Source organism: Haemaphysalis longicornis, unplaced genomic scaffold (genome assembly GCF_048455015.1).
Source record: "Haemaphysalis longicornis isolate Haplotype H1 unplaced genomic scaffold, Haemaphysalis longicornis Haplotype H1 scaffold_10, whole genome shotgun sequence".
Taxonomy (NCBI): domain Eukaryota; kingdom Metazoa; phylum Arthropoda; class Arachnida; order Ixodida; family Ixodidae; genus Haemaphysalis; species Haemaphysalis longicornis.
The window spans coordinates 45,147,802-45,291,980 of record NW_027526204.1 but is presented as its reverse complement, the minus strand read 5'-3'; the positions used below and the strand labels follow the sequence as shown (position 1 = coordinate 45,291,980).

Genomic DNA, 144,179 nt, shown 5'->3' with positions numbered 1-144,179 from the left:
CGTACTACCTTCCCTTAAATATGACAGAAAATAAACTAATAATTATTATATAAATAAAAAAATTCCCCGGAATGGCTATTATAAAAAGGACATTGTGTAAAATAATCAAAAGGAACAGATAACGACACTTCGCCAAAATGGGCGTGGGTGTCGCTAGTGCTTCATATGTGTCTTTGTCATCTTGAGTGTTTCTCCAATGTGTGGGAGAAAATTTGTACCGCTTTATTAGGACAAAGAATTTTTCGTAATAAGCGAGAGTTGTATTCTGTCTTCATGATTCGTGCAACCAAGCCTTATGCGTACTCTGCCATGTGTGTGCTTCTTCTAGCCGGTGTCATGGAGGAGAAGGGAATAAGGGCTGTATATAATTTCTGGAGATGTGTTCTCAAAATACTTCAGAGGGAGCAGGCCTAGTTGAAAATGATTGATTGTTGACACTTGGTGCCCCATACAGAATATGAGAAGGGAGTTAGCAAGGAAATGGAGGACAGTTGGCGATGGTGGCAGGGTTAGACGAGGGAGAGGGAAAGATGGGTTGCTTCGAAGTAAAGAGTGAGGGGAGTGAGAAAGGAGAAGAGGATGAAAAAACATCCCCCTCGCGAGGGGCACGATCAAATGCAGAGCATTTCTTTGGGGGGGGGCGCGCCTGCAAGTCGTATGGATTACGTATTGGTTGTTGTTGTTGTAATTGTTGTCTTCCAGCGTAGACATTGTCGATGAAGTCGATGGTGAAACGTGCCGTGAACCCCCTGCCGCGGCTATGACGCAACGTGGAGCGGCTATGACGCAACATGGCGCGGCTATGACGCAACACAATCCACTTTAATCCAATCCAATCCAAATCCAAGCCAATCCAAGCCAATCCAATCGAATCCAATCCAATGCCCCTCGCGAGAGAGTGTTATAGCGCCGAAAACGCCACCACGCGAACGCGTGATGCTGACGTCACGATCACGCCACAGATGTTAGCGACCGCAGCGCGCGCGACCGACATATGTGGTTTAAGCGCGAACCGACCGCGGCGAGAGAGCGCGATGCGAGCGCCCCACCTGTTCTTGCGCACGAACCTAACGCGGCGAGAGAGGGTGTTGCCCACGTCCCCACCTGTTGTGCGCCCGAACCGAACGCGGCGAGAGAGGGCGTTGCGAGCGGAGAGAAGGCGAGGAGGACGCGGGGGAGAGGGCGCACCTCTGGCCGACGGTTGAATGAGTCAAGGATATAAGGCACGTTCGTAACCTTCCGTTCTGTGTCGGCTTTGTGGCTCAGTTGGTAGAGTACCGTGCACCTTGCGTTCCGCCCGCAGAGTCGTAGGATCGAAACCTGGCGCCGGCAAGTATTATTTTTTTATATAGTGTAGGGGGAGCGATGCGGACGCGGACTACGGACGCCAACGCGGGTGACATCGAGAGTTACTGAAATGCTCTGCATTTAAAACAGCCGCATTGATTAGGGAACAGACCAACGTGGAGGACATCTATAGTTAAGCGAAGGAAATGGGCATGGGCTGGCCACGTAATGCGATTGATAGAGGGATAACAGGTGGACCATCCGTTTGACACTGGCTGCCAATAGACCGCAAACCTATAGGGGTTGGCCAAGAGCTCGTTCGCGAGACGAGCTACGAAAATTTGGGGGAAAAAACATGGACTCAGCTGGCACTCGATAGGCGTGGCTGGAAATCTTTGGGAGAGGCTTTCGTCCTGCAGTGGACACAAACAGGCTCGTGATGATGATAATGAGTGCCCCACAAACGGGGACAAAAAAGGTTTTTAACAGCGAAGCTGTTCACGCTGGAGCTTGATTGGGTTGCTTGAGCAAAAAAAAAAATACCAAGAAAAAAAATTTACACCATCTTCCCGCGCGGTGAACCATGGGGTAGATGCAACGCATCGGGGGTTGCCGTTGCGTTTCCGTTATGTTAGCGATGTCAGCGTGTGGATTGCTGTTGTTGTGTGTCCTATTTAGGCAGCATGTTCACCCCCGATGCGTTGCATCTACCCCATGGTTCCCCTCGCGGGAAGATGGTGTAAATTTTTAGCCGAGCGCAAGCTGCGCACTAACGCACAGCTGGCACGGCGACGGGAGCGAGCGCCGCCCAGCGCAAGGTGCGTGCTGGCTGGCCACGCTGACGCACAGATGGCGCTGCAGTGAGAGCGGAGAAGCGCGCAGCTGCCGCGGCGAGGGGAATGAGAGAGGGATGCGGATGACGCCAGCGACAACGACTCGGGACAAGGCGAGTTAAAGAGATGCGTTGCATCTAAAACTGCCTCACCCCTTCAGGATGCTCCACCGCAGATAGGGTACTATAACCGTGAAGCCACCTTGAGCGCCTCCTCGAGTGTGGACATTAGGGCGTATGCGTATGCGAACCTTTTACTACACCACTTTAAAGGTGGTAGTTTTTCTTGGGCTGCAAAAAAGCAATAAATGGCGCAGCTTGCACTGCAAGGCTGGAGAAACAGCGTCACTGGAGGTGCACCCAGCTTCTTCATCCCTTGGATCCGCTGTGAGCGTAGGCGACTGACCGTAGTGGCCTCGTAAACTTCAGCTAAACTTGACGTCACCCTTCAACACTTCGCCTAGCTTAGCAAAGACATAGCAAAACCTCACAAAAGTTAGCCAACCCTACCAAAGCCTAGCAAAACTTTGCGAAACCGGAAGAAGATAGGCTGAACACGAGGTCTGCTGTTTCGCTAACCTTGCACCACTACTGCAGGCTGACTCAATGCTTCCTCTCTTGTACCTATTTGTGTGCGCTAAGTGTCAAACACGTAATTGTTTTATCGAATGTTGACTTTTGTTATCCGCAGATATGAAAAGCCTGGTGGTGCCAGCAATGCTTCTGCTGCTTGGTGTAGCGCCCGCCATTGCGGCCTCTCCCCCAACCATTCTACGGCATCCACCTGACGAGCTGTTCTTTCACGTGCCCTCTTCACGAGACGGCGTTCACAGGGGTGTTGTGCTCGAGTGTGAAGCACAGGGTGACCCCCGGCCCGACTACAAGTGGACTAAGAACAACCATGAGTTCGACTACGCTTCGCAGGGCAGCCGGATCTTGCACCAGCCGGGACGTGGCACGCTTGTCATCACCGCGCCAAATGACGGGGACGAGGGACTGTACCAGTGCCACGCCACTAACAAGCTCGGTACATCGGCCTCGAACGCTGTCAACATGCGCAAGGCTGGGTTGAAGAGTTTTCCTATTGAAGACAGCAAAGATGTGGCCGTAAAGAAGGGTGAGTCATTCTCTTTTCACTTTCAAAGATTTCATGAAGCACAAAAATGTAAAGATTGTATGCCCGTGCCGACCACAGAACGTCTTTGGAAAGCAGCATGCGTGTGTGCCCACAAAGCGGTGTCACGCACGTCACCACGGCAATGTGTACTCTGCTGGTATGTAAAACTCTGGTAGGCTTTACAGTGGGCCCTTTGTTTTTTTAATCATAAATGCTGTTAATCCTAATTGGAAGAGGTTGTAGCAGAATGGTTTTCACGTTGTGTACATGTGTACCAAATACAATCAGCAAACATGACATTATATATATTCTGAATATTCAAGAAACAGTGCAGTTTTTACACAAGTACAATGAATGGAAAAGAATGATTTGAATGTTTCAAAAATGTATGTGCGGGCAATCATCGACAAACCAATTGAGCGAGCAATGGCTGTGGTTCAATAGTTGACTAAAGTGATTTGTAAACATTGCGAGATTACTAGAGCAAATTGTAGTCTCGAGTTTCTAGGCCATGTCACGACCATTCTCGCTGCGGTTATGAGACTTTATTCAGCACAAAAATCAATTCGAAAATGTTTGACTCCTCTTGTAACCCTCCTTGCCGATTTCCAATGGCGTTTCCTATGGCTTCAAAACGGGATGGCTTGGCTTGACTGCGCTACTGCACGGCTCACCGACCCTCCGACAGAATCAGTCGGCCCAGAGTATATTCGGCCAGTGACCGGCTCGTCGTCACACTTCATTCGATCAGTTGAAACTAAGACACGGCACGTTTTTGCCAGGAAGAATGCTCCTTTAGCTTGTTAGTTTGTAGACTATCAAATTCTATGTCCAAATCACTCCCCACAAGAGCACACGCTACACTTTGCGGTCTGGTACGCTACTAGAAACATCTAAGGCCAATTGAAGGCTGGAGAAGAGTAAGCGAGATAAATATAGGTACTAAGGAATTAAAATCATCCGAAACTTTATCGTACAGCGTACACCTGAGGTTGTAGTACGATGACGTAAAGCCTAGACCCAGCTAAAGCGCTGACATTAGTTGGGGTAGTAAGAGTAGAGGCAGACGACGAAGCTAAAGAAAGGGCTCCATGTTAATTCGGAGGACATTTTTAAGTGCGGAGATTTTATGGGCCTGGCTTGCCGTCGTAGCTCGTCCGCAGTACCACCACAGTTACTCGTCGTAACGCACCCAAAAAGAGGCTTCGAAAAAAATACCCGCTTGTTAATGGACCCAGCATTCCGACCCATACTCTAGAGGATACTTGAAGAGATATTTGCAAGATAATTCCTGAAACCGCTGGCACTGGCCCCCATTGTTTAGCACAAAAAATGCAGCTACAACTGAGGCAAAAGAATTGTACCCAACCGGCACTCCTTGCGTCATTTCAGTTGCGAGTGCTCTTTGGGTTAAGCTGTACTGTAGTAAGCGAAAGAAAGTGGCCGTGGAACAACAATATGACGGGTTCACAATGTCGCAGAAAGTATCCGGCGTTTGCGACATGAAAGGAAGCAAAAAATGTCGCTGTTCCCTCGTCCATAGGCACCGGTAAAGCACAAAAATTGTGACTACACAGGAGCCGTTCAATGGTTATTGTGCATCGATGTGAACTTCCACGTCGCTATTTATATTTCTTCGGTATGGCATCGTTATACCCATCAACCTTAGACACTGGGTTGCACGCGTCGGAGCATTGGGTAAATCCGACTGAAACCACAGGCGCTCGCAAACCGTCCGTGCGAAGGAAACAAAATGGGTTGTCAGCGAATCATTTGGTGAACACAGGTCCGCTGCGGCGAAAGGAGCAGCGGACTGTGTCACGTCACGAGCGCGACATCCGCAAGTCAGCTTCTCCGCAACCTACGCTGCGCGTTCCCCGTTCACGTGGATGCTGGAATCGAGGCGCCAACTTTTGGAGCTGATTAGCGTCATGATGCACTACTTACTTCGCCTCTCCTAGACGGCACCACCATCTGCAGGGAAGGATATAAGGCCCGTTTGTCGTCCTGTTTACGCGCCTCTTCATAGTGCAGTCGGGAGTGCATTTTGTACCTCCCGTTGCGGTGAAAGAGTTCGTGGCTCGAATCCTGGCGCCGCCGCATCAATCGAAGTTTTGCTGGTGATGTCATTTCCGTGACGTATATGACGTCAGATAGATCTTGGTGGACCCCGGCATAAAACACTTTCTTGTTAAAAGAACAGAACATACTGGAGAACGGCGCCAAAGCTCCTCTTGCGAATTAGTACTCCGCACCTTACAGCTTTCACGCTGGGTGTAACTGCTTTAACATTTTTGCAGTTGGCACGACTTATTGATCAATGACTCTTTGGGTCTTTGATACAGTGGGTCAATAGGCCGGGAAATCGCCGCCAGTTCTATGCAAGGCGAAATTGGCTGCAACAAAACACTCATACATGCATGCATGCATTTATCTGACCTTTATGTTCAGTTTTTCTATGTCAAATTGCATGATTTTATTACCAAGCCCCCCAAAATGTTCTGGATACACATCACACTGAAAAAAAAATCCTGTCACTGGAATAAAGATGGAGGGTACAGAAGTTAGTGATTCCACCAGGATAGCAATAGCTCTTACCGATTTTTTTCGTCGGTTTTTTACGCACAACAAGCACAACTGAATCCCTCTAAACAAAACGCTTACATCTAGCTGACATAACAATTAGTGAAGAAGGAATTTTTTCTGCCCTACTCAATTGTGACACTAAAATGTCTGCGGGACCCGATGATATCCAAAATGCCTTTCTTTTTTGGTACAGGTAATGGTGCAGCAAATTTCTGTTTACAATATTTAGTGAAAGTTTAGGCCGAACCGAAATACCGAATGACTGGAAGGCGGCAAAGGTTAAACCCATCCACATATCTGGTAACCAAGTTTCGCCATTCAGTTATAGACCCATGTCTTTGCTATGCACTTGTACCAACGTACTGGAACACTTTATTTTCGGCCACGTCAGCTAATTATTAGAGACTAACATTTTTCCTTAAGAGTCAGCATGAGTTCCGGCGTGGACTGTCAACGACGACTCAACTGGTCCACATAAAAAACAAAATCTTCACTTGACTCGATAACGGCGGACAGATTGACGTTATTTTTTTTATTTCCGCAAGGCCTTCGATCAGGTGTCTCCCGCTCATCTAAAAACTAAACTGCGCCAAATATCACGCAACAAAAAAAAACCCAGTGGCTTATTGCTACCGAACGACACTAATTTCTTAACATCGCCAACTCCAATTCCCGATTTGCAGCAGTCCTCTCGGGCGTGCCGTAAGGTTCTGTCCTTGGGCCGCTTCTAAGTATCCTTTTTTAAAATGATTTCTCGTTTGAATTTGCTGTGCAATGCCACTTTTTGAGGACGACTGCGTCATTTAACATGATGTCCAATCACCTCAGGATCAGCAATTGATAGATAGATATCTTCTGGCGGTTGAAAACTGTTGTATACGTTGGGCAATGACCCTGACAGTTAACAAAGAACTTTATGACCATAACCGGTAAAAAAAACTCGCTACAGCCTGTCTATGAAACAAATGACAACCAAATCAAAGAGGTTAGTCAGTGCAAATAACAAGGCTTTCTTATAGAACCTACACTATCTTGTAACGCCCACATCACCATCATGATCTCAGTGGCATCACGCCGGTTAGGGGTTATAAAACAGCGATTAAAGCACTGCACTAGCAAGAGAAAACTTGTTGCCTACACACGTCTGGCACGACGTTTATTGGAATATGCTGACACCATCTAGGACCCGGGCACAAAAAAATCACCGCTTGTAATCAGGGTGTTCAAACAAAGTGCTAAGGTTTATGTATTACGCTACGGGAGGCCCGATTCTCTCACGGAATTACGCAACAGGTCCGAGCTCCCAACGCTTGAATCACGCTGCAAAGTTCAGCGCCTCAAAACCCTGTTCGACTTTGTAAATGGGCAGACTAGACTAAACTATCATGACTATGTACAATATAGCACAGTGCGTGAGACACAAATGAAGCATGATAAGCCAATTCTGGTTCTTCTGTAAAACAAACACCCACTGTATCTAAATTTTTTTCCAAGTAAGATAAGGGATGGGAGCGTTCTTTCGTACGACGCGGTAAATGCGTCATCCTTGGATTCTTTTTTGGCGACGCTCGGCTTTAATCCTTGAATTCAATCTGCATGTTTTATCTGAATCCCTACAACTTCTGCAATCTGGTTTCGTACATCTGAGTGTCGTTGAACCATTCCCTCATATGAATTTAGATGGGTTGGCTGGTGCCTCTGCTGTTTCTCTGCTCCGTGATTTCCCCTGTTTATGTATTTTTGTGTTGTCGCCAATGAGAGCAGGTTTACATTGTTCCCTTATAAGCTACAACTAATCCCATGCCTGTCGTACCATTTTTTTCCAGTGTGTACTTTGTCTCTTACATTTTACATGCTCAATCCTACTGTTACGAACTTGTCCCTCACATATTACAGACTTCAACAATATTTGTTTCTTCTTTTGTGACGGTTTCTTGAATATTCTGTACATCTGTGTTATATGTCAATTTACCCCTTGTTCCTCGTCTGTACTCGCAGTTTGCAACATGCATTGTTTCACTGCTTTCTACAATCCTGCCTTGGCAGCCAAAAGGCTGCTGGCCGTATTGACCAATTACATACATACATACATACATACATACATACATACATACATACATACATACATACATACATACATACATACATACATACATACATACATACATACAAACATACATACATACATACAAAGAGTAAGCAGGAGCAACCTATTAACTTAGGGTGGCGAAACTAATTTTTCCGGACACCTTTACTGCACGTGCTTCTTCAGGTTGTCCGCGTTTGCACTGCGTGTGTTAGCGTGTGCCTAACTGCAGGTTACCCGCCAACCATCGCCGAGGGACCAAATAACGTCACAAGGGCTGTGGTAAGGTCCAACGTGACGCTTCGCTGCCGTGCTCTCGGGGTGCCACGGCCTGACGTTCTGTGGGACAAGGACGGGCAGTCTTTGAGGGAAGCACGCTACCACGTGATGGACTCGGGAGACCTGCGGATTTCTGGCGCACAGTTGGCCGACGACGGCGAATACGTCTGCCGCGCCACCAACAAGTTCGGTCTGGTGTCCGCGTCCAGCTTGGTTGAGGTGCAGCGAAGAACGCGGATGACCCATCGGCCACCCAATGATTACGAGGTGACTGGGAACCTTTATATTCCGCTGAGTACATCCCTCTCATGCTACTTTTTAGCTGAGCATAAAATGTTTCTATTGAACGTGTCGTTACGTTTTTTAACAAAGGTCAATTGATCGGGTTACGTTTTTAACAAAGGCGAATATTTCATAGCTCCTTACATATACACACTAAACTTTTTTACACCCTTTTGACCAGAAAGGGTGTAATATAATTGAAATAAGGGTGTTGGGAGGTCCTTACACCCTTTTTTTTGAATCTCAACACCCTTTTTCGTAGCTTTACACCCTTTTTTTGTGAAAAAAAGGGTGTTGACCAACCTCAACACCCTTTTTTTGGGAAGGGTGTTGAAAAGGTGTGGAAAAGGTGTTCAGCTCTTCATTGGTTGAGGCCATGCATGGAATATAATTTCAAAAAGACATCCCATTGCACCATCCTCCCAACCTCGTCAAAAATGTTCGAAAGCAAAAAAAACGCTGCCAAATTCAATAAAAAGCAGCGGCAGCACCGACGTCGAAACAGGAAAAAGTATCAGCCCTTGCTTGTTACGACATCGACAGAATAACACTCCCACTTCCACTTTTTGTTTTCTACAGCCTTGCACGGAGCACAGCACAGCCTTGAACTGTGACATCTGTATCATCATTCCGTCGTTCCCTGTTCCTCTCCTGCCCCACAAGCACAATCATAGCCCTCTGTGACAACAGTCATTCTCGTCACTCAGTGGAGTTATAACGTACTAGCAATCACAATTTTATTCCATTCTTATTGTTAGCGACCGTAAATATTGTGTACAAATGCAATAAACAGACCACCTAGTTTATCTTGCAGAAAGAACGTTGGAGAACAAGGCAGACATCAAAAGAAAAGAAAAGTTGGGAGGGAGGGGCATGAAATCGGGCGACGCCAAATAATAATACGATTACTTACACTAGAACACTGACAAATTTCATTGCGCAGTGTTATCTTACAATCTGCTGCTTTTTTTAACGTTCAAATCGAGCGCCAAAAGCTTCAGTTCGCGTTTTGTGTTTGTGAACTTTAAATATCTAAGCTTCTTTATTTTAATACACACAATAAATAATAAACTTAAAGATTATGTTATATTCAGTAAAATAGGCAATGATTTATTGTTGTCGTTTTAATTTGTTTACGCAACTCCCTGCCAACGGCCGATCCCTGCCAATGGCCGATACCCTGAGTACGGCGCGCGGCGGCGTGGCCGGATTCCGGAACAGATACCCCGTGACCCGTCTTCCATCGATTGTTTACTGTGGTGTGCGGTTAAACAAGCGCAGTTATTATGATTTATTGGGCACCTCGTCGTCTTCGGTTATGTCTGTCGTGTTCGACTTCGCGATGAAGTATTTGAGCACAACTTTGCCACCTGAAGACGGCTAATTTCCTTTGGCGCTTGCCCCTGAACGTCGCTCGCTCTTCTGCGTCGTTTCCTCTCAGGTGAGCTGTCTCGTCACATTTGCCGCCTTTCTTGTCACTGGATGTCGTTTGTAGCTGTCATCGCCGCTTTAAGGATTCGATAACAGGAACCCGCGTGTGTGAATTGTTTACCTGAACTGGCGAGGTTGAACCTAGAGGGCTCGTCTCTAGAAAGGCGATGTGCGAAAGATTTTGGTGCTTGCATTGAGCGCTAAACGCACTGGCGCTCAGCAACGCAGTGGCGCTGAGTAACTCAGTAACGTTTCCCATTCTGCAGCACTATATTGAACAGCCTCAGAGTTCACCACTGCGAACCACGTCTTACGCGTAGTTTATCAGAACACGGGTGGCTACACCTCTAAACTGTGCTGCGCAGCGTTTTAGGCTTCGTTGATCACCGCAGTCGTTTGTGCCGTGTCGGGAATGGCGAGGGAGAATCGTTTGCGAGCGAATGTGCGTTCCTCGCAAGCTTCGTTGCGTTTGCGGCGAGCCACCTCACCATGTGTGCGGTGCCGCGGTACGCGGGTAGTGATTTTGGCTGAATGTTGTGTTGCCCGAGACGTAACATTCGTGCACCCAATCATTTACATTCTTGCATGTGTGGTAATCATGTGTCATCCTGTTTTAGACCTCTGGACGGTCTGAGCGCATCACGTCCCTCCATTCAACCGGACAAGAGCCACAAGCATTGTCAATAGTGTTTGGACGCCAGAACGTAAGTTTTCAAACACAGTTTTGGTAGCACAGTGGGCTATCATACTTGAATAATGTTCGATCACTTGAATGTACAAGTTCTGTCCCCCGTAACAGTTATTGGTGTTTCATGCATAACCTAACATGTAGCTGCTAAATGGCAACCTTTATTGTTAATTTCGGAAAACTCAGTTTCACCCAAAATCATAATGTGGGCGTAGCAGTTAATCACCATGTATACGAATTTCCTGATGTTAGTGATGTTTACGGGGAAGCCATATTTCTTATGTGATGACACAAAAATGTTATTATCTTTGTAGTTTAGTCTTCGAGAAAGCCTTACCAGTTCTGTTTTCAGCCATATTTTGGATGTTTATCATGTGAATTGCAGTCCTTACATCCACTTTTTCAAATAGTTATGTAACTGACTGTACCATCTAAAGAGGCCTGATTGGGGTTCTGAAGGCTACGATTTACGCACGCTAGTGCTGTACCGCCAATAAAAAAACATCCTTCCACAAAGAAAAAGATTTGAAAGTGTAAAGTATCAGCTGCATTATTCTTAACTGGAACATGCTAATTGCAAGGCCTGGGGCTTTTCCTGAAAGCACTGTGGATGTTATGAGAGGAAAATCACTCAAACACATCTGCCAAGGCTGTTGCTGCTCCAAGAAGCGTGCAAGCATTGAGTCTGCTGAGCAATACATTACACCTTTTTTTAAACAACCGACGGGCATGCTGAACGTACTCCTGATTGGGCGTGTGCCAGGCGCGTAGCCAGGAATTTTTTTTCGGGGGTGGGGGCGTGTCAACCAGATGGGACGGGGAAATACGTAGGCAAGGCATCTTGCGCGTTGTTTTGCAAACGAAGCTTGAAATAACTGACTTTAACATGCGATTTGTGTATGCTCAACGCTAACTGTAAAGCCCACCTTAAGGATCTTAGATGGTGATGATAATGATGATCACCTAAATTCCCGTTTGCTGGTCTATGGGCAGACCACAGGCGATTCATTCGTCTGCAGAGCAGGTGGTTAGGCGGATCCGCGGTCGTGAGCGTAATCATGAGTGCGCTTGTGAGTGGCGCGCGGTCCCCGAAGTTCGTCAGGCGGAAGTGGAGGCCAACACTGGGTGTTTACTATCAAGATTCTCGTGTTTTAGATTTTCCTTTAGAAAAGAGTATAATAAGTTTTCTGATCAGCTATGAAGTACAGGCGAGCACGATTTGAAGGTTATCGTGCCAGCATCGAGCGGCCAAGCGTGCCACTTCGTTTCGGAAGCATGAAAATCGAGATTTCGCACTCTTCGCTCCCTTGTGGGCTGTTCCATGATATAACAATGGCCCACACGACTGACTTGCCACCCTTTGGGTTTCAAGCTGTACATTCGTTGTCATCAAGCACAGACTTGGACTTGGTTGCCCTTTATCTACGCCGACGATAACAAAACTTGCGTGGAATATTTGCTAAAGCTGGTGTTCTTTCTGCTTCGTTTGAAAGAGTAGCTTTCCCGCGACAACCTTCGAATCGCAGTGGACTGTACATGCGGTGCATTCGTATATTATGGCGGTGAAGCTTGCAAACGTGCGTCGTCGTCCTTAAGGAATCGCCTTTTGTTATTTTTTGTGTTTGTAACGTGAGTAGTAAACTTGCGCTTAGCGGAACACCTTATTGCACTGCTGTTGAATATTGAGCTTGTTGCACGTTTCTTAAATTTCATTATATTTCTATCTGTTACATCGATACAGACATGGCTTCAGTAAAATTCCAGTTAAGCAAATACAGAATGCTGATTCTAACCAAGAGAGAGGTCAAGGAAACAGTGGAATAGTGCCAAAAAAACAAAGCTCCGCAATAAGGAGAATTGTGTAGTTTTGTTGATGTGGAGGAAATACAGGATGGGCAGAGCAATGCTTTTTATACAGCAGAAATTATGGATCTGCAATAGTCAATGAAATGCGATGTCGGCAGAAAAATAAACATATCAAGGATTGATAGTTGACTGAACAAAATACAGCGACATGCTCTGTCATGTGATTATACTTTGTACTAGTGTAAAAAACAAGGAATGACACGCTCCCGACCACATGTAAGCCTATATGAGGCATTTCCTGTTGTTCTGCCATTTCCCGGCCGGGCTGTTACGCCAGTGAAACAGTGGGGCTGTTTCGATCGGCTCGCGGCAGGTTCCCGGCGCTTGTCGGTGTATCCGGCGCGAAATGCCGCTGAGCTGTATATATTGACAGGTACAGCATCTGGAGCGGGCGCAAAGATCAGACGTTGACGTAGCCCTTCTTTTCAGCTTTATAAGAGCAAGAATGTCCTTAAAACTGCAGGTTCCGCGCCTGCAGGCGACTTCAGGCGGTTTTTCAGGCTGCTTAAAGCGCACCCCAGCCTTGGCATGAAACATTATGGGGGGGGGGGGGGCGGCACGGGTTCGGTGGGCCCCCCTTCCCGGCTACGCCCCTAGCGCGTGCTTATTCTTTCTTGCATCCACCACATTCGAGTCGTCACGTTGATTTGGGAATGCTGGAATCCAGCATATACTGGCAAGATACGAGAGCTTGAACACAACCCACTTGCCCGCAATGAGTTTTCCAAGATCTCCACCACCTGAAGGTACTGAAGTGAGATGTAAGCATTGCCTGAAAACCATACCAGATGAGGGTACCAACTCATAATTATGTATCTTTCTCGCCCATCTACGTGTTCTGATCAAAAAAAGTGCAATTTAAAGGTGACACGTCGTTCTCTGCCGATTTCTGATGCCTGATTAAGTTTGTGGGCATAAATTTTGCAGATTGCTCACATGTCTAACGTGTATGTGTGCTTTTTAGGAGTGAAGTAGGTAAAAATTGAAAGGTTTGATTGTAGTTGTGTATAGATTACCTACATTGTTTTCATTCCTAGAAAAGAAAAATTGAGGTAACCCTGCCAATTGTTCTGCATTGCTGCATTTTATTATGCTCGTATGACTAGTAGAACCTGCAGGAGTTCAGCTGCTTGTTAAAGGAGAAATTAACAGTGGTACAAAAAGAAGAGCATCTACTAAATAAAAATCTTCACAATCGCAGGATGCCAACGGTCCACCTACCAACTTGCGTCCTGCATTGTTTCTGCTGGCTGCAGCAGCGCATGGAGCATTTTGCAGCTTCTCGAAGTTTTGTGATCAAGCGCTGCCCCAAGTGAAGGATGTCGTAGAGGGATCTTCTGTTTTAATGCCACAATTTAATGTGCTGAGCACTTACTCGTAAGGCATTTTAAATATTCATCATCCAAGAGGGTATGTTACCTTCGTCTTGGGTAGAATGTGGCTGTAGACGACTGTTTTTGTGTGATCCACCGCCGAGACGTAATACCTTACCTTGAGCATCTAAACTCTTGTGTTCCAAGCATCCAGTTGACCATGGAACAAGAAAATAATGAACAGACCGCCTCGACGTACTTGTGAGACGGTCGGCCAAAGGATTTACAACCAGTGTGTATCGAAAGCTGGCCCACACGGGTAGATACCTGAGGTTCGACTCTGCGCTTCCTGTAGGCCAAAAACGCTCCGTCGCCACTGCACTCTTCTCACGCGCATCACGAATCTGCTCTGAGCCTGGTCTGCGCAAGCAAGAGCTAGCCGTGGTAAGGGAGGACTTCCGCAGCAACGGCTACCCTTCACAGCTTCTGAGGACGCAACGATTGCGGGCTTCAGGTGCCTCCCTCGAAAGGGTTCCTGAAGAATACAGGCAAAACCACGCTGCCGTCCCCTACACACAAGGCATCAGTGAAGCTCTTGCAAGGGTGTTTGGCACATATGGCGTTAAAATTGCACACGTGCCAACGAACAGGCTTAAGCAGAAGCTGGTATGCGTGAAGGACCCTTTAGAAAAATCAAGATTCCCGGAGTTGACTACAAAATTTCATTCAAGGATTGCGACGCATCCTACATAGGTGAAACTGGAAATTTTTAAAAGAATTCAATATCACCAGAACGATGTCAAAAAAGGCAATGCAAGCTGAAATGCCTTGGCGGATCATCACCTGGCTACTGACCACGTCATCGATTGGGATTCCGCAAGCATAATTGCATCAGAGAAGTGCCTGTCGACACGACTACTTTTAGAATCAGTGCAAATTCAACCAACTAAAAACACAATTACGCGGTCGCGGGGTAATCTCCCCGAGATATACATGCGCACTCTGCGCCACCAAACCTATAGATAGTCGCGACCTTTCACCCCCTCTTCATTGTGAACAAGGGGCCCGTAGGGTCCCCAAGGCGTCTTTATTTGTTTATTTGTTTTTGACCAGGTGAGCGCCTGCTTGTATTTCATCAATGAATCACCCTCACCTGACGAGTTTTCGTCGAACCTTGGACTCTGTTAGGTGTCAGTAGGTTTACACAGCCAACTTATGGGGACGCACAAAGGCTCCTAACAAATGAGCTGCGTAGTGGCTATGTACTAGGCATGGTTTTTATTAGTTGCCTTGGTGAATATGATCTTCTGTCGCAGTGTTTTAGGTAGCTCACTCGCACATTATTCCTTTGTTTTTTGGACATTGTGGAGTGTCCAATGATTTTTCATTCTATTTCTGATTTTTATTGCAACTGTAAATACGTCAGGAGTCCCGTAATGAGTTTCTGGCAGTAATAGAGCGCTACTGTGTGCATGAAGGCAGCCTAAATAAAAAAATTGGCTGCCTTGCCTTTGCTTACAGGGCTTTAACAAAACAGCGCGAAGCACGGGACAAAGGGAAGATGAAGACAAAACAAGCGCTGACTATCAACTGTTTATTTGAAAGCAAAGAACGAAATATATAGGCGAAATGTTATCAAAGAGAGCCGCGCGCATGATCAGTGAATGAATTAGGCTATTTGCTAACAGAGGGAAAGTCACATTCAATGGAAGACGCTATCTTGACAAGTATGATTTTTCTTTTTCCAGGAGAGCTACTGAAGGGGTGCTTACACACGAGGTTTCTCTTTTGTGTATCGCAATCGCTTCACAAATTTCGCGCGTGCGCTGACCCTTGTATCTTCGTAAGATACTACATTTGTCGAACTGTGGTGTACATCGGCAGGCCTTGACGTGTTGGGCAAGCATGCTGCCCGTGCCGGTCTTCAGTGTGTTGGCATGCTCCCTTAACCTGTCGTTGATGCACCGCCCGGTTTGTCCCACGTACGACTTGCCACAAGGCACCAAGGGGATCTCGTACGCCACCGCTTCCTGGCATTCGACAAAGGGCTTGGTGTGATTTACCTGGCATCCTTTCTCCGCTGCTTGATCTACATTCACTCTCCTGCAGAGCCCGCCCAATTTGTTGGGGGCAGAAAACAGCAGCTGTACACCCGACCGTCCTACTATCTTTTTGAGTTTGTGGCTGACACCATGAATGTATGGAATTACTGCTATTTTCTTGCGGCTTTCTTGCGGCGTTTCCGGTGCGGCAATCTTCCTCGTGTCGCTCAAAAGTTTGCTGGCTATGCTGCTAAGAAGGTGATCTGGGAATCCGGCGGCAGAAAGACGCTGGACTTGCACGGTGAAACTCGTCTGAACGGTGTGTCCGCAGGACCGAACCAGTGCATTCTTCATAACGGACGTGGCGACCCCCCGCTTCACAACCTTAGAATGAGCTGACGTGTACGGGAGCAGGTTCTTCTTGGAACGCGGGGAATATGTCCAACACAGGTGTTCAGGGCTCAGTTGAAAACAAAGGTCGAGGAATTGTAGCTTCTCACCCTCGGGCTCCTCCTTAGTGAGGTCGAAGTCGCAGTACACTGTTGAAAAAATGTCGAACAGTTTTTCAACTTCTTGTGGATTGTGCCTTTGGGGTGCCTGGAAGATTATTAAGAAATCGTCAACGAACCGGAACACCCTCACAACTGCGGTGTCCTGCAGAGCTTCAAGCAGTTTTCTATCCAGGTGTGCTAGAAGCAGGTCACTAAGGACCGGAGCTAGACAGGAGCCTATGCATACTCCCTTCTTCTGTATGTACAGGTCGCCTTCAAAAAGAACATACGTAGACCGCAGATAAAAGGCCAGCAACTGAAGGAAGCCATCAACGCACACCCCGCAGGAATTTTGAAACCTGGTTGGACCGAAAGAATCTATTGCTTCTTGCACCACTTCGAAAATTGGTTCGTGTGGTAGAGAGTAGTAAAGATCTCGTACGTCTACCGAGAACGCACTGACCTTGTTTAGGTCCTCAGCCTTCAAGAAGTGCGACACATCTTGCGGTCTGCGCACGAGAAAAGGATCCTCTACAGCCAGCACTGAAAGGGACTTCTGTAGATAACTGCCAAGGCAATGTTGATAGGTTCCTTGCTCCGACACAATGGCCCTAAAGGGACACTCGGCCTTGTGAGTTTTCGCGCTGAAGAACACATTCAGACTGAGGGAACAGCTGTTCTTCACAGCGCCTGCCACCTTAAGGAGCCCCATGTCCTCACAAAGTTTCATTGCCTCTTTCTTCACTTGACGTGGCCGAGCCTCAAGGGCAGCTTTGAAGTTGCCCTGGATAGCAACCCTTGCCTTCTGGCTGTAGAGAGTGGCAGGTACCACCACAACACTTCCCTCTTTGTCAGACTGCACCAACTTTTGATCGGCTTCCCGCAAGGCTTTTACCACACGTTTAGAGCGAACTGCTTCGTTGCTCCTCACAGTCTCTGGGAGGATGTCGACGCAAGATGTGTCGGACAGACCGCAAGATGTGTCGGACTTCTTGAAGGCTGAGGACCTAAACAAGGTCAGTGCGTTCTCGGTAGACGTACGAGATCTTTACTACTCTCTACCACACGAACCAATTTTCGAAGTGGTGCAAGAAGCAATAGATTCTTTCGGTCCAACCAGGTTTCAAAATTCCTGCGGGGTGTGCGTTGATGGCTTCCTTCAGTTGCTGGCCTTTTATCTGCGGTCTACGTATGTTCTTTTTGAAGGCGACCTGTACATACAGAAGAAGGGAGTATGCATAGGCTCCTGTCTAGCTCCGGTCCTTAGTGACCTGCTTCTAGCACACCTGGATAGAAAACTGCTTGAAGCTCTGCAGGACACCGCAGTTGTGAGGGTGTTCCGGTTCGTTGACGATTTCTTAATAATCTTCCAGGCACCCCAAAGGCACAATCCACAAGAAGTTGAAAAACTGTTCGACATTTTTTCAACAGTGTACTGCGACTTCGACCTCACTAAGGAGGAGCCCGAGGGTGAGAAGCTACAATTCCTCGACCTTTGTTTTCAACTGAGCCCTGAACACCTGTGTTGGACATATTCCCCGCGTTCCAAGAAGAACCTGCTCCCGTACTCGTCAGCTCATTCTAAGGTAGTGAAGCGGGGGGTCGCCACGTCCGTTATGAAGAATGCACTGGTTCGGTCCTGCGGTCACACCGTTCAGACGAGTTTCACCGTGCAAGTCCAGCGTCTTTCTGCCGCCGGATTCCCAGATCACCTTCTTAGCAGCATAGCCAGCAAACTTTTGAGCGACACGAGGAAGATTGCCGCAACGGAAACGCCGCAAGAAAGCCGCAAGAAAATAGCAGTAATTCCATACATTCATTGTGTCAGCCACAAACTCAAAAAGATAGTAGGACGGTCGGGTATACAGCTGCTGTTTTCTGCCCCCAACAAATTGGGCGGGCTCTGCAGGAGAGTGAATGTAGATAAAGCAGCGGAGAAAGGATGCCAGGTAAATCACACCAAGCGCTTTGTCGAATGCCAGGAAGCGGTGGTCTACGAGATCCCCTTGGCGCCTTGTGGCAAGTCGTACGTGGGACAAACCGGGCGGTGCATCAACGACAGGTTAAGGGAGCATGCCAACACACTGAAGACCGGCACGGGCAGCATGCTTGCCCAACACGTCAAGGCCTGCCGTTGTACACCACAGTTCGACAAATGTAGTATCTTACGAAGATACAAGGGTCAGCGCACGCGCGAAATTTGTGAAGCGATTGCGATACACAAAAGAGGAACCTCGTGTGTAAGCACCCCTTCAGTAGCTCTCCTGGAAAAAGAAAAATCATACTTGTCAAGATAGCGTCTTCCATTGAATGTGACTTTCCCTCTGTTAGCAAATAGCCTAATTCATTCACTGATCATGCGCGCGGCTCTCTTTGATAACATTTCGCCTATATATTTCGTTCTTTGCTTTCAAATAAACAGTTGATAGTCAGCGCTTGTTTTGTCTTCATCTTCCCTTTGTCCCGTGCTTCGCGCTGTTTTGCTAAAGTTATGTACCAACTTGCCCAACTACAAACCCTGCTACTTACAGGGGCCATGCAGACAACACACAAGTTTGGTTCATATGACAGATTGCCTCGTTAAAATCATACTGACACCATTTTTAACGCGCACTTCACTAGAATAAGCTATATAATTAGGAAAAGCGGGATGGCCATGCGACCCACTATAGCTCATTTCCCACAGCAGTGCTATTGATGTCATATGTCCCCAGCTGTGCGATTGGCTGAGGCCGGCAAAAGCAAACGCAAATGGGGCAGGCCTTATAAGCATGCCGAACGAGCTATTTGCGCTTAAATGTAATGCATATTCCTTTTACAGGAGTAAAAATGGTGCAGTAAACAATGAAAGTTACGAAAATACGCGTAAACATACCAGTACCGATGCGCACTGTGTTGGTACGGCGTGCACTATACTTGTTTTAGCTGGACAGCACTCCGCCGCTTTGGAGTTGGCTTGCACGGCACTGTCCGAATGGCATAGGCGATCTTGTCTTACGTGACCCTGTTTGTCGAGGATACCCCATGTTTCACAAAACCATTACTTTCTATAGTAACGAAAACAAGCCAAGTGCAGATAAGGTCAAAAACAAAATATGGCAAACAACGGTTCGTGGATGAGTACGGTAGCTCCACCTGGGAGGACTGATGGCTAGCAAGGCTGCAGACCCGAGTGACGCAGTAGTTTGTTTGATTATACGCACTCATGGCTTCATTGCGGACATCCCAAAAACACACGATATGGTGGGAGAATCAGACTTTTAACCTAAATTAGTTTCTCAGTGAATGCAGCATCATTTGCTGCCGTTCAAGTGGTAGGGGCACTATAAAACACGAAATATGTCGAACGAAACGAACTTCTATGTTGTCCAAATGGCCCCTTTAATGCACTGGATTGTATTTTTGGTTCCTGTAGTGAAGTCACCATGAAATAACCGCATTAGACAAAGTTAATGTCAGCGCTTTACCATGCATTTTTCTTTGTGTTTGATGGAATCAAATATAATACTCTAACCAAGGACTTTATCCGAAGCGTTCCCAACGTTTCGGAACCTACTTGGCTCCTTCATTAGAACTGTCTATGTTTGACCAAGAGCAATAGTTCTACATTAAAACAATTTTTTTTGTTTGCTGCAGCGGATCATAGGCTAGGGAAAATAGGGGGTAGGACAGCTAGATATCTGTTCATCTTTCTCCGGCTTGCTTGGGTGTGACAACTGTATCTAGTTGCCAATTCCAATTTGTTGTGGTCAGTTTTTCTCAACTAAATTGTAGCTTTTTGAAAGATTTTGGTATGTTTTTGTGGGCCTAAAGGGTTGCCTCATTGCGTGGCCTATGTAGCGTTGAAAGCGGATATTTTGCTTCAAAGTGGAATGTCGGCGTAGCATCATGGTCCTTTGGTTGCTGCTCACTTTCATTAATGCCAATATTTTTTATATTATCACTTAAAATTAAAATTTAACCAATCTGCTGTCATTTTAATTTTGTCACCTGCTTTATACTTTCTTTTTTTTCAACTGTCTGTAAGGAGTGACAATTCGTATTTTTATGATACCAAGGCGTCGGACTCTGCAAGTTGGTACATGTTTGAATAGATGAAAAACCAGCGGAAAACACAGGGTACAGAAGAGAACGACTGGATAAGCTTGTCCCGTTGTTCTCTTGTTAACTGTGTCCTGTGTTTACCGCTGGTTTTTCATTCATTCAATTTTCATGAATTTGTTGAACAGTGATTAGTTTAAGTGCACAAGCAATTTTTGGCTTGATGGTTCCCTGTAGCATTTATATAAGTGCTCTCTGCTCTTTTTTTATCCAAGACCCCATTACCAGCCTTAATGAGATTGTCTTTTGTAGACATGAAGTTGACATAAATATTCGTTTCTATCGCTTTACATATTTTGAAAGAATTCTTTGCCCACTTTCTTTCAACCCTGTTTCTTAATCCTGCTTAAAGCATTTTTCCATGTTTATTTTTTTCAGAACTAGGAAGGGTGCTCATCCTCGGTTCTTGCTGAAGCCCCAGTATCTGTACTTCCCACGTGAGCTTTGAACACGCAGTAATTATGGTATGAAACATTTTACCAGTATTAGCTTGCTATGTAGACGTCATTGTAGATGTCAAAGCTCTCGACAGTGTAGTACAGTGTCTGGTGTAGTGCACAATCTCTCTATAACAGCACCCGCTGGGTGCTGTTGTAGAGAATAATTTTGGGGCTATAATACTTGAGATTATTTCAAAATGTACGTCAAATACTACTAAGAATAGCGCTCTAAATTGGTGGCCATTTTCCTGGTGGAGGCAGAAAGTGAAAATGCCCATGTGTGGAGATTTAAGTCCACAATAAATATCCCAAAGTTGCCAAAGCTAATCCAGAGCCCTCCTCTGCGGTGCACTTAATATCCCATGTGCAGCTTTGTGTAAAAACAGCCAGAAATGTATGATCAATATAAATTGATTTTAATGTTTCTAAATGCAAGTATTCTCACTTTAAGCTGCCTTATTTAGTAAAATATTTTCTAACAATTGCATAGCTACCAAAGGTTTACAGGAAAGCTTTCATTGGTTATGCACCTTCTCAGCGAAACAAAAATGTCATTAAGAAAAGAAGAAAAAACCTAAATAGGGAAAGTAGCAACACTAAAGCTGCTAATAAAAAAGATGCTGAACGCTTTATCGATAATATTTTGCTGATTTTATTTCTAGTCAACTCTAAAAAGGGCTATAGACAGGTTTGATGCCTCCCATGAAGCACCTCGTAATACTAGACGAAACTAATGGGCACTGGCTGTTGGCTTTTGATTTGCAACATTGAAAAATGACCCCACATCCACCAGCAGGGACATAATGCAAGGCACCATGCACAAGCTAGACTCATGATAAAATATTGCTATTGCTTCAATGTCATCACATTTCAACCATGGGATTCACCAGGGAACTCAAATGCATTGTTCTGTGATGTTTACAGTTCTTGGCATTGCTATGTAGGGTCATTTTTCATGAAGCAAAAAGAATAATGCAAAATAAAATAAGTGGCAGTGGGGACCCAACTTTTATGGGTAGAATAAAGCCACAGTACGGAGGGAAGTATACATATTGCACTTGGTCTGCCTTAATATTGAGCTTTTCTGCTAAGCTCAAGAATAAGGCACTAAACATGGCGGGTAGCTACCGTGATTGGAAGTTTGATGCAATGCTGAGAAGGCAAGAGTTTTAAGGTTCAAAGAACTTTTGTGCAGTTGATGTGTTGTAGGCCTACTAGCTTTCACTGCATAACACGTTTAGGCTTTGCAGTGAAGCTCGAAGGATGTGCGCTGCAGTTCAGCAAAATGAACATATAATTGAATTTTTAACACCATTTTCAATAATCAACAACGTCTAATGATACGACTTCTGTACTGAGATTCCGCTGTAATATTAAACTTTATAAATGGATGTAATAAAAATCGGTGGGACAAAAAGTTCAAGCGAATTATCAGCTGCCATTAAGCTCAGAGGGAAGGTCTCACAGAACGAAGCTTGGAAGGCACGAATGTTTCATACCGTAATTGTGTGTCATACTGTGCCATATGTGGCTGCACACCTGCAGCGCCATTTGTGAACCGAGGATAATGCACCCTTTTTGTACCCCTTTAGGTGGGTGCTTTTGCAGGAAAAGCTCCTACAGATTGGGGTGCCAAGTAAGCACCCTGTGATATTTCGGGCAGAAAAGGGTGTTACAAGGCACCCGTCGTCTGGGGTGCATCACAAAGGGTGCTCCTGCGGCGACAGAACCCAAGCACCCTAAAGGGTGTAAAATATTCTGTTATGCGGGTGCTCCTACGGCGACAAGCTGAACGCACCCATTTGGGAGCAAAAATGTTTAGTGTGTGGTTACGTCGGGCTCCGCAAGATGGCGGTACTTGTCCGTGCTACGCGCATGATATGGTTTGGACATTCCAAGCTCTAGCCCGCCGAACGCAAAGTAATGCCTCAGCTCCAATGCGAGTGCTTTAATAACAACTTTGATGACACCACTGTTGAGAATCGGTTGAAACGGAGCAGGCGACGCACATCGGTGTTTTATTTTTCTTCGGCGTGCGGCCGCAGTGGCAGAAGCCGCGCCATGTCCTTGGCGCGATCAGCCGTGTTCCTGGCTATTTCAGTGTTGCCAAACGAAGAAATTGACACCTACCTTTTCAATGATAACCGGCTATAGGATGGGTCAAAGATAAATGTTCTTTATAGTTCAGACTGCTGTGTCCACCTGATTGCATTCAGAGGGAAGGAAGTTCATAGTTGCTTGTATATTGATATTTGGTATGTGCTTGGCTGTAAAGTTTAAAGTGAAGTTGCCAAAATGTTTGTTAATAGACACCATAGTTTATGGTTGTGAATTAGTTTTAGTCTCAGGATTAATGCACAGAATTTTGCACACATTCTTGTTTCTTTTTTTATGTTGCGACAATTACTGTCGATTGTAAAAGTTTATTTGGAAAACATAGTTTCGTTCGGCTTGAGTCTCAAGATTTTTGATTAAAAAGGAATTGTGCAATTTATGGCCAATTGAACCTATAAATGTGGTTGTGTGCCGTTTAAAAAAGTTGTGACGACAAATACGAATACAAGTTCTCTACGGGTGCACATCACATGGGATATTGTTTTTAGAAGCCACCACCAGAAAAAATGATTGCAATTGTAGTGGGGGTCCAGTTCTGTCTAGTTGTATCACCGGAGTGCTAATGTGTAGTGAGCACACTGATCACTGTTTTCAGTGTCCCTCTAGTGCACCAATGTTGTTATCGTCACGGGCATGAAATTGTGAAGTTCTATTATTTCTTCTTTTTTGGTTCAGGCTACGTTTTTTTGTGTGTGTCATGTCAAGTTAACCGATATTTCAAGATATCCGAGTTTGACGCCACGAGGGGTAGCTGTATATATAATTAAAAATTGTGCCATTAGTCATAAATTGTTGCGTTTCATTTACTTACAGAGCCTCCAGACATACACCTGTCACCATGAATTGCATTAGGACACCATGGTAATAGGTCGTAAGCCTCCAAGGCCCTGGTGATGACACGCGCAGCACCATGGTACTGCGCATGCCATCACCTTAAAAAAACGGTGTGAGGATGCTCAACACCCTTTTTTAGGGTTTTGAGTGTCCTCAACACCGCTTTGTAAGCGTGTTGAGCATCAACAACACCCTTTTTTAAAGGTGTTGAGCTCAACACCCTTTTTTTATTCTCACACCCTTTTTTCGTCCGTACACCTTTTTTTGCGAAAACACCTTGTAAGGGTGTTAGCCATGAGACAAGGTTTTTACACCCTTTTCGGCCAAAAAAGGTGTAAAAAGTTTAGTGTGTAATGTGTGATAGTCCTGTAGCTATAAACCAGCCATGTTGATTTGCTTTTCTTTCGTTTCCCTTTTTTACTTGCATAAATTAACATTTACATTTACATCAGCTGTCATCAAATAACTTTTTCTTTGGCGCCATTGGCCCTAGTGGGCATTGCGCCATTACACACCGACTATCATTATCATCACCCCTCACGTGCGACTTCCCATTGCCGGGTCCAGTAGCCCCGCTAGCGTTTTAGCCATGGGACGAACCGGACAGTCAAATTAGAGTGTCGAAGTTTACTGATATGAATAGTGAGCATGGGCCGGTTGCGTTGCTAGTGGACGACGAGCCCACACAATAAAAACTTAAATATCAAGAGGAAAGGGCACACGGGGCATAGTTTGTAAGCATACAAAATCTAACTCGCGATTTACACTACTAATCTTCACCTGCGGCATGCTCAAAGGAAAGTGCAGTGCTTTTTGGGACATCTTGCAAATCAAACTTTTGTACTGACATAATCTAAAATGCCATAATTTAAATTTAAACATAATTTAAATTGAACAAACATAATTTAAACTTAATAATTTAAATTTAAAATAATTTAAATTAATACATATTAAAATTTAAAATTTTAAAATATAAAAATTAAAATGGTTAAAAAAAATTAAAAACACGCGCCACACAGCAGAAACAACTAGCGAAGGGCCCTACAAAAATACTTCGCCCCCTACAAACTAACACTTACCCTGCCCCAAAAGATGCCTTTATATTGCCGTGCATACCCTTGCATGCCGTGTTTTTGGGGAATCAGGGACACTGTTGACATGTTGTCGGCTGTACACTAAGAACATTTGGCCAGCCTTCAACACTTATCAGCTTTTTGGAGAGTACAGTAGCCTCCTCTCAAGTTGGTGAAGAAGGCAATTAAAGCGACCAGTTCTAATGGGATCCTGAAAGGAAGAGGTCAGCTTAAACCCTCCCTCGGTGATAACAATGAACATGTTTACTCTGCCTACCTCTCAGTATGCTGACAAATTCACTAAGACAAAGTACTAATGCTGAAATTGTAAGGGCAGCCGCAACTCCAATTGAGCGCAACTCAGTGCAAATCACTGTTTTTGTTCTTTGAACGAGTCATGCGTACGGTAGTCGTCAAGACACAACGGAGACCAGTGGCATACGCGGCCCGAAGTTGCACGAGGGTGCCGGTCTGCAACCGCGCAGAGGTACGCGGCCCCTTAAGAAGGAGGAATACACTTCTTTTGCAGTATGCAATTCTAAAAACTGGTGGAGGGCGCGGGCAGCTTCATACAATAATGACTAGAGGGGAAACTGGCGCTAGTGCCAACGCGAACTCCGAGACGGCGCTTACGCTTCTATGGGAATGATGGGTAGTTATGGAACCGCGTTGCGTAGTTTGGAAACGGGCCTAAGGCTGCGCAAATTGTGCCTTTTGTCAACGCAACTCTTATTGTACGGTTGGCTGTTTACAAATAAATGTCAAACAAGAAAGTTATTGACCAAAAACATCTTTTGTGGGAAATAAAACGGCGCGGTTAAATAGAAAGCAGACGCGGAGTCGAGGATGTTTGCGGAGTAGATTTGCCATTTGCCGCCAACTACAGCGGGACGCGGGCTTCTCCAAAAGTTGTTTATAAATGTTTCGACGCTTGTAGTTTGTAATATTAAGAAACGTTTCCTGCTCCTAAAACCCATTACTCTTTGGAGAAGTTATTCTAGCCTAAATTAGTGACATACAAGCAGCGTTCCTATGAGCCGCCGGTACTGCTGGTCTACGGCGTAGGAGCCGGTTCGCAAGAGATGTGTGGCTGTTCCAAGCAATTCGCAACCGTCATCGGCTTCGAAAATACATTGCTCTGCCTAATGAGCAGCGCCGCAACTCCAACTTCGCCGCACACAGCGCCGTCAGGTGCGTTTCCGTGCCCGCTGATCGCTGTGTCGGCAATGATTCGATAACCCACCCAATTCGCCACTCTGGTTAATAAACATTCCACTCAGGGCGGCGTCAGTGCGCGTGCGCCACGGAGTTCAAGGAGAAACGCATTTTTAAACGCTTCTTCTAACACACCGCGTGGGCAAATGCGTTCAGGTAAGTACAAAACAAAAACGGAACCGCCTGCATGATTCAATCCACGGAGCGTTTCAATCAAGAAGCCATCGAGCGCCAATCCGAATCCAAAAATACCCATCACGCCCATTGCGGCGGAAGATCGCAGCGCCAGATTCCTCTCTAGTTGTTATTGTAGGAAGTTCTATGGGCGCGGATACCGATAGATGTGAGTCTGGGGAATCGCTAATGTTGATGACCTGTCAGGCTGTGTGGTGGAGGTAACCAGTGGCATCCGCAGAAAGTGTTGAAGATTGGGTGGGGTATTTTTGCATTACGTGACGTGTGTGTTTCTCCGTACGACGACATGGATTATGGGGTGCGTGTTTCATGATAGAAGTCGGGATAGGATATTGTCACGAAGTCAAAGACGACGCAGTTGTCTTCAAGGAAAACAAGTTTATTGGAGCGAACTTGTGCCCCCCTAACAACTCAACGAATACACAGGCGGCGAAGCAGCAGTCAACAAAGTGACGTGTGCAGGCGAGCTCCGGCGATTGGAAGGCCGCGGCGTCTGCTCTGCAGCTTTTATCTTTCGGCACGAGTGTTTCTGGAACCGTCGATTTACATCCGAAACATTGTAGATCAAAGAAGATTATTCTGGGCTAGTGACGTTAGGGCGAAACAGTCTGCTTATCTGAATGAGATAGCCGGTGCGGCATAAAATAGAGAATGGAAGACGCGCTTCACTCGGGACACAGAAAACAGAGGCGAGCGTGGCCGCGCAGTAAACAAACAATAAATAAACAAACCCATACATGAATCGCGGCAATATTGTTCGGATGAGAGCGTGATTCGGGCTGGAAGGAAGGTGAGGATGGGGTCATGGATGTAAGATGGGTGGGGAATTGTCAGTCCGGCAGGGGAGGATATGATTGGTCCAGTAGATGGGCCTCGGTGAGTTGCTCAGAGGTTTTTGAATACCAAGTCCTAGCCTGGCAGTGAAATTGTTCTGGGGTACGTACAGGGCCACTCTGTAGACTATGCAGCACGATACCCATTTTTTCAAGCTAGGAGTGGGGTGTATTGAGGGTACTCGAGAAGGTGGGTGAGTCGACTGATAATGAAAGCTTGAATGAAGCATAGACGTGTGGCCTGCATGAGGCCCTGATTCCGGAGGGCGATGCGTCGGAGACTGCCAATAGTTTGGGTGATCAGGGCACTTAGGTGATTGAGGTATGAGTAGTTCGCGTAAGTTTATTGTATTGAGAGCCCTATTACTTTTAGCTGTTAGCGGCGGTAACTTGTGAATTTTCGCTCTGTCACAATACTGAAAGTGATAACAGAAAGGGTGGGTGTTAACCGAGGAAGACAAAATAAGTAGTTCGCTGTTTGTTTTTGTAGCAGTAAGCTCTGCTCGAAATGCAGTTGTTTGCTTAACCCCGTACAGAACGTCTTGCGGCGTTGGTGTGGTTTTCCTTCAGTATATGGCGTTCTGCCAAATGCCATTCTTTATGACAGCGCGAGCCTCATGCGCCTAGGCAGCATAACAGATTTGGGCCGCATCGTTGGGCTTATGTTTGTATTTCTAGAAATCAGCGTGGGTGGGCAGTTTCTTTAGCTCGAGCCTTTTGGTAGGAATAAGATATGCTGCAGAGGCAGAGTGGTTTTCATCAACTGAAATGGCCTTGGCCCCTTCCCTTTTGTACTCACCCACCTCCATCCTTCCCTCTCCCTCCCAAACCTTCATTCTCTTCACTTGCTTCCACAGAAGCCATATCCTTATTTTGAAGGCCAAATTTCCTGAACCTGTTCAACCCCGTTTTCCCGCCCTTCTAGTTCGTGCCGCCACCACTCCACTTTATCCACATTCTTCGTTTCGAAGGTCAGACTTCGAGCCTCGGGGGTCCTCTGGCTGCTTTACGAAGCTCTTATCAGTTCTTACATTGTGCATAAGTCACCAAGAATACGTGCCGCTAAAACAATCTTGGCGGAAAACATGTTTGGCACATGTGGCTTGTTGTGATATGTCGGGAACTGTTTCTATCTCCCACTTGCACCATCATATTTCTCTGACAGGCCGAAGTTGGCAACAGAGTGACCTTCAGGTGCGGTGCCGAGACGGACCCTCGCCGGGATCTTACTATTGAGTGGCTATTCAATGGAAAGCCTCTTGACCTCGCCGGCAATCCGCGCCTCGTGGTGCTGACGGATAACTCCCTTGCCATCACACGGACTGTCCCGTTGGACGCCGGCAAGTACACGTGTCTAGCGCACACCCGGCTTGACAACGACTTCGCCGACACCACTCTCATCGTGCAAGGTTCGTCATGCGTGCTGCTTCGTCCTTGAACTGGGGATACTTACTTAAGTGGCGTATCGTGATAGTGCAGGGCTGCTAAAAAGCGCTGTCTAGCTCTGACAATTATGCAGTTGAGTGTTGTAGAGATGTGGCTGACGGGTGCGCGTGCCACAGGCAGGGTGCCGAACCACTATTTTTTCGGGTTCGGGTTCAAGCTTTTCGGGTTCGGTTCCAGAGCACAACTCCGTTCCGGTTCGAAGTGGTTCAATGCGGTTCAAACGGGTTCGAATGGGTTTGAAGAAAAAGGCATGAATGTATTCCCTGATAATTTTTTTGCACACTTTTCGCTTTTCGGTCACGTCGGTATAAAAACAAAGTTATGATGTAGGTCTTTTTATGGACATAGCTTGTCCTGGCCAACATAAAAAAACCATGCAGCACTTTGTAAACTTTTTTTTCTGAATGTTGAATGCTTGCAGAACGTAGTCAACCAACAGATCCAGAACTTCTATTAGGGGGTCGCGAAGTACCCCACCCAAAAATTTCTTTTTTCTGCCCGGAAGATAACTTAAAAACTTGCTCAAAATATTTTCCTTCCTTCCCGGTCGTGCCGTCCTTCGACCGCTCGAAATACGTCATTACAGAGGTGTATCGGATATTAGCCGGGTTTCTCTAAGTTGCAGCAAAGAACTCATTTGATAGCCACTTTGAAAAGAAAGTCACAAAATCAAAGCAGAAAAGAAGGTGTATTCGCTGCGACGAGGAAATCACGCAGTGTCGCTCCGTGAGCTTTCGCAGCACTTCCAGAAGCGACGCAAAAAGTCAAAGTGTTTGTAAAAAGTGTTGAAGAGTCCCTTTAAACGTACAATCTACTGCAAAATGTTTTCTATGGTAGGTCATTGATTACAACACTAACTGAAACGAAATGACAGGTTCGCTGGGACACGTAAGGCTGCGTTGTGTGTGAATGTGAAAGCATTACTCTTTATGTCACAAGTTTACTTTTATTAATTTAGTTTCCTTCATTTTTAAAATTTAGGTTAATTTTACTCTTGGCTCATAAGCCCGCAGTTTCATACCCTGCGGTTATTTTCTTGAGGAAACCAAAAAAAATCGCGCCATATCCACGGAATGAATGATGATAAGTGGGGCGAAGCTCGAGAGGGGGAGACCATCGGTAACCGTAACTCTCCCGTGAATGTTCGCCCATTACATCATTAAGAAAGACGTAAGACTGTGTGCGTACATTGTACAAATCAACTTTTATTTTCGGAGTCAATGCTCCCAGGCCCAGACCTGGTGAAAGACCCCGCGCCATCGAGGACTACCCCGCACCTCCACCACAATTTGTCACGTAGGATGGGACACAACGGTAAAGAAAGAACTTTTATTTAGGGCGAACTTGTGCCCGAACAAGACGAGAGGAAACGAGCAAAGGTCCTTGCGTCTCGTTCGATCTCCGAGAACGACTGCCTGCGTTCGTGGCGTGATCTCTTGCGTGATCTCCCCCTCGCAGTGCACGTGCGCTCGCGCCTCCGTTGGCGAACACAGACAAGCTCGCGCTCCCGGTGCCGAGTTTGCGCTGCCGGTTGCAGCCGGTTCTTGCGCGTGCAACGCGGCCCACTTTGCGACATCTCCGAAAGCATGCGGCGGTCATGTACCACGAGACACAAGGGATAGACAGACCCATGGCTTTAGGAGCTTCGCCCCTAAAAATTGGCAGATGAATACTATACCCGGCAATTCGAAATTTGAGTGCAGCGCATGCAGTCTCCTCGGCGACGGCGCATGGCTGCCGTGTCTCATGAAGTGAACGCATCATCGGCGAACGCATGACTGCGCGCGCTCTACAGCACGTGGCCGCCAGGGAGCATGTCTGGCGCTTTCTAGACATTCCGCCCTCCCCCTCACACTTTCGCCATACTTTCATCCTCCGCTTTCCTGCTCACTCTATCTTCGGTGGCCTCTTCGTTCTCTCGGTTACAGGGAGGCCGACACTGAGGGAGTAGGCGAAACCACACGAGGGCGCGTAAGGGTTGCGCTCTAAATCATGACTCTACGTAGCAGCCGCTGTACCGCCTTCTCGTCCATGCCCCTCGGAGACCAGTGACGGGCCGCACCTCGTCTTCAAATAGTGCATCTTTGCCTCAGTCTTCTAGAAGGCAAGCATGCAGCCTCCTGGCAGAGGCCCGGTGCCTCCGACGCCCCCTCTCCCCCCTTGTTGCGCCATGGGCAGCCTCTTTTCAGGATGTCCATTGCCCCATCTGTCAACTAACCAGACGACCCGTCCGTCCACAGTCGTTTTTTGGTAGCCTAGAGTGTCGCCGTGGAGCGGCTTTGCAACCGCCCCGCCTGCCTCCCACCACTGGCCGGCTCGCGACGGGCCACCCCTCATCTCCAAATCTCACAGCATCGCCGGAATTTTCTAGCTGGCCGGCATTCCGGCAGGCAGGTAGTTTACTTGCAAGCGGGCAGCCTCTTTTTGGGGCAGGGAAGGTCTCTTTGTAGCACAGAGCCTGCGCGCCCGCCATCTGTTCTGGTACCATGAAATATCTACGCCCGCAAGCGCGCACGCACACGTATTTTCGCACAATGAGGAAAAAAATTCGCACTGCAAATAACTTGGTGGCTTTGCTACGCTCTTCGGGTGCCCATAGTTTCAACGGCGTTTTAGCTTTAACACGAGATCGTTAGCAGTGATAGAAATCGAAAACTGTCCCGCCTCGGCGTAAGCCACAACTGTCACGTGTGGCACGTGGCGTTTAAAGGGATGTCATTCTCCCAACATTTCATCCCCTACCACACCAGCTAGAAGGAAAATAGGGCTCGCTGACTGAATATAGGGAAGCATGTGCGATAACTACTAGCTAATCGCGCTTCAGTGACAGGTGGTAGCGATTAGGTTTTAGGAAAGATAAATCTTGGTGAAGCCGCAAGCAGAGGTGGTCGTCGCTCGTAGAGAGAGAGAGAGAGAGAGAGAGAGAGAGAATGAATTACTGTATTTAAATCGAGCAAAATTATCACAGCGGCGTCCTTATTTAAGGATGCCTTGAGCTTGCGCCGTGTCTACAGCCCTTTCGATCAGGCGCAGCTGATCTTTGAGGCCCGAACTGGCCAAGGCTCTCCCAAGGCTCCGTGGCAGGATGGATTTTCGGGGGTGTAGGGTAGATTTGTCGTAGCCGCCTGTTAGGTATCTCAGCGTCCCAGGCTCTCGACAGAAGCGGCGAAGTGGAGAGAATTGTGCCCGGTCAAAGAGTGGAAGTCTCGAGGGTTGCGGGGAGGTGTTAGCCTGCAAGGCACGGAATAATCTGCCTGGGTAATCGGTTGCTATTTGTTCGGGGAGGAATACGTTCTACGGCAGAACCTACAGTGCTGCATAATTTTCTGGTATGTGACTCGAGGATGCATACGCTCGAGCTCTGCTGCATCAGAGCTGTCTCGGCGGGTCAAATCTCGAGCAACGAGGTGGGCGATCTCGTTGTCGAAGGTGTCGCTACGAGCTGGTGCCCATATAATCCTGACTGGTCTCATTGGTGGTTTCTGATAAATTATTAGAATTGAAACATCCAGTCGGCCGTTGGGCGATTGGATGTTATGATAACTTTGGCACCGCTATCGCACGCTTCCTAGGGTTGGAGGGGGCTGTGTCCGGAGATAGACATGCTGCACCTGTCGAAGGCTGCAGAACTGTAGCAAAAAAGGAGAGAAGGTATTGAAGAATGCTAATTAACGGGAGAGTTTGAGCGAGTTGGTACTCCATTGAAATAATGCTTACAGTGCGAACAATTAGACAAAGGACGAAAGAGAGCGGCTACACGGACAAGCGCTGCCGGTTTCAGCGCTTGTCCGTGCAGCCACTTTCTTTCGCCCTTCGCCTAATTGTTCGCGCTGTAAGCATTAATACAATGAAGAATGCTATTTGATGTCCTTCGTATCAAACCAATTGATCGCTCCTCACTTTTTCTTTCAGTTTAGTTGCTTCCTACAGTCTTACCTCACAAATATACTTGTTTTGAAGACCCGTGGATGAACATAAAATAAGCATTAGGCAATTATTTATTAACTTCAGTTCGAGATGCAAATCTTACACTACAAACAACATAACAGCGTAAAACGTGCATAAAGAAAGAAGTTTTATAGCATTCAGGTGGCCATCACATAACTGTGCGGCTATTTGCCGCGGAAATAGATTTTCTGATTGGTTGACAAGGAGAGCGCCGCAACATTTACAAATACCACAGACCCCAAAGATATTGTGGTTGGTAGGACCCTATAAGTCACCTTAACCGACCCGCTAATTCTTCTAATCCTAATTAATCAACACACATATTCCAATAATTCCCATTAGCTCTTCCACTCATCTCGGTAATCCACGCAGCCTACCCGCTAATCCACGTTAATCGACTTTTTTTCATGCTCCCTTAATTTGAACTTTCAGAAGATTGAAGATGATGTGGAAATTCTGTCGCATCTACTGTAAAAGCGGAAATGAGAAGGCCCCAAAATGGCTTTCAATTCTTATGTCCTCTTAGAACAGAAGAGACACAACCGCACTGTACAAAAAAAGTGCCGATGACGTAGAGATCTTGGAGTGTTTATGTCTCACTGCTGCTTGCATACAACTGACCATTCAAACGAAAATAACTGGAATATATAGATTTATCATTGATAGTGTCCCTGAAGGTCTTCACAAGGAGATAGGGATATATACAAATTAACCACACATTGAAAAGTTCACACAATATTACACCATGCCGATAGAAACCATGAAGAATAATCCATGATATATTGCCTCGGAATATACGTTCTAACTTAACTTATTCTAAATGCCAACAAGAAATGGGGGAGATGCGGAATGTCTTACGCAAACTGATGGTATATAGGACAACTTTGCATTAATTTGACGGTAATAATAATAAGATAACCTGATTGGTTATGGTGGGATTACAGAATATGCAAAATATTATCTGGTGCTGTCGGGCGAGTGGCAAAAATATCCTCAGACGGAAAGTAGGGCAGCATAATTGAAAACTATAAATTATATTTTTGAAGCCCAGGAACCGGTTCAGAATGGTTCCTTCGATTCGTTCTGGTTCGGGTTCAGTTTTAAAATGGCTGAAAAAAACTCTTCTGGTTCAGTTCCGGCTCCGGTCGAAAATTCGGGTTCGGTTCCGGTTTTCTGTTCGGTCCCCGTTCCGGTTCTTCACCCTGTTCGCAGGTTGTCGCTGCCAATATTTCAGAAAGAGACCTTCGGATTGGTTTTGACCTTGTGCTGAAAATAAAACATCATTGCTATTCTATTTCTGGGAGTCCAAAGAATGACACCGTTTTTACAATATAAGAGTTGACTACGGAGGTGGGAAAGTATAATTAGTCCTTGAGAGCGTGTGAGCAGGTAAAACAAAGGCGGGTGCGACACCAGGAAGAATCACGCCTGTTTCTTCCTTCTCTCCTGGCTACATGACGCTACGTAGCCACGCTGTTCGGCTATACACGGCATTGTGAATAAAATCAATTTACGGGAAAGCTATAGCCAGACGCAGTCGCTCTCGGGCGCATGCGCACGCGCTCATTAGTGAAGCCAAAACGAAATCTCGCAGAAACACTGCATTGTGATGGAGAAATGGGATTCACTTTCGCCTTTCGTCGTCCACTTTTTTTCATTGCAGGCGTACCGAGTCCACCCGAGTTGTTGCGTGTGGACTGCAACAGTTTTGTCGCGGTCATAGAATGGAAGCCTACACTGGAATGGGGGACGCCTGTCCTCTCGTATTTCACCCAGTATAATACCGGTTTCGACGGAGAAAACTGGGAAGATGGGGCTGTGAACATCCCGGCAACCGAAACAAAGTCGTACGTGCCGATGAGTCCCGGGGCAAACTACACGTTCCGCGTGTTGGCGCGCAACAAGTACGGGTACTCACCTCCCTCAGAAGCATCTTCAAAGTGCAGCACACCTGAGGGCGTGCCGCACAAGAACCCCCACGGCGTCATGGGGCGCGGGGAACGCCCCGACAACCTGGTCATCAGTTGGACTCCCATGTCTCCTTTCGAACACAACGCGCCGGGCTTCTTTTACAAGGTGCTCTGGAAGCGCGATGACATCCCAGGTGTGATGTGGGACTCCCGGAACATCGAGGACTGGAGGCAAGACCACTACGTGGTGGACGATCAGCCAACGTTCAAACGCTACCGTATCAAGGTTGAAGCCCACAACCGTAGAGGCCAGGCGAACACGGCTGCGAGAGAAGTAGAAGGCTACTCGGGTGAAGATGTGCCGCTCACAGCCCCAGCTGACTTTAGATTGGTACGATTGCTGGACAGTCGCTCAGCCGAGTTCGCATGGAATCCTGTGGAGCCGGAGACAGTACGGGGCCACTTTCGTGGCTACAAGATCCAGACGTGCACTTCGGAAGAGTGCGGGAGCACAGAGAGGGAATCAGCTCTGACAGCCGACGCCACCACTGCGATAGTGTCAATCTTCCGACCTTATTCGCTAAATATTGTCCGCTTGCGAGTCTTCAACGATCAGCACGATGGCCCGGCCACAGAACCTGTCGAATTGATTACGCCGGAAGGTACCCCTGGTCCTGTTGCATCCCTTGAAGCAATCTCTTTGGGTTCAACCGCTTTCTATCTAGTGTGGAAGCCACCCTCGGAGGTCAATGGCGTGCTTACGGGCTACCGCATCTTCTACCAGGAGGTGCGTGGTACGGACTTGGGATTCAGAATGGAGAGGACGCCGCCCGTGAAGGACCCACTTGTCTTGCACGCCAAACTTGCTGGCCTGAAACCTCGCACCAGTTACCGTGTAATTATCCGTGCCACTACGGCGGAAGGCCCAGGCGACCCCTACTTCGTGGAGGCGAGGACCGGTGATCCATCGGATCGTTTGCCTGACGTACCAGATTTCACCTGGGTGCTCCTGCCGGGTGGCAAAGACAAGGAAGAAGTTCAGGTATGTGGCCGACGCAATGGCTGCTTTCCAAACGTCGCTTAAGGGCAAATTAGTAAGGAACCGAAAAGATAAATCGGTTTACCTTGTGGCTATTCACTACGCTTCTTTATTCGGACCACAGGCGTACAGAATAAGCCTCGTAGCATACTTATTACGTTTCGGGGATTGATTACAAGACACCAGTTATATTTCTATTTCTGTCTATTCCGTTTATATTTCCGTCTTGATCTATTTTTTGTTTGAGAATAAAAGTTTCATCTTTGGAGAGGATACTTCTGCGCACGTAAACAACCTAGGTTCCCATCATTACTTCCTAACCCTCTATAACTGGGTGCCGGATAACTCCCGTGTCTCTTAGCTGCGCGGAACGGCAGTAATCACTGTTCGAGGGAGTAGAAACCGGTGATCACGAGTGTGCCTGCAACTTCGGGAATGAACAGCCACGGTAATAAGGTTTACAGCTTTCCTTATATTTCAACAAAAGGGACTTGCCTGGAGGATTTTTGATGCCTTTAACCATGTAACATGGTCGTAGTGCGACTTTGGATTTATATTACTGTATTTGCAAGCACAGTTGTTTGTATGACGTAAGGCAAGGGGTAATGCATCCTGTGGACTGTGTCGGTACTTGGGGTTTTTAGTCAATGTTCGCGTTTATCATTTTCTTCACTGCAACTGATTTTCGTGCTAATGCCTTTGTCTACGCTCCCCGACGATTGGTATCCCCCCACGCGTTAGTACTATAAGAAGGACCGCCTTTCCCTAACATAAAATGCTAACGTAAAACCTGCATAGAAAGACGCAGTCTGGAGTAGGGATTCTGCCATTAGCCGGTTTTAGTTCAGACATCTGGCGTTCAGAATGATTGTAACTTTATTGGCCTCACAATAAGTGCTCACGTGGTAACTATAGTCCCAACGTTTTCCTGTCTCATAATTGTGATGTCCCCCCGCAAAAACTGCATAGGTTGTTTAGCCCTTCACAAACTAGGCGGGAAGCGTGTTGCTTCTAGACATTCGCATGCTTGTCTAGAACAACGATTGCACAGGCCAGGTACGGTGAGTTGATATCGACAGTTTTAAGCATTGCTTTCGAGTGCAGTGCCTTCCTTAGTCTCAAAGAGAAGGCAACACTGGTCTCCAAAGTGCGAACGGTGCATAAGGCCACACATACAAAGATGTCCACAGGTAAAGGGAACATAGAAGTGCGCTGCCTGCGCTGTTGGGAACACCTTGAAAAAGTAAGTCGCTGGGGCGAAATATCTGTACAACTGCCTAGAGCATTTCTAGTGCGGGAGGACTGGGAGCGCTTCATGCCCTCCGAGAAATTACTTATTACGGCTCGTAGATGCCATTTGTAGAGCTTCAACGACAGGTTTCCGCGTTCGCTTCACGAGCAGTCCTTAACGTGCAGAAAGCTGTTTTAAACTAACTTGTTGTATTGTTTGTTTATAACAACATGGCATTCGGGGAAGAGATGCGAGTTTCTTGCCTTAAACATGTGAATAGCTTTATTTATGGCGAGAGATTGGATTGAAATTGGAGGTTACGTTTTGCAATTGCTAAGGGAAAGTTTGTATTCGTTCCCCGCCGTTTTTGACTGAGCTCCTTAGGCTTTAAGTCGAGACGCAGACAGCCTTAGAACTCTTTCCAATGCAAATTCAGCAACGGTCGCAGAGTTCTTCCCTTGTATTTTACGCTACCCAAGCATAGGTTTTATCCGCTTTAATCTTCCTGTGCAAATCGTCAAGCGCATTCTTCGGATTCTTCATGTGCGGTTTGCCGCAGGTGACGTGGCTGCCGGCAATTAAGGGGCACCCGGGCAGCCATTTCTACGTCCAGTACCGCCGGAAGGGTGACGAGACTTGGGAGGCCTCAATGGAGGAAGAATACGAAGACAAAACCATAGTTCATGGCCTGGAGAAGGGCGCCCTGTACGAGATGCGGGTTGTTGCTGTTGACGGCAAGCATGAACGGCCCTCGGTTATTAAAGAGGTCGACACTGGAGTGACAGGTTAGCACTGACATCTTAACACATCACTGACCCTGACAGACAAGGTAATTTTGACAACGGAGCTGTTGCAGGTGAAACCATTTTTTGCAGGTGAAGCAGGTTCCCAGGTCCACCGATAGAAGGCGTAGTGGTCTCGCAGGGCGGGTTTCTCTCCTTCCCAAAAGGGGTGGGAGATGGGAGGGCGCCTCACGCCGCTGACGTTGGCCGGCGATTACTTCAGGCGAACACTACGATTTGCGCGGCGTTAGCACTGCCGTTCACCGACGAGGTGGCGTATACGTTCGAGCCGACACAACAGCTCTTTCAGCAGATGTCACATGAAGTGCAAGTGGTTTTAATTTTTGGGTGCAGCCCTGCGGCAGCCGTTGGCTTCGCGGCGTAGGCGTCACCGTGATCGAATGACCGAACGCAGCAGCGGAGGCAGAGAGAAAACCGAGAGGAGCGGCTTGCGAAGGGTGAAAAAGAGCGCGGCACGCGCGGCTATGGGGGCATCTCTCTCACTGCCTACCCCTCACTCTGGTTCCACGCGTCGCCGCATAAGGAGCGCCCTCCTCGACCTCCTCCTTCTCAAATGTTGTTTTGTTCGCCGCTAATCCAAACCACGTTACATATGCGCAGGAGCTTCAAACCCGATTTGCAACACAATGCTGTCTGCATCCCTTCCTGGCTAATCCGGAGCACGGGAAATTTGCGAGGGTTGTTACAGCATGATTTGCAACAATAAGCGGGCCGGCTGGGGCCGGCGTATTGCGAGATAACACCAGCGTAGCATGCGTCCCTGTGCGTTCGCTGATCACGCGATCCCTTCCTGAGGCTTAGCAGATATGCGCCGTGACCGAGAAGATGGCAGCCCTCGGCGCGCCCAAATTTCACATCAGGGGGTACAATGATCTTCAGTGAATTTTTGGCTGGGAATGTTATTTTGTGTATCAAATGGATCTAGTGGTGCCGTAAACTGGCTGGAAGCCTTCAGTAGTGGAATAACTGAAATCCACACCACTTACTCGACGGTCCACGTGATCACATTTGATGTAATTGAACGATTTCAATCGGATTCGACACAGACAGTAGTTAATGGGTGCAAAATAATTTAACGATCTCGAGATATTTAACAAACGCTGAAATATCGAAAACGAAGAAATGACGGTACTTCGCCCGCCTTTGGACGAGGAGGTGTTTAAAATAAATATATAGAAAATAACCATTGTTATGCATAAACGATTTGATTGATTGTAGGGTTTAACGCGCCGACGCAACGCAGGCGATGAGGCGCGCCGTAGTGGAGGGCTCCGGATTAATTTTGACCACCTGGGGATCTTTAACGTGCGCCGAAATCTCGTACACACGGGCGTTTTTGCTTTTCGCCTCCATCAGAAAAGTGGCCGCCGCGGCCGGGAATCGAACCCGCGACCTCGTGCTCAGCAGCGCAACGCCTTAGCCACTGAGCCACCGCGGCGGGTGTGCATAAACGAATAATAATAAACATAAACACATGAATTCCGTACAAACGTCCCACCAACCTGCATTTCTTGCGAGGTAACCGTTAGTACGTTTGTTCTTTAATTGATTTTGAAGGCTGATGCACCGGTGTCATAATTGGCCTCGCTAAGCAGCAAGTGCTGGGGAGGACAGCTTTCGTGCCTTTGTTCCACATTACCGCCTTCCCTGGCGTACGGATACACTCGGAAGTGGAATGCAACCGTATGGAAGCTGACGATAGTAGTTCACCCAATAAGTTTATACCCTGCCATATACTGCACTAGCGGATTACGAGCTTACCCTAAGCATTTGCTGCTTAAGCAGGGATCTATCGCCCAATATTTCGTACTATTTACGCCAGCACCCACACCGTAGTGGTCAAGTACTGTAATGCTCCCAGTACGTGAATGAGTTTAAAAGCACAATGCAGGCAGTTTCAAGTACATGCGCCTTTATGTATTTTACACCGAGTGAAGAGTATCTACCAGAAGCAGAAGTAACCATCACTGAAGCTACTGCATGCTTCGTTGGATATTCAATTAGCCTGCTTGTCATTTATGACGAGACCATACGTTACCCTGTTCAGAAAAGTCAATGAAGCAGTTTTTTTAAGTTGACGCTCGCTTGTAGATGTACGGATTATGCCGCTTGCTAAGGTGATTACACTTCTTTAAATAGACCGTTAGTGTACTTTACCTTGCGAGCAAATGCTTCACTTTAGTAAAAAAAATGGATATTTGGTTCACAGGTGCGCGAAGACGTAGTTTTTTGCATAGTTTTAATTAGACGCTAACACTGTGACCATTGATTTCTTGCATGTAATCTTCCCATCTCAAGAAAAACACGCGGTTAGAACAGCGTCCAGCTTCTCCACGTTCAAGACAATCGAGAAGAAGGATTCGTTGGAGGTCGACGCCAGTGGGAATGGGCAAGGCATTGACCAAATACAACCGGTAAGGAACTGCGAGAGCTTGCACTAAACGTTTGTGTTTGGCATTTCCCTACGGCTGTTTGCCCTCTTTCCATCGTCGTTTCTTTCTTTCGGTATAATGATATCCTTATTCTTCTTTCTGTACTTCTTTTTTTCTACACTTCCTTTTAAGGAGAAAGCTTTAAATATCCACTACCGATAAACTGATATCAGATATTGGCGTCACCAAAAGATTATACTAAAAATAGCCGACATGGCAACCTAAATGAAATTAAAAAAAGAAACCTTGGTTGTATTTGTTCCGAAACTGAGGTAATCGAAATTGCGAGGATAACACGCAATCTCTTCCCCGCTTCCGATATTTTTTGTCTTTTATTACATGAAGTTGATACATCTCCCACCAGAGAACATATGCTCATAGCTACGGATTTAACGAAATTGGCCCCATTGGCGTACCGCAAACAGGGGATTAAAGTTGCACCGAAAGGCGTTCTTTAAATGAGGCGCTTATAATTACTTGAAGACCACCCCTACAGTGAGATTATGCGCCCAGAAAAACGCGGAATTAGGTGGTGATTGTTGATGTCGGTGGCGTGGTTAACTAAAATTGAGTAATTAACTTTTCAGTGGCTGTACTAAGCAGGCATATTTGCATTGAAAAGTTAAACGCAATTAGTTTTCTACGTAGTTTAATTTCGCAGAATTCTTCTACCGCATCCGTACTACACGGTATCAAACTGCGATGTTTAATTCCCGTCCCCATGATTACGCATGCAAGACAGTAAAGACCGGCGCAAAGCGCTTCCTTTTTGTGATGTGCCTGCTGTGTACGGTGTTTAGTTTAACAATGGGGTGGAGGCATAAACAAAAGTGATGACTGACACCCTTTCGGTTTCGCAATCTGCAGTACTCAAAGCCGCTATCGAAACACAGACCAAAAGGTAGGAGCTTTGCGCCGGTCGTCACTGTCTAGCATGCGTAATCATTCGAACGGCAATTAAACCTCGCAGTCCGATACCTCGGAGTTCAAATGCGCTAGAAGAATTCTGACAACTGAAACTGCGTAAAAACGTGATTGCGTCTAACTTTCAAATACAAACATGCCCGCCCACGGCAGCCACTGAAAACATAATTATTCAATTTCAGTTATATACCACCGACATGAATAATTACCACCTGATGATATGTTCCCCTGGGTGCATAACCTGACTATATAGGTAGTCGTTACGTAAATCTAATTGCCTAATTTTTAAAAGACCTTTCGACATATTTTGATCGCCCGGTATATATTAGCGCTATGTAGACAAAAAGTAACCCGTATATACAATGGAACTTATTTATACAATGTCATGTGCAGCTTTCCCGCTCATGGCAGTTCTTTCAACAGTGATTACTCTGTAATTTTTTAGCGAAATGAAAAGTTCTTTTGCACGGCTAATATTTGAGGCGAATACTTGCTTTGCGCACAGTTTTAAATCGCGCACGTTGCGCGACTAGGTTCCTAAGCCATGCAAACTATCGCATAGAAATGCATGGGGAGTAAGATTTGACAGCAAATTACACAAAAAATGTTCATACTCCTGAATAGTTCTCTTAGTGTTTTCATTCTCACGTTGACTTCTGGCTTTATGCCAAATATCACTTTCCTAAAGTGGTTTTGCTAGGTTCCTGAGAGGTTGGAATTTTGAGCGAGAAAGCTGGGTATGCGGAAAATTATGTGAGATCTCTCTAGAGAAGTCGTATGACGTGAGGAGTCACTGCAACGTTTCCACCCTGTTTGCAGGCTAACGCACCACCCTGCTTGGCAGTCTGCGTGCAGCACTACTATACAAACTTGCAATAGACATGCTTCGCAGGTATGTTAGGCCATATTTGCAATGCACCACAGCCGAGCGTGGAGTGCTGCTGGCAACCACAGGACCTAGATATTGTGTTGTGGACTTCTATACAAAAACCTATGTAGCGAGGCATGTACTTACCGCAATGCGAATATTCCGGGCATGTTAATTCCACAAAAAAAACTGTTTTTCGCTAATAGCGTATGTGTAGGGCGATCAAGGGCAATTGATCATGCTTATCAACTATTTACTAGAGAGAAGAAGAAACCGACTTAAAATGGAAATGGTAAGGACGATGATATTAAGACAAGACAATACATTCATTGGTGCTCTTTCCACTGTCATTCCGGTCTCGGCCCCAAGTCATCATGGTATACAGTGAAAATACTTTCAAGGTGGCACTCCTTAAAATATGGAGTAATGTTTTCCTATTAAGCACAATAACAGGTTGGGTGTCTCTTTGCATTGGTTATTGCTGCTTTATTGCGTTTTCCGCCAAGTATCAAGGATCCTAGAAAAAAAGCTGCTAAAGTGGGTGGAGGTGCCCTCGGACACCGCTTACGTAATGGTGGTGGTTTGTCATACGATAATGCACTTAATTGGCATAAATACTGTAATCCCTCGTTTATTCGCAGTCGTAAAATCTGCTGAAAATTTCGAAATAACGGAGTTTAAAGTTAAGGTAATTTACTCTGAATTTGCGGCAAGGTAATTGTTATAAGAGCTAGTGCTGGAAACAAAAGCCCCACTGCACAGGGGAGCTTTTGTAATCAAGGCAAACTAATTCGCAGGAAAAACAATATTTTTCTCAATTATGGTGGAGAGAACGGCGTAATCCTCGCCGGTTTCGCGTTTGTATTTCGTCCCATATACGCGTCGTCGAGCTGGTCAATACATCTCATAAATCTTACGTCATCGCCGCTACATTCCACCTCGTTGCGAAGCGGGCGCGCATTTTTTGTTGTTTCTGCCGTTGTAGGCACTTCGCGAGGCTCCTCGTCACCCGCATGATCACGTCGGTCGCCAACAGCTATCGCTTTGATGTAGGTGTCAGACAGCATTCCGGTAACGGGACATCAGCCACGTGCAGCGCGTACTCCGCGAAAATTTGCTGTTCATTACCGAGTTCGGCTACTAAGCGTTGGTCATTAGGGGGACAGAGTGGATGCCTAGATAATGCAAGCGTGGAATTGGGAGGCAGAAGATTAGATAGGCAGATGAGATCAAGAAGTTTTCGGAGATGAATTGGTCGCAGGTAGCACCGGACCGGAATAATTGGAGATCTATGGGAGAGGCCTTTGCCCTGCAGTGGGCGTAGACGGGCTGATTATGATGATGACCGAGTTCGGCGCGTAGCGGGAGCTAAGCGCTCGAACGAAAACCTTATCAGCTGCCCCCAGCGGAATTTTTCTTCTGTCCTCCCTGTCAACATTTCGAAATATTTCTGGTTCACCAAAGAAACGTTGCGAGATGAACGTAGCTAAATAGAAGCACCAGTGGGAGGTAAATGCACGGCGAGAAAAAGTTTAAATGACCGATATTTCGAAATATTCGAGTTAGAATTAACGAGGCATTACTGTATTTGGTCTACCGATTATGATGATCATGATGCCAACGGCCACTACTTCGTGTCAAATCTCATGGCCCCCAGCCATGAGACCCACTCGGCTGAGGTGTGCTGTGCGCGGTTCACCCCAGCATTCATTGCGGGCATTCGGGTTGCTTATGCGTGTGTCGGCGAAGAACATGGTGGCCCTCACAAAACAGGCACGTTCACTTGGCAGTCGGACAGTTGTTCCTTTGCAGTTGTTCCTTTGCATAGTGCTTATCTCTGATCATACATTTTTTTCGTGATTGATACTTTCAACCTATAACGCTGTAGAAAACTTTCCAGATATAGTCACAAATAACGAAAATAAAACACGCACAAAGACACAACTTCTCGCTAGAGTAAGTCAATGTAATTATTGTTTGAATTGTTCATCCTCAAAAGCTTCAAACCCGGCTACTTTGAAAATGCAACGTATATTCCTGGAGAAGATTTAATTAACGCCAAAATAATTTCATAGTGAGTAACGGGTGCTGCAGCAATTCGCTACAAAACAGTGTCTCGCCGCAGGCAGACTGTTACAAATTATTTCGGGACTGTTGGTCTGCTACCTTTGTTTTTTGCAGCATATTTCTAGTCTACTCTCTGGCCTTGACCGGCAAGCCAAAGATTTGGAAGAGCTGAAGGAGGCTGTGCAGAGTGGGTTCGCCGAACTTCAGAGATCCCTTCGGCGCTCATGGAAGCCTCCAGCGGAGTGAAGTGCAGGACCAGCGACTTTATGTAACGCGATTTATTGTGTGAAAGTTGTTTTGTTGGTGCATTGTGTCTCTAAACAGATGCATTAGAGGGGATTTGTGCGTCCGTTATTGTCTGAGCCTGCAAAATTTCTACCTTAGCGTTGATATTCAGTTGTGATCATTGCGGCAGAAGTACTTACCTTCAAAAATTGTTGCTGCCATGAGGCGGAGGTCCTGACGAGGAATACTTTCTGAGTTGCGCCATTTTAGGGTTAACGTACGTGGGATGTAAACAGAGAATTACTCAAGTTCCAAACACATTTTTCCCACTTCCGAGGTACTTGGCTTAGTAACTGATATGCCATCATTATAAAGGAATAAAAATGATTTGTAGGAAAACCCTGCTACACTATTCTTTTGATACTTCGCTTACAAGATTGATGCGATGATGATGTTACACACCACGTGCAACGGCGGCAGCAATTAAGATTATATCGCTATAAAAAAATTCAGCAAAGCTTGCCCTCACGCGCAAGACGTGAATGGCGAAACTGTAGTAGGTGAGCATTGCTGGATTTCTTTATACGTGAGCAGTGAAGGACACATTACTACGCAAATGGAAAAGTGTGAAATGCTTTTTTACATGCTCCGTCGTTGCTTTCACTGTGCTAGTAGTAGCCATCATGATATGCATCGATATTGCAGTGTTTCTTATGCGAAGCATTACATGTGCGGTAGTGCTTGACGAGAGGGCAAGAGTTTTTTTTCTCGCTAAATCCACGGCGCAAGCCAGGTACTCGGTGGTTGCCGCGAGGCACGCGCTCACGAGCGCTCGCCTTTTTTTCGCTCCTCAGGTTTGTTGCCAGTTTTTTTGCTAAAGCCGCCACGCATGGCGAAGGCTCTCGGATGACTGAGCGGGGCACGCGTTCACGAGCGCTTGGCATTTTCTTGGTAATTTTTCCTGCAACACCGAACTTACGGCTTGTAAACCAACTGCGCTGGTAAGACATGTCAACATCTGAGACAGAACATTGTGGGTTGCTTAGCTGAAGCCGACATGAAGATTCTTTTCGACTGGATACCTCTCCAGGAATCCTCTATGGGAGCGTGCGCTTAGGCAGTGCGTACAATTGAGCTGTACGGCATTCGGCCTAGTTTGCAGCATAAACAAGAATAACCCGAAAACAGCCCTGATTTCTGTTTCCTGGCCGCGCAACAAAGCTAGCACTTCTCGCACCGGCGTGTCACACTTTTAATGCCTTAATGTAGCAAACAGAGATGTTTGGTAGAAAAAATAAAAAAGTAAGTGTACCATTGCCCAAATTCACTTACAAAAGGTAACCTTTCTTTACGATTGGCCTCACACTAATGAAACAGAAACACCAAAGGAATTCGAGAAAAACGTAGAAAAGAAGACACCGTGTAACGCCGTGTATATGCACCAGAAGGCACAAGGACAAAGTGCAGACAATAACTGTTAGAATAACATAAAGATGAATACTTGTGCAAGCAGCTCAAACAAAATTAGCACAACAATTTTATAAAAATGTGAAATTCACTAACTAATCAATTTTTGTCGATGTTACGACCACCTTCTGCGGTTATGGCGAAAAAATCCCAGAACAGAAATGTGGAAAAATTGTAAAAAAATGCTTATTTGTGTAGCCTATTCTATCGGTACAATAAATTAAAATTATCATTTATTTCTAAGTCAGTGTACGAACTATATCTGTCCAAGAAAAATAAAAACAACAGAAGGTCTGGATATTGTAAAGCGCGCCATCAAGACGTAAGATTGCCTACAAACAGGTATACACTACTAAAAATTTCTGTAAATTCCTTCTTAATCAACCGTCGCGCTCCCTCCGCACTGCTCACACTATACGTGAGACACGTGCATGAAGTCACAAAAGGATAAAGATAACCGTGAAGGTTACTGCGCACACGGGGCTGAAACCGACGAATTACGTTTCTCGTAGTACGTAAAGCGTTCGCACAACTTATCCGCAAAATTGCGTCTCCCTAGAACGAGACCCTTATTACACTAGAAAAGAAACACATAAAAATCAGAGCCCTTCCAACCTGTGCACATGGAAGGCCATTGAAGGTGGCGCCGAGGTGTTATTTGGTAGTATGGGGCTTAGGTTTACTGGGGATTTGGCACATGGCGGTGACGTCACAGACTAAGCGCCCACACCTATGGTGGGTAGACACAATGACGTTTTTTAAAGGGCAGCTACGCCAATAAAACCCATACCTTAGTGCGCCGCACAGATGGCCGCTGATGAGGACCGCGCGGCATTGCGCAATACACATAGAGGACACTGACCCTTCCCGTGAGAAGTATACGCGACTCGGAAAGGAGAGGACTGTAAAGGGGGCTGTAATTATACTATCTCCGTACATTGCCAGTATGCCGCACACCATGTGGGGAAGCTAGGGTACGAAGACCAATACTACACTGATTTTCTTAAATTCGACCTCACCTTTAAACACAACTAATTGTTTGGAAAGGCATATTTACAGCGGCAGTATAAGCCGTCTCAAATGACAAAACAGAGGTCCGAGGTCTCTTCACTCTGCTAAGTAACTTGCATTCTTCGCTAGAACCTCGTATCCTCATCATATATTACATTTTCGCTGTAAAAATGGGCGCAGATTGCACTAGTGGTGCTACGCTGGAAAAATACCGGAATTGGGGGTTACCCTATCTTGTTCCGGTTTCTTGCTGCCGAGTGATGCCAAGTTTATCCGGATTTTACAAGGCCGTTTGGAGTCCCCCATCAGCGCCGACTGCCCCGAATCCGAGATGCTCGAGCATTTACTGTGCTCTTGCCGGCAACATGACACCGCGCGGGACGAACTTTGGACCGCACTACACGGACTCGGTGCACCAAGCCACAAGCTGGAAAACTTCCTGTTCCCCACGGGACCGGACGTCATCCAACGGGAGGTCTTCCAGAACCTCCCCAACGTTCTTGTCGTGACAGGACTAGTGCAGCGTTTGTAGCCGTCGAGCCTTGGACAAGACGAACGCGACATAGACTGTCCCCCAGTCTGCTCCCTCTCTCCTGTTTCCTTTCGTAACATGGTAGTTTTTAATCTGTGTTTGACGTTGTTCAGTATAGATCGCGTAATCTTTAGGCTATTGGCTCAAATATTGACCTAGATGTTTGGCCGATCTTGGCCCAGAAATTGGCACAGATTTTGCTACTTGAGTACCAGTCCTGCAAGCATACGCAGCTTACAGCTCCCGTGAAGCGACGTCAGCGAAGCGTCGCGCGTTCGCCTGCGTGCAGCTACTTTGACTTCACTGACTTTGCTCGGCCTAATAATCCAGCGACAAATTCTTCCTGGAACCAATTTTGTCGTGGCTTAGTTTTACTAAGCGAATAAATTGGGGCACCCCGCCGGTGGCGGCAGACTCTGTCGGAGGGTCGACGAGCCGCCGAGTAGGCGCCGTCAAGCCAAGCTTGTAAGAGCAACACTGGCGTTCTGAATTACTCTCCCGCTCGAACCTACAGCCGAGGGTATGCTTCAAAACTATTTTCGTATGCAAAAGCACTAGGGTGCCCTCCACTCACCTGAGTCGAGCAAACATATAGATTGGAGGAGAGACTAAGAAACGCCGTAAGCGCCACACGAAACGTCACAGGAAATCGGCAAGGAGGCTGCAGAGGGGAAGAGAGCACTTTCGAATCCAGCAGCTTCAGAGGCCTTAGGTCTGGGGTCCGTCAGGGGAGTATGCTCAGCCCATTCTTTTTCACCCTCGTACTGGCTCAACTGCTGGACTGCATCACGGCTGGGCTTGCATTTCCAGTGGGGATGGCAGTCTATGCCGACGACATCGCCATCTTGGCATAAGGACCAACGAAGCTACTCTCCAAGGTGAAGGCTTGCCTCGAGGGAGTGCTGCGGGCGATCGCCGCCTTCCTGACAAGCCGTGACCTGCAGCTGTCCGAGTCGAAAACGCCAGCCTTGGTCTTCTACCCGAGGGGCTACAGGGCACGTAAGGCGACACCGCCGCTCACCTTGAACGGCCAGTCCATTCCGTGGTGCACCAGGGCCAAGTATCTGGGGCTCCTGGTCAACTTTCCCGTTGTCCTGGCTACCTACGGTGAAGGCGCTCCAGCAACGCACAACGAGGGTCTTCCAGGGCGTCCGGAGGTTGCTGGCGCATGGCCAGGGCTGCACACACCCCGTGGCCCTGCGGGTGTTCCACGGTATGGCGTCGTCCACTGTCCTCTATGCTCTGCCTTTGGTGCAACTCAAGCCGCGCCGGCGGGAGGAGCGGGAGGTGGATCAGCGCCGGGCTATCTGCCTTGGCCTGGGCCTTCTGAGCACATCTCCGGTGGCGGCGACGTACACAGAGGCAGGCTCCTGACCGATCCCGATGCGGGTCCTGCAGGTGGGGCTCCACCACATCCAGCGCCTGCAGGGCACATCGGACGGCGCGACACTCCTCCAGCGCTACAGCAGCCGGCCCAACTCTCGGATGGTCATGCTGCTCAGTACGTACGAGGGCCATATCATGTTGCCACAGCGGCCCCGCCTAGAGCCACCACCCCCAGGCACGGGGCAGGCTCTACGCATCGCCACCACATTGCCGGGGGTCCGTAGCAAAAGGTCCACTCCATCCCAGGCCATATACCAGGAGGTGGCCGCCCTGCTGCAGTACGACGCTGCCGGACTTCTGCAGGCGTACACGGATTGCTCCGTGCGACAATTGACGGGCAGAGCCGGAGCTGCCTGTACCTCCCTTGAACTTGGCACCAGCCAGGTAAGTAGCCTCCCTTTCCCGGCCTCACCCACCTACGCAGAGCTGGCTAGGCTCCACTTGGCCGCTGATCTTCTTCTAGGGCAGGGGACCTAGGTCCGGGAAGCCATCATCCTGACTGACTCCCGGTGTGCCCTCTCCGTCTGCGAGCTGCTGACCAGCCAGACAACTCCAGCGGCTACGTAGAGCGGTCGCTTGCGGCGAAGCTTCATGCAGTGGAGGCCAAGGGGTGTCCCCTGCGACTTCACTGGCTGCCATCGCACGTGGGCATCATAGGCAACGAGGTGAGACGCCCTGGCCAAGGGTGCTGCTCACCAGACAGGGGTTCCATCCTCTCTGGACTTGGTGCCATTTGACGCTGCAAGGACTATCCTGGCCCGGGTGGTGGAGGCCCTCCATCCAGATGCCCGAGTGGTCAGTGGGTGAACCCCACGGGTCCTGCCTGGACGCGTCAGCAGAGACACCCGGTCGCTCCTGCTTCGCCTGCGGCTTAATTGCTGCAACGTGGGAGTCCGCCTGCACCACCAAGGCCGCCGGGCATCCCCCACCTGCGCCTATTGCCCGGAGCCCGATACGCTCGAGGACTTACTGTGCTCGTGCCACGAGCATGACACCGCGAGGGAGGAACTTCGGGCCGCCCTCCAGCGAGTCGGTGCACCAAGCCACAAGCTGGAAGACTTGCTTTTCCCAACGCGTCCGGACACCTTCCAACGGGATGTCTTCCAGCACCTCCTCAACTTCCTTGTTGTTACAGGACTTGTGCATCGTTTGTAGCCGTCGAGCCTTGGACGAGACGAACGCCGCATAGACTATACCCCACTCACCTCCTTCTTTCCTCTCTTTCCGTCTTCCTATCCTTTGAACCCCCTCTCCCTTCCCTGGACTGGGTATTATGAAGGTGAACTCCCCGTTGAGTTCAACAATATCCCCAGTTTTTGTTCTTCCCTGCCTTCTTAATAAATCACTACCACCACCACTTTCGAATTTGGTTTTATACTAAATAAAGTCGTGTAAACTCAGCAAGAGTGGAAACATGGCCTAGAGACTCCAAACTACAACATGTTTACATATTGCAGTCTGGACACACAATGTTTACAATTGAACTCACTGTTCCTATAAGGTGATGGGGCTGGAGCCAAACGAACCAAACTAGTGACCATGCAGGCTGTCGCGGTAAGCGACGGAGATAAGGGAGCCACAGAGCCAGTCGCCCATTTCCTGGGGCTGAACACGAGCCACTACCACGAGCGTGAGGAACGAGCTATGCCCTTGCCCCCGTGCCCGTGCAAGCCGGCTCTTAATTACCGTCAACACAGGAAGCGCAATGCAGACTCGTCGTAAATTCTCCTATTACACCGTGGCATCAGCAAGCAGCAGCACAAGGAAAAGAGACCGATTTTAGCCATACGAAAGCGTAAAAGCAAAAGGTAATCACATAGAGGAGCGTCGCACGCTACAATGAACGAAGCCATTGGAGCACTCGGGACGCAAGAAAGCGTCTCACGCGTTTGTTTGAACATTGTGCTTTTCCGTTCAGAACCCTTAAGCAGAACTTCGGTGTCTTTCCTTTCTATTTTACTGGCTATTTCGGGAGAACACCCTTCGTTGGCCAAATAGGCCAAATGAAATGTTAAAGCGAAGCTTCCGTGGTCTGACTGACGGTGGTGTTGTAACTAAAACGGACTGCAGAATATCCCAATTTTCACAATACGAGGATCACATGAGGAGGCTGAAACAAAAAAATTGGGCCCATCTCCCCGCGAGGGGGACTCGCGTAAATGCGTCGCATAAGGGGTGGGTGTATTGCGTTAACGTTTAGTGTTTGGGGAGTTGGTGGTAGTGAATGCGTTGTATCAGCAGCTTCTTGACGTGGTTTCAATGATTCAAGGATATAAGGCGCGTTCGTAGCCTCCCATTCGGTGTCGGCTTTGTGGCACAGTGGGTAGAGCACCAAGTACATTGCGTTCCGCCCGCAGGGTCGAGGGATCGAAACTAGGCGCCGGATAGTATTTTTTTTATATAGTGTAGGGGCAGGGGTGCGGACTACGACTACGGACGTCAACGCGGGTGACATCGTCAGTTACTGAAATGCTCTGCATTTAAAAAAAATGGTGCACAACTTTTACTTTTCCAATTCTCAGTTTTCTAAATTTTCCAAACAGGGCCCATTCACTCCTCAAAGCTCCAAATGGCCGGCAAGTCACCCAAATTGGCATGTGCTACAAAGAAAGGAATAACAGCCACAGCTTTTCTAATTTGTTTCATTTATTTCCCTTTGCTCTTCATAGGTCTTGTTAGAGGAAGCTCTCTACAGTCACTCCCCTCTATTCCTTCACCTTCCTTACGGCTGCATGCTGTTTCTTTCAGTCTCAACTCTCTCCTTCACAAGCTTGGCATGCTCTGCTTCCTGCCAGACGACGAAGACGCTGGCCAAAACCCGTTGGAATGCATAAAGATCGCCTCCGATAATAGATACACGCCGTTGATTACATACTATCCTGCAAGTAACGTTTTTGCAAGAATAGTGTGACATGCAACGCCTCATGCAAAACCGTCTGCCTCCCTGACGATAAATGAAGTCCACGGTCATGCAAGGCCGCATTGGAACGTTTTGCTAGCAGACGATGACTGATGAACGGCCACTAAATTGAAACCTCCATTCCATCGAGCGGCAGTGACTGAAGGCTGATGCGCACGCTCCAGCTGAAACTGATAAATGCATGGTAGAACCCATGGAAGCCTTCTCCAGCGAACCTTCTAAAGAAAGGCGAAAGCATGTCTGCAGTGATACCGGCAGACTGTCGACTGGAGGCGGTCGCTGGTGCGGTCGCTACCAACGCTTCCATGGAAGGTGTCTGTCGCATAAAAGCTCAGAGCACACAATACTAGCTCCTTGGCAGCCTTGAAGCGAAAGGCGCCTCAAAGTCGTTCTAAAGAGGGTCGGCCTCCGGATTGATGCACATCCAATGCATAGTACTTTCGAGGGAGGAAAAAAGGCTTGAAATTATTCCTCCGCTAAAGAAAAAAACTTTTGACGGGATGGATATTTGCCTGCTACGGCGGCCATGAACAGTGAACCACGCCGCAGCCGCCACCACCACGAGCATCACGTGTTCAACTCGGCCATGCAATATCTATCCCGAGTTTCCTCCGAGTTTTGTGTTAATCAAACACACCCACCCGTTCATGGGCGCGGCGTAGCGACCGAAGCCCTACCCAACCATGGCTGCCATGGCGTCCACTTCTTCATTGAGGTAGCATCGCAGCCACGAAGTCCCTTGCATTTGATGCTCCGGCAAGAAAGCTAAGCAGCAAACTATGAATGAACAAAGTTCCCAGGCCACCTTCAGTCAAATGCTGGCACATTCGCGGGGCGGTTCGGTCCGAACGAAGAGCTTGCTCTAGTCCGAACGATAGGAGAGGCCAAGACGACAAGATTTTCACACGGAAGCCATATTCAGACACAACATAAACACGGTCGACGAGAGATGACACGCCTTACACTTCTGAAACGCACTCGTAAAATGTTGAAACACGCTCATGACACGCTCAATTGGGGCGATGTCTGATACTACGGCCGCTGTCCGCACGTAAACAAATCCGGTCGCGTTTCGTTTTTTAGATGCAAAGCATCTCTTAAGGCCTGAATACATGGAGCAAAATTTCACGACGAAGTTCGCCCGGCGGAAAATCCGCCGCGGTACAGCGCCGAGTGTTCGCCGGGATGCGCTACACGGGGCGAAGACACGGCGTCCGCCGCAGCCTCCCGCTGGGTCGCTTTCAGGGTGGCTATACTCGGTTACAACTCAAGAACGGCACCACTTCATGTAGTGTATCACTCCGCCAAAGCGCCGGACCCGTGACGTCAGTGCGCGCGCGTTTTGAAAGGGGTTTACTATGAATGCGTGATATCATCTGCCTTGTCTGACGCAGTTTGTTTGTCGTCACTGAAGTCGTTTATAAGCATATTAAGTCCAAAAATCAAGGGAATGGCTCCCGCCATGTTCAAAATATTCCCTGTAACGCCCTACGTGCGCCGCGCGGGGAAACATCCGGCTACGGTGATAAGGCACAGCGGCAACTTTCGGTGCCGTTCTTAAGTTGTCACCGAGTATAGATGAGGCGAATGCAGCGAAATGACGTGCATCCCAAGCGAAAATTTACACCATCTTCCCGCGAGGGGAACCATGGGGTAGATGGGACGCATCGGGGGTTGCCGTTGCGTTTCCGTTATGTTAGCGATGTCAGCGTGTGGATTGCTGTTGTTGTGCATCCTATTTACGCAGCATGTTCACCCCCGATGCGTCGCAATTACCCCATGGTTCCCATCGCGGGAAGATGGTGTAAATTTTTAAACCGAGCGCAAGCTGCGCGCTAACGCACAGCTGGCACGGCGACGGGAGCGAGCGCAGCCGAGCGCAAGCTGCAGGCTGACCGCGCTGACGCACAGATGGCGCTGCGGTGAGAGCGGCAGAGCGCGCAGCTGCCGCGGCGAGGAGAACGGGGGAGCGATGCGGCGACAACGACGCCGGACAAGGCGAGTTAAAGAGAAGCGTTGCCTCTAAAAGCTCTCGCTACCACTACAACGTTTTGTGGTCTGGCTCTGAATGTGGTCTGGGTACAGAGGGTAAAAATCGTCTGCATTTCATTGTCTGCTCCAGCTACGGGGGAAGCTTTTGTCACTTCCTCCGCTGAATGGTAACGGTCATTAGGCAGGCATCCGGGCGGTGGGTGTTTGGGTGGCCATGAAGTAGCCGAAAGCGGCTTATGTACAGTCGCTTATTCTCAGCTGCACAGGTCACTGCCACTTCATTGTGTGCACGTCGAGTGTGTGCACCGGCGTGAACGGTGAACATCACGCCCAGCAGACGACGCAGACAAGCGGAGCAGGCGGAAATGGGGGCGAGCGGCGAGACCTCCTGATGGGCTAGTTTTGGTACGCTGTTTGTTTGTCGCTTCCGGTGCCGTCGACGCCGGGCGAACTTATCTGTCCTCGGCAGATCGGTGGCAGACGACGTTTTTTCCGCCGCCGCGCGTCGGGCGGATGCCGCCGGGCGTTGTTTGTCGACTTGTCGTCGCATATTCGCTCCATGTATTCAGACCTTTAGGCGACCCTCCGTCATCCGACGTCCACACCTCTCCCCCTACACTATAAAAAAAAGAAATACTTAGCGGCACCCGGTTTCGATCCCACGACTCTCCGGCCGCAACGGGAGGTATGTGGTGCTCTCCCCACTGCGCTACAAAACCGAGACAGCAGCAAGTGCTACGAACGCGCCTTATGTCCTTGACTCATTCAAACTACGTCAAGAAGCTACTGATACAACGAATGCACGCGAAGCTGAACGTCAACGGAAACGACGAACTGAAATCTTTAGAGGAGGATGTTGAATTTCCCGTGGGAAAGCCGTGGCGGGAAGCGCCACGCGCCTTGCAGCTCAACCAGAGAAGAGGACGAAGACGGCGGGCAGCGGGGTAGGAGCGTGAGCACGCAATAATGAAAGACAAGAACCAGGCGGTGTTTGATCAGGTAACGCCGGTGTCGGTCTCTTCCCTGTCTCTACATTTCTCTACATTTCTCTGTCTCTACATGGGGGTTCACACTACGTTCCCATTCGTGCTCCGATAAATGGAACAACATAACGGCAACACAATACAATCTACGCGGAACCCCTATGATGCTTCGCATCCTCCGCATGGTTCCCCACGGGAAGATGGTGTAGTTTTTTTTTGTTACACTGAAATGCTTCGCTTAGTTGGTTTGCACTTGCCCTGAGCTGCAATGCAGCCACACTCAAACCAATTCAGCGGAAAAACAGAACACAGAGAAAATCTGAGCCACCCCGCTCCGCTTTTAGAGGGCGGAGCTTTGAAAGAAGGCTGGGACCGTGAAGATACAGAGTACCGTCCCTGAGGAATGCAAAACCCCTATTCTCGAGAGCACAAATTCGCAGTGGTAAAAACAATGAACATTCTTAAAGTCCTGTCACACCAATCTTATGGTGCTGACAAGAAGCTCCTCCTGCGGCTTTATACTGCAGTGGTAGGAGCTCGCTTGGATTAAGGCAGTGTTGTTTATGGGTCCGGGACAAAGACGGCGCTAAAAATGCTTGATCCGGTGCTTCATTTGGGGCTTCGTCTTGCCTGTGGTGCCTTTCGCACTAGCCCCGTTGAAAGCCTCTGTCACAAATGGTCCCTGTATTACCAGAGGACATACACTAACTTGTTGTATGCCTCTAAAATCATGTCTATAACAAATCATCCTTTTAATTCAACCATTCATGATGCATCATGAGAGCAGCTCTATGCAAATCGTCCATCTATTTCCATGCCATTCCCTCTCAGAGTGAGAGCAGAAGCTTCTGAGCTGGCTGTGTCATTTTCACACATCCACAACACACCCATTACTGATTTTATTGCGCCGTGGCAACTCCAGGCAGTTTGTTGTGACTTGTCCTTTCTGCAATTTGACAAAAACAGGAGAAGTATCAATGCGCAGAGTATTACTGCGACGCATCAAAGACAGCTACGGCTGTGCCTTGAGCTGCGCATGGGCTGAACCTCAACGTGTGCAAAAGAATGATCTCACAACAGCATTTTTACGGCTGAAGCACACGGCATTTTACTTGTTTTACATCACATCGTTCAACATCAAATTTCAAAGTCCATAGTGTTTACAGATTCTCTTAGTGTTGTACGTGCACTTTTGTCAAGAAAACGCTCAAAAAATTATGTAATCAATCTTGTTTTAAGGCCCTTATGTCGGCATACGCCTCAAGTCTTGGAATAACAATATGTTCGGTTCCTGGCCACTGTGGAATAGCCGGGAATGAAACCGCAGATCAAATGGCCACTGCTGGTACACTCTTGAATACAGTGGACATAGCAACCGTGCCACACACAGACATGAAGCCACACATTAGACACCAACTTCGCAACGCATGGCAAACACACTGGAGTGAACAGACAGATAACAAGTTACACGTAATAAAACCACACTTGGGAGCATACACTACTGACTCACACAACAGACACATTGAAGTTACCTTAGCTAGGTTTCGGATAGGCCATACACATGTAACACACTCACACCTGCTAACTGGCTCTCCAAGACCCATGTGTAGTAGGTGTGGGGAGGGCCTATCCATAGTCCACATCTTAATTACATGCAAGGCACTCGACACAACAAGACACAGACAGTTTAAAGAACTATACAGACAACACATTCCGCTACACCCTTCCTTGTTTTTGGGTGACAATGCCATCGTCTGTGTGCAACGTGTTTTTAAATATTTGTCTGATGTTAACTTTTTAAACCTCATATCCTATCATGCGTAATCAACACTGGCCCTATACACTAGCCATCCTTATTGGTTTATTTGATTTTACTGTTATTCTGGCTTACACATTTTAGTAGCCACTGTTTTCTCTTGTATAATTTTGTTTGGCGCTCTTTGCCCCAGCTGGCCTTGCGCCAAAAAAACCCAACCATCATCATCATCATCAAAAATTCGCGGTGAAATGGCCATGTTTTTCCGTAAGTACGAGGTAAGCAATCAGTGGCGTAATGCACTTATAGCTATGACGACATACAGTGTAATCTGACGCTTCACTCATGAAGATCACAGCCAAGGTATCAAATATTGCGCACAAAATTTATAAAAATTCTTGGCATGTATTATAAAAATTAGCACCGCAGCTGAGGCCGGTGAGGGATGCACGGTTCTGCAGTTCAAAATTGGCGTGAACACCACAAGGCGATCGAGTAACGTTGATTCAAAAGTGAGCGAAAGGCGGATGTTGAGCTAAAGAACATCACAGAATTTTTTTACCGTATCTATTTATTTCTTTAAATCGCTTTAAGTAACATACTGGGGCTCTCGGCTTCAATGTAATCTTTGTTGCGTTATCACTATGTGTTATCACCTTCCCGGTCGCCACAGCCGCCACACTATCGTCTGCTATGGCGTGATCACATGAAAAGACGGCCGCGATCATGGCTTGTATGACACTTAAGAGCAGCGAAGCGATACGCCTGATAGCTGGGGAGCGTACCGAGGTTGCCGATTCACTCATTCGTCAAGCTCAACTTCAATCAGCGCTGTAATGAACAAAAAAAAGTCACTTTTCTTTGTTATTTTTCTCTTGAGTTAGATCATGTGACCCAAGAGCTTACTAGGAAAGTGTGTACAAATGCCATGCATTGGATTCTCTTTGTGATGGAGAGGCTTGTACTGCCCTCTTACGTTGTGGTTATGCCAAACAAACATTTTTTTTTATTTTATTGCCAAACATAAAAGCAAAATACTGCAGGCCATTTGTATGCTCCGTGATCGATGACTTGGAAACAGTCGAAACTATGATTTCTTTCGGTCGAAAACATGCTTTAAACCACGCGTCCTGCGAAGCTGCGCCTGGTGCCCATTCACGCACATTTCGTGGCGCCGAAGCTCGGTGAAATTGTGCGCCCTATTTCGCGGCAAGAGCAGCCGCCATTTGCAAGCTAATAAATATTACATACCACGCCATTTTAAAGCAGCCTAAAGCTGCCAATGTGTGACGTTTACATCCCATTGAACTGTTTTCGTTACGTCACATGTTTTTAGCCAATCACAGAGAGGGCGTGGGCTGCAAGCCTTTATGTTAATTGCTGAATGGCAAAGACAAGCTTACATCGTCATGTGCGCTACATTTCGTCTAGTTTTTCCATGCCGACAAAGAATTCTGCGCTTCACGTATAGAGAAATAAGACAAACTTTAGAACTGTTGACAGTAAACGTCATGAAACATCAAAATGACGAAAGCGCATGCAAGCACTTTGTCAACCGGAAACACGTGACCAAAATTGAAAGCCAATAAAAAAGAACTTACGGCCAATTCTCTGTTCCCTGGGAGTTTGTGGGGACTGCAGAAATTCGCAGTTTCTCAGTGAAGTCGGGCGGGTATAAAATTTGTACAAATTTTATTTGTGCACATACACAGTTAATAATTCGCGAACACAGTTGACAAACCCACTAAAAGACATACATAACTTCTTTCTGTGTATAGAAATTGATTTAGGAATTTTGAAATTGATTTACCTCTTAACGATACGTTGTAACCGCGATACCGTGGAGTTGGCCTTCGGCTGCTTCCAGTATTAAATGGCGGAAACTCGCGTGTTGACCTCAGACCAGCAGTCTTCAAAGGCGTCAAGTTGCTCCTGTTTCGTAAAAACAACGCGCTTAAGTTAAGTGAGCGGTGCCTTCGGCATAAATGGCGGTGGGATTGACCATGTGTTCGTCGAATGATTTATTTATCGATGAACGTTAATAAATATGTCTCCTATTTATCGAAGCACCCGCGACTGTTTCACATTTCGTCGACTCCCATGTATGCATGCGGTCCGCCAGTTTTATATGTGAGCGAATTACTGTGATGGTGATGCTGACTAGGAACAAAAAAAATGAAAAAATCTCACACTAACGGGTATGACTTGAATTTGGCGAAGCCATATGCAGACCTTCATGAACATCACGACGGTTTAAGTCCACGATTGTAGCCGATTCACTTCTTGTTCGCTGCCGACTCTACCTTTACTCAATCATTGATGCTATAGCACAATTTCATAGAGTCACCATCTGGGGGTGATCGATGCCTATCCGTTTAGGCAGCTCACGAAAATGTTTTCGCCGCCAGTTCCTCGCAAGTCATTTGTAGCTCCGATTCGTGTGTAGGCATCTTCAAAAAAATTATACTGGAAGCTCCCGTTAAGACGACTGCCTCATTACGCCTAGTTTTATTTCCGTGTACCAAATAAAGAGTTCACAGTGAAGCTTTCGATGCTACAACATCCCATCTGCCGTCCATACACAGACGCCAATGCAGGGTGTACGGTTACAGAAAACAACTGTAACTCTTGTTTTACCCACACTATCCAAATATAAGTTATGACAATTAGCCGCTACGACGACTCTAACATCCCCTTTTCTAATTACGGGGTGTATATATCATATTTGGTCTTCTCTTAATACATAGGCTTCTACGGGAGTAAAACGGACAGCACCATGTTTGCATACACAATAGAACTCTAGTCCTGCTAAAAACCATTAAGCGTAACCAACTAGAAAGTATGCCGAACCGTAAACTACAAACAAACTTGTTTTGTTTCGGTCGTAGATGAGTCGACTTAGGTAAAAGATACCACAGATTGTGTGCTTGTTTTTCTTGGCAACGTGGACGGCATTAGGATTTCCTAAACGGCGGAGCTGTTCCAAGTTCAGTCTTGTGTGTCTGCCATTGTCACGTAGGGGCAGGTTCCCGAACTCACAGCCAGAGGGCGGTCCAGCCTCAACGGGATTAGAGATCCTGTAAATAACTCCTCTAAAGGAGCAGAGCTGCGCATCACTCCGCCATATTGAAACCAAAAGGCGTGCGGGAAGGCTTTCTTCACACATGAGGCAGCCGCCGCGCCGGTTGCAGCGGCGGGGGATGTCGGCACGTCCCTGTGCAGCCGGCTGCGCGGCCGCTGTTGGAGGCAGCCGCAACCGCTGACCTGCGCACAACTTAAAAAAAAGTTCGAGGCGCCGCACTGAAAGGAGGCTTTCTTGTGACGGTGTAACGACTGGCGCGGCTGGTCGTGAATATCAGACGGACAACTCTGGTGAAGAACATACCGCAACCCTTACCAGGATAGGAGCGGAACAGTTAGACGCGCGCCAGAAGAGGAGAGGCTAAGGTAACTATTCGAAATGCCTACCATGTGGACCAGACCACAGGATAATGTTCAGCTTTTTTCTGTGAACCCGAACACAAGATAATGCTCAGCTTTATTGTGTGGACAATTTCAGGCAGCGACTGGAGGCGCTGTCCGGCGCTGCGCGTGGTGTCGGTGTCGCGGCTAGTTCCTTTCATGTGGGCTGTGTCAAGCGCCCGCTTTGTGCCGCACTCAATTCGCTGTCCGATGCACCTGATTCAATGAACCCGGCGCACCCACTCTGCCACCTTTGACATGGTGTCAAAGTCGGCTTGGTTTAACGGTTCGATGCTCCTCCGTGGTTCCATCCCGTACGGCCCTCACAAAATAACCCCCGCTGCCTCCACACCGCAACTCACTCAGCTACGCCCACCGCGAGCGTTCGACTTCGACAACTCCACCTCTTTGACTGCGTGGCTGCTGCAGTATGAGGATTACGTCTTCGCGACGGACCTCTACGCTGCGACGCCGGAGGTTCAGGCGCGTTCCATGCTCCACTGTATGGGTCAGCAAGCATGCGTCGTACTCGCAAGAACGCCGGTGGGAGACGCCGAGGTTAAAGACGTCGCCGCTATCAAAACAGCGTTTATACTCCTAACGAGCGGTACGAAACGCACCGCTGTCACCGCCGCGCCCAACAACCAGGCAAAACTGCCCATGCCTTCTACACGGCTCTCCTATCACTGGTGAAATGCTGTAACTACAAGTCTCCTGATATCGGGGAAATGTTCGCCCGCGACCTCTTTGTCAGGCTGACGTCTTCGGCGATTGGTAGCCTCTCTGTGAAGGGCTTCCAAGATTGTATTGATCACACAAACAGCAGCAACAACTCTTTCATGAGCGGCTTTAATTTCACCGGTCGCCTTTGACAAGTTGGTTTGGTTAGCCTGAATACTGATGCAGCGCTCATCATAACTTTCGTCTACCAGTCACAGTATTTCCTCATTATACCATGGTCTTCCCTGAACGTGACCACAGAATAATAAAAAAGGTCACTTAATGAATCCACCAAGGCTCCTCCGCATAGAAGCACGGCAATACAAAGGTCGTCCAAACGCAAGCCTTTCCAATCTGGAACCAAAACGGGACTGGCCTCCTCAATGAACAATAACGGTGAGTTCATTGCTGCAGCCGTGTATCCATGCCCATTGGCGAGGTTGCCGCTGGGGTGACCCGACAGTCCCGACAGTCAAGCGAACGTTGACGTTGAGGCAGGGATAAGGAAAACGAGGTTATGATAAAAAAAAACCGGGGGGCACCCCGAAGTCGTTTGAACACAAGAACCGAATCAAGAAGTAAAGCGCCTACTGCGGCCACAAAGCGTTTTTTAAATGCAGAGCATTTCAGTAACTCACGATGTCACCCGCGTTGACGTCCGTAGTCGTAGGCCGCACTCCTCCCCCTACACTATATAAAAAAATACTATCCGGCGCCTGGTTTCGATCCCTCGACCCTGCGGGCGGAACGCAATGTACATGGTGCTCTACGCACTGCGCCACGAAGCCGACACAGAATGGGAGGCTACGAACGCGCCTTATATCCTTGACTCATTCAAACTACGTCAAGAAGCTTCTGATACAACGCATTCACTACCACCAACTCCCCAAACACTAAACGTTAACGCAATACACCCACCCCCTATGCGACGCATTTACTCGAGTCCCCCTCGCGGGGAGATGGGCCCAATTTTTTATATTCAGACGCCACGGCTGTCACTCCAGTCCGCACGGCTCCCTGTCAGTCAACCAAGCGCGTGTACAGGCTTCAAGCAGGCTTCAGAACCATGAGTCGATATTCGAAAACTAGTCGCCGCCGCAGTGTTGGTAAGCCTCCGGAGCCGTCGCTGGACAGTTCAGAAATTCAGCCAACGATTTTGAACCATTTACTACAGCGTCTTTCTGCTGTCTTAACGTAAGCAGAGGTTCCCGACGTCTTCCTGTGTTTAATTTCGAAGTCCTAGATGGGGTGAGGGTGAACGTACGAGGGATGACCTCAAGAACGGTTGGATTAAAGTAAATGGCATTGATGCGGCTTACTTGGCCTGGGTGAGCTGTTTCTAAATAACAGTTGCAAATGGGGCCATAAACTGAGCAAATAAACTGTATTCAAGAATCTTAGTTTATATGCCTCGAGGCAGACATTTTTATGAGTCTTTCTAATGCCTACCCATCTAAAATACATGCGGCTCAGATCGACTTCACGCACAATGCTAACTATAGCTTTAACTACTTAACTGCCATTGACAAGTTAACTCCGGAGACTTCTCACACGCACACCACCTGCAACTCGCGAGCACACGCGTTCGTCCTCTTTAATGCCCTCCGCGCCACTGCCAGGACAGCTCGTGAAAAAAACTATTTGTAGGGTGCCTGGATGTTCCACCTCGCCTCCGGGGGCTTTGTGTGGTGGGTTGTTTCGAAGAACATAATAGTAAGAACGTTCCCCAACACATACCCAGCTTTCTCGCTCAAAATTACAACCTCTCGGGACCCTAGCTAAACCACTTTAGGAAAATATTATTTGGCATAAGGCTAGAAGCCAACGCGAAGATTAAAACGCTAAAAGAACATTTTAGGTTTCTGACAATTTTTTTGTGTAATTCGCTATCAAATATAACTCCCCATGCATTTCTATGGGATAGTTCCCATGGCTCAGGAACCCAGTCGCGCAACGTGCGCGACTTGAAACTGTGCACAAAGCAAGTATTCACCCCAAGTATTAGCTGTGCAAAAGAAGTTTTCATTTCGCTAAAAAATTGCAGAGTAATCACTGTTGAAAGGACTGCCATGAGCGGGAAAGCTGCACATGCCCGGATGTCCTGATCAGCCGGTAATTATATTATTCTATTAGTACGGTAAAAGTTAATTTGGGCGTTCATAGTAAAACTTTCTGCTCGATAAGACAATACCAAAAAATATTTATATCGATTGCAAAGCATAGTTGCGCATTACTACCACAAAGTATCCCTTAAAAGAAGTGCAAAGAGTAGCCGGCAGGGATGGAGAATCAGCGGTAAAACATCAGCACTGGAGGGGATTCAGGCAGCTTAAAAGAAATCACCAGTACACAGACCGCGGCCGACGTAATCGCGAGTTGCTTTTTTTTTGTTCAAGGAGGAAATTAAACCTAGAACAAATCTCGCACCCATTACAGATGGGCAAGCGATGCTTTCCTTACTGTGCCATGTCAGCGCACCGCCAATGGATACGCGTGTTTACAGTCAGCCTCTTGCCGCAACTTGTGTAATCCCCCGCGGCTGGCCAGGCGGAAAGAGACGTATTTAATAACAAGCGCCGCCGTCGCCTTTCTCCACCGTTTTGCCCGAGGGCGCCCATTTTCGGCCGCCGACACCACGTACAGCGCTGACCTTGCGTCGTCGGCACTCAGCGGCCGCAAACGTACGGAGGGGAACGTGGGTCTTCTATGTTAGAACCTGCGGAACGGAATCTCTATAGGCTCGCACAGATGAATAGGGAATTGTGGACGCCAGCGTTCTTCAAGCCGGGTAAGCTACATATTTTTATCGAGTACCTTTCAGGGGGCGGTCAGAGTTTATAGCCGGCTAGTATTACTGGGAGTATTTATTAAAAGCAGGCAGGAGAGACAGGGTACGTAGCTGTAGTAACAACGTGCAGGTATTGATGAAGGGGAATAAAGCGTTGCGCTGATGGGGTGGCATAAATGTGCTTGGTTAAATATACATGTTTCGTTTCTTTAATAATTCTATGGCTGCTGTGCGAAATTCCGCTTTCTGTACGTCGAGGTTTTCGCAGCACAAATGTAGGTGAGCAAGCTAACCTTTCCATCGCACCTTGTGAGCATTTTTAATTCTGTGCCGCTTAAGCACTTTTTGTGTTACAGGCAGCCGGCAGATTTAAGTGGCAGTGCAACAAATGGCAATCTCGCCACCTACACATCACGCTACAAGCAGTAGTATATACCTTACTCCGCCTTTAAGATTTTCCCTAAACTGGTCAACTAATCCTGAAATTCGTTGTTGTTTATTCGTGTAATGAACTTTAGGCATTTCAAAGCAATTTCATTTGATTGATTATGGGGTTTAACGGGCCGACGCTACTCAGACGATGACGTGCGCCGTAGTAGAGCGCTACGGATTAATTTTGACCACCTGGGGATCTTTAACGTGCGCCGAAATCTCGAACACACGGGCGTTTTTGCTTGTCGCCTCCATCAGAAAAGTGGCCACGGCGACCGGGAATTGAACCCGCGTCCTCGTGCTCAACAGCACAACGCGTCAGCCAGTGGGCCACCGCGGCGGGTTTATAAAGCAATTTGTTATATCAGGAGCTGGATCAAAAACCCATCACAACGCACAATTTACGCCCAAGTGCAGATTTGCCATGGTGCGAAAACATGAAACCACTTTAAGGAAATTTGTACGGGCTACATACGTCAGCAGAACACCCTTCGCCGTTTCAGCAGGTCAGCAGCAAAATCAGGAATTCGCTAGAATACGATTTTCCCCAGTTTCTTCTCCAAAAGTGTAATTAAAAAAAACAGTCTTAGTGAGCCCCTCCTCCATGATGTAAATGAAAAACGTGTATTGTCTTCTTGGCGTCTTAGAGGGGCCATGGAGTCAAAATACCAGTTGAGAGATACCAGTACTTGTCAAAGTATCGGCATCTGAATTTGTTAAAATACCAGTATCACAGTATCAATGTCAGAATACCAGTATTTGAGAGATTGCATTGGCTCAGTAACAATGCTACCAAACTGAACGCTTAGGTCCCGCAACTATGTAGGACAGGAGGAAACAGTTAAAGCAGCAGAAACTTTTGAAGCAGCAACGTTTTAGGCGGGTCCTTGCGACGCCAAAGGAAATTGTTTGCGCGATCGCAGCTGGTGCAGAAATCCACCACGAAAGAAAATGACTACGTGTGATTTACTACGCATGTTAGTAGTGGTGTTCATTGTTCCATTTAATCGTAACAGTTGATTGCCAGCGACCAGTCTTGCGGGCTTCCGTGCACCGATCATAATGATTTTAATTTTTCTCTGTGTTGTGCCATGGTTGATGTTGTGTAGCCCGAATATGAAACGCTTCTCAATATTTATTGTGTTTTTAGTTCAGTACAACGTCTTTCAGCGCTGGAATCGGGTTGGAAGAGTTACCGAAGGCTAGGTCATTGAAATTAAGCAAAGCAGTATCTTGCCTAAATGATTAAGTGTTTAAAGCGTGCGGTGCAGGGATAAATTTCCCGGCGTTTGTGTCTTGGCCAAGGTCACGTAATGGGAACATTTTTACTGCGAACAACGATGGGTAACTGCGATAGGAAAGAAACATGCCACGGGTCATCCGAACTCCATGGGAGTTCAAGAACTGGAACATAATCAGACACAAGCGGTTTCACAACTTGACACGGCCGTCTGAGAACGAGGACAGTACGGCTTCGGCATGCCCGGCATAAGCCATAACACGGAGCAGCCATGTTCTTGTATTTTTTGCGTGCCCACCGTACAGACTTCAACTGCTGGAGGTTTTCTCGCGCACTATGTTTTATCGTCTAATCTTCTCCGCCACTTTTCAGAGAAGGAATAAAGCTTATCGAAATAATACGAATGCAAAAAATCTTCTGCTCTAAGAGAATTCATGGACGATACATATATATTCGACACACAATTGGCAAACAACTACAGTCGAAGATAAGGTATTTAGCTCTCATTAAAGTTTAGCGTGAAGAGTACATTAGGCCGATTTAAGGGAAAACGTAACTATAACAGCGGATCGCAAAATAAATGTTCTTGAAGTCACTCGTAGCATTCTTTTTAGACAAATCAAAGTGATACCACTTCCGCCACAAATATGTTTAAAAAACGTTTGCTTGGAAAACTAAAACGCTGTCACCTTCCACTCACCAAAGCCGTGGCGCTGACATACGGGTCTTGCCACCGGCATTAATGGCGCCACTGAGCTTGATGGCTTTAAACTAAAACGCTGTCACCTTCCACTCACCAAAGCCGTGGAGCTGACATACGGGTCTTGCCACCGGCAGTAGTGGCGCCACTGAGATTGATGGCTTTGGTCTCCTTGCTATCGTGGGCAAACACGACCCAGGTGGCCTATTTTCTTACCCATGCGCTTGATTTGAAGGCCGCTCGTCACGATTTTAGACATTTATAAATCCCTGTAAGCAGGTCACGTCGTACAGACACACAGACGAAAAACGGTCTTTAATGAGACTGGCCGTGCTGGCCTGGGTAAGACACCCTACAGACTAGGTTTACTTCAAAACAAGGCAAGTCATCATCACTCGAGGCTAGAAAGGGATATCATGAGGTGTAAACCGGGGTGAGAGGATTAGGTTGGTGCGCCAGATGACTTGTTCACAGTGATGATAAAGATGATGGTGATATTATTACTGGTGGATCCGCTCTAATATTTAGAAGGTCTGGTCGGCACCTGTATTCCGCAGGTAGACAAAAAAAGCCTTTTTTTGCGCACGAGGCACGTTTGGGACAGCACGACGGACCAAACACGTCACTCATTTCAATACCCATGCAAAGCCACTGCCTCAAAGACTGCAAGCGCTACACTATTTTCGTGGTGAATCGCGCACATTGAAACATCAGCGGCGGCAGATGTCCGCGTACATTTTAGTTCGGGCAGAGTAGTGAGGGGAACTGCACTGACTTCTAGCAAAATTGCCGCGTGAGGCCAACATTTAACCACTTGCGATGCTTTACGGCTTCTTTATGCTTGCGGAGGCCAGGCAGCCTCTTTAATTCCCGATGTGGGTGAATAGAACGCAAGGGCGCGTAATGATGTGATGCGCCAGAACAGGTTAACCGCTCGATGCTATATCCGACGCTGGATGCAGGAACTGAAGCATCTTTCCTAAAGAATGCTGTCGTATCTTTGGTGCACGTTGGCCTTGCGCGATGAATGCTGCAATGGTCGTCTTCACGGTGCCAGTTACACCACAATTGGGCGGGTGCAGGGGGAGGGCAATGTGGTCGTGGGCCTGTAGAACTTGGAGAATCAGGGCCTGGATTTCAAGCACAAGCGGCACTTTCGGGAAGACTTAAGGCACTGAAGTTGATCCCGAGAAATTGGGAAGATAAACAATTCTCGTGTAGGCTGTGCGATGATGCAGGCGAAGGCCATACACAGAGAGAGGGAATAAATTACTATTTGTCGACAAAAGGCTGATGTATATGGGCCTAACCACGTGAAAGGCAACCCTGGTCCGGTATTTCTTGCCTTCGACCAGCTGGTCACGCACAGAGATGATGGTTCTGTAGCCGTAGATGGGGTTATGTGGCTGACCATGGCACTCACTGATGGTGGTGCGTGATGATGGTATCCACAAAACGAAAGCGGTTGATTTGGATGACCCCGAACCATCAGTGCACAGATGAGGGTTGGCTTTGTATGTTTGTAAAATGCGGTAAGAGTGAAGAACTTTACAGGGCGGGGCCAGAGTGCACTCTTTTCCCACAATTCCCAGCAGTGTGGTCGCGATTTGTATCGGCAGGAACATCCAGGGCATGTGCGCATAAAAAGCTGCTGTATGAAATCGTGCAATCGGCTTGCACAGTGAGAGGTGGCGCGACATTGCCACGAAACACAGAAGCGCACGAAGTGATGCCTCCGTGTGTGAAGTGGTGAGTGGTTAGACCTGCCTCCATTTTGCGAGTGTTCTAATAGTAGATGTTTTCGCCGGGACGTCAATGAAAACAGCCAAGGTTCGCCCTCGCATGCTCTTTATAGTTCTGACAATTACGTTTGATACAGGGGCAAAGCATGCGTGCCCAAGAGCACCAGGCAAAATAAAACGCTGCGCACAACCAGAAATAAGGATTGAGTGAGCAGCCACCAGTTCTGGTGCAGAGTATGGGAACTTGTGGGCGGATGACGCAGACTCATCATTGAGATGGGGAACAGGAGGACACCTGAGATATCTGTCAATGTCCCTCCCAAGGACTTCCAGTTTGGGACGTATAAAATTTCACTGCTGCCAACAATGAGCACATAGCTCGTTAGTTCACGCTTGTAGAAACGATCGTAGCACATTAGTTTCCTGAGAGCCGCATGTTCATTGTTGCGGCTGCCAACAATAACCCCATAGTCCGTTAGGTCAGGCTTCGTAGAGACCATCGTAGCGCATTTCTTTGCTCAGAAGTCTAGGCCTCATGTTGCCAGAAATGCCGCAATATAGTCGTCTGCCCACTGCAGTCTCGACCATAGCACTCGCCTACTACGGCATGAACTCCAGATGCACATTTTGGCATGCAGAGAGATTTAGACCAGCTCTGTCGCGCATTTATTCGGACGTCTAGTGCAGGTGTTACACCGTGTACGGCTTAGCTCCCTACCCTGAGGAATACCTCTGTTTAACGCGTGTAGGGTTCAGTCGCTGTTGTCCATAACATGCAAACATACCTATCGGAGAGGTGGTGCGATCACCATCAACACAGGCGAACCCTATTCCTGGAGACTGCATCGCCGAACGGATGGCGTCAAGCGTCATGCGGTCATACGCCGATTTTATATCAAGGACGACGGCAATGATTTTGTTCCTGCGGCAGTTAGCTTGTTTGGTGCTATATGCAAGGGCGACGAGGATGTCATTGCTGCTACGCCATTGGTGAGACCAGACATAAATTTAAGAATTTGAGCAGGTTTACCCATAGAACAGTTCCCTCCACTACTGCTGACCATGACTCAAGCAGCGCCACGGAAGATCTGTGCCTCAGACGACCTTCTAGACAAGCGGGTGCCACGGCATGTCCGTAGCCCGTGTTCCGCTCAAGTAGTTCCCAAACATCTACTACGGAGGCGTGCACAGAGAAAGCTCTCCTAGTCACGTGTGCATGCCCATTAAATATCATCGCTCGGGCCAGTGCGTTCCGATGTCCACAGCGTAGCTGCATGAATTTACCATTACTTGTGGAGTACGAAATATACGTGGATCGTATTGACGCCAAGGCTTCTGAAGCGCACGTGACGATGCATGGGCTTGTTCCGACACGCAGTGCCAGTCGTCACAGTGCATATACACCTTGTAGAACTCTGTATACTCTCCTGCGCGTTGTATAAAGCGTGAACCGTGAGCTCTTGTAGCCCGCCGTGCCAAAGTTGTTACGTATTGTGCTTATGACCCACATGACATCGTTAGCGACTACAATAAAAAGGGTGCGGGTTATGTTGCGGTTCTGGCGTTGTCATGAACACAACCAAGCGCTGTCGAAGTGGAGAACTTACGCGGCCACTTTTTATGCGACTATTTTCTGCGGCAACGGATCAATGCCGCAACTGATCGCATGAAGCCAGCCCATAAAGCTGGGCTGGCTTCACGCTATACTGGTCCGCCTAAAGGTATCGGTTCAATCTCTAATGTTGCATGTAAGATAAGGTTGAAATAGCGCGCAGACACGTCGTGCTGCAAGGGTGGCTGCCGTCAATGTTCGCCATAGCCATGCACAGTCATAGAAAAATGAAACGACATGACCAAAATGTTTAATATAACACTGAAATAGCGTAATTTTGTTGCATGCAGCTGAAATTTACGCATGTAATAATTGCATTGGCAAGGTTGGAAAATCTGGCTTTCCAAATATAGCAATAGCGTAAAATTATTTCGCCTTCGCCAACAGAATTTTTAATTTTGCGTGTTCTGGTTCATATTTTTGTGTTTGCATTCCGTTTGTGTATGACTCTATGTCGAAACGTCTTTCGAAATGCTGAATGCTGAATATGTGGGAGATCAGGGTGCTGGGCATGCTTATCAACGGCAACGGTAACAAGGAGAACCTGATGAAAAAACTGGCGACCAAAACGGCAAGTACCCTGCGGCTGCTCCAGCGCGTATCGACCAAAAAGACGGGCATGCGCGAAGAGGGGCTCGCGAGATTGGTGCAGTCTTTCGCGATCAGCCACGTGGCATACACAGCGGCGTACCACAAGTGGACGCAGACCGACAAGGCCAAGATAGACATTATGATCCGAAGAATGTATAAACGGGCACTAGGTCTAAACGAATCGACGAACACCGAACGACTGCTGCAACTGGGCGTCCACAACACGGTGGATGAGCTCATCAAGGCCCAGCTAGAAGCACAACGAGAACGACTGGCAGCGACCAAGACGGGTAGAGCCATCCTCAATACCCTGGGCTACGGCTACCAGATTGCGGGGAGGCACAAGCCGCGGATGCAGCCGTTCGCCAGACAGCGTACAACAAACGTGTCGCTCAGCGCGCAGCTGCAGTGGCAGCTGAAGCAGCAGCCACTACCTCTACGGTACCGCGCAAGTCACGCAGCCGCAGTCGCACCCGGTTCACCATGCCCTCTCGCCGCTCCGCTAGCTCGTCTGCACGTCTTCCTGCAAACCCTTCGAACGACGGCCCTGCGGTCCACCACAGCCGTAATCTAGCTGCCCAGGTAAGCCAGCCACTCTCCCACACACCTGAACACGCTCGAAAATCTCCTGCACTGACCTACCAAGATATCCTCCACAAACAACCTCCTGCCCCACAAGCCACTGAGCCTCGTCCCCCTCCCCCACCCAACGTAGACATGACCAATGCTCCTCTCTCCCCACAGTCTCCTCCTCCCCCTCCGCCTAACGCTACCCTTCGCCCGGCTTCGACTCCGGCATCCAAACGCAGCCGCTCTTCGGAGGGCTCACCGTCCGCCCCAGTGACCCTTCCACCAGACGACCTCTACGCCTCTCTCTCCCATCGTATTGAAGAATACGCCCAGAAGTTTGATGCGGCAATATCCCATCTCCAGCAGCAGTTGACTCACCAACTTTCTCTCATACACGAGCAGCAAGCCCTTTTCCAGCAGAAACATCAAGAATACACTGACCACGTTGCCCACTTTTCTAGTGAGCTCAATATGCGCTTTGAAGAGCAGAGTAAACACTTTCAATCTCTCTTCTCCAGCTTTATCACTCAACTGCAGTCCACTTATCCCCTCCCTCCAGCACCCTCACCTCTCGCGGAATAAGCATGGCAGATCACGTACTCATAATTCAATGGAACTGTCATGGTTTCAAGAACAAGCGTAATGCCTTCCTCATTTGGCTTCAGTCACAACCTCAGCTACCAGACATCCTCCTCCTCCAAGAGACAGGACTAAATCCTACGCTACCTGGATATGTCACGTTTCAGCAAAGTCCCTGCCTTGCCACGCTGGTCCACTCCACCCTCACGGCTACTCTTGAACATGACACCGCCAATAGCCTCACTGTTTCAATTCCTCTTATGCGCGGCCCTCTGCTCATTACCAACGTTTACAGTCCCCCGCGCAATACTCTACCGGAGCTTGAAGAACTGTTCCATCCTTGTCCAACCAAAACCCGTCTTCAGCATATCCTGGCCGGCGACTTCAACGCCCCACATTCTGCCTGGGGCTATATCAGGGAATGCAGGAAAGGCCGTCGGGTGCATTGTGCTGCGCAAGAAGCTGGGTACACACTACATAACGACGTACAAGAATACACACGTATGGGCAACTCCGTGGAACGCAATACCAACCCCGACCTCACTTTCGCTACTCGAGCTCTCCTTCTACGATGGGAACACACTCAAGAATATATGAGCAGTGACCATGCCATCTTACGCCTCACGGTCTCCGCATCTCCAAAACGAATCAAGTGGAAATCCGTTCGCATCACCGATTGGCACAAATATCGACAACAGCGCTGCGACCCCCCTTTCACAGACGTACCTACCTGGACCCAGCAACTTATGCATGCTCTTGATAAGCATACCAAGGTTCTTGCCACGAACGAGGTCACTCCTCACATAGATGCACACCTGTCACACTGTTGGGAAGCCCGCGCTTCCCTCGTGAAGCGGTAGACTCGCTGCAAAACAAACCGTAGACTCCGCGCCCGAATCAATCGACTCAACGAGCACATTCACGAATAGTCCAACGACCTCCGCAGGGAACACTTGAATACCATGTGTGATGAACTTCAGAACACCCTGAGCACTAGCAAGACGTGGCGTATACTCAAAGCTTTAATAAATCCCGACTCCACAAAGATTATGACCACCCAGAAGATCAATCGCCTCACCGCTCAACACAAAGACCCAGCCACTCTACTGGACACCATGAAGAAACTTTATATCCCTTCTTTGTGTCAACCTCGGTATTCTGAGTATAATGGCTCTCCGAACCCCGAACTTGATGAGGAATTCACCTTGGCTGAGCTTCGCATCGCCCTCCGTATGTGTAGAGGCAGCAAATCTCCTGGTCCCGACTCTGTAACTACTGCCCTACTTCGGAATATGTCAGATGCTGACCAACACCATCTCTTACATGCCATCAACCTCGTTTGGACAGGACAAATACCACTCTGCAACTTATGGAAGAAGGGCCACATGATCTTCATCCCGAAGCCCGGTAAACCTCTAGATCTCCCTAATCTCCGTCCAATAACACTGACCTCTCACGTTGGCAAAGTTATGGAGCGTATGGCCCTAAATCGCCTTCAGCAACATCTAGAGGATACCCAAGCACTCCCTCACTCTATGATTGGATATCGCTCACAGCTATCTACTCAAGACACACTGCTTCGCATATACGAGGACGTCCTTCAGTCTCCCAGCTCAGCCCAGCTGAAAGCCATCCTCGCTATAGACCTAATGAAGGCATTTGACTACGTGGATCACGACGCTATGCTGTCAGAACTAGCAGAGACAAATTGCGGCTCGAACATGTACAGTTACGTCCGGGACTTTCTTCAATCTCGCACCCTTACCATACAAATTGGCGACCACAAGCTTGACGCGGTACCTCACCCTCAGAGAGGCATTCCTCAGGGTGCGGTCCTCTCTACTACATTATTTAACCTCGCCATGCGCCGTATCCACTGTGCTCTACAATCTTTCCCCGAAATTCAGTACTCTCTGTATGCCGACGACATTACTATCTGGATCAAACGCGGCAGTCCGGGATTCATTCAAGACACCCTTCAAGACGCCCTCAGAGCCGTTGATCAAGCAGCTCACAGTATCGGTCTAGCTTGCTCGGCTGAGAAAACTTCATTGCTGCTTGTGCACTCTCGTAATTGGAAACCACCTCAAGTTGTCCTTCATCACCATGACAACACCATCTACCCACAAAAAACTTTTGAAAGTTCTTGGCCTTCACATGCAATCTGATGGAGGAGGAGGTTTGGCTGTGCAGCACATTCTCCGTCAGGCCGAACCCATTCTTAACATGATGCGCCGTGTCACTACACGCTCCAGGGGACTCAAAGAACAGGACCTTCTTCAACTCCGTGATGCTCTTATCCTCTCCCGAATTCGCTATCAAGCTCCGTACGTCGTCCTAACGCGCACCTTGGAAGGGAAACTTGACGCCCTAATCCGCAAAGCGACAAAAATTTCGCTGGGTCTCCCTATTACCACTAGCACCACCCGACTTGCGCAACTTGGTTTTCTCCCGACGGTTACTGACATAATTGACATCCACCGCTGCCACCAACGTCAACGCCTCTCCGAAACTGCAACAGGCCTTCATATCTTACGCACATTAGGATACCCATCCCGTCCTCCTCGACCTCAAACAACTCCTCTAGACAGCAAAATACTCCAACATATTACCGTAGCACCTATTCCCCGCCACATGGACAAGGAACGCAATCCAAAACGCCGTCTTATTCGTGCCGCATACTACGCCAAGAAAGTAAATCGTGATACCGACAGCCGCCACGTATTCACAGATGTGGCATTTGAAGATAACCTCGGTGCGGTCGCCTTCATCACTTCAGAGGGTACTCACTACTCCATCACTCGACGCTGCACCTCCCCAGAAGAAGCCGAACTTCTCGCTATCGCTTTTGCCGCTGCTGACAACACATCCCCCGTCCGCACGACCAACATCTACACGGATTCGAAGTCAGCATGCTACCACCTGGCTCAAGGTCTTGCGTTCCCCTCCTCACTGTCCCTCTTCAACAACGTTAAAGGGTCTTTTCACGTGCACTGGATCCCTGGTCACGCAGGCGTCGCAGGGAACGAACGCGCTCATCAGCTTGCCCGCGAAGCTCTCCTCCGGGCCCCTGTCGACGCTCGCGACACAAATCCTTGTCATCCCCCTCCGCTCCCCACCTTAGCAGACATTCTAAGCATACGCCGCACGTTCCCTCTTCTCCATTCCGGGCTTACCCGTCGCGAGCAAGTAGTCATTCGGCAGGCGCAAACATATACACTGCACACACCCACTCGTCTCCATCTGTTCCAACGCACGCCAGACACCCCTGTCCCACTCTGTCCCCACTGCCTTATTCCCCCTACCCAGGACCACATTCTGTGGGAGTGCCCCTACAACCCTACCCAACCACACAATTACACCGGAGAGTGGCTGGCTGTTGCGGCGAGTCTCCAACAGCAACGGGAACTGGCGGCCCACATCATCAGGGCCCTCAGCGGCTACCTGGACCGAGGCGGCTGATTCGCCCCACCATCCCATGAACAATAAAGTTTCTATCTATCTATCTATCCAAGACCTAGACGAAAAGGTGCGGGAGAACGTGCGGGTGAGTCCCATTCCAAAGAACATGCACCCAGAATACAATCAAGAACGAAGACGCGCAAGGGCAAAACGCATAATCGAGCAATACAGTAACGATCCGCGAAAACCGTACGTCGATGCGGCAAACTATGGCCAAGGCAGGTATGCAATGGTAACCATAAACGCAAGAACGGGAAGGGTGGCCAAGTCAGCGAGCGCAAAGTGCGAGAACGCCACCGAGGCAGAAGAGATCGCCATAGCCCTGGCGATGTCCGAAGCCACTTGCGACACGATCCTGAGCGACTCGCAAGAGGCCGTCCGCAACCTGGCGAATGGCCGAGTGAGCAGCAAGGCAACCAAGATCATCGAGAAAACGGGTGTCCAAGAAGAAAGAAGAGTAGAAATCAGATGGATCCCGGCGCACGCGGGTGAATGCTCACCGTACACAGCGAACCACAACGAGACGGCCCACAGGGAGACGCGCGCTATAACACACCGCGCCCCCAGTGTGGGGAGGCGTCCCGAGTGGGAATGGTGGGTGGAGACTAAAGACAGACCCAGGGGTTACGGCGAAGCACACAAGAACATGCGGCTGATGAGAAGAGCGTATCCGCCTCCCCACCGGGCGCTGGGTCGCGAAGAGGCAACGTATCTCAGAAGGCTACAGACGGCGTCGGTCACGTCACCGGCAGCGCTACACCACATGTATCCCGACGAATACCCCGATGCCCAATGCAGCGTATGTAAGAAAGGGCCGGCCAACCGGTGGCACGTCATGTGGGATTGTGCCTCCGACCCAGACGGCGCAAGTTTTGAAGAATGCCCGGCGGACCTCCAAAGAGCCATTCAGTCAAGCAACAAGACGGATCAAGCATGGGCTATCCAGCAGGTCTTCATTGCGCTCGAAAGGGACGGGCTCCGCAAAGGGGCTAGCGCTTAGTAGGGCCGCAAAGAAGATGCGACGGTGGGCCACGTCGGGGCGGGGGTCGTAACAGACCCAAGCCCACTGCAGGTTTTATTGAAATAAAGTCATTTCCAGTCCAGTCCTAGCTACACAGACCTGAAATTTACTAACGGTGCCTCCGTGGCCAGCATTTCCTCAGATGTTAATGCTACGGCTGTACAATATATGTAATTCGGTTTTGTGCTCTTACATAATCTAGCGGAGAACTCTTACCTGACACCACGCCTTTTGCTGTTGCAAATATCATACCTTATATATTGATCACCACTATTTACAGTGTGTCTTAAAATTTCGTGAACATTCAGTGAAAGTACGATGTATAATACAGAATTATATTCGGGCATTAGCACACGACAAAGGGTTGTCTTGTCGTGAGGTGAGCGCCCGTAAACGTTCATCTGCTACATATATCCTCCGCAAGCAGCGCGGAGGCGGCCTTGTAATATATTCAGCGTCCACGACTAAACGCTTCTTCAAAACATGGTCATATGGCACAGGGAGCCAGCAGAATAAAGCACAGACTGAAATCAGAGGGCCTTATCAGATACCAAACTCTTCCATCGGCACCTTTCATCGCTTGTGAAATGCCTACCCTGTATACTTCGAAATATGCCTCCGCCGAACGATCAGCTGTTCGTTGAAGTAAAAAACAAACAAACGGAAAGTGAACGCGAGATGTGTGTGCGTGATTAATAAAACGTTCATTGCTTTATTTTGCTCAGCATTTGTACACAGCGTCCTCCTGCTTTACCCCGCCCATGTCTCGCGAAATAGCAGTGTATTTCGCGTCTATAGTTGGTCTGGTGAATCCTATACCTGGCTTAGGTTCCGACGAACGACTTTAGTATATCAGAAGCTTCACTGGGTTTACTTCATTTCCGTTAGAGCTATTCTGTTTCTTCCGTACTTACGCAGCGTTTATTTTTCCGTAGTTTCATTACCTTCCTTGGTTCTTGCTATAAAGAGTGAGTGGGCACATATTTAACGAAGCGCAGCCTTGCAATATACGTAACATTTTCGCATGGCTAATGAACTTATAAGGGCATAAGTTATTGCCTGGGAATGGGTATCACATCCCCGCAACATATTTTTTTGCGAAGTATATATTCGAAACGAAGCCGCATTCGTTGTCCGCGCTGCAAAACGGAACCAACCTCTCACTATGCCAGTATCAAGTCTAAACGAGGCGACAGTAGAATTCACTTGTGCCTGGCGTATTCGGAGGTAACAGTGGTGATATGCTGCTGCCGTCGCCGACGCCCGGAAGAGCGGCGACGAAGCTCGCAGAACCGCGTCCTCGGGTATCTGTTGTTGGCGTTCGAGTACTCCACGAAGACGCCGCTGCTTTTTAAGTGACCTAAACGTACTCTTTGCATATAGACGTCACCATAACAAGTCTGATAGGGCGCGGAAATGCGAAAAGAAGCGAAACAGAACCAAAACACTGCACGAGCCCCTATCAGCCACGCAGCGCAAATCCCGTCAACGCCACGGAGAATGGGCAGCAGGCGGCGCAGCGACCGCAAAGCTCGAGGCGTATATTGCGTCGAAAAGTCACTGCACGAAAGCCAACTTTCTCTGACGATGGTAAGATGACATGTCATCACCCCGCTACAAAGAGGAAACCAATAGCAATCAATCAATGAATCAAGAAAAATTAAAATGCTTTCCGTGGTCGGAATCGAACCTGGGTTCCTAGCGTTATGAGTTCGACGTCTATTCGTTGCGCCATTTAGATGCGTTTTGCTTCACTGAATGGAAAACTGCAATTATTACAGACTACAAGAGTTATGAATCATCCACAAAAATGCACATCACTGCAGTTAAACTAAGTCGTCCTTCAAAACTCCGGCAAGCAGCCACACGCATCCAACAGGTGCAGCTATTCTAGGCGGTCATTTCGCGCCGCATAAATGCTCTGCACCAGCGCAGCAAGTTCCCGAAAAATGGACTTCATTGGGCGAGGGGGCTCCACATGCCAGTCAGTGATGCGGCACTTCCACAAGCTATACAATGCCATCAAAACAAATATATCACAGGGTCCTCCAGTCGCATCTCGAAAAGGCAATACCCTAAATGTATAAGGGGTAATATCCATGTCCTTTTTGCAGATGGTTGCAAAACACCCCAGAAAAACACGGCCTCACGGCATAAAACAAAGCAATGATCAATGGTGTCAGGTTGTTTACATAAGCGGAAATTGTCGGACCAAGGAATAGACATTCCTTTTTCGTGCAACCATGGTTTCACTGGGAGTGTTGAAGTATGCAGCTTAAAGAAAAACGTTTTTGCAGTATGACGTGCTTTAAAACACTGTTCCTATGGTGGCCAATGTAGGGCTGGCGATAAACCGGAACTGGGAACCGACTCTCTAATAAAATATTAGTCAAACCCTTCCTAGAATGGGTAAACATATACTGCAGGGGAAATCTCGCTATAAGGAAGGGAAAAGTGTCGACCGCCTCCTTTAAAATCCCCATGGCGGCTTCGTACTAACTTCACCCGTGCAGGTAAGCGAAAAAGGTAAATGAAAAGTTATTCACTGTTGAACAAAGTTTAGTAAAAGAGGATGATGTGTCAATTTTAAGAAGAAGAAAAGAGGCACAAGCTGGTGTATACAAACAAATGCGTTAGCCCTGGACTCCCATGCACTAATGGAAGAAAAATTGGCCGTATGCATAGGTTCCCATTGAGACCCCCCCCCATCCCGCCACCCCCCCCCCCCCCCCCCCCACCACAAAAGTCGCCAGAACATCTATGTTGAGCTTGCACTTTAGAACAGGCACAATGAAGTACCTGCAGCCCATAAACGAGCTTACGACCAGGAACCCATTACAAACCTGTGCACGCGCAAACACAGAAAGTTATCGTCCCATTCATGCCTGCGAGGCTCGATTGATGTTTTGGAGCGCCAGTGGGCAATGCGGCCCGGTGTTTCGCATGGGGTGGCAAGGCATACCTAGGTATCGAAGTTTGTCCTTATCCCAAGCTATGCGAGCCAATAGAAAGGTTTTCATAACCCATTTACCAAAACGAAATCTCGTTGTATTTTCCATATTCACAGCCGCTCCGAACAAAACTCCTGGTCAAATTCCTGGCTATGAGGCGCAGATATGTAATAAAAGAAATGTCGTGGTCGTAGTCATCATTTAGTGTTAGGCAGCGTGCTTAACGCTATATTTACAGTGATCTTTAGTGTTTATTTTTTCTTTCATTTCCAAAAAGCCTGTTTTATTGCTCTGTTTGTGTGTCATGCCATTTTTATGTATCATGCGCATGTATGCTAATTTTATATATTATGTCATCGCGAATTTTATGTATCATGGCCTGCGGCCTTGCCAAGCTGACTTCTTTCAGCTCTTTCTGCAGGTCTCCTGCATTATGCAAATGATGTGAAATAAAGTTCTATTCTATTCTATTCTAAATTAAGGGCTTCTTGAACACTTCTTTTGTCCACACAAAAATGCGCCATCTCATACGAGGGAATCAGTTTGCATTCGGAGAGGGGTGCATGGAGCAGCAAAATTAGGCAGAAAAATCATGTACCCCTTCGTCTTACGAAGGCGATGGTTACCCGTGAAGCCCTGGTTGTGCAATATAAAATGGCGAAGGGTCAAAGTCAAAGCCACTTCGACCAAAATACAAAGTGCAACCAAGCCAAGTCAAAGCCGAACGAGTCAAGGCCCACACCTTATTGGAGCCAAAGTAAAAAATCACACTACAACTAAGGAATATCTCACGGGAAAGCTTAGCGTTCAATCATCGTCATCATGAGATGGAGGGGTGCACGATTTTTGTCAAAAAGCGATAGGTATCTGCCACTACAACGTAACACCTTCTTGTCTCCTCCTTCCCCCCTCAGACCTTTTCCTTCTCCTATCGCCCCTGTTATCATTATTGCAACTCGGATGTACGGGAGAAACACTCATGTTTGCTCCATTTTGCAGGGTTGGGCGGCGGTCCACTGGGACTTGTCTTCAGCTCTCTGCGCGATTCATTTTGATTTTTGATTGCGGGGTTTAACGCCCCGTGACGCCTCACAGGTGATGATGCGCGGCGTAGTGGAGGGCTCCGTATTAATTCGGACCACCTGGGACCCATAACTTGCACCGAAATCTCGAACACATGGGCTTTTTGCTTTTTTCTACTGCGGGATTCATCGTCGGGTCCGTCCGACTTCCTAAATTTGATATGTTCGCGCTCCCATCGCGCGGGAGCCTTGTAGTAGGCAATGGCGGAAATTCATTGTTAGATTGATTGAGTGATTGTGGGGTTGACCGCATCGAAGCTGAATCTGCGCTCTAAAGCGCGCAGTAGGGGAGGCCTCCGGAATAATTTTGACCACCTGGGGGTCCTACCTGAGCCGAAGCACTGGCAAACTGGAGTTTTTACTTTCTGCTTCAATCAGAAAAACAGCCACCACGGCCAGCAACAAACCCCCGTCTCCGCCCTTTTTCCGCGCTCACAATGCTCGGGCCCGGAAATTGCCTGCGAAGGTCAAAACGTTCTTCGAGGGAAGCCGCTCGAATGTGAGCAAAAAGGGAGGATAAGAAAAACAGGACACACGGTTGACTAACCGATGTATTTTTACAGAGATAACAGAAATATATCCATAGACAATCACCGAACGTGCCCGAAGGTCAGTGCTTAGAAATCGTAGTATTATGATAAGCAGAAATGGTTTTGTTAGATTCGCGAAGCCAAGGACAGAACTGTGGCGCATGTCATTCCAACTCGTCGATCGCGGTGGCCTCAGCAATCTGTCCCACCAGTCCCTTTGTTTTGGCTCTACGAGCGGGAATATTGCATCTCAAAGCTCTCAATTCGTGGCCAATCCCCTCAGTGGGTTTGTGCCATAAAGAAAGCAACAACGACGACAAGATTTGTTGTCACTGGCCACGTCACACAGAAATGGAGGCGACACTGACTTGAAGCCAGCTGGAACCAATTAAACTCCTCGGAGTCTACATTGGAACCAGAAACAGCCCCACCATATGGCTTAATCGCCTTAAGCAGAAATGGAACTTCGTGCAGCACACCCTCCCACGGCTCTCAAACAAACATGGGGGAGCCAAACAAAAGGCTGTCACCACCCTCGGCAGAGCAGTAGCGGTGGGCATTCTTTCGTACGGAGGGACACATTATGACCTCAACTGCACCCAACGACGCACGCTACAAGTTCTTCACAATTCCACCCTACGCACCATCACTGGCCTCCCACGTCATACAAAAATTGCAAACCTCCAACAAGCAGCGACCCTCCCACCAATCGACCGCATCATTCAGGAACAAACAGATCAATACAATTTTAAACGACAACTCACCCACCAAGGCGTGCTCCTCACCGCGTGGGATCAACGAAGAAATATTCCTCTACCTAATTTTCCAGCCCCAATACCCCCATGGCAGCGGCCCCACTTCACTCAATCCGTCACCTCTCAACCCGTCGCACGCAGGAAGCCCGAGCTTCGACAGCAACGCTGCCGACGTCTTGCCTCAACTAAACGACCGGGTGAAACTGACGTCTACACCGACGCTAGCCACATAAACCCACACGTCCGCACAGCATGGATAAGCCCGGTCAATTTATCCATCATGGGAGCGCAATATCACCGTATTCCCAATATTACTTCAACGGACGCTGAGCTCATCGCTATCCACGATTCTGTCGACTACTTTATGTACGATTACCATCTCCCCATTCCCCCCAACCTTCGCATCCTAACAGACTCATATGAAGCCCTCCAAGAACTTTGTCATCCCATGTCCACCCACCCTTCTGAACACCACATTATTCACCATATAACTGTGCTCCAAACATCAGGCTGCCAAGTCCGAATCGACTGGACCCCCGGTCATGAACCAGCCGCTCCTGGGAACCAAGCAGCTCACGTGGCTGCACAGGAGGCCCTTCTCACAATAGCCTCCGATGGACCCCCGGCGCCGCCCTTCTCGGACGACCCCTGGCCCAACTGCCCTGACGATGACCCCACTCTCGCTCCCGCAATCAGGCTCCGTAGATTCAAGCAGCTAAAACAACAACGCCTCAAGTCACTCACCCATTCAGGCCACCTCACCTCCTTCGCCACCCTGACCCGAGCACAAGAGATCTTCTTGAACAAGTTCCTGACCAACACCTGTACGGCACCAGAGACCATGCGACAATGGTATTATCCCCAGCACGCCCCCCGATGTCCCTACTGCCACCACTCCATCGCAGCCGATCTTCATCACCTCATCTGGCACTGCCCCAAGTTTTCTCGATTTCGTACATTCACTCCCCCACACCACGACACCTCAACCTACATCTACCCAACATCCCTCTCACACGACACACTCTTCGAAATCGCCATTTATGCCACAAAAAGCGGCCTAGTACGGGCAATTTAGCAGTGGTCTGCACGACTTCTGAAGAGAACACCTGAAGCCGGCATCATAAGAACAGTGCTCCATCCTCCCTTCCCTTCCCCCCCGCCCCACCTGGCCTTTGGCCTTCCTTTCTAATAAAGTTTACAACAACAACAACTGGCCACGTGCGGAGATCGAACCCATCCTAGATGTGAATGTTTTTTGAAGAATGTGCGCTCGCGCATAGTGTCTATGCGGCAAAATCGCCGATTAACTTCTGAAATATGCATCATTGAAATATGCATGCCTTTGAAGATATCGTGTTATTTTAAAGCTTTTAGGGCTAGTCTTTCATTCAATCAGAAATATTAGCAGAGTTGGTAGACCACTCGGCTGGTAGTGCGCCCACCGGAGTTCGAATTGCAGCTGACAACGCATCTTTTTTTAATTTCTTCTTCTTCCTCTAGTGTTCGCAGCGGCGGTCAATTTCTTGACCGTAAACTACAACAACACTAACGACAACAACAAATACAACGTCAATTTTTACGGAAATAAACGAAGGCCTTAAAAAAATCTGCGTTAAGTAATTCGCGCCAAAAGACGCCGAAACGAAAGAGAGCTAAAGAGGAAAATACCAGTTCGCAGGAAAGAAGTTGTTAATAAGTATCGCTATGCTTCCGATTTTAAAGATGTGAGCAAACCTAATCCCCGCGAGATTTTTTCACCAAAAAAAGGAAGCTCTGTAGGAATATTAACTTGTTCGCACATGGCATTAGCCCCGTTCAGAGGGTAAAGCTCAACCGTACATATTGGCAACCCGTACATCTCGGCAAAACTTCCAGACATTTTACGCTCTCTTCTGCAAATTCGCGTGGCCTTTGCTATTTGGCTGCGTCTAGAGTGCCGTCCGACGGAACTATAGGCGTTCCTCCAAAGCGGCGCTACCGGCGTTTTGCAAAAACATGCCGCATTTTACACTAGTTCACGCTCTTTGTTTCAAAACTATGCAACTGTACACATCCTAACCTAACAAACATAAAGCTTTCAGGTAAAATTCCTACAATTCAGCAAACTCTTTGTGCACCCTGTATTTTTCAGGCAGTCCGCCTGCTGCTCAAGGATGACAATCATCTGCTGCGGGAAAGGTTTCTTTACTGCTGATAGCACACGGCTCGCTTTACAGCCTTGAAGTTCCCGCCCACACTGGCGCGTATGCAACGCTTCTCGCTTTAGCACCAATCTCAGGACATCAGTTTTTGCGCATTCACGTTTGTTGACCGACACGAAAAATCCGCAGAACTGTGGGTGCAAACGACCTCGCTGAAACAACTTGCTGACTAAAACACACGGTAGGGAGATGAATTGTTATGTGTTCAGGAATTGGCGCTGCTTCAGTGTAAAACTTCCTACAAGAATTTAGGTTGTCGTATTTGGGGAAAATTTGATTTTGACGGGTAATCATGGGGTTGAGGTAGTAGTTTTGAATTTTTTGGTAGAAGATTTAGACGGAGGTAGAAAAATACTACACAATTGACATATAAGACAATGTGTGAATGTGGCTGGAAAGATGGAATATGGTAGAGATTTTTACGGTGGGGCCAAAATTTCACTGATGAAGAAAAGGCTCCTTGGGGCATAGTAAAACCAGAAATGTACGTACTACCTTCCCTTAAATATGACAGAAAATAAACTATTAATTAGTATATAAATAAAAAAACTACCCGGAATGGCTAGTATAAAAAGGACATTGTTTAAAATAATCAAAAGGAACAGATAACGACACTTCGCCAAAATGGGCGTGGGTGTCGCTAGTGCTTCATATGTTTCTTTGTCATCTTGAGTGTTTCTCCAATGTGTGGGAGAAAATTTGTATCGTTTTATAAGGACAAAGAATTTTTCGTCATAAGCGAGAGTTGTATTCTGTCTTCACGATTCGTGCAACCAAGCCTTATGCGTACTCTGCCATGTGTGTGCTTCTTCCAGCCGGTGTCATGGAGGAGAAGGGAATAAGGGCTGTATATAATTACTGGAGATGTGTTCTCGAAATTCTTCAGAGGGAGCAGGCCTAGTTGAAAATGATTGATTGTTGACACTTAGTGCCCCATACAGAAAACAGCCGTATTGATTAGGGAACAGACCGTCGTGGAGGACGTCCAGATTAAGCGAAGGAAATGGACATGGGCTGGCCACGTAATGCGATTGATAGAGGGATAAAAGGTGGACCATCCGTTTGACACTGGCTGCCAATAGACCGCAAACCTCATAGGGGTTGGCCAAGAGCTCGTTGACGAGATGAGCAACGAAAATTTGGGGGAAAAATTTCCCCGCATTTCCCCGAGGGGAAGAATGTGAAAGTGCGAATGCACGAGTTGAATTTGCGCGGTTCGGTAATGTTCGCGAAAGAGAGATCACACACACACACACAACTACAAAGAAAGAAAGATGCATTTATTCACAGTGTTGTTGTACTTGATTGCTAGAGCGGATCTCAGCTTTGAAATGTCGTGTCAGTACTCCTTTAAGCGGGTGCATTAGCCCTTCTCACGCCCGATTCCTGGCCAATCCCCCACGTGGGTATGTGCCATGTCAGCGGCTAGGCAGTGCGCGCCCATCTCCCCCCGTTGCCAAGGAAGACGAGAAGATTCCTGGCCAATCTGCCACGTGGGTATGTGCCATCTCCCCCCGTTGCCAAGGAAGACGAGGAGCGCGCGCACCCGCAGCTGTTGCTATGTGGACGGACGGCGGTCAACGGAATTCAGGGTCGCTTATAAAGTGCATTCGCACTTAAAAAACATGGACTCAGCTGGCACTCGATAGGCGTGGCTGGAAATCTTTGGGAGAGGCTTTCGTCCTGCAGTGGACACAAACAGGCTCGTGATGATGATGATGAGTGCCCCACAAACGGGGGCAAAAAAGGCTTTTAACAGCGAAGCTGTTCACGCTGGAGCTTGATTGGGTTGCTTGAGCAAAAAAAATACCAAGAAAAAAATTTACACCACCTTCCCGCGAGGTGAACCATGGGGTAGATGCAACGCATCGGGGGTTGCCGTTGCGTTTCCGTTATGTTAGCGATGTCAGCGTGTGGATTGCTGTTGTTGTGTGTCCTATTTACGCAGCATGTTCACCCCCGATGCGTTGCATCTACCCCATGGTTCCCCTCGCGGGAAGATGGTGTAAAGTTTTAACCGAGCGCAAGCTGCGCACTAACGCACAGCTGGCACGGCGACGGGAGGGAGCGCCGCCGAGCGCAAGGTGCGTGCTGGCTGACCGCGCTGACGCACAGATGGCGCTGCGGTGAGAGCGGAGGAGCGCGCAGCTGCCGCGGCGAGGAGAATGGGGGACGGATGCGGATGACGCCAGCGACAACGACTCGGGACAAGGCGAGTTAAAGAGATGCGTTGCATCTAAAACTGCCTCACCCCTTCAGGATGCTCCACCGCAGATAGGGTACTATAACCGTGAAGCCACCTTGAGCGCCTGCTCGAGTGTGGACATTAGGGCGTATGCGTATGCGAACCTTTTACTACCCCACTTTAAAGGTGGTAGTTTTTCTTGGGCTGCAAAAAAGCAATAAATGGCACAGCTTGCACTGCAAGGCCGGAGAAACAGCGTCGCTGGAGGTGCACCCAGCTTCTTCCTCCCTTGGATCCGCTGTGAGCGTAGGCGACTGACCGTAGTGGCCTCGTAAACTTCAGCTAATTTTGACGTCACCCTTCAACACTTCGCCTAGCCCAGCAAAGAAACCGCAAAACCTCATAACAGTTAGCCAACCCTACCAAAGCCTAGCAAAACTTTGCGAAACCGGAAGAAGATAGGCTGAACACGAGGTCTGCTGTTTCGCTAACCTTGCACCACTACTGCAGGCTGACCCAATGCTTCTTCTCTTGTACCTATTTGTGTGCGCTAAGTGTGAAACACGTAATTGTTTTATCAAATGTTGACTTTTGTTATCCGCAGATATGAAAAGCCTGGTGGTGCCAGCAATCCTTCTGCTGCTTGGTGTAGCGCCCGCCATTGCGGCCTCTCCCCCAACCATTCTACGGCATCCGCCTGACGAGCTGTTCTTTCACGTGCCCTCTTCACGAGACGGCGTTCACAGGGGTGTTGTGCTCGAGTGTGAAGCACAGGGTGACCCCCGGCCCGACTACAAGTGGACTAAGAACAACCATGAGTTCGACTACGCTTCGCAGGGCGGCCGGATCTTGCACCAGCCGGGACGTGGCACGCTTGTCATCACCGCGCCAAATGACGGGGACGAGGGACTGTACCAGTGCCACGCCACTAACAAGCTCGGTACATCTGCCTCGAACGCTGTCAACATGCGCAAGGCTGAGTTGAAGAGTTTTCCTATTGAAGACAGCAAAGATTTGGCCGTAAAGAAGGGTGAGTCATTCTCTTTTCACTTTCAAAGATTTCATGAAGTACAAAAATGTAAAGATTGTATGCCCGTGCCGACCACAGAACGTCTTTGGAAAGCAGCATGCGTGTGTGCCCACAAAGCGGTGTCACGCACGTCACCACGGCAATGTGTACTCTGCTGGTATGTAAAACTCTGGTAGGCTTTACAGTGGGCCCTTTGTTTTTTTAATCATGAATGCTGTTAATCCTAATTGGAAGAGGTTGTAGCAGAATGGTTTTCACGTTGTGTACATGTGTACCAAATACGATCAGCAAACATGACATTATATATATTCTGAATATTCAAGAAACAGTGCAGTTTTTACACAACACAAGTACAATGAATGGAAAAGAATGATTTGAATGTTTCAAAAATGTATGTGCGGGCAATCATCGACAAACCAATTGAGCGAGCAATGGCTGTGGTTCAATGGGAGACTAAAGTGATTTGTAAACATTGCGGGATTACTAGCGCAAATTGTAGTCTCGAGTTTCTAGGCCATGTCACGACCATTCTCGCTGCGGTTATGCGACTTTATTCAGCACAAAAATCAATTCGAAAATGTTTGACTACTCTTGTAACCCTCCTTGCCGATTTCCAATAACGTTTCGTATGGCTTCAAAACGGGATGGCTTGGCTTGACTGCGCTACTGCACGGCTCACCGACCCTCCGACAGAATCAGTCGGCCCAGAGTATATTCGGCCAGTGACCGGCTCGTCGTCACACTTCATTCGATCAGTTGAAACTAAGACACGGCACGTTTGTGCCAGGAAGAATGCTCCTTTAGCTTGTTAGTTTGTAGACTATCAAATTCTATGTCCAAATCACTCCCCACAAGAGCAGACGCTACACTTTGCGGTCTGGTACGCTACTAGAAACATCTAAGGCCAATTGAAGGCTGGAGAAGAGTAAGCGAGATAAATATACGTACTAAGGAATTAAAATCATCCGAAACTTTATCGTACAGCGTACACCTGAGGTTGTAGTAGGATGACGTAAAGCCTAGACCCAGCTAAAGCGCTGACATTAGTTGGGGTAGAAAGAGTAGAGGAAGACGACGAAGCTAAAGAAAGGGGCCACATGTTAATTCGGAGGACATTTTTAAGTGCGGAGATTTTATGGGCCTGGCTTGCCGTCGTAGCTCGTCCACGGTACCACCACAGTTACTCGTCGTAACGCACCCAAAAAGAGGCTTCGAAAAAAATACCCGCTTGTTCATAGACTCAGCATTCCGACCCATACTCTAGAGGGTACTTCAAGAGATATTTGCAAGAGAACTCCTGGAACCGCTGGCACTGGCCCCCATTGTTTAGCACAAAAAATGCAGCTACAACTGAGCAAAAGAATTGTACCCAACCGGCACTCCTTGCGTCATTTCAGTTGCGAGTGCTCTTTGGGTTAAGCTGTACTGTAGTAAGCGAAAGAAAGTGGCCGTGGAACAAAAATATGACGGGTTCACAATGTCGCAGAAAGTATCCGGCACGTGCGATATGAAAGGAAGCAAAAAATGTCGCTGTTCCCTCCTCTATAGGCACCGGTAAAGCACAAAAATTGTGACTACACAGGAGACGTTCAATGGTTATTGTGCATCGATGTGAACTTCCACGTCGCTATTTGTATTTCGTCGGTATGGCACCGTTATACCCATCAACCTTAGACACTGGGTTGCACGCGTCGGAGCATTGGGTAAATCCGGCTGAAACCACAGGCGCTCGCAAACCGTCCGTGCGAAGGAAACAAAATGGGTTGTCAGCGAATCATTTGGTGAACACAGGTCCGCTGCGGCGAAAGGAGCAGCGGACTGTGTCACGTCACGAGCGCGACATCCGCAAGTTAGCTTCTCCACAGCCTACGCTGCGCGTTCCCCGTTCACGTGGAGGCTGGCATCGAGGCGCCAACTCTTGGAGCTGATTAGCGTCATGATGCACTACTTACTTCGCCTCTCCTAGACGGCACCACCGTCTGCAGGGAAGGATATAAGGCCCGTTTGTCGTCCTGTTTACGCGCCTCTTCATAGTGCAGTCGGGAGTGCATTTTGTACCTCCCGTTGCGGTGAAAGAGTTCTTGGCTCGAATCCTGGTGCCGCCGCATCAATCGAAGTTTTGCTGGTGATGTCATTTCCGTGACGTATATGACGTCAGATAGATCTTGGTGGACCCCGGCATAAAACACTTTCTTGTTAAAAGAACAGAACACTCTGGAGAACGGCGCCACAGCTCCTCTTGCAAATTACTACTCCGCACCTGACAGCTTTCACGCTGGGTGTAACTGCTTTAACATTTTTGCATTTGGCACGACTTATTGATCAATGACTCTTTGGGTCTTTGATACAGTGGGTCAATAGGCCGGGAAATCGCCGCCAGTTCTATGCAAGGCGAAATTGGCTGCAACAAAACACTCATACATGCATGCATGCATTTATCTGACCTTTATGTTCAGTTTTTCTATGTCAAATTGCATGATTTTATTACCAAGCCCCCCAAAATGTTCTGGATACACATCACACTGAAAAAAAAATCCTGTCACTGGAATAAAGATGGAGGGTACAGAAGTTAGTGATTCCACCAGGATAGCAATAGCTCTTACCGATTTTTTTTCGGCAGTTTTTTTACGCACAACAAGCACAACTGAATCATTCTAAACAAAAGGCTTAGATCTAGCTGACATAACAATTAGTGAAGAAGAAATTTTTTCTGCCCTACTCAATTGTGACACTAAAATGTCTGCGGGACCCGATGATATCCAAAATGCCTTTCTTTTTTGGTACAGGTAATGGTGCAGCAAATTTCTGTTTACAATATTTAGTGAAAGTTTAGGTCGAACCGAAATACCGAATGACTGGAAGGCGGCAAAGGTTAAACCCATCCACATATCTGGTAACAAAGTTTCGCCATTCAATTATAGACCCATGTCTTTGCTATGCACTTGTACCAACGTACTGGAACACTTTATTTTCGGCCACGTCAGCTAACTATTAGAGACTAACATTTTTCCTTAATAGTCAGCATGAGTTCCGGCGTGGACTGTCAACGACGACTCAACTGGCCCACATAAATAACGAAATCTTCACTTGACTCGATAACGGCGGACAGATTGACGTTATTTTTTTTTATTTCCGCAAGGCCATCGATCAGGTGTCTCGCGCTCATCTAAAAACTAAACTGCGCGAAATATCACGCAACAAAAAAACTCAGTGGCTGGATTGCTACCGAACAACACTAATTTCTTAACATCGCCAACTCCAATGCCCGATTGGCAGCAGTCCTCTCGGGCGTGCCGCAAGGTTCTGTCCTTGGGCCGCTTCTATTTATCCTTTTTTAAAATGATTTCTCGTTTGAATTTCCTGTGCAATGCCACTTTTTGAGGACGACTGCGTCATTTAACATGATGTCCAATCACCTCAGGATCAGCAATTGATAGATAGATATCTTCTGGCGGTTGAAAACTGTTGTATACGTTGGGCAATGACCCTGAACAGTTCACAAGGAACTTTATGACCATAACCGGTAAAAAGAACTCGCCACAGCCTGTCTATGAAACAAATGACAACCAAATCAAACAGGTTAGTCAGTGCAAATAACAAGGCTTTCTTATAGAACCTACACTATCTTGTAACGCCCACATCACCACCATGATCTCAGTGGCATCACGCCGGTTAGGGTTTATAAAACAGCGATTAAAGCACTGCACTAGCAAGAGAAAACTTGTTGCCTACACACGTCTGGTGCGACGTTTATTGGAATATGCTGACACCATCTGGGACCCGGGCACAAAAAATTCACCGCTTGTATTGAGGGTGTTCAAACAAAGTGCTAAGGTTTATGTATTACGCATACGGGAGGCCCGATTCTCTCACGGAATTACGCAACAGGTCCGAGCTCCCAACGCTTGAATCACGCTGCAAAGTTCAGCGCCTCAAAACCCTGTTCAACTTTGTAAATGGGCAGACTAGACTAAACTGCAGAAGGGTGAACTGAGGGGCTTGTTGGTACATCATATCGTTTAAAAACGGCGCGGAAGACGGGACGGAGCAAGTAATAGACGACACAAGCGCTGACGAACAACTGAGCGATTTATTTCGCAAGAAAATATATACATGAAAAACTAGGGGAAGAGAAGGAAAAATACGACATAAAATTTTGACAGAAAAAGGTGATAGCTACTGATTAGTAAGTATGACAACGACAATCTTTCGCCGCGTGACGATTTGAAGACAACTAGTCATGTAGGTACGCGATTTCCTTATCCAACAGTGCCACGGATGGTTCGCTGATACAATCGCCCCCTTTCCTCTTGATTTGGAAGGCCTCGAAGATCTCCCTCTCCCTCCGCCCGCGGTAAGAGGTGAGTGTGGTGCATTCAGTGAACCGAGGGGTGCAGCCGCACGAGGCGCAGTGTGCTGACAGCGTGCCACCGGTAGAAGACCTGACTTTGTTGGCATGCTCCCTCAAACGTTCATTCAGGCAGCGGCCTGTTTGTCCTATATAGGAGCGTTTGCACGACAGCGGAATCTCGTACACGACGTTACTCACACAATCAACGTAACGTGTCTCGTGTTTTTTGACGCACGCTGGTGATTTGCTGCTTTCTGCGTTAACGCGCTTACACAGGCGGCTCAGTTTCTTCGGAGCAGAAAACACAAGCCGTACGCCCGCCTTGCCAACAATCTTCTTGAGCGCATGGCTCACTCCATGGACGTACGGGATGACGGCTGTCTTGGGTCGTTCTGCTTGAGGGCACTTCTCCGGAGCCTTCGAAGTGAGTTCGCGTAGCAGCTTAGTTGCCAAGGCACGCAGGAGGTCTGTCGGATACGCGGCACACCTCAAACGGCTAGCTTGCGCCTCAAAACTCTGTTGTGCACGGTGTGGGCAGGACCTCTTCAGGGCATTTCTTAGCACACTCGTGGCAACTCCCCTCTTGACCAGCTTCGAGTGTGCTGAGCTGTATGGTAATAGGCTCTTTCAGGTAATAGGACCTGAAGAGGTCCTGCCGACACCGTGCACAACAGAGTTTTGAGGCGCAAGCTAGCCGTTTGAGGTGTGCCGCGTATCCGACAGACCTCCTGCGTGCCTTGGCAACTAAGCTGCTACGCGAACTCACTTCGAAGGCTCCGGAGAAGTGCCCTCAAGCAGAACGACCCAAGACAGCCGTCATCGCGTACGTCCATGGAGTGAGCCATGCGCTCAAGAAGATTGTTGGCAAGGCGGGCGTACGGCTTGTGTTTTCTGCTCCGAAGAAACTGAGCCGCCTGTGTAAGCGCGTTAACGCAGAAAGCAGCAAATCACCAGCGTGCGTCAAAAACACGAGACACGTTACGTTGATTGTGTGAGTAACGTCGTGTACGAGATTCCGCTGTCGTGCAAACGCTCCTATATAGGACAAACAGGCCGCTGCCTGAATGAACGTTTGAGGGAGCATGCCAACAAAGTCAGGTCTTCTACCGGTGGCACGCTGTCAGCACACTGCGCCTCGTGCGGCTGCACCCCTCGGTTCACTGAATGCACCACACTCACCTCTTACCGCGGGCGGAGGGAGAGGGAGATCTTCGAGGCCTTCCAAATCAAGAGGAAAGGGGGCGATTGTATCAGCGAACCATCCGTGGCACTGTTGGATAAGGAAATCGCGTACCTACATGACTAGTTGTCTTCAAATCGTCACGCGGCGAAAGATTGTCGTTGTCATACTTACTAATCAGTAGCTATCACCTTTTTCTGTCAAAATTTTATGTCGTATTTTTCCTTCTCTTCCCCTAGTTTTTCATGTATATATTTTCTTGCGAAATAAATCGATCAGTTGTTCGTCAGCGCTTGTGTCGTCTATTACTTGCTCCGTCCCGTCTTCCGCGCTGTTTTCAAACGATAGACTAAACTATCATGACTATGTACAATATAGCACAGTGCGTGAGACACAAATGAAGCATGATAGGCCAATTCTGGTTCTTCTGTAAAACAAACACCCACTGTATCTAAATTTTTTTCCAAGTAAGATAAGGGATGGGAGCGTTCTTTCGTACGACGCGATAAATTTGTCATCCTTGGATTCTTTCTTGGCGACGCTCCGCTTTAATCCTTGAATTCAATCTGCATGTTTTATCTGAATCCCTACAACTTCTGCAATCTGGTTTTGTACATCTGAGTGTCGTTGAACCATTCCCTCATATGAATTTAAATGGGTTGGCTGGTGCCTCTGCTGTTTCTCTGCTCCGTGATTTCCCCTGTTTATGTATTTTTGTGTTGTCGCCAATGAGAGCAGGTTTGCATTGTTCTCTTATAAGCTACAACTAATCCCATGCCTGTCGTACCATTTTTTTCCAGTGTGTACTTTGTCTCTTACATTTTACATGCTCAATCCTACTGTTACGAACTTGTCCCTCACATATTACAGAATTCAACAATATTTGTTTCTTCTTTTGTGACAGTTTCTTGAATATTCTGTACATCTGTGTTATATGTCAATTTACCCCTTGTTCCTCGTCTGTACTCGCAGTTTGCAACATGCATTGTTTCACTGCTTTCTACACTCCTGCCTTGGCAGCCAAAAGGCTGCTGGCACTATTGACCAATTACGTACATACATACATACATACATACATACATACATACATACATACATACATACATACATACATACATACATACATACATACATACATACATACATACATACATACATACATACATACAAAGAGTAAGCAGGAGCAACCTATTAACTTAGGCTGGCGAAACTAATTTTTCCGGACACCTTTACTGCACGTGCTTCTTCAGGTTGTCCGCCTTTGCACTGCGTGTGTTAGCGTGTGCCTAACTGCAGGTTACCCGCCAACCATCGCCGAGGGACCAAATAACGTCACAAGGGCTGTGGTAAGGTCCAACGTGACGCTTCGCTGCCGTGCTCTCGGGGCGCCACGGCCTGACGTTCTGTGGGACAAGGACGGGCAGTCTTTGAGGGAAGCACGCTACCACGTGATGGACTCGGGAGACCTGCGGATTTCTGGCGCACAGTTGGCCGACGACGGCGAATACGTCTGCCGCGCCACCAACAAGTTCGGTCTGGTGTCCGCGTCCAGCTTGGTTGAGGTGCAGCGAAGAACGCGGATGACCCATCGGCCACCCAATGATTACGAGGTGACTGGGAACCTTTATATTCCACTGCGTACATCCCTCTCATGCTACTTTTTAGGTGAGCATAAAATGTTTCTATTGAACGTGTCGTTACGTTTTTTAACAAAGGTCAATTGATCGGGTTACGTTTTTAACAAAGGCGAATATTTCATAGCTCCTTACATATACACACTAAACTTTTTTACACCCTTTTGGCCAAAAAGGGTGTAATATATTTGAAAAAAGGGTGTTGGGAGGTCCTTACACCCTTTCTTTTAATCTCAACACCCTTTTTCGTAGCTTTACACCCTTTTTTGTGAAAAAAAGGGTGTTGACCAACCTTAACACCCTTTTTTTGGGAAGGGTGTTGAAAGGGTGTGGAAAAGGTGTTCAGCTCTTCATTGGTTGAGGCCATGCATGGAATATAATTTCAAAAAGACATCCCATTGCACCATCCTCCCAACCTCGTCAAAAATGTTCAAAAGCAAAAAAAAGCTGCCAAATTCAATAAAAAGCAGCGGCAGCACCGACGTCGAAACAGGAAAAAGTATCAGCCCTTGCTTGCTACGACATCGACAGAATAACACTCCCCCTTCCACTTTTTGCTTTCTACAGCCTTGCACGGAGCACAGCACAGCCTTGAACTGTGACATCTGTATCATCATTCCGTCGTTCCCTGTTCCTCTCCTGCCCCACAAGCACAATCATAGCCCTCTCTGACGACAGTCATTCTCGTCACTCAGTGGAGTTATAACGTACTAGCAATCACAATTTTATTGCATTCTTATTGTTAGCGACCGTAAATATTATGTACAAATGCAATAAACAGACCACCTAGTTTCTCCTGCAGAAACAACGTTGGAGAACAAGGCAGATATCAAAAGAAAAGAAAAGTTGGGAGGGAGGGGCATGAAATCGGGCGACGCCAAATAATAATACGATTACTTACACTAGAACACTGCCAAATTTCATTGCGCAGTGTTATCTTGCAATCTGCTGCTTTTTTTAACGTTCAAATCGAGCGCCAAAAGCTTCAGTTCGCGTTTTGTGTTTGTAGACTTTAAATATTTAAGCTTCTTTATTTTAATACACACAATAAATAATAAACTTAAAGATTATGTTATATTCAGTAAAATAGGCAATTATTTATTTTTGTCGTTTTAATTTGTTTACGCAACTCCCTGCCAACGGCCGATACCCTGAGTACGGCGCGCGGCGGCGTGGCCGGATTCCGGAACAGATACCCCGTGACCCGTCTTTCATCGATTGTTTACTGTGGTGTGCGGTTAAACAAGCGCAGTTATTATGATTAATTGGGCACCTCGTCGTCTTCGGTTGTGTCTGTCGTGTTCGACTTCGCGATGAAGTATTTGAGAACAACTTTGCCACCTGAAGACGGCTAATTTCGTTTGGCGCTTGCCCCTGAACGTCGCTCGCTCTTCTGCGTCGTTTCCTCTCAGGTGAGCTGTCTCGTCACATTTGCCGCCTTTCTTGTCACTGGATGTCGTTTGTAGCTGTCATCGCCGCTTTAAGGATCCGTTAACAGGAGCCCGCGTGTGTGAATTGTTTACCTGAACTGGCGAGGTTGAACCTAGAGGGCTCGTGTCCAGAAAGGCGATGTGCGAAAGATTTTGGTGCTTGCATTGAGCGCTAAACGCACTGGCGCTCAGTAACGCAGTGGCGCTGAGTAACTCAGTAACGTTTCCCATTCTGCAGCACTATATTGAACAGCCTCAGAGTTCACCACTGCGAACCACGTCTTACGCGTAGTTTATCAGAACACGGGCGGCTACACCTCTAAACTGTGCTGCGCAGCGTTTTCGGCTTCGTTGATCACCGCAGTCGTTTGTGCCGTGTCGGGAATGGCGAGGGAGAATCGTTTACGAGCGAATGTGCGTTCCTCGCAAGCTTCGTTGCGTTTGTGGCGAGCCACCTCACCATGTGTACGGTGCCGCGGTACGCGGGTAGTGATTTTGGCTGAATGTTGTGTTGCCCGAGACGTAACATTCGTGCACCCAATCATTTCCATTCTTGCATGTGTGGTAATCATGTGTCATCCTGTTTTAGACCTCTGGACGGTCTGAGCGCATCACGTCCCTCCGTTCAACAGGACAAGTGCCACAAGCATTGTCAATAGTGTTTGGCCGCCAGAACGTAAGTTTTCAAACACAGTTTTGGTAGCACAGTGGGCTATCATACTTGAATAATGTTCGATCACTTGAATGTACAAGTTCTGTCCCCCGTAACAGTTATTGGTGTTTCATCCATAACCTAACATGTAGCCGCTAAGTGGCAACCTTTATTTATAATTTCGGAAAACTCAGTTTCACCCAAAATCATAATGTGGGCGTAGCAGTTAATCACCATGTATACGAATTTCCTGATGTTAGTCATATTTACGGGGAAGCCATATTTCTTATGTGGTGACACAAAAATGTTATTATCTTTGTAGTTTAGTCTTGGAGAAAGCCTTGCCACTTCTGTTTTCAGCCATATTTTGGATGTTTATCATGTGAATTGCAGTCCTTGCATCCACTTTTTCAAATAGTTATGTAACTGACTGTACCATCTAAAGAGGCCTGATTGGGGTTCTGAAGGCTGCGATTTACGCACGCTAGTGCTGTACCGCCAATAAAGAAACATCCTTCCACAAAGGAAAAGATTTGAAAGTGTAAAGTATCAGCTGCATTATTCTTAACTGGAACATGCTAATTGCAAGGCCTGGGGCTTTTCCTGAAAGCACTGTGGATGTTATGAGAGAGGAAAATCACTCAAACACATCTGCCAAGGCTGTTGCTGCTCCAAGATGCGTGCAAGCATTGAGTCTGCTGAGCAATACATTACACCTTTTTTTTAAACAACCGACGCGCATGCTGAACGTACTCCTGATTGGGCGTGTGCCAGGCGCGTAGCCAGGAATTTTTTTTCGGGGGGGGGGGGCGTGTCGACCAGATGGGACGGGGAAATACGTAGGCAAGGCATCTTGGGCGTTGTTTTGCAAACGATGCTTGAAATAACTGACTTTAACATGCGATTTGTGTATGCTCAACGCTAACTGTAAAGCCCACCTTAAGGAGCTTAGATGGTGATGATAATGATGATCACCTAAATTCCCGTTTGCTGGTCTATGGGCAGACCACAGGCGATTCATTCGTCCGCAGAGCAGGTGGTTAGGCGGATCCGCGGTCGTGAGCGTAATCATGAGTGCGCTTGTGAGTGGCGCGCGGTCCCCGAAGTTCGTCAGGTGCAAGTGGAGGCCAACACTGTGTGTTTACTATCAAGATTCTCGTGTTTTAGATTTTCCTTTAGAAAAGAGTATAATAAGTTTTCTGATCAGCTATGAAGTACAGTCGAGCACGATTTCAAGGTTATCGTGCCAGCATCGAGCGGCCAAGCGTGCCACTTCGTTTCGGAAGCATGAAAATCGAGATTTCGCACTCTTCGCTCCATTGTGGGCTGTTCCATGATATAACAATGGCCCACACGACTGACTTGCTACCCTTTGGGTTTCAAGCTGTACATTCGTTGTCATCAAGCACAGACTTGGACTTGGTTGCCCTTTATCTACGCCGACGATAACAAAACTTGCGTGGAATATTTGCTAAAGCTGGTGTTCTTTCTGCTTCGTTTGAAAGAGTAGCTTTCCCGCGACAACCTTCGAATCGCAGTGGACTGTACATGCGGCGCATTCGTATATTATGGCGGTGAAGCTTGCAAAAGTGCGTCTTCGTCCTTAAGGAATCGCCTTTTGTTATTTTTTGTGCTAGTAACGTGAGTAGTAAACTTGCGCTTAGCGGAACACCTTATTGCACTGCTGTTGAATGTTGAGCTTGTTGCACGTTTCTTAAATTTCATTATATTTCTATCTGTTACATCGAAACAGACATGGCTTTAGTAAAATTCCAGTTAAGCAAATACAGAATACTGATTCTAACCAAGAGGGAGGTCAAGGAAACAGTGGAATAGTGCCAAAAAAACAAAGCTCCGCAATAATGAGAATTGTGTAGTTTTGTTGATGTGGAGGAAATACAGGATGGGCAGAGCAATGCTTTTTATGCAGCAGAAATTATGGATCTGCAATAGTCAATGAAATGCGATGTCGGCAGAAAAATAAACATATCAAGGATTGATAGTTGACTGAACAAAATACAGCGACATGCTCTGTCATGTGATTATACTTTGTACCAGTGTAAAGACAAGGAATGACACGCTCCCGACCACATGTAAGCCTATATGAGGCATTTCCTGTTGTTCTGCCATTTCCCGGCCGTGCTGTTACGCCAGTGAAACAGTGGGGCTGTTTCGATCGGCTCGCGGCAGGTTCCCGGCGCTTGTCGGTGTATCCGGCGCGAAATGCCGCCGAGCTGTATATATTGACAGGTACAGCATCTGGAGCGGGCGCAGGGATCAGACGTTGACGTAGACCTTCTTTTCAGCTTTATAAGAGCAAGAATGTCCTTAAAACTGCAGGTTCCGCGCCTGCAGGCGACTTCAGGCGGTTTTTCAGGCTGCTTAAAGCGCACCCCAGCCTTGGCATGAAACATTATGGGGGGGGGGGGGGGGCGGCACGGGTTCGGTGGGCCCCCCTTCCCGGCTACGCCCCTGGCGCGTGCTTATTCTTTCTTGCATCCACCACATTCGAGTCGTCACGTTGATTTGGGAAAGCTGGAATCCAGCATATACTGGCAAGATACGAGAGCTTGAACACAACCCACTTGCCCGCAATGAGTTTTCAAAGATCTCCGCCACCTGAAGGTACTGAAGTGAGATGTAAGCATTGCCTGAAAACCATACCAGATGAGGGTACCAACTCATAATTATGTATCTTTCTCGCCCATCTACGTGTTTTGATCGAAAAAAGTGCCATTTAATGGTGACACGTCGTTCTCTGCCGATTTCTGATGCCTGATTAAGTTTGTGGGCATAAATTTACCAGATTGCTCACATGTCTAACGTGTATGTGTGCTTTTTAGGAGTGAAGTAGGTAAAAATTGAAAGGTTTGATTGTAGTTGTGTACAGATTACCTACATTGTTTTCATTCCTAGAAAAGAAAAATTGAGGTAACCCTGCCAATTGTTCTGCATTGCTGCATTTTATTATGCTCGTATGACTAGTAGAACCTGCAGGAGTTCAGCTGCTTGTTAAAGGAGAAATGAACAGTGGTATAAAAAGAAGAGCATCTACTAAATAAAAATCTTCACAATAGCAGGATGCCAACGGTCCACCTACCAACTTGCGTCCTGCATTGTTTCTGCTGGCTGGAGCGGCGCATGGAGCATTTTGCAGCTTCTCGAAGTTTTGTGATCAAGCTCTGCCCCAAGTGAAGGATGTCGCAGAGGGATATTCTGTTTTAATGCCACCATTTAATGTGCTGAGCACTTACTCGTAAGGCATTTTAAATATTCATCATCCCAGAGGGTATGTTACCTTCGTCTTGGTTAGAATGTGGCTGTAGATGACTGTTTTTGTGTGATCCACCGCCGAGACGTAATGCCTTACCTTGAGCATCTAAACTCTTGTGTTCCAAGCATCCAGTTGACCATGGAACAAGAAAATAATGGACACATCGCCTCGACGTACTTGTGAGACGGTCGGCCAAAGGATTTACAACCAGTGTGTATCGAAAGCTGGCCCACACGGGTAGATACCTGAGGTTCGACTCTGCGCTTCCTGTAGGCCAAAAACGCTCCGTCGCCACTGCACTCTTCTCACGCGCATCACGAATCTGCTCTGAGCCTGGTCTGCGCAAGCAAGAGCTAGCCGTGGTAAGGAAGGACCTTCGCAGCAACGGCTACCCTTCACAGCTTCTGAGGACGCAACGATTGCGGGCTTCAGGTGCCTCCCCCGAAAGGGTTCCTGAAGAATACAGGCAAAACCGCGCTGCCGTCCCCTACACACAAGGCATCAGTGAAGCTCTTGCAAGGGTGTTTGGCACATATGGCGTTAAAAGTGCACACGTGCCAACGAACAGGCTTAAGCAGAAGCTGGTATGCGTGAAGGACCCTTTAGAAAAATCAAGATTCCCGGAGTTGCCTACAAAATTCCATTCAAGGATTGCGACGCATCATACATAGGTGAAACTGGAAATTTTTAAAAGAATTCAATAGCACCAGAACGATGTCAAAAAAGGCAATGCAAGCTGAAATGCCTTGGCGGAGCATCACCTGGCTACTGACCACGTCATCGATTGGGATTCCGCTAGCATAATTGCATCGGAGAAGTGCCTGTCGACACGACTACTTTTAGAATCAGTGCATATTCAACCAACTAAAAACACAATTAACCGGTCGCGGGGTAATCTCCCCGAGATATACATGCGCACTCTGCGCCACCGAACCTATAGATAGTCGCGACCTTTCACCCCCTCTTCATTGTGAACAAGAGGCCCGTAGGGTCCCGAAGGCGTCTTTATTTGTTTATTTGTTTTTGACCAGGTGAGTGCCTGCTTGTATTTCATCAATGAATCACCCTCACCTGACGAGTTTTCGTCGAACCTTGGACTCTGTTAGGTGTCAGTAGGTTTACACAGCCAACTTGTGGGGACGCACATAAGCTCCTAACAAATGAGCCGCGTAGTGGCTATGTACTAGCCATGGTTTTTATTAGTTGCCTTGGTGAATATGATCTTCTGTCGCAGTGTTTTGGGTAGCTCACTCGCACATTATTCCTTTGTTTTTTGGACATTGTGGAGTGTCCAATGATTTTTCATTCTATCTCTGATTTTTATTGCAACTGTAAATACGTCAGGAGTCCCGTAATGAGTTTCTGGCAGTAATAGAGTGCTACTGTGTGCATGAAGGCAGCCTAAATAAAACAATTGCCTGCCTTGCCTTTGCTTACAGGGGCCATGCAGAAAACACACAAGTTTGGTTCATATGACAGATTGCCTCGTTAAAATCATACTGACACCATTTTTAACGCGCACTTCACTAGAATAAGCTATATAATTAGGAAAAACGGGATGGCCATGCGACCCACTATAGCTCATTTCCTACAGCAGTGCCTTTGATGCCATATGTCCCCAGCTGTGCGATTGGCTGAGGCCGGCAAAAGCAAGCGCAAATGGGGCAGGCCTTATAAGCATGCCGAACGAGCTATTTGCGCTTAAATGTAATGCATATTCCTTTTACAGGAGTAAAAATGGTGCAGTAAACAATGAAAGTTACGAAAATACGCGTAAACATACAAGTACGGCGTGCACTATACTTGTTTTAGCTGGACAGCACTCCGCCGCTTTGGAGTTGGCTTGCACGGCACTGGCCGATTGGCATAGGCGATCTTGTCTTACGTGACCCTGTTTGTCGAGGACACCCCATGTTTCACAAAACCATTACTTTCTACAGTAACGAAAACAAGCCAAGTGCAGATAAGGTCAAAAACAAAACATGGCAAACAACGGTTCGTGGATGAGTATGGTAGCTCCACCTGGGAGGACTGATGGCTAGCAGGGCTGCAGACCCGAGTGACGCAGTAGTTTGTTTGATTACACGCACTTATGGCTTCATTGCTGACATCCCAAAAACACACGATATGGTGGGAGAACCAGACTTTTAACCTAAATTAATTTCTCAGTGAATGCAGCATCATTTGCTGCCGGTCAAGTGGTAGGGGCACTATAAAACACGAAATATGTCGAACGAAACGAACTTCTATGTTGTCCGAATGGCCCCTTTAATGCACTGTATTGTATTTTTGGTTCCTGTAGTGATGTCACCATGAAGGAACCGCAGTAGACAAAGTTAATGTCAGCGCTTTACGATGCATTTTTGTTTGTGTTTGTCAGCGCTTTACGATGCATTTTTGTTTGTGTTTGATGGAATCAAATATAATACTCTAACCAAGGACTTTATCCGAAGCGTTCCCAACGTTTCGGAACCTACTTGGCTCCTTCATTAGAACTGTCTATGTTTGACCAAGAGCAATAGTTTTACATTAAAACAATTTTTTTTGTTTGCTGCCGCGGATCATAGGCTAGGGCACAAATAGGGGGTAGGACAGCTAGATATCTGTTCATCTTTCACCGGCTTGCTTGGGTGTGACAACTGTATCTAGTTGCCAATTCCAATTTGTTGTGGTCAGTTTTTCTCAACTAAATTGTAGCTTTTTGAAGGATTTTGGTATGTTTTTGTGGGCCTAAAGGGTTGCCTCATTGCATGGCCTATGTAGCGTTGAAAGCGGATATTTTGCTTCAAAGTGGAATGTCGGCGTAGCATCATGGTCCTTTGGTTGCTGCTCACTTTCATTAATGCCAATATTTTTTATATTATCACTTAAAATTAAAAGTTAACCAATCTGCTGTCATTTTAATTTTGTCACCTGCTTTATACTTCCTTTTTTTTCAACTGTCTGTAAGGAGTAATAATTCGTATTTTTATGATACCAAGGCGTCGGACTCTGCTAGTTGGTACATGTTTGAATAGATGAAAAACCAGCGGAAAACACAGGGTACAGAAGAGAACGACGGGATAAGCTTGTCCCGTTGTTCTCTTTTTAACTGTGTCCTGTGTTTACCGCTGGTTTTTCATTCATTCAATTTTCATGAATTTGTTGAACAGTGATTAGTTTAAGTGCACAAGCAATTTTTGGCTTGATGGTTCCCTGTAGCATTTATATAAGTGCTCTCTGCTCTTTTTTTACCCAAGACCCCATTACCAGCCTTAATGAGATTGTCTTTTGTAGACATTAAGTTGAAATAAATATTTGTTTGCATTGCTTTACATATTTTGAAAGAATTCTTTGCTCACTTTCTTTCAACCCTGTTTCTTAATCCTGCTTAAAGCATTTTTCCATGTTTATTTTTTGCAGAACTAGGAAGGGTGCTCATCCTCGGTTCTTGCTGAAGCACCAGTATCTGTACTTCACACGTGAGCTTTGAACACGCAGTAATTATGGTATGAAACATTTTACCAGTATTAGCTTGATTTGTAGACGTCATTGTAGATGTCAAAGCTTTCGACAGTGTAGTACAGTGTCTGGTGTAGTGCACAATCTTTCTATAGAGAATAATTTTGGGGCTATAATACTTGAGATTATTTTAAAATGTACGTCAAATACTACTAAAAATAGCGCTCTAAATTGGTGGCCATTTTCCTGGTGGAAGCAGAAAGTGAAAATGCCCATGTTTGGAGATTTAAGTCCACAATAAATATCCCAAAGTTGCCAAAGCTAATCCAGAGCCCTCCTCTGCGGTGCACTTAATATCCCATGTGCAGCTTTGTGTAAAAACAGCCAGAAATGTATGAATAATTTAAATTGATTTTAATGTTTCTAAATGCAAGTATTCTCAGTTTAAGCTGCCTTATTTAGTAAAATATTTTCTAAGAATTGCATCGCTACCAAAGGTTTACAGAAAAGCTTTTATTTGTTATGCACCTTCTCAGCAAAACAAAAATGTCATTAAGAAAAGCAGAAAAAACCTAAATATGGAAAGTAGCAACACTAAAGCTGCTAATAAAAAAGATGCTGAACGCTTTATCGATAATATTTTGCTGATTTTATTTCTAGTGACCTCTAAAAAGGGCTATAGACAGGTTTGATGCTTCCCATGAAGCACCTTGTAATACTAGACGAAACTAATGGGCACTGGCTGTTGGCTTTTGATTTGCAACATTGAAAAATGACCCCACATCCACCAGCAGAGACATAATGCAAGGCACCATGCACAAGCTAGACTCATGATAAAATATTGCTATTGCTTCAATGTCATCACATTTCAACCATGGGATTCACCAGGGAACTCATATGCATTGTTCTGTGATGTTTACAGTTCTTGACATTGCTATGTGGGGTCATTTTTCATGAAGCAAAAAGAATAATGCAAAATAAAATAAGTGGCAGCGGAGACCCAACTTTTATGGGTAGAATAAAGCCACAGTACGAAGGGAAGTATACATATTGCACTTGGTCTGCCTTAATATTGAGCTTTTCTGCTAAGCTCAAGAATAAGGCACTAAACATGGCGGGTAGCTACCGTGATTGGAAGTTTGATGCAATGCTGAGAAGCCAAGAGTTTTAAGGTTCAAAGAACTTTTGTGCAGTTGATGTGTTGTATGCCTACTTGCTTTCACTGCATAACACATTTATGCTGTGCAGTGAAGCTCGAAGGATGTAGCTCGTGATGCAGGATGCAGTGAAGCTCGAAGCAAAATGAACATATAATTGAATTTTTAACACCATTTTGAATAATCAACAACGTCTAATGATACGACTTCTGTACTGAGATTTCGCTGTAATATTAAACTTTATAAATGGATGTATTAAAAATCGCTGGGACAAAAAGTTCAAGCAAATTATCAGCTGCCATTGAGCTCAGAGGGAAGGTCTCACAGAACGAAGCTTGGAAGGCACGAATGTTTCATACCGTAATTGTGTGTCATACTGTGCCATATGTGGCTGCACACCTGCAGCGCCATTTGTGAACCGAGGATGATGCACCCTTTTTGTACCCCTTTAGGTGGGTGCTTTTGCAGGAAAAGCTCCTACAGATTGGGGTGCTAAGTAAGCACCCTGTGATATTTTGGGCAGAAAAGGGTGTTATAAGGCACCCGTCGTCTGGGGTGCATCACAAAGGGTGCTCCTGCGGCGACAGAATCCAAGCACCCTAAAGGGTGTCAAATATTCTGTTATGCGGGTGCTCCTACGACGACAAGCTGAACGCACCCTTTTGGGAGTAAAAATGTTTAGTCTGTGTTTACGTCGGGCTCCGCAAGATGGCGGTACTTGTCCGTGCTACGCACATGATATGGTTTGGACATTCCAAGCTCTAGCCCGCCGAACGCAGAGTAATGCCTCAACTCCAATGCGAGTGCTTTTAATAACAACTTTGATGACACCACTGTTGAGAATCGGTTGAAACGGAGCAAGCGACGCACGTCGGTGTTTTATTTTTCTTCGGCGTGCGGCCGCAGTGGCACGAGCCGCGCCATGTCCTTGGCGCGATCAGCCGTGTTCCTGGCTATTTCAGTGTTGCCAAACGAAGAAATTGATACCTAACTTTTCAATGATAACCGGCTATAGGATGGGTCAAAGATAAATGTTCTTTATAGTTCAGACTGCTGTGTCCACCTGATTGCATTCAGAGGGTAGGAAGTTCATAGTTGCTTGTATCTTGATATTTGGTATGTGCTTGGCTGTAAAGTTTAAAGTGAAGTTGCCAAAATGTTTGTTAATAGACACCATAGTTTATGGTTGTGAATTAGTTTTAGTCTCAGGATTCATGCACAGAATTTTGCACACATTCTTGTTTCTTTTTTTACGTTGCAACATTCACTGTCGACTGTAAAAGTTTATTCGGAAAACATAGTTTTGTTCGGCTTGAGTCTCAAGATTTTTGACTAAAAAGGAATTGTGCAATTTATAACCAATTGAACCTATAAATGTGGTTGTGTGCCTTTTAAAAAGTTGTGACGACAAATACGAATACAAGTTCTCTACGGGTGCACATCACATGGGATATTGTTTTTAGAAGCCACCACCAGAAAACATGATTGCAATTGTAGCGGGGGTCCAGTTCTGTCTAGGTTTATCACCAGAGTGCTAATGTGTAGTGAGCACACTGATCACGGTTTTCAGTGGTCCCTCAAGTGCACCAATGTTGTGATCGTCACGGGCATGAAATTGTTAAGTTCTATTATTTCTTCTTTTTTGGTTCAGGCTAGGTTTTTTTGTGTGTGTCATGTCAAGTTAACCAATATTTCAAGATATCCGAGTTTGACGCCACGAGGGGTAACTGTATATATAATTTAAAATTGCGCCGTTAGTCATAAATTGTTGCGTTTCATTTACTTACAGAGCCTCCAGACATACACCTGTCACCATGAATTGCGTTAGGACACCATGGTGATAGGTCGTAAGCCTCCAAGGCCCTGGTGATGACACGCGCAGCACCATGGTACTGCGCATGCCATCACCTTTAAAAAACGGTGTGAGGATGCTCAACACCCTTTTTTAGGGTGTTGAGTGTCCTCAACACCGCTTTGTAAGCGTGTTGAGCATCCACAACACCCTTTTTAATGGTGTTGAGCTTAACACCCTTTTTTTATTCTCACACCCTTTTTTCGTCTGTACACCTTTTTTGCGAAAACACCTTTTAAGGGTGTTAGCCATGAGACAAGGTTTTTACACCCTTTTCGGCCAAAAAGGGTGTAAAAAGTTTAGTGTGTAATGTGTGATAGTCCTGTTGCTATAAACCAGCCATGTTGATTTGCTTTTCTTTCGTTTAACTTTTTTACTTGCATAAATTAATATTTACATTTACATCAGCTGTCATCAAATAACTTTTTCTTTGGCGCCATTGGCCCTAGTGGGCATTGCGCCATTACACACCGACTATCATTATCATCACCCCTCACGTGCGACTTCCCATTGCCGGGTCCAGTAGCCCCGCTAGCGTTTTAGCCATGGGACGAACCGGACAGTCAAATTAGAGTGTCGAAGTTTACTGATATGAATAGTGAGCATGGGCCGGTTGCGTTGCTGGTGGACAAAGAGCTCACACAATAAAAACTTAAAGGTGTTGTGCCACCAAATTTTAACTCTGTAAAAAGCCTGCTATAGGCTTCCTCTGCATGCAACGACCCTCAACACGAAGTGCTGGGTACAGCAAGCGCTTAATATATATTTTAATTCGCTTCTAAAAATTACCTAAATGCTCTAATGGAAATCGGGACCCATCGCTAGCGCCACTAACCATGACGTCAGTAAATTGCCAGCACAGCAAAGTTTGTGACGTCATACAACGTTAGCGACTCGAGCGACGTCAACGTGAACTCCAGTTACCACAGTTTGGTCGCTTGGTCGTATCGACACACTGTACCGATACGAAGGCGACGACGACGCGACGCCGACGAGTCGCCAAAACCTCGGCCAACTGCCGAATTGCCAGACCGCGTTGTCACACTACGCCGACGGCGAAACAAACACGTCGGCCGATAGAAAGTCGCCGTAGTGTGACTGACTCGCCGACCGAAGACGCCAACAGAACCGGTCGCCTGACTGGTCGCACGACGCGTCGTCAATCGACCGAGAAGCGAAAACTGCGCCCCGACAACATTCGTGCCGCAATGAACGGGGCTCTATGTTGTTAGTTTCTGGAGGGTAATAAACTCAGTAAGTTCCATGAAGCCCATACAACTCAACACTAGCGCTAATGCGACCCGTATTTTGGCGTTCTACGCTTCGGCCGTGCTCTTCGGCGACGCCGCTACCCCGGAATGCGTGTGCGATCGGCTCACCTGTAGAAAATATAAGGTCAGTTTCGTGCAGAAGAACAGTTACGTAGGGTAATTTGGGTAATAAGAGATCAGTATCGGCAAAGGTTTTTAACGTAAAACGTAAAACCAAAGTACGGCAAGCACTATCCCTTCAGTGCAAAATCGCAGTCGCAGCCGGGCACACTTATTTTTGCGAGCGCTTTCGCAGAAGAGCAGAGTTGATGGCGATAAGCTGTCGCGGGGGCTTCGCGGAACCTTGCTGCGCAAGCGCTATTTAAGAAATTTTAGTTTACAAGCCAGGAATTCTGTAAACTAGCTAGTAAACACCGACGTACGACTGCAAGGATGGGCCTCCATCTAGTACACTGGCTATATCGCGGTGAGAAACCGTTTGTTCGCTGGCTCAGTGGTCTCGCGCGTTCCGCCCGCACGGTCAACGTTGCGGGTTCGATTCGCGGCGAGGGCACTTTTTTTTTTGAGCGTTTTTTTTTAGCATTCTCATGGTTTGCATATCCATGGTTTTCATTTGTCTTCATCCGAGGATGCAGACAAAGAATCCGCAGCGGAGCTGTCGCGGCTTGATGTGACGAGTCGGCGTGTTTACTTCCGTGGTGAAGCACGTATGCGGGGGAGCAGACGCCGCAGTAAAGTCGCAACGTATCGCAGCGCCGCCGTGGCAGAGTCTCCTCGCAACACTGTGACGTCACTGCTTGAATCGGCGCCCAGAAACCGAAACCGAATCCTGTTCACATGAATCGTGCGATAATAAATTTTTTACTCAGAATATGTGCATGTGAGAGCATGTATCATGCTTTCTAACGAATTATAAAACGTTTGCAACAAAGAATGCACAAGCAACAAATTTGGTGGCACAACACCTTTAAATATCAAGAGGAAAGGGCACACGGGGCATAGTTTGTAAGCATACAAAATCTAACTGGCGATTTACACTACTAATCTACACCTGCGGCATGCTCATAGGAAAGTGAGTGCTTTTTAGGACATCTTGCAAATCAAACTTTTGTACTGACATAATTTAAAATGCCATAATTGAAATTTAAACATAATTTAAATTGAACATACATAATTTAAACTTAATATTTTAAATTTAAAATAATTTAAATTTAAAACATATTTTAAATTTAAAATTTAAAATTTAAATTTTTAAAATTCAAAAATTAAAATGGTTAAAAAAATTTAAAAAACGCGCCACACAGCAGAAACAACTAGCGAAGGGCCCTACAAAAATACTTCGCGCCCTACAAACTAACACTTACCCTGCCCCAAAAGATGCCTTTATATTGCCGTGCATACCCTTGCATGCCGTGTTTTTGGGGAATCAGGGACACTGTTGACATGTTGTCGGCTGTACACTAAGAACATTTGGCCAGCCTTCAACACTTATCAGCTTTTTGGAGAGTACAGTAGCCTCCTCTCAAGTTGGTGAAGAAGGCAGATAAAGCGACCTGTGCTAATGGGATCCTGAAAGGAAGAGGTCAGCTTAAACCCTCCCTCGGTGATAAAAATCAACATGTTTACTCTGCCTACCTCTCACTATGCTGACAAATTCACTAAGACAAAGTACTAATGCTGAAATTGTAAGGGCAGCCGCAACTCCAATTGAGCGCAACTCAGTGCAAATCACTGTTTTTCTTCTTTGAACGAGTCATGCGGACGGTAGTCGTCAAGACACAACGGAGACCAGTGGCATACGCGGCCCGAAGTTGCACGAGGGTGCCGGTCTGCAACCGCGCAGAGGTACGCGGCCGCTTAAGAAGGAGGAATACACTTCTTTTGCAGTATGCGATTCTAAAAACTGGTGAAGGGCGCGGGCAGTAGCCCAGCAGTGACTTCGGTAGCAAGTTTCGTAAGGTTCGAATACCGCCTTCTAGTGGTCAACGCAGGAGGAGGGGGAAGAGTTTTGCTTACACAAATATTGTGTGGCTGGTGGGGTCGTCATCTTCGCAAATGGTCGTAAGGTGAGGGATTGCGCTGAATAATCTGAATAACTTAGCATGATGTGTGTCCAGATTTTCAGAATCGAACATTTTTTGGGTAAGGCCCTGAGAGAGGACTAACTAGGGCTATGACCCACTTTTCTGTGAATGTCAATGAGTAGGCGCGACCGTGGAGTTTCATACAATAATGACTAGAGGGGAAACTGGCGCTAGTGCCAACGCGAACTCCGAGACGGCGCTTACGCTTCTATGGGAATGATGGGTAGTTATGGAACCGCGTTGCGTAGTTTGGAAACGGGCCTAAGGCTGCGCAAATTGTGCCTTTTGTCAACACAACTCTTATTGTACGGTTGCCTGTTTACAAATTAAATGGCAAACAAGAAAGTTATTGACCAAAAACATGTTTTGTGGGAAATAAAACGGCGCGGTTAAATAGAAAGCAGACGCGGAGTCGAGGAGGTTTGCGGAGTAGATTTGCCATTTGCTGCCAACTACAGCGGGACGCGGGCTTCTCCAAAAGTTGTTTGTAAATGTTTCGACGCTTGTAGTTTGTAATCTTAAGAAACGTTTCCTGCTCCTAAAACCCATTACTCTTTGGAGAAGTTATTCTAGCCTAAATTAGTGACATACAAGCAGCGTTCCTATGAGGCGCCGGTACTGCTGGTCTACGGCGTAGGAGCCGGTTCGCAAGAGATGTCTGGTTGTTCCAAGCAATTCGCAACCGTCATCGGCTTCGAAAATACATTGCTCTGCCTAATGAGCAGCGCCGCAACTCCAACTTCGCCGCACACAGCGCCGTCAGGTGCGTTTCCGTGCTCGCTGATCGCTGTGTCGGCAATGATTCGATAAGCCACCCAATTCGCCACTCTGGTTAATAAACATTCCACTCAGGGCGGCGTCAGTGCGCGTGCGCCACGGAGTTCAAGGAGAAACGTATTTTTAAACACTTCTTCTAACACCCCGGGTGGGCAAATGCGTTCAGGTAAGAACAAAACAAAAACGGAACCGCCTGCATGATTCAATCCACGGAGCGTTTCAATCAAGAAGCCATCGAGGGCGAATCCGAATCCAAAAATACCCATCACGCCCATTGCGGCGGAATATCGCAGCGCCAGATTCCTCTCTAGTTGTTATTGTAGGAAGTTCTATGGGCGCGGATACCGATAGATGTGAGTCTGGGGAATCGCTAATGTTGATGACCTGCCAGGCTGTGTGGTGGAGGTAACCAGTGGCATCCGCAGAAAGTGTTGAAGAGTGGGTGGGGTATTTTTGCATTACGTGACGTGTGCGTTTCTCCGTACGACGACATGGATTCTGGGGTGCGTGTTTCATGATAGCAGTCCGGATAGGATATTGTCACGAAGTCAAAGACTACGCAGTTGTCTTCAAAGAAAACAAGTTTATTGGAGCGAACTTGTGCCCCCCTAACAACTCAACGAATACACAGGCGGCGAAGCAGCAGTCAACAAAGTGACGTGTGCAGGCGAGCTCCGGCGATTGGAAGGCCGCGGCGTCTGCTCTGCAGCTTTTATCTTTCGGCGCGAGTGTTTCTGGAACCGTCGATTTACATCCGAAACATTGTAGATCAAAGAAGAATATTCTGGGCTAGTGACGTTAGGGCGAAACAGTCTGCTTATCTGAATGAGATAGCCGGTGCGGCATAAAATAGAGAATGGAAGACGCGCTTCGCTTGGGACACAGATAACAGAGGCGAGCGTGGCCGGGCAGTAAACAAACAATAAATAAACAAACCCATACATGAATCGCGGCAATATTGTTCGGATGAGAGCGTGATTCGGGCTGGAAGGAACGTGAGGATGGGGTCATGGATGTAAGATGGGTGGGGAATTGTCAGTCCGGCAGGGGAGGATGCTAGGCCTGATATGATTGGTCCAGTAGATGGGCCTCGGTGAGTTGTTCAGAGGTTTTTGAATACCAAGTCCTAGCCTGGCAGTGAAATTGTTGTGGGGTACGTACAGGGCCACTCTGTAGACTATGCAGCACGATACCCATTTTTTCAAGCTAGGAGTGGGGTGTATTGAGGTGCGCGAGAAGGTGGGTGAGTCGACTGATAATGAAAGCTTGAATGAATCATAGACGTGTGGCCTGCATGAGGTCTGATTACGGAGGTCGATGCGTCGGAGACTGCCAATAGTTTGGGTGATCAGGGCACTTAGGTGATTGAGGTATGGGTAGTTCGCGTGAGTTTATTGTATTGAGAGCCCTAGTACTTTTAGCTGTTAGCGGCGGTAACTTGTGAATTTTCGCTCTGTCACAATACTGATAGTGATAACAGAAAGGGTGGGTGTTAAACGAGGAAGACAAAATAAGTAGTTCGCTGTTTGTTTTTGTAGCAGTAAGCCCTGGTCGAAATGCAGTTGTTTGCTTAACCCCGTACAGAACGTTTTGCGGCGTTGGTGTGGTTTTCCTTCAGTATATGGCGTTCTGCCAAATGCCATTCTTTATGACAGCGCGAGCCTCATGCGCCTAGGCAGCATAACAGATTAGGGCCGCATCGTTGGTCTTATGTTTGTATTTCTAGAAATCAGCATGGGTTGGCAGTTTGTTTAGTTCGAGCCTTTTGGTAGGAAAAAGATATGCTGCAGAGGCAGAGTTGTTTTCATCAACTGAAATGGCCTTGGCCCCTTCCCTTTTTTACTCACCCACCTCCATCCTTCCCTCTCCCTCCCAAACCTTCATTCTCTTCACTTGCTCCCACAGCAGCCATATCCTTATTTTGAAGGCCAAATTTCCGGAACCTGTTCAACCCCGTTTTCCCGCCCTTCTAGTTCGTGCCGGCACCACTTCCCTTTATCCACATTCTTCGTTTCGAAGGTCAGACTTCGAGCCTCGGGGGTCCTCTGACTGCTTTACGAAGCTCTTATCAGTTCTTAAATTGTGCATAAGTCGCCAAGAATACGTGCCGTTAAAACAATCTTGACGGAAAACATGTTTGGCACATGTGGCTTGTTGTGATATGTCGGGAACTGTTTCTATCTCCCACTTGCACCATCATATTTCTCTGACAGGCCGAAGTTGGCAAGAGAGTGACGTTCAGGTGCGGTGCCGAGACGGACCCTCGCCGGGATCTTACTATTCAGTGGCTATTCAATGGAAAGCCTCTTGACCTCGCCGGCGATCCGCGCCTCATGGTGCTGACGGATAACTCCCTTGCCATCACACGGACTGTCCCGTTGGACGCCGGCAAGTACACGTGTCTAGCGCACACCCGGCTTGACAACGACTTCGCCGACACCACTCTCATCGTGCAAGGTTCGTTATGCGTGCTGCTTCGTCCTTGAACTAGGGATACTTACTAAAGTGGCGTATCGTGATAGTGCAGGGCTGCTAAAAAGCGCTGTCTAGCTCTGACAATTATGCAATCGAGTGTTGTAGAGATGTTCCTGACGGGTGCGCGTGCCACAGGCAGGGTGCCGAACCACTATTTTTTCGGGTTCGGGTTCAAGCTTTTCGGGTTCGGTTCCAGAGCACAACTCCGTTCCGGTTCGAACTGGTTCGATGCGGTTCAGACGGGTTCGAATGGGTTTGAAGAAAAAGGCATGAATGTATTCCCTGATAATTTTTTTGCACACTTTTCGCTTTTCTGTAACGTCGGTATAAAAACAAAGTTATAATGTACGTCTTTTTATGGACATAGCTTGTCCTGGCCAACTTAAAGAAACCTTGCAGCACTTTGTAAACTTTTTTTTCTGAATGTTGAATGCTTGCAGAACGTAGTCAACCAACAGATCCAGAACTTCTATTAGGGGGTCGCGAAGTACCCAACCCAAAAATTTCTGTTTTCTGCCCAGAAGATAACTTAAAAACTTGCTCAAAATATTTTCCTTCCTTCCCGGTCGTCCCGTCCTTCGACCGCTCGAAATACGTCATTACAGAGGTGTATCGGATATTAGCCGGGTTTCTCTAAGTTGCAGCAAAGAACTCATTTGATAGCCACTTTGAAGAGAAAGTCACAAAATTAAAGCAGAAAAGAAGGTGTATTCGCTGCGACGAGGAAATCACGCAGTGTCGCTCCGTGAGCTTTCGCAGCGCTTCCAGAAGCGACGCAAAAAGTCAAAGTGTTTGTAAAAAGTGTTGAAGAGCTCGTTTAAACGTACAATCTACTGCAAAATGTTTTCTATGGTAGCTCATTGATTACAACACTAACTGAAACGAAATGACAGGTTCGCTGGGACACGTAAGGCTGCGTTGTGTGTGAATGTGAAAGCATTACTCTTTATGTCAGAAGTTTACTTTTATTAATTTAGTTTCCTTCATTTTTAAAATTTAGGTTAATTTTACTCTTGGCTCATAAGCCCGCAGTTTCATACCCTGTGGTTATTTTCTTGAGGAAACCAAAAAAAATCGCGCCATATCCACGGAATGAATGATGATAAGTGGGGCGAAGCTCGAGAGGGGGAGATCATCGGTAACCGTAACTCTCCCGTGAATGTTCGCCCATTACATCATTAAGAAAGACGTAAGACTGTGTGCGTACATTGTACAAATCAACTTTTATTTTCGGAGTCAATGCTCCCAGGCCCAGACCTGGTGAAAGACCCCGCGCCATCGAGGACTACCCCGCACCTCCACCACAATTTGTCACGTAGGATAGGACACAACGGTAAAGAAAGAACTTTTATTTAGGGCGAACTTGTGCCCGAACAAGACGAGAGGAAACGAGCAAAGGTCCTTGCGTCTCGTTCGATCTCCGAGAACGACTGCCTGCGTTCGTGGCGTGATCTCTTGCGTGATCTCCCCCTCGCAGTGCACGTGCGCTCGCGCCTCCGTTGGCGAACACAGACAAGCTCGCGCTCCCGGTGCCGAGTTTGCGCTGCCGGTTGCAGCCGGTTCTTGCGCGTGCAACGCGGCCCACTTTGCGACATCTCCGAAAGCATGCGGCGGTCATGTACCACGAGACACAAGGGATAGACAGACCCATGGCTTTAGGAGCTTCGCCCCTAAAAATTGGCTGAGGAATACTATACCCGGCAATTCGAAATTTGAGTGCAGCGCATGCAGTCTCCTCGGCGACGGCGCATGGCTGCCGTGTCTCATGAAGTGATCGCATCATCGGCGAACGCATGACTGCGCGCGCTCTACAGCACGTGGCCGCCAGGGAGCATGTCTGGCGCTTTCTAGACATTCCGCCCTCCCCCTCACACTTTCGCCATACTTTCATCCTCCGCTTTCCTGCTCACTCTATCTCCGGTGGCCTCTTCGTTCTCTCGGTTACAGGGAGGCCGACACTGAGGGAGTAGGCGAAACCACACGAGGGCGCGTAAGGGTTGCGCTCTAAATCATGACTCTACGTAGCAGCCGCTGTACCGCCTTCTCGTCCATGCCCCTCGGAGACCAGTGACGGGCCGCACCTCGTCTTCAAATAGTGCATCTTTGCCTCAGTCTTCTAGAAGGCAACCATGCAGCCTCCTGGCAGAGGCCCGGTGCCTCCGACGCCCCATCTCCCCCCTTGTTGCGCCATGGGCAGCCTCTTTTGAGGATGTCCATTGCCCCATCTGTCAACTAACCAGACGACCCGTCCGTCCACCGTCGTTTTTTGGTAGCCTAGAGTGTCGCCGTGGAGCGGCTTTGCAACCACCCCGCCTGCCTCCCACCACTGGCCGGCTCGCGACGGGCCACCCCTCATCTCAAAATCTCACAGCATCGCCGGAATTTTCTAGCTGGCCGGCATTCCGGCAGGCAGGTAGTTTACTTGCAAGCGGGCAGCCTCTTTTTGGGGCAGGGAAGGTCTCTTTGTAGCACAGAGCCTGCGCGCCCGCCATCTGTTCTGGTACCATGAAATATCTACGCCCGCAAGCGCGCACGCACACGTATTTTCACACAATGAGGAAAAAAATTCGCACTGCAAATAACTTGGTGGCTTTGCTACGCTCTTCGGGTGCCCATAGTTTCAACGGCGTTTTAGCTTTAACACGAGATCGTTAGCAGTGATAGAAATCGAAAACTGTCCCGCCTCGGCGTAAGCCACAACTGTCACGTGTGGCACGTGGCGTTTAGAGGGATGTCTTTCTCCCAACATTTCATCCCCTACCACACCAGCTAGAAGGAAAATAGGGCTCACTGACTGAATATAGGGAAGCATGTGCGATAACTACTAGCTAATCGCGCTTCAGTGACAGGTGCTAGCGATTAGGTTTTAGGAAAGATAAATCTTGGTGAAGTCGCAAGCAGAGGTGGTCGTCGCTCGTAGAGAGAGAGAGAGAGAGAGAGAGAGAGAATGAATTACTGTATTTAAATCGAGCAAAATTATCACAGCGGCGTCCTTATTTAAGGATGCCTTGAGCTTGCGCCGTGTCTACAGCCCTTTCGATCAGGCGCAGCTGATCTTTGAGGCCCGAACTGGCCAAGGCTCTCCCAAGGCTCCGTGGCAGGATGGATTTTGGGGGGTGTAGGGTAGATTTGTCGTAGCCGCCTGATAGGTATCTCAGCATCCCAGGCTCTCGACAGAAGCGGCGAAGTGGAGAGAATTGTGCCCGGTCAAAGAGTGGAAGTCTCGAGGGTTGCGGGGAGGTGTTAGCCTGCAAGGCACGGAATAATCTGCCTGGGTAATCGGTTGCTATTTGTTCGGGGAGGAATACGTTCTACGGCAGAACCTGCAGTGCTGCATAATTTTCTGGTATGTGACTCGAGGATGCATACGCTCGAGCTCTGCTGCATCAGAGCTGTCTCGGCGGGTCAAATCTCGAGCCACGAGGTGGGCGATCTCGTTGTCGAAGGTGTCGCTACGAGCTGGTGCCCATATAATCCTGACTGGTCTCATTGGTGGTTTCTGATTAATTATTAGAATTGAAACATCCAGTCGGCCGTTGGGCGATTGGATGTTATGATAACTTTGGCACCGCTATCGCACGCTTCCTAGGGTTGGAGGGGGCTGTGTCCGGAGATAGACATGCTGCACCTGTCGAAGGCTGCAGAACTGTAGCAAAAAAGGAGAGAAGGTATTGAAGAATGCTAATAACGGGAGAGTTTGAGCGAATTGGTACTCCATTGAAATAATGCTTACAGTGCGAACAATTAGACAAAGGACGAAAGAGAGCGGCTACACGGACAAGCGCTGCCGGTTTCAGCGCTTGTGCGTGTAGCCACTTTCTTTCGCCCTTCGCCTAATTGTTCGCGCTGTAAGCATTAATACAATGAAGAATGCTATTTGATGTCCTTCATATAAATCCAATTGATCGCTCCTCACTTTTTCTTTCAGTTTAGTTGCTTCCTACAGTCTTACCTCACAAATATACTTGTTTTGAAGACCCGTGGATGAACATAAAATAAGCATTAGGCAATTATTTATTAACTTCAGTTCGAGATGCAAATCTTACACTACAAACAACATAACAGCGTAAAACGTGCATAAAGAAAGAAGTTTTATAGCATTCAGGTGGCCATCACATAACTGTGCTGCTATTTGCCGCGGAAATAGATTTTCTGATTGGTTGACAAGGAGAGCGCCGCAACATTTACAAATACCACAGACCCCAAAGATATTGTGGTTGGTAGGACCCTATAAGTCACCTTAACCGACCCGCTAATTCTTCTAATCCTAATTAATCAACACACATATTCCAATAATTCCCATTAGCTCTTCCACTCATCTCGGTAATCCACGCAGCCTACCCGCTAATCCACGTTAATCGACTTTTTTTCATGCTCCCTTAATTTGAACTTTCAGAAGATTGAAGATGATGTGGAAATTCTGTCGCATCTACTGTAACAGCGGAAATGAGAAGGCCCCAAAATGGCTTTCAATTCTTATGTCCTCTTAGAACAGAAGAGACACAACCGCACTGTACAAAAAAAGTGCCGATGACGTAGAGATCTTGGAGTGTTTATGTCTCACTGCTGCTTGCATACAACTGACCATTCAAACGAAAATAACTGGAATATATAGATTTATCATTGATAGTGTCCCTGAAGGTCTTCACAAGGAGATAGGGATATATACAAATTAACCACACATTGAAAAGTTCACACAATATTACACCATGCCGATAGAAACCATGAAGAATAATCCATGATATGTTGCCTCGGAATATACGTTCTAACTTAACTTATTCTAAATGCCAACAAGAAATGGGGGAGATGCGGAATGTCTTACGCAAACTGATGGTATATAGGACAACTTTGCATTAATTTGACGGTAATAATAATAAGATAACCTGATTGGTTATGGTGGGATAACAGAATATGCAAAATATTATCTGGTGCTGTCGGGCGAGTGGCAAAAATATCCTCAGACGGAAAGTAGGGCAGCATAATTGAAAACTATAAATTATATTTTTGAAGCCCAGGAACCGGTTCAGAATGGTTCCTTCGATTCGTTCTGGTTCGGGTTCAGTTCCAAAATGGCTGAAAAAAACTCTTCTGGTTCAGTTCCGGCTCCGGTCGAAAATTCGGGTTCGGTTCCGGTTTTCTGTTCGGTCCCGGTTCCGGTTCTTCACCCTGTTCGCAGGTTGTCGCTGCCAATATTTTAGAAAGAGACCTTCGGATTGGTTTTGACTTTGTGCTGAAAATAAAACATCATTGCTATTCTATTTCTGGGAGTCCAAAGAATGACACCGTTTTTACAATATAAGAGTTGACTACGGAGGTGGGAAAGTATAATTAGTCCTTGAGAGCGTGTGAGCAGGTAAAACAAAGGCGGGTGCGACACCAGGAAGAATCACGCCTGTTTCTTCCTTCTCTCCTGGCTACATGACGCTACGTAGCCACGCTGTGGGGCTATACACGGCATTGTGAATAAAATCAATTTACGGGAAAGCTATAGCCAGACGCAGTCGCTCTCGGGCGCATGCGCACGCGCTCATTAGTGAAGCCAAAACGAAATCTCGCAGAAACACTGCATTGTGATGGAGAAATGGGATTGACTTTTGCCTTTCGTCGTCCACTTTTTTTCATTGCAGGCGTACCGAGTCCACCCGAGTTTTTGCGTGTGGACTGCAACAGTTTTGTCGCGGTCATAGAATGGAAGCCTACACTGGAATGGGGGACGCCTGTCCTCTCGTATTTCACCCAGTATAATACCGGCTTCGACGGAGAAAACTGGGAAGATGGGGCTGTGAACATCCCGGCAACCGAAACAAAGTCGTACGTGCCGATGAGTCCCGGGGCAAACTACACGTTCCGCGTGTTGGCGCGCAACAAGTACGGGTACTCACCTCCCTCAGAAGCATCTTCAAAGTGCAGCACACCTGAGGGCGTGCCGCACAAGAACCCCCACGGCGTCATGGGGCGCGGGGAACGCCCCGACAACCTGGTCATCAGTTGGACTCCCATGTCTCCTTTCGAACACAACGCGCCGGGCTTCTTTTACAAGGTGCTCTGGAAGCGCGATGACATCCCAGGTGTGATGTGGGACTCCCGGAACATCGAGGACTGGAGGCAAGACCACTACGTGGTGGACGACCAGCCAACGTTCAAACGCTACCGTATCAAGGTTGAAGCCCACAACCGTAGAGGCCAGGCGAACACGGCTGCGAGAGAAGTAGAAGGCTACTCGGGTGAAGATGTGCCGCTCACAGCCCCAGCTGACTTTAGATTGGTACGATTGCTGGACAGTCGCTCAGCCGAGTTCGCATGGAATCCTGTGGAGCCGGAGACAGTACGGGGCCACTTTCGTGGCTACAAGATCCAGACGTGCACTTGGGAAGAGTGCGGGAGGACAGAGAGGGAATCAGCTCTGACGGCCGACGCCACCACTGCGATAGTGTCAATCTTCCGACCTTATTCGCTAAATATTGTCCGCTTGCGAGTCTTCAACGATCAGCACGATGGCCCGGCCACAGAACTTGTCGAATTGACTACGCCGGAAGGTACCCCTGGTCCTGTTGCATCCCTTGAAGCAATCTCTTTGGGTTCAACCGCTTTCTATCTAGTGTGGAAGCCACCCTCGGAGGCCAATGGCGTGCTTACGGGCTACCGCATCTTCTACCAGGAGGTGCGTGGTACGGACTTGGGATTCAGAATGGAGAGGACGCCGCCCGTGAAGGACCCACTTGTCTTGCACGCCAAACTTGCTGGCCTGAAACCTCGCACCAGTTACCGTGTAATTATCCGTGCCACTACGGCGGAAGGCCCAGGCGACCCCTACTTCGTGGAGGCGAGGACCGGTGATCCATCGGATCGTTTGCCTGACGTACCAGATTTCACCTGGGTGCTCCTGCCGGGTGGCAAAGACAAGGAAGAAGTTCAGGTATGTGGCCGACGCAATGGCTGCTTTCCAAACGTCGCTTAAGGGCAAATTAGTAAGGAACCGAGAAGATAAATCGGTTTACCTTGTGGCTATTCACTACGCTTCTTTATTCGGACCACAGGCGTACAGAATAAGCCTCGTAGCATACTTATTACGTTTCGGGGATTGATTACAAGACACCAGTTATATTTCTATTTCTGTCTATTCCGTTTATATTTCCGTCTTGATCTATTTTTTGTTTGAGAATAAAAGTTTCATCTTTGGACAGGATACTTCTGCGCACGTAAACAACCTAGGTTCCCTTCATTACTTCCTAACCCTTTATAACGGGGTACTGGATAACTCACGTGTCTCTTATTTGCGCGGAACGGCGGTAATCACTGTTCGAGGGAGTAGAAACCGGCGATCACGAGTCTGCCTGCCACTTCGGGAATGAAGAGCCACGGTAATAAGGTTTACAGCTTTCCTTATATTTCAACATAAGGGACTTGCCTGGAGGATTTTTGATGCCTTTAACCATGTAACATGGTCGTAGTGAGACTTTGGATTTATATTACTGTATTTGCAAGCACAGTTGTTTGTATGGCGTAAGGCAAGGGGTAATGCATCCTGTGGACTGTGTCGGTACTTGGGGTTTTTAGTCAATGTTCGCGTTTATCATTTTATTCACTGCAACTGATTTTCGTGCTAATGCCTTTGTCTACGCTCCCCGACGATTGGTATCCCCCCACGCGTTAGTACTATAAGAAGGACCGCCTTTCCCTAACATAAAATGCTAACGTAAAACCTGCATAGAAAGACGCAGTCTGGAGTAGGGATTCTGCCATTAGCCGGTTTTAGTTCAGACATCTGGCGTTCAGAATGATTGTAACTTTATTGGCCTCACAATAAGTGCTCACGTGGTAACTATAGTCCCAACGTTTTCCTGTCTCATAATTGTGATGTCCCCCCGCAAAAACCGCATAGGTTGTTTAGTCCTTCACAAACTAGGCGGGAAGCGTGTTGCTTCTAGACATTCGCATGCTTGTCTAGAACAACGATTGCACAGGCCAGGTACGGTGAGTTGATATCGACCGTTTTAAGCATTGCTTTCGAGTGCAGTGCCTTCCTTAGTCTCAAAGAGAAGGCAACACTGGTCTCCAAAGTGCGAACGGTGCATAAGGCCACACATACGAAGATGTCCACAGGTAAAGGGAACATAGAAGTGCGCTGCCTGCGCTGTTGGGAACACCTTGAAAAAGTAAGTCGCTGGGGCCAAATATCTGTACAACTGCCTAGAGCATTTCTAGTGCGGGAGGACTGGGAGCGCTTCATGCCCTCCGAGAAATTACTTATTACGGCTCGTAGATGACATTTGTAGAGCTTCAACGACAGGTTTAAGCGTTCGCTTCACGAGCAGTCCTTAACGTGCAGAAAGCTGTTTTAAACTAACTTGTTGTATTGTTTGTTTATAACAACATGGCATTCGGGGAAGAGATGCGAGTTTCTTGCCTTAAACATGTGAATAGCTTTATTTATGGCGAGAGATTGGATTGAAATTGGAGGTTACGTTTTGCAATTGCTAAGGGAAAGTTTGTATTCGTTCCCCACCGTTTTTGACTGAGCTCCTAAGGCTTTAAGTCGTGACGCAGACAGCCTTAGAACTCTTTCCAATGCAAATTCAGCAACGGTCGCAGAGTTCTTCCCTTGTATTTTACGCTACCCAAGCATAGGTTTTATCCGCTTTAATCTTCCTGTGCAAATCGTCAAGCGCATTCTTCGGATTCTTCATGTGCGGTTTGCCGCAGGTGACGTGGCTGCCGGCAATTAAGGGGCACCCGGGCAGCCATTTCTACGTCCAGTACCACCGGAAGGGTGACGAGACTTGGGAGACCTCAATGGAGGAAGAATACGAAGACAACACCATAGTTCATGGCCTGGAGAAGGGCGCCCTGTACGAGATGCGGGTTGTTGCTGTTGACGGCAAGCATGAACGGCCCTCGGTTATTAAAGAGGTCGACACTGGAGTGACAGGTTAGCACTGACATCTTAACACATCACTGACCCTGACAGACAAGGTAATTTTGACAACGGAGCTGTTGCAGGTGAAACCATTTTTTGCAGGTGAAGCAGGTTCCCAGGTCCACCGATAGAAGGCGTAGTGGTCTCGCAGGGCGGGTTTCTCTCCTTCCCGTTAGGGGTGGGAGATGGGAGGGCGCCTCACGCCGCTGACGTTGGCCGGCGATTACTTCAGGCGAACACTACGATTTGCACGGCGTTAGCGCTGCCGTTCACCGACGAGTTGGAGTATACGTTCGAGCCGACACAACAGCTCTTTCAGCAGATGTCACATGAAGTACAAGTGGTTTTAATTCTTGGGTGCAGCCCTGCGGCAGCCGTTGGCTTCGCGGCGTAGGCGTCACCGTGATCGAATGACCGAACGCAGCAGCGGAGGCAGAAAGAAAACCGAGAGGAGCGTCTAGCGAAGGGTGAAAAAGAACGCGGCAACCGCGGCTATGGGGGCATCTCTCTCACTGCCTACCCCTCACTCTGGTTCCACGCGTCGCCGCATAAGGAGCGCCCTCCTCGACCTCCTCCTTCTCAAATGTTGTTTTGTTCGCCGCTAATCCAAACCACGTTACATATGCGCAGGAGCTTCAAACCCGATTTGCAACACAATGCTGTCTGCATCCCTTCCTGGCTAATCCGGAGCACGGGAAATTTGCGAGGGTTGTTCCAGCATGATTTGCAACAATAAGCGGGCCGGCTGGGGCCCGCGTATTGCGAGATAACACCAGCGTAGCATGCGTCCCTGTGCGTTCGCTGATCCCGCGATCCCTTCCTGAGGCTTAGCAGATATGCGCCGTGACCGAGAAGACGGCAGCCCTCGGCGCGCCCAAATTTCACATCAGGGGGTACAGTGATCTTCAGTGAATTTTTGGCTGGGAATGTTATTTTGTGTATCAAATGGCTCTAGTGGTGCCGTAAACTGGCTGGAAGCCTTCAGTAGTGGAATAACTGAAATCCACACCACTTACTCGACGGTCCACGTGATCACATTTGATGTAATTGAACGATTTCAATCGGATTCGACACAGACAGTAGTTAATGGGTGCAAAATAATTTAACGATCTCGAGATATTTAACAAACGCTGAAATATCGAAAACGGAGAAATGACGGTACCTCGCCCGCCTTTGGACAAGGAGGTGTTTAAAATAAATAAATAGAAAATAACCATTGTTATGCATAAAAGATTTGATTGATTGTTGGGCTTAACGCGCCGACGCAACGCAGGCGATGAGGCGCGCCGTAGTGGAGGGCTCCGGATTAATTTTGACCACCTGGGGATCTTTAACGTGCGCCGAAATCTCGTACACACGGGCGTTTTTGCTTTTCGCCTCCATCAGAAAAGTGGCCGCCGCGGCCGGGAATCGCACCCGCGACCTCGTGCTCAGCAGCGCAACGCCTTAGCCACTGGGCCACCGCGGCGGGTGTGCATAAACGAATAATGATAAACATAAACACATGAATTCCGTACAAACGTCCCACCAACCTGCATTTCTTGCGAGGTAACCGTTACATACGTTTGTTCTTTAATTGATTTTGAAGGCTGATGCACCGGTGTCATAATTGGCCTCGCTAAGCAGCAAGTGCTGGGGAGGACAGCTTTCGTTCCTTTGTTCCACATTACCGCCTTCCCTGGCGTACGGATACACTCGGAAGTGGAATGCCACCGTATGGAAGCTGACGATAGTAGTTCACCCAATAAGTTTATACCCTGCCATATACTGCACTAGCGGATTACGAGCTTACCCTAAGCATTTGCTGCTTAAGCGGGGATCTATCGCCCAATATTTCGTACTATTTACGCCAGCACCCACACCGTAGTGGTCAAGTACTGTAATGCTCCCAGTACGTGAATGAGTTTAAAAGCACAATGCAGGCAGCTTCAAGTACATGCGCCTTTATGTATTTTACACCGAGTGAAAAGTATCTACCAGAAGCAGAAGTAACCATCACTGAAGCTACGGCATGCTTCGTTGGATATTCAATTAGCCTGTTTGTCATTTATGACGCCACCATACGTTACCCTGTTCAGAAAAGTCAATGAAGCAGTCTTTTAAGTTGACGCTCGCTTGTAGATGTACGGATTATGCCGCTTGCTAAGGTGATTACACTTCTTTAAATAGACCGTTAGTGTATTTAACCTTGCGAGCAAATGCTTCACTTTAGTAAAAAAATTGGATATTTGGATCACAGGTGCGCGAAGACGTAGTTTATTGCATAGTTTTAATTAGACGCTAAAACTGTGACAATTGATTTCTTGCATGTAATCTTCCCATCTCAAGAAAAACACGCGGTTAGAACAGCGTCCAGCTTCTCCACGTTCAAGACAATCGAGAAGAAGGATCCGTTGGAGGTCGACGCCAGTGGGAATGGGCAAGGCATTGACCAAATCCAACTGGTAAGAAACTGCGAGTACTTGCACTTAACATTTGTGTTTGGCATTTCCCTACGGCTGTTAGCCCTCTTTCCATCGTCGTTTCTTTCTTTCGGTATAATGATATCCTTATTCTTCTTTCTGTACTTCTTTTTTTCTACACTTCGTTTTAAGGAGGAAGCTTTAAATATCCACTACCGATAAACTGATATCAGATATTGGCGTCACCAAAAGATTATACTAAAAATAGCCGACATGGCAACCTAAATGAAATTAAAAAAAGAAACCTTGGTTGTATTTGTTCCGAAACTGAGGTAATCGAAATTGCGAGGATAACACGCAATCTCTTCCCCGCTTCCGATATTTTTTGTCTTTTATTACATGAAGTTGATACATCTCCCCCCAGAGAACATATGCTCATAGCTACGGATTTAACGAAATTGGCCCCATTGGCGTACCGCAAACAGGGGATTAAAGTTGCACCGAAAGGCGTTCTTTAAATGAGGCGCTTATAATTACTTGAAGACCACCCCTACAGTGAGATTATGCGCCCAGGAAAACGCGGAATTAGGTGGTGATTGTTGATGTCGGTGGAGTGGCTAACAAAAATTGAATAATTAACTTTTCAGTGGCTGTACTAAGCAGGTATGTTTGCACTGAAAAGTTAAACGCAATTCGTTTTCTACGTAGTTTAATTTGGCAGAATTCTTCTAGCGCATCCGTACTACAAGGTATCAAACTGCGATGTTTAAATCTTGTCCCCATGATTACGCGTGCAAGACAGTAAAGACCGGCGCAAAGCGCTTCCTTTTTGTGATGTGCTTGCTATGTACGGTGTTTAGTTTAACAATGGGGTGGAGGCATAAACAAAAGTGATAACTGGCACCCTTTCGGTCTTGGCTACCGTTATCGCAATCTGCAGTAATCGACGCCGCTATCGAAACACAGACCAAAAGGGAGGATCTTTGCGCCGGTCGTCACTGTCTAGGATGCGTAATCATGCGAACGCCAATTAACCTTCGCAGTCCGATATCTCGGAGTTCGAATGCGCTAGAAGAATTCTGACAACTGAAACTGCGTAAAAACGTGATTGCGTCTAACTTTCAAATACAAACATGCCCGCTCACGGCAGCCACTGAAAACATAATTATTCAATTTCAGTTATATACCACCGACATGAATAATTACCACCTGATGATATGTTCCCCTGGGTGCATAACCTGACTATATAGGTAGTCGTCACGTAAATCTAATTGCCTAATTTTTAAAAGACCTTTCGACATATTTTGATCGCCCGGTATATATTAGCGCTATGTAGACAAAAAGTAACCCGTATATACAATAGAACTTATTTATACAATGTCATGTGCAGCTTTCCCGCTCATGGCAGTTCTTTCAACAATGATTACTCTGTAACTTTTTAGCGAAATGAAAAGTTCTTTTGCGCGGCTAATATTTGGGGCGAATACTTGCTTTGCGCACAGTTTTAAATCGCGCACGTTGCGCGACTAGGTTCCTAAGCCATGCAAACTATCGCATAGAAATGCATGGGGAGTAAGATTTGACAGCAAATTACACAAAAAATGTTCAGACTCCTGAAAAATTCTCTTAGTGTTTTCATTCTCACGTTGACTTCTGGCTTTATGCCAAATATCACTTTCCTAAAGTGGTTTTGCTAGGTTCCTGAGAGGTTGGAATTTTGAGCGAGAAAGCTGGGTATGCGGGAAATTATGTTAGATCTCTCTAGAGAAGTCGTATGACGCGAGGAGTCACTGCAACGTTTCCACCCTGTTTGCAGGCTAACGCACGACCCTGTTTGGCAGTCTGCGACCAGCACTACTATACAAACTTGCAATAGACAGCTTCGCAGGTATATTTGACCATATTTGCAATGCACCGCAGGCGAGCGTGGAGTGCTGCTGGCAACCACAGGACCTAGATATTGTGTTGTGGACTTCTATACAAAAACCTATGTAGCGAGGCATGTACTTACCGCAATGCGAATATTCCGGGCATGTTAATTCCACAAAAAAAACTGTTTTTCGCTAATAGCGTATGTGTAGGGCGATCAAGGGCAATTGATCATGCTTCTAACTATTTACTAGAGAGAAGAAGAAACCGACTTAAAATGGAAATGGTAAGGACGATGATATTAAGACAAGACAATACATTCATTGGTGCTCTTTCCACTGCCATTCCGGTCTCGGCCCCAAGTCATCATGGTATACAGTGAAAATACTTTCAAGGTGGCACTCCTTAAAATATGGAGTAATGTTTTCCTATTAAGCACAATAACAGGTTGGGTGTCTCTTTGCATTGGTTATTGCTGCTTTATTGCGTTTTCCGCCAAGTATCAAGGATCCTAGAAAAAAAGCTGCTAAAGTAGGTGGAGGTGCCCTCGGACACCGCTTACGTAATGGTGGTGGTTTGTCATACGATAATGCACTTAATTGGCATAAATACTGTAATCCCTCGTTTATTCGCAGTCGTAAAATCTGCTGAAAATTTCGACATAAACGGAGTTTAAAGTTAAGGTAATTTACTCTAAATTTGCGGCAAGGTAATTGTTATAAGAGCTAGTGCTGGAAACAAAAGCCCCACTGCACAGGGGAGCTTTTGTAATCAAGGCAAACTAATTCGCAGGAAAAACAATATTTTTCTCAATTATGGTGGAGAGAACGGCGTAATCCTCGCCGGTTTCGCGTTTGTATTTCGTCCCATATACGCGTCGTCGAGCTGGTCAATGCATCTCATAAATCTTACGTCATCGCCGCTACATTCCACCTCGTTGCGAAGCGGGCGCGGCATGTTTGTTGTTTCTGCCGTTGTAGGCACTTCGCGAGGCTCCTCGTCGCCCGCATGATCACGTCGGTCGCCAACAGCTATCGCTTTGATGTAGGCGTCAGACAGCATTCCGGTAACGGGACATCAGCCACGTGCAGCGCGTACTCCGCGAAAATTTGCTGTTCATTACCGAGTTCGGCTAATAAGCGTTGGTCATTAAGGGTGACAGAGTGGATGCCTAGATAATGCAAGCGTGGAAGGGGGCGGCAGAAGATTAGATAGGCAGATGAGATCAAGACGTTTTCGGGGATAAATTGGTCGCAGGTAGCGCCGAACGGGAATAATTGGAGATCTATGGGAGAGGCCTTTGCCCTGCAGTGGGCGTAGACGAGCTGATTATGATGATGACCGAGTTCGGCGCGTAGCGGGAGCTAAGCGCTCGAACGAAAACCTTATCAGCTGCCCCCAGCGGAATTTTTCTTCTGTCCTCCCTGCCAACATTTCGAAATATTTCTGGTTCACCAAAGAAACGTTGCGAGATGAACGTAGCTAAATAGAAGCACCAATGGGAGGTAAATGCACGGCGAGAAAAGTTTAAATGACCGATATTTCGAAATATTCGAGTTAGAATTAACGAGGCATTACTGTATTTGGTCTACCGATTATGATGATCATGATGCCAACGGCCACTACTTCGTGTCACATAAATGAAGCGATGCCATCTCATGGCCCCCAGCAGTGAGCCCCACTCGGCTGAGGTGTGCTGTGCGCGGTTCACCCCAGCATTCATTGCGGGCATTCGGGTTGCTTATGCGTGTGTCGGCGAAGAACATGGTGGCCCTCACAAAACAGGCACGTTCACTTGGCAGTCGGACAGTTGTTCCTTTGCAGTTGTTCCTTTGCATAGTGCTTATCTGTGATCATACATTTTTTTTCGTGATTGATACTTTCAACCTATAACGCTGTAGAAAACTTTCCAGATATAGTCATGAATAACAAAAATAAAACACGCACAAAGACACAACTTCTCGCTGAAGTAAGTCAATGTAATTATTGTTTGAATCGTCCATCCTCAAAAGCTTCAAACCCGGCTACTTTGAAAATGCAACGTATATTCCTGGAGAAGATTTAATTAACGCCAAAATAACTTCATAGTGTGTAACGGGTGCTGCAGCAATTCGCTACAAAACAGCGTCTCGCCGCAGGCAGACTGTTACAAATTATTTCGGGACTGTTGGTCTGATACCTTTGTTTTTTGCAGCATATTTCTAGTCTACTCTCTGCCCTTGACCGGCAAGCCAAAGCTTTGGAAGAGCTGAAGGCGGCTGTGCAGAGTGGGTTCGCCGAACTTCAGAGATCCCTGCGGCGCTCATGGAAGCCTCCAGCGGAATGAAGTGCAGGACCAGCGACTTTATGTAACGCGATTTATTGTGTGAAAGTTGTTTTGTTGGTGCATTGTGTCTCTAAACAGATGCATTAGAGGGGATTTGTGCGTCCGTTATTGTCTGAGCCTGCAAAATATTCTACCTTAGCGTTGATATTCAGTTGTGATCATTGCGGCAGAAGTACTTACCTTCAGAAATAGTTGCTGCCATGAGGCGGAGGTCCTGACGAGGCATACGTTCTGAGTTGCGCCATTTTAGGGTTAACGTACGTGGGATGTGAACAGAGAATTACTCAAGTTCCAAACACATTTTTCCCACTTCCGAGGTACTTGGCTTAGTAACTGATATGCCATCATTATAAACGAAAAAAAATGATTTGTAGAAAAACCCTGCTACACTATTCTTTTGATACTTCGCTTACGAGATTGATGCGATGATGATGTTACACACCGCGTGCAACGGCTGCAGCAATTAAGATTATATCGCTATAAAAAAATTTAGCAAAGCTTGCGCTCACGCGCAAGACGTGAATGACTAAGCTGTTGTAGGTGATCAATGCAGGATTTCTTTATACGTGAGCAGTGAAGGACACATTACTACGCAAATGGAAAAGTTTGAAATGCTTTTTTACATGCTCCGTCGTTGCTTTCACTGTGCTAGTAGTAGCCATCATGATATGCATCGATATTGCAGTGTTTCTTATGCGAAGCATTACATGTGCGGTAGTGATTAACGAGAGGGCAAGAGTTTTTTTTTTCGCTAAATCCACGGCGCAAGCCAGGTACTCGGTGGTTGCCGCGAGGCACGCGCTCACGAGCGCTCGCCTTTTTTTCGCTCCTCAGGTTTGTTGCCAGTTTTTTTTTGCTAAAGCCGCCACGCATGGCGAATGCTCTCGGATGACTGAGCGAGGCACGCGTTCACGAGCGCTTGGCATTTTCTTGGAAATTTTTCCTGCAACACCGAACTTACGGCTTGTAAACCAGCTGCGCTGGTAAGACATGTCAACATCTGAGGCAGAACATTGTGGGTTGCTTAGCTGAAGCCGACATGAAGATTCTTTTCGACTGGATACCTCTCCAGGGATCCTATATGGGAGCGTGCGCTTAGGCAGTGCGTACAATTGAGCTGTGCGGCATTCGGCCTAGTTTGCAGCATAAACAAGAATAACCCAAAAACTCAGCCCTGATTTCTGTTTCCTGGCCGCGCAACAAAGCTAGCACTTCTCGCGCCGGCGTGTCACACTTTTAATGGCTTTAATGTAGCAAACAGAGATGTTTGGTAGAAAAAAATAAAAAACTAAGTGTACCATTGCCCAAATTCACTTACGAAAAGCAACCTTTCTTTACGATTGGCCTCACACTAATGAAACAAAAACACCAAAGAAATTCGAGAAAAACGTAGAAAAGAAGACACCGTGTATCGCCGTGTATATGCACCAGAAGGCACAAGGACAAAGTACAGACAATAACTGTTAGAATAACATAAAGATGAATACTTGTGCAAGCAGCTCAAACAAAATTAGCACAACAATTTTATAAAATTGTGAAATCCACTAACTAATCAATTTTTGTCGATGTTACGACCACCTTCTGCGGTTATGGCGAAAAAATCGCAGAACAGAAATGTGGAAAAATTGTAAAAAAATGCTTATTTGTGTAGCCTATTCTATCGGTACAATAAATTAAAATTATAATTTATTTGTAATACAGTGTACGAAATATATATGTCCAAGAAAAATAAAAACAGCAGAAGGTCTGGATATTGTAAAGCGCGCCATCAAGACGTAAGATTGCCTACAAACAGGTATACACTACTAAAAATTTCTGTAAATTTCTTCTTAATCAACCGTCGCGCTCGCTCTGCACTGCTCACACTATACGTGAGACACGTGCATGAAGTCACAAAAGGATAAACATAACCGGGAAGGTTACTGCGCACACGGGGCTGAAACCGACGAATTACGTTTCTCGTAGTATGTAAAGCGTTCGCACAACTTATCCGCAAAATTGCGTCTCCCTAGAACGAGACCCTCATTACACTAGAAAAGAAACACATAAAAATCAGAGCCCTTCCAACCTGTGCACATGGAAGGCCATTGAAGGTGGCGCCGAGGTGTTATTTGGTAGTATGGGGCTTAGGTTTACTGGGGATTTGGCACATGGCGGTGACGTCACAGATTAAGCACCCACACCTATGGTGGGTAGACACAATGACGTTTTTTAAAGGGCAGCTACGCCAATAAAACCCATACCTTAGTGCGCCGCACAGATGGCCGCTGATGAGGACCGCGCGGCATTGCGCAATACACATGGAGGACACTGACCCTTCCCGTGAGAAGTATACGCGACTCGGAAAGGAGAGGACTGTAAAGGGGGCTGTAATTATACTATCTCCGTACATTGCCAGTATGCCGCACACCATGTGGGGAAGCTAGGGTACGAAGACCAATACTACACTGATTTTCTCAAATTCGGCCTCACCTTTAAACACAAATAATTGTTTGGAAAGGCATATTTACAGCGGCAGTATAAGCCGTCTCAAATGACAAAACAGAGGTCCGAGGTCTCTTCACTCTGCTAAGTAACTTGCATTCTTCGCTAGAACCTCGTATCCTCATCATATATTACATCTTCGCTGTAAAAATGGGCGCAAATTGCACTAGTGGTGCTACGCCGGAAAAATACCGGAATTGGGGGTTACCCTATCTTGTTCCGGTTTCTTGCTGCCGAGTGATGCCAAGTTTATCCGGATTTTACAAGGCCGTTTGGCGTCCCCCATCAGCGCCGACTGCCCAGAATCCGAGATGCTCGAGCATTTACTGTGCTCTTGCCGGCAACATGACACCGCGAGGGACGAACTCTGGACCGCACTACACGGACTCGGTGCACCAAGCCACAAGCTGGAAAACTTCCTGTTCCCCACGGGACCGGACGTCATCCGACGGGAGGTCTTCCAGAACCTCCCCAACGTTCTTGTCGTGACAGGACTAGTGCAGCGTTTGTAGCCGTCGAGCCTTGGACAAAACGAACGCGACATAGACTGTCCCGCACTCTGCTCCCTCTCTCCTGTTTCCTTTCGTAACATGGTAGTTTTTAATCTGTGTTTGACGTTGTTCAGTATAGATCGCGTAATCTTTAGGCTATTGGCTCAAATATTGACCTAGATGTTTGGCCGATATTGGCCCAGAAATTGGCACAGATTTTGCTACTTGAGTACCAGGCCTGCAAGCATACGCAGCTTACAGCTCCCGTGAAGCGACGTCAGCGAAGCGTCGCGCGTTCGCCTGCGTGCAGCTACTTTGACTTCACTGACTTTGCTCGGCCTAATAATCCAGCGACAAATTCTTCCTGGAACCAATCTTGTCGTGGCTTAGTTTTACTAAGCGAATAAATTGGGGCACCCCGCCGGTGGCGGCAGACTCTGTCGGAGGGTCGACTAGCCGCCGAGTAGGCGCCGTCAAGCCAAGCTTGTAAGAGCAACACTGGCGTTCTGAATTCCTCTCGTGCTCGAACCTACAGCCGAGGGTATGCTTCAAAACTATTTTCGTATGCAAAAGCACTAGGGTGCCCTCCACTCAGCTGAGTCGAGCAAACATATAGATTGGAGGAGAGACTAAGAAACGCCGTAAGCGCCACACGAAACGTCACAGGAAATCGGCAAGGAGGCTGCAGAGGGGAGGAGAGCACTTTCGAATCCAGCAGCTTCAGAGGCCTCAGGTCTGGGGTCCCTCAGGGGAGTATGCTCAGCCCAGTCTTTTTCACCCTCGTCCTAGCTCAACTGCTGGACTGCATCACGGCTGGGCTAGCGTTTCCAGTGGGGATGGCAGTCTATGCCGACGACATCGCCATCTTGGCATAAGGACCAACGAAGCTACTCTCCAAGGTGAAGACTTGCCTCGAGGGAGTGCTGCGGGCGATCGCCGCCTTCCTGACAAGCCGTGACTTGCAGCTGTCCGAGTCGAAAACGCCGGCCTTGGTCTTCTACCCAAGGGGCTACAGGGCACGTAAGGCGACACCGCCGCTCACCTTGAACGGCCAGTCCATTCCGTGGGGCACCAGGGCCAAGTATCTGGGGCTCCTGGTCAACTTTCCCGTTGTCCTGGCTACCTACGGTGAAGGCGCTCCAGCAACGCACAACGAGGGTCTTCCAGGGCGTCCGGAGGTTGCTGGCGCATGGCCAGGGCTGCACACACCCCGTGGCCCTGCGGGTGTTCCACGGTATGGCGTCATCCACTGTCCTCTATGCTCTTCCTTTGGTGCAACTCAAGCCGCGCCGGCGGGAGGAGCTGGAGGTGGATCAGCGCCGGGCTATCTGCCTTGGCCTGGGCCTTCTGAGCACATCTCCGGTGGCGGCGACGTACACAGAGGCAGGCTCCTGACCGATCCCGATGCGGGCCCTGCAGGTGGGGCTCCACCACATCCAGCGCCTGCAGGGCACATCGGACGGCGCGACACTCCTCCAGCGCTACAGCAGCCGGCCCAACTCTCGGATGGTCATGCTGCTCAGTACGTACGAGGGCCATATCATGTTGCCACAGCGGCCCCGCCTAGAGCCACCACCCCCAGGCACGGGGCAGGCTCTACGCATCGCCACCACATTGCCGGGGGTCCGTAGCAAAAGGTCCACTCCATCCCAGGCCATATACCAGGAGGTGGCCGCCCTGCTGCAGTACGACGCTGCCGGACTTCTGCAGGTGTACACGGATTGCTCCGTGCGACAATTGACGGGCAGAGCCGGAGCTGCCTGTACGGCCCTAGAACTTGGCACCAGCCAGGTGGGTAGCCTCCCATTCCCGGCCTCATCCACCTACGCAGAGCTGGATAGGCTCCACTTGGCCGCTGATCTTCTTCTAGGGCAGGGGACCTAAGTCCGGGAAGCCATCATCCTGACTGACTCCCGGTGTGCCCTCTCCGTCTGCGAGCTGCTGACCAGCCAGACAACTCCAGCGGCTACGTAGAGCGGTCGCTTACGGCGAAGCTTCATGCAGTGGAGGCCAAGGGGTGTCCACTGCGACTTCACTGGCTGCCATCGCACGTGGGCATCATAGGCAACGAGGTGAGACGCCCTGGCCAAGGGTGCTGCTCACCAGACAGGGGTTCCAACCTCTCTGGACTTGGTGCCATTCGACGCTGCAAGGACTATCCTGGCCCGGGTGGTGGAGGCCCTGCATCCAGATGCCCGAGTGGTCAGTGGTCGAACCCCACGGGTCCTGCCTGGACGCGTCAGCAGAGACGCCCGGTCGCTCCTGCTTCGCCTGCGGCTTAATTGCTGCAACGTGGGAGCCCGCCTGCACCACCAAGGCCGCCGGGCATCCCCCACCTGCGCTTATTGCCCGGAGCCCGAGACGCTCGAGGACTTACTGTGCTCGTGCCACGAGCATGACACCACGAGGGAGGAACTTCTGGCCGCCCTCCAGCGAGTCGGTGCACCAAGCCACAAGCTGGAAGACTTGCTTTTCCCAACGCGTCCGGGCACCTTCCAACGGGATGTCTTCCAGCACCTCCTCAACTTCCTCGTTGTTACAGGACTTGTGCATCGTTTGTAGCCGTCGAGCCTTGGACGAGACGAACGCCGCATAGACTATACCCCACTCACCTCTTTCTTCCCTCTATTTCTGTCTTCCTATCCTTTGAACCCCCTTTCCCTTCCCTGGACTGGGTATTATGAAGGTGAACTCCCCGTTGAGTTCAACAATATCCCCAATTTTTGTTCTTCCCTGCCTTCTTAATAAATCACTACCACCACCACTTTCGAATTTGTTTTTATACTGAATAAAGACGTGTAAACTCAGCAAGAGTGGAAACATCGCGTAGAGACTCCAAACTAGAACATGTTTACATATTGCAGTCTGGACACACAATGTTTACAATTGAACTCACTGTTCCTATAAGGTGATGGGGCTGGAGCCAAACGAACCAAACTAGTGACCATGTCGCGTTAAGCGACGGAGATAAGGGAGCCACAGAGCCAGTCGCCCATTTCCTGGGGCTGAACACGAGCCACTACCACGAGCGTGAGGAACGAGCTATGCCCTTGCCCCCGTGCCCGTGCAAGCCGGCTCTTAATTACCGTCAACACAGGAAGCGCAATGCAGACTCGTCGTAAATTCTGCTATTACACCGTGGCATCAGCAAGCAGCAGCACAAGGAAAAGAGACAGATTTTAGCCATACGAAAGCGTAAAAGCAAAAGCTAATCACATAGAGGAGCGTCGCACGCTACAATGAACGAAGCCATTGGAGCACTCGGGACGCAAGAAAGCGTCTCACGCGTTTGTTTGAAAATTGTGCTTTTCCGTTCAGAACCCTTAAGCAGAACTTCGGTGTCTTTCCTTTCTATTTTACCGGCTATTTCGGGAGAACACCCTTCGTTGGCCAAATAGGCCAAATGAAATGTTAAAGCGAAGCTTCCGTGGTCTGACTGACGGTGGTGTTGTAACTAAAACGGACTGCAGAATATCCCAATTTTCACAATACGAGGATCACATGAGGAGGCTGAAACAAAAAAATTGGGCCCATCTCCCCGCGAGGGGGACTCGCGTAAATGCGTCGCATAGGGGGTGGGTGTATTGCGTTAACGTTTAGTGTTTGGGGAGTTGGTGGTAGTGAATGCGTTGTATCAGCAGCTTCTTGACGTAGTTTCAATGAGTCAAGGATATAAGGCGCGTTCGTAGCCTCCCATTCGGTGTCGGCTTTGTGGCTTAGTGGGTAGAGCACCAAGTACATTGCTTTCCGCCCGCAGGGTCGAGGGATCGAAACTAGGCGCCGGATAGTATTTTTTTTTATATAGTGTAGGGGGAGGGGTGCGGACTACGACTACGGACGTCAACGCGGGTGACATCGTCAGTTACTGAAATGCTCTGCATTTAAAAAAAATGGTGCACCATGCACCAGTGGTGCAAGGCTGCAGAAACAGCAGAGCTGGGGGTTGACCTAGCTTCTCCACAGACTGGCAGCGGATCTCAGGAGAGAAGCAGCAGGCAGACCCCAGAAGAGCCAGGGCTTTTTGTATGGCACTGCAAAACAAAGACAAATAAAGTATGTACAGCGTTTTATTCAGTCGCAATCGTCGACATCCTTTTCGTCGTCAGCTTCCGACGGCACAGCCGCGTCGGGGAAATCCTCCTGTAGCGTGTCCTCGCCGTAATAGACCTCCACTGCCTCCTCAGCTGTTCCGGTGGCCGTCTCCCCGTGTGGACTGTAAAGGGATGGTTTGACAGATTTGTAGTCTTCGTAACGGCGGACCCGTGGCGCGCCGTTCGCTACAAGATGGCGGCGAAGACGAAGGCTGGAGGTCCTCATGCGGTGTAAGCCCACGCGCAAGCGTGGGACCCCATTTTTACAACTTTTACTTTTCCAATTCTCAGTTTTCTAAATTTTCCAAACCGGGCCCATTCACTCCTCAAAGCTCCAAATGGCCGGCAAGTCTAAATGGCCGGCATGTGCTAAAAAGAAAGGAATAACAGCCACAGCTTTTCCATTTTTTTCATTTTTTCCCTTTGCTCTTCATAGCTCTTGTTAGACGAAGCTCTCTACAGCCGCTGGTTGTTTTTGTGGGGTCCAATCCCCTCACTCGTCTCTATTCCTTCACCTTCCTTACGGCTGCACGCTGTTTCTTTCAGTCTCAACTCTCTCCTTCACAAGCTTGGCATGCTCTGCTTCCTGCCAGACGACGAAGACGCTGGCCAAAACCCGTTGGAATGCGTAAAGATCGCCTCCGATAATAGATACACGCCGTTGATTACATACTATCCTGCAAGTAACGTTTTTGCAAGAATGGTGTGACATGCAACGCCTCATGCGAAACCGTCTGCCTCCCTGACGATAAATGAAGTGCACGGTCATGCAAGGCCACACTGGAACGTTTTGCTAGCAGACGATGACAGATGAACGGCCACTAAATTGAAACCTCCATTCCATCGAGCGGCAGTGACTGAAGGCTGTTGCGCACGCTCCAGCTGAAACTGATAAATGCATGGTAGAACCCATGGAAGCCATGTCCCTTCTCCAGCGAACCACCTAAAGAAAGGCGAAAGCATGTCTGCAGTGATACCGGCAGACTGTCGACTGGAGGCGGTCGCTGGTGCGGTCGCTACCAACGCTTCCATGGAAGGTGTCCGTCACATAAAAGCTCAGAGCACACAATACTTGCTCCTCGGCAGCCTTGAAGCGAAAGGCGCCTCAAAGCCGTTCTAAAGAGGGTCGGCCTCCGGATTGATGCACATCCAATGCATAGTACTATCGAGGGACGAAAAAATGCTTGAAATTATTCCTCCGCTAAAGAAAAAACTTTTGACGCGATGGATATTTGCCTGCTGCGGCGGCCATGAACAGTGAACCACGCCGCAGCAGCCACCACCACGAGCATCACGTGTTCAACTCGGCCATGCAATATCTATCCCGAGTTTCCTCCGAGTTTTGTGTCAATCAAACACACCCACCCATTCATGTTCGCGGCGTAGCGACCGAAGCCCTACCCAACCATGGCTGCCATGGCGTCCACTTCTTCGTTGAGGTAGCATCGCAGCCACGAAGTCCCTTGCATTTGATGCTCCTGCAAGAAAGCTAAGCAGCAAACTATGAACGTACAAAGTTTTCAGGCCACCTTCAGTGAAATGCTGCCACATTCGCGGGGTGGTTCGGTCCAAACGAAGAGCTTGCTCTAGTACGAACGATAGGAGCGGCCAAGACGACAAGATTTTCCAACGGAAGCCGTATTCAGACACAACATAAACACGGTCGACGAGAGATGACACGCCTTCCACTTCTAAAACGCACTCATAAAATGTTGAAACACGCTCATGACACGCTCAATTTGGGGCGATGTCTGATACCACGCCCGCCGTCCGCACGTAAACAAAGCCGGTCGCGTTTCGGTTTTTAGATGCAAAGCATCTCTTAAGGCCTTAATACGTGGAGCGAAATTTCACGATGAAGTTCGCCCGGCGGAGAATCCGCCGCGGCACAGCGCCGAGTATTCGTCGGGCTGCGCTACACGGGGCGAAGACACGGCGTCCACCGCAGCCTCCCGCTGAGTCGCTTTCAGGGTGGCTAGATGAGGCAAATGCAGCGAAATGACGTGCATCACAAGCAAAAACTTACACCATTTTCCCGCGAGGGGAACCATGCGGTAGATGCGACGCATCGGGGGTTGCCGTTGCGTTTCCGTTATGTTAGCGATGTCAGCGTGGGGATTGCTGTTGTAGTGCGTCCTATTTACGCAGAATGTTCACCCCCGATGCGTCGCATCTACCCCATGGTTCCCCTCGAAGGAAGATGATGTAAATTTTTAAACCGAACGCAAGCTGCGCGCTAACGCACAGCGGGGACGGCGACGGGAGCGAGCGGAGCCGAGCGCAAGCTGCGCGCTGACCGCGCTGACGCACAGATGGCGCTGCGGTGAGAGTGGCGGAGCGCGCAGCTGCTGCGGCGAGGAGAATGGGGGAGGGATGCGGAGTACACAGCGACAACGACGCGGGACAAGGCGAGTTAAAGAGATGCGTTGCATCTAAAAGGTCTCGCTACCCCTACAACGTTTTGTGGTCTGACTACGAAGGGCAAAAATCGTCTGCACTTCATCGTCTGCTCCAGCTACGCCGGAAGCTTTTGTCACTACCTCCGCTGAATGGTTACGGTCATTAGGTAGGCATCCGGGCGGTGCGTGTTTGGGTGGCAATGAAGTACCCGAAAGCAGCTTATGTACAGTCGCTTATTCACAGCTGCACAGGTCACTGCCACTTCATTGTGTGCACGTCGAGTGTGTGCACCAGCGTGAACGGTGAACATCACGCCCAGCAGACGACGCGTACAAGCGGAGCAGGTGGAAAGGGGGGAGAGCGGCGAGACCTCCTGATTGGCTAGTTTTTGGTCGCTGTTTGCCGCTTCCGGTCCGTTGACGCCGGGCGAACTTATCTGTCCTCGGCAGATCGGTGACAGACGACGTATTTTCCGCCGCCGCTCGTCGGGCGGACGCCGCCAGGCGTTGTTCGTCGACTTTTCGTCGCATATTCGCTCCATGTATTCAGGCCTTTATGCGTACCTCCGTCGTCCGACGTCCGCACCTCTCCCCCTACACTATAAAAAAAAGAAATAATTAGCGGCGCCCGGTTTCGATCCCACGACTGTCCTGCCGCAACGGGAGGTATGTGGCGCTCTCCCCACTGGGCTACAAAACCGAGACAGGTGCAAGTGCTACGAACGCGCCTTATGTCTTTGACTAATTCAAACTACGTCAAGAAGCTACTGATACAACGAGTGCACGCGAAGCTGAACGTCAACGGAAACGACGAACTGAAATCTTTAGAGGAGGATGTTGAAGTTCCCGTGGGAAAGCTGTGGCGGGAAGCGCCACGCGCCTTGCAGCTCAACCAGAGAAGAGGACGAAGACGGCGGGCAGCGGGGTAGGAGCGTGAGCACGTAATAAAGAAAGACGAGAACCAGGAGGTGTTTAATCAGGTAACACCGGTGTCGCTCTCTTCGCTGTCTCTACATTTCTCTACATTTCTCTGTCTTTACATGGGGGTTCACACTACGTTCCCATTCGTGCTCCGATAAATGAAGCAACATAACGGCAACACAATGCAACCTACACGGAACCCCTACGATGCTTCGCATCCTCCTCATGGTTCCCCACGGGAAGATGGTGCAATTTTTTTCGTTACACTGAAATGCTTCGCTTAGTTGGTTTGCACTTGCGCTAAGTTGCAATGCAGCCTCACTCAAACCAATTCAGCGGAACAACAGAACACAGAGAAAATCTGAGCCACCCCGCGCCGCTTTTAGAGGGCGGAGCTTTGAAAGAAGGCTGGGACCGTGAAGATACAGAGTACCGTTCCTGAGGAATGCAAGGGCCCTATTCTGGACAGCACAAATTCGCAGTGAAATCGCCATGTTTTTGCGTAAGGACGAGGTATGCAATCAGTGGCGTAATGCACTTATAGCTATGACGACATACACTGTAATCTGACCCCTCACTCATGAAGATCACAGCCAAGGTATCAAATATTGGGCATAAAATTTATAAACATTCTTGGCATGTATTATAAAAATTAGCACCGCTTCTGAGGCTGGTGAGGGATGCACAGTTCTGCAGTTCAAAATTGGAGTGAACACCACAAGGCGATCGAGTAACGTTGATTCAAAAGTGAGCGAAAGGCGGAAGTTGAGCTAAAGAACATCACACAATTTTTTTACCGTATCTATTTATTTCTTTAAATCGCTTTAAGTAACATACTGGGGCTCTCCGCTTCAATGTAGTCTTTGTTGCGTTATCACGATGTGTTACCACCTTCCCGGTCGCCACAGCCGCCACGCTATCATCTGCTGATATGTTACCAGTTCATGGCCTGATCACATTAAAAGACGGCCGCAAACATGGCTTGTATGACACATCAGAGCAGCGAAGCGCGACGCCTGATAACCGGGGAACGTACCGAGGTCGCCGAGGTTGCCGATTCACTCATTCGTCAAGCTCAACTTCAATCAGCGCTGTAATGAACAAAAAAGTCACTTTTCTTTGTTATTTTTCTCTTGAGTTAGATCACGTGACCCAGCAGCTTACCAGGAAAGTGTGTACAAATGCCATGCATTGGGTTCTCCTTGTGATGGAGAGGCTTGTACTGCCCTCTTACGTTGTGGTTACGCCAAACAAAGAATTTTTATTTTATTGGCAAACATAAAAGCAAAATACTGCAGGCCATTTGCATGCTCCGTGATCGCTAACTTGGAAACAGGTTAAACTATGATTTCTTTGGGTAGAAAACATGCTTTAAACTCCGCGTCCTGCGAAGCTGCGCCTGCTGCAAATTGCCGCACATTTCGCGGCGCCGAAGCTCGGTGAAAGTTTGTGCCCTATTTCGCGGCAAGAGCAGCCGCCATTTTCAAGCTATAAAATATTACATACCACACCATTTTAAAGCAGCCTAAAGCTGCCATTGTGTGACGTTTACATCCCATTCAACTGTTTACGTTACGTCACATGTTTTCAGCCAATCATAGAGAGTGCGTGGGCTGCAAGCCTTAATGTTAATTCTTGAATGGCAAAGACAGGATTACATTGTGATGTGCGCTGCATTTCGTCTAGTTTTTCCATGCCGACAAAGAATTGTGCACTTCACGTAGAGAAATAAGACAAACTTTAGAACTGTTGACAGTAAACGTCATGAAACATCAAAATGACGAAAGCACACGCAAGCGCTTTGTCAACCGGAAACACGTGACCAAAATTGAAAGCCAATAAGGAAGAACTTACGGCAAATTCTCTGTTTCCTGGGAGTTTGTGGCGACTGCAGAAATTCACAGTTTCTCAGAGAAGTCAGGCGGGTATAAAATTTGTACAAATTTTATTTGCACACATACACAGTAATAATTCGCGAGAACACACTTGACAAACCCACTAAAAGACATACATAACTTCTTTCTGCGTATAGAAATTGATTTACGAATTTTGAGATTGATTTACCTCTTAACGATATGTTTTAACCGCGATACCGTGGAGTTGGCCTTCGGCTGCTTCCAGTATTAAATGTCGGAAACTTGCGTGTTGACCTCAGACCAGCAGTCTTCAAATGTGACAAGTTGCTCCTGTTTCGTAAAAACAACGCGCTTAAGTGAAGTGAGCAGTGCCTTCGGCATAAATGGTGGTGGGATTGACCATGTGTTCGTCGAATGATTTTTTAATCGCTGAACGTGAATAAATATGTCTCCTATTTATCGAATCACCCGCGACTGCTTCACATTTCATCGACTACCTTGTATGCATGCGGTCGGCCAGTTTTATATGTGAGCGAATTACTGTGATGGTGATGCTGACTAGGAACAAAAGAAATGAAAAATCTCACACTAACGGGTATGACTTGAATTTGGCGAAGCCATATGCAGACCTACACGAACATCACGACGGTTGAAGTCCACGATTGTAGCCGATTCACTTCTTGTTCGCTGCCGACACTACCTTTACTCAATCATTGATGCTGTAACACGGTGAACTTTCTTTCTTTTTTTTTTTGAAGTGATCATCGTTGCACATCACCTTGGAGGGGCGTATGAATCACGGGTCTTTCTTGCCACGATTACGGCGAACGCGGCAGATTTTTTTCTTTTTTGCAAATCTTGGCCGACCTTCCTAAGAGGGTATGCTTGGCATGAAAACGTGCGTCTGGGACGCTGGGTGGTCGCCGCGAGGCCCACGCTCAGGTGCTTGCGCTCGGCTATTTCTTGGTATTTTTAACGGCGGACTAGAAAAACTTACCATTTGCTAAAGAGCTTCGTTTTTAAAATATTACGTTGAGAAGCACACGTTTCTGCCAAAGATTAGTAATGACGTGCAGTAAATGCAAGGCGCGGTTGAAAGCGAGCATCTACGGCGGTTAGTGTCAGTCTGCGTGTGCCTCACAAAGGCAGGCTAAGCTACCCACCTGCGCTAGCTGCTGGTCTGCACGCACATCTGAGGGGAAATTTCTAGAATACTCGTATTTCCGGCGCTGACGGAAAACTTGCAAACTTTTGTTTACGCTGTGTTTCCAAGCGTACGAACAGCAGGAACAAGCTACTGAGGTATCCGTTTGCTGCCCTGGTGATTCCAAAATGCTGGTGAACATACACTCTGGTGAACATTCTGAAGATGTCACACAAGCCTCCTTACGACCCCGCCCACAAACCAGCTCCTCTGCTGAATGAAGTTTTCCTCCTCCTCTTTACCTCCAAGTTTTCTGCTTGTAAGACGCAACTGGTGAGCCATATGGGGAAGAGATTTATAGCTATAGAGATTTTAATGATTTGATAAGCTAGGTTAACTTAGCTCAATAAGAAAGTTTTGTAGCTTTCAGCACGTGACAGTGGTAAAAATTTCATCCCTGCAATTTACGCGGCGATGAACTCTGAACCGCATACAGCAGTAGCACCTGTGAAGCGTGCGTTGCAAGCTGTACCGTCATATCAAATGGACAATTTAACACCGCTGCTTTCGCATTCACTAAATCTTACTTAGTGCATAGGAGTCTTTGAATGTTTTTAAAAGGCGTTTCGGTTTTTTGCTTCTACCTGAACAGTATCCAAACCGAATTTGTGACTTCAGCAGCGCCAAATAGCCCATTGACTTAAAATCAATTAGATTTAAAGGGCTGGTTGGGAGAGGGGCGTGAAAGCAGAGAATAGAAAATCATGCGAAAGCAGGTGGGCACGGATTGATAGAGACAAGGGGTTCCTTTTTCGCACAATTTCATAGAGTCACCATCTGGGGGTGATCGATGCCTATCCGTTTAGGCAGCTCACGAAAATGTTTTCGCCGCCAGTTCCTCGCAAGTCATTTGTAGCTCCGATTCGTGTGTAGGCATCTTAAACAAAATTATACTGGAAGCTCCCGTTAAGACCACTGCCTTATTACGCCTAGTTTTATTTCCGTGTACCAAATAAAGAGTTCACAGTGAAGCTTTCGATGCTACAACATCCCGTCTGCCGTCCATACACAGACGCCAATGCAGGGTGTACGGTTACAGAAAACAACTGTAACTCTTGTTTAACCCACACTATCCAAAAATAAGTTATGACAATTAGCCGCTACGACGACTCTAACATCCCCTTTTCTAATTACGGGGTGTACATGTCATATTTGGTCTTCTCTTAATACATAGGCTTCTACGGGAGTAAAACGGACAACACCATGTTTGCATACACAATAGAACTCTAGTCCTGCTAAAAACCATTAAGCGTAACCAACTAGAAAGTATGCCGAACCGTAAACTACAAACAAACTTGTTTTGTTTCGGTCGTAGATGAGTCGACTTAGGTAAAAGATACCACAGATTGTGTGCTTGTTTTTCTTGGCAACGTGGACGGCATGAGGTTTCCTAAACGGCGGAGCTGTTCCAAGTTCAGTCTTGTGTGTCTGCCGGTGTCACGTAGGGGCAGGTTCCCGAACTCACAGCCAGAGGGCGGTCCAGCCTAAACGGGATTAGAGATCCTGTAAATAACTCCTTTAAAGGAGCAGAGCTGTGCGTCAATCCACCATATTGAAACCAAAAGGCGTGTGGGAAGGCTTTCTTCACACATGAAGCAGCCGCCGCGCCGGTTGCAGCGGCGGGGGATGTCGGCACGTCCCTGTGCAGCCGGCTGCGCGGCCGCTGTTGGAGGCAGCCGCAACCGCTAACCTGCGCACAACTTAAAAAAAAGTTCGAGGCGCCGCACTGAAAGTAGGCTTTCTTGTGACGGTGTAACGACTGGCGCGGCTGGTCGTGGATATCAGACGGACAACTCTGGTGAAGAACATACCGAAACCCTTACCAGGATAGGAGCGGAACAGTTAGACGAGAGCCAGAAGAGGAGAGGCTAAGGTAACTATTCGAAATGCCTACCATGTGGACCAGACCACAGGATAATGTTCAGCTTTTTTCTGTGAACCCGAACACAAGATAATGCTCAGCTTTATTGTGTGGACAATTTCAGGCAGCGACTGGAGGCGCTGTCCGGCGCTGCGCGTGGTGTCGGTGTCGCGGCTAGTTCCTTTCATGTGGGCTGTGTCAAGTGCCCGCTTTGTGCCGCACTCAATTCCCTGTCCGATGCACCTGATTCAATGAACCCGGCGCACCCACTCTGCCACATTTGACATGGTGTCAAAGTCTGCTTAGTTTAACGGTTCGATGCTCCTCCGTGGTTCCATCCCGTACGGCCCTCACAAAACAACCCCCGCTGCCTCCACACCGCAACTCATTCAGCTACGCCCACCGCGAGCGTTCGACTTCGACAACCCCACCTCTTGGACTGCGTGGCTGCTGCAGTATGAGGATTACATCTTCGCGACGGACCTCTACGCTGCGACGCCGGAGGTTCAGGCACGTTCCATGCTCCACTGTATGGGTCAGCAAGCATGCGTCGTACTCGCAAGAACGCCAGTGGGAGACCACGAGGTTAAAGACGTCGCCGCTGTCAAAACAGCGTTTATACTCCTAACTAGCCGTACGAAACGCACCGCTGTCACCGCCGCGCCCAACAACCGGGCAAAACTGCCATGCCTTCTACACGGCTCGCCTATCACTGGTGAAATGCTGTAACTACAAGTCTCCTGATATCGGGGAAATGTTCGCCCGCGACCTCTTTGTCACGTTGACGTCTTCGGCGATTGGTAGCCTCTTTGTGAAGGGCTTCCAAGATTGTGTTGATCACACAAACAGCAGCAACAACTCTTTCATGAGCGGCTTTAATTTCACCGGTCGCCTTTGACAAGTTGGTTTGGTTAGCCTGAATACTGATGCAGCGCTCATCATACCTTTCGTCTACCAGGCGCAGTATTTCCTCATTATACCGTGGGCTTCCATCGACGTGACCACAGAATAATAAAAAAGGTCACTTAATGAATCCACCAAGGCTCCTGCGCATACAACCACCGAAATACAAAGGTCGTCCAAACGCGAGCCTTTCCAATCTGGAACCAAAACGGGACTGGCCTCCTCAATGAACAATAACGGTGAGTTCATTGCTGCAGCCGTGTATCCATGCCCATTGGCGAGGTTGCCGCTGGGGTGACCCGACAGTCCCGACAGTCAAGCGAACGATGACGTTGAGGCAGGGATAAGGAAAACGAGGTTATGATAAAGAAAAACCGGGGGGCACCCTGAAGTCGTTTGAACACAAGAACCGAATCAAGAAGTAAAGCGCCTACTGCGGCCACAAAGCGTTTTTTTGTATTCAGACGCCACGGCTGTCACTCCAGTCCGCACGGCTCCCTGTCAGTCGACCAAGCGCGTGTACAGGCTTCAAGCAGCCTTCAGAACGATGAGTCGATATTCGAAAACTAATCGCCGCCGCAGTGTTGGTAAGCCTCCCGTGCCGTCGCTGGACAGTTCAGAAATTCAGCCAACGATTTTGAACCATTTTACTACAGCGTTTTTCTGCTGTCATAACGTAAGCAGAGGTTCCCGACGTCTTCCTGCGTTTAATTTCGAAGTCCTAGATGGAGTGAGGGTGAACGTACAAGGGATGACCTCAAGAACAGTTGGATTAAAGTAAATGGCATTGATACGGCTTACTTGGCCTAGGTGAGCTGTTTCCAAATAACAGTTGCAAATGGGCCACAAACTGAGTAAATAAACTGTATTCAAGAATCTTAGTTCATATGCCTCGAGGCAGACATTTTTATCAGTCATTCTAATGCCTACCCATTTAAAATACATGCGGCTCAGATCGACTTTACGCACAATGCTAACTATAGCTTTAACTACTGAACTGCCATTGACAAGTTAACTCCGGAGACTTCTCACACACACACCACCTGCAACTCGTGAGCACACGCGTTCGTCCTCTTTAATGCCCTCCGCGCCACTGCCAGGACAACTCGTGAAAAAAAATAATTGTAGGGTACCTGGATGTTCCAACTCGCCTCCGGGGCTTTGTGTGGTGGGTTGTT

At 47.7% G+C, this 144,179-nt stretch overlaps 2 protein-coding genes across 3 annotated transcripts in view; both read left to right on the top strand.

The window, feature by feature from the left end:
• Nucleotides 1–44,473, top strand: part of LOC144158432 (neuroglian-like) — a 53,439-nt gene extending 8,966 nt beyond the window's left edge. The window contains exons 2-8 of one of the 2 annotated variants that reach the window (XM_077689315.1): nt 2,811–3,236; nt 8,141–8,454; nt 28,272–28,515; nt 34,164–35,452; nt 37,240–37,465; nt 39,782–39,897; nt 43,889–44,473. In XM_077689315.1, the coding sequence (XP_077545441.1) occupies nt 2,811–3,236; nt 8,141–8,454; nt 28,272–28,515; nt 34,164–35,452; nt 37,240–37,465; nt 39,782–39,897; nt 43,889–44,020 (2,747 nt within the window). In that variant the 3' untranslated portion in view covers nt 44,021–44,473. Of the gene's footprint in view, nt 1–2,810; nt 3,237–8,140; nt 8,455–28,271; nt 28,516–34,163; nt 35,453–37,239; nt 37,466–39,781; nt 39,898–41,658; nt 41,743–43,888 lie in introns of those variants that run through there. The other variant, XM_077689316.1, reaches the window with a different exon arrangement.
• An 18,398-nt stretch (nt 44,474–62,871) lies between these two features.
• On the top strand, nt 62,872–126,879 carry LOC144158431 (neuroglian-like). The gene is made up of 8 exons (XM_077689314.1): nt 62,872–63,016; nt 85,274–85,699; nt 92,527–92,840; nt 111,016–111,259; nt 116,905–118,193; nt 119,981–120,206; nt 122,523–122,638; nt 126,660–126,879. Exons 1-8 carry the CDS (start codon nt 62,935–62,937, stop codon nt 126,789–126,791), a joined length of 2,829 nt encoding a protein of 942 aa, XP_077545440.1. The 5' UTR covers nt 62,872–62,934; the 3' UTR covers nt 126,792–126,879.
• Nucleotides 126,880–144,179: the final 17,300 nt, after the last annotated feature.

Bases quoted from the DNA above. Each gene is read 5' to 3' on its own strand.
- LOC144158431 (XM_077689314.1), top strand. From the start codon at position 62,935: ATGTTAGAACCTGCGGAACGGAATCTCTATAGGCTCGCACAGATGAAT. The intron at 63,017-85,273 runs GTAAGCTACATA...TGTTATCCGCAG, and splicing joins GCCAGCGTTCTTCAAGCCGG to ATATGAAAAGCCTGGTGGTG. The intron at 92,841-111,015 runs GTGACTGGGAAC...TTTCTCTGACAG, and splicing joins GGCCACCCAATGATTACGAG to GCCGAAGTTGGCAAGAGAGT.